The 127,829-nt window shown below is 38.7% G+C and overlaps 9 protein-coding genes and 3 non-coding genes across 20 annotated transcripts in view; 3 read left to right on the top strand and 9 right to left on the bottom strand.

The window, feature by feature from the left end:
* Window positions 1-18,558: 18,558 nt before the first annotated feature.
* Window positions 18,559-22,492, bottom strand: LOC106926744 (zinc-binding protein A33-like). Its single transcript, XM_015001836.2, has 7 exons — window positions 22,462-22,492; window positions 21,843-22,325; window positions 21,634-21,729; window positions 21,326-21,556; window positions 21,191-21,213; window positions 20,713-20,831; window positions 18,559-20,596 (listed from the first exon to the last, which is right to left on the bottom strand). The coding sequence occupies exons 2-7, from the start codon at window positions 22,239-22,241 to the stop codon at window positions 20,037-20,039; spliced, it is 1,428 nt and encodes a 475-aa protein (XP_014857322.2). The 5' UTR covers window positions 22,242-22,325; window positions 22,462-22,492; the 3' UTR covers window positions 18,559-20,036.
* A 7,667-nt stretch (window positions 22,493-30,159) lies between these two features.
* eya4 (EYA transcriptional coactivator and phosphatase 4) lies at window positions 30,160-79,539 on the top strand. Of its 5 annotated transcripts, XM_088002190.1 has the most exons (20): window positions 30,160-30,531; window positions 35,430-35,490; window positions 55,846-55,895; window positions 59,267-59,388; window positions 62,343-62,426; window positions 63,071-63,148; window positions 63,734-63,800; window positions 63,886-64,028; window positions 65,268-65,411; window positions 65,525-65,607; window positions 66,788-66,962; window positions 68,502-68,638; window positions 68,891-68,974; window positions 72,982-73,071; window positions 73,759-73,817; window positions 74,054-74,214; window positions 74,439-74,553; window positions 74,727-74,848; window positions 76,835-76,935; window positions 78,900-79,539. In XM_088002190.1, the coding sequence occupies exons 2-20, from the start codon at window positions 35,458-35,460 to the stop codon at window positions 78,978-78,980; spliced, it is 1,929 nt and encodes a 642-aa protein (XP_087858316.1). In that variant the 5' UTR covers window positions 30,160-30,531; window positions 35,430-35,457; the 3' UTR covers window positions 78,981-79,539. The 5 variants fall into 5 exon arrangements, with proteins under 5 accessions (XP_087858316.1, XP_087858314.1, XP_087858311.1 ...); XM_088002188.1 differs by lacking the exons at window positions 62,343-62,426; window positions 76,835-76,935 and adding an exon at window positions 76,653-76,753; XM_088002185.1 differs by lacking the exon at window positions 62,343-62,426 and having other exon boundaries at window positions 30,161-30,531.
* A 269-nt stretch (window positions 79,540-79,808) lies between these two features.
* Window positions 79,809-83,435, bottom strand: rps12 (ribosomal protein S12). Its single transcript, XM_015001845.2, has 6 exons — window positions 83,358-83,435; window positions 83,187-83,233; window positions 81,818-81,934; window positions 80,636-80,738; window positions 80,264-80,365; window positions 79,809-79,896 (listed from the first exon to the last, which is right to left on the bottom strand). The coding sequence occupies exons 1-6, from the start codon at window positions 83,394-83,396 to the stop codon at window positions 79,834-79,836; spliced, it is 471 nt and encodes a 156-aa protein (XP_014857331.2). The 5' UTR covers window positions 83,397-83,435; the 3' UTR covers window positions 79,809-79,833.
* LOC148153040 (small nucleolar RNA SNORD100) lies at window positions 80,492-80,574 on the bottom strand. The gene has a single exon (XR_015761893.1). It is a non-coding gene; the product is annotated as a small nucleolar RNA SNORD100 (small nucleolar RNA).
* On the bottom strand, window positions 81,206-81,288 carry LOC148153041 (small nucleolar RNA SNORD100). The gene has a single exon (XR_015761892.1). It is a non-coding gene; the product is annotated as a small nucleolar RNA SNORD100 (small nucleolar RNA).
* Window positions 82,020-82,093, bottom strand: LOC148153042 (small nucleolar RNA SNORD101). The gene has a single exon (XR_015761890.1). It is a non-coding gene; the product is annotated as a small nucleolar RNA SNORD101 (small nucleolar RNA).
* A 686-nt stretch (window positions 83,436-84,121) lies between the features above and the next one.
* Window positions 84,122-86,383, bottom strand: LOC106926751 (SH3 domain-binding glutamic acid-rich-like protein 3). Its single transcript, XM_015001846.2, has 3 exons — window positions 86,212-86,383; window positions 85,884-86,051; window positions 84,122-84,410 (listed from the first exon to the last, which is right to left on the bottom strand). Exons 1-3 carry the CDS (start codon window positions 86,251-86,253, stop codon window positions 84,348-84,350), a joined length of 273 nt encoding a protein of 90 aa, XP_014857332.1. The 5' UTR covers window positions 86,254-86,383; the 3' UTR covers window positions 84,122-84,347.
* A 601-nt stretch (window positions 86,384-86,984) lies between these two features.
* Window positions 86,985-97,138, bottom strand: LOC106926748 (scavenger receptor cysteine-rich type 1 protein M130-like). Of its 2 annotated transcripts, none has more exons than XM_015001840.2 (17): window positions 97,013-97,138; window positions 96,021-96,083; window positions 95,680-95,706; window positions 95,234-95,545; window positions 93,732-94,025; window positions 93,296-93,610; window positions 92,913-93,203; window positions 92,078-92,392; window positions 91,665-91,964; window positions 91,253-91,561; window positions 90,694-91,008; window positions 90,150-90,458; window positions 89,782-90,075; window positions 89,334-89,669; window positions 89,133-89,240; window positions 88,504-88,585; window positions 86,985-87,752 (listed from the first exon to the last, which is right to left on the bottom strand). In XM_015001840.2, the coding sequence occupies exons 2-17, from the start codon at window positions 96,055-96,057 to the stop codon at window positions 87,602-87,604; spliced, it is 3,795 nt and encodes a 1,264-aa protein (XP_014857326.2). In that variant the 5' UTR covers window positions 96,058-96,083; window positions 97,013-97,138; the 3' UTR covers window positions 86,985-87,601. The 2 variants fall into 2 exon arrangements, with proteins under 2 accessions (XP_014857326.2, XP_014857327.2); XM_015001841.2 differs by lacking the exon at window positions 97,013-97,138 and adding an exon at window positions 96,243-96,958.
* Window positions 97,139-99,666: 2,528 nt separating this feature from the next.
* sh3bgrl2 (SH3 domain binding glutamate-rich protein like 2) lies at window positions 99,667-108,874 on the bottom strand. 2 transcript variants are annotated; one of them, XM_015001853.2, is made up of 4 exons: window positions 107,922-108,874; window positions 103,744-103,929; window positions 102,470-102,542; window positions 99,667-101,742 (listed from the first exon to the last, which is right to left on the bottom strand). In XM_015001853.2, the coding sequence occupies exons 1-4, from the start codon at window positions 107,964-107,966 to the stop codon at window positions 101,651-101,653; spliced, it is 396 nt and encodes a 131-aa protein (XP_014857339.2). In that variant the 5' UTR covers window positions 107,967-108,874; the 3' UTR covers window positions 99,667-101,650. The 2 variants fall into 2 exon arrangements, with proteins under 2 accessions (XP_014857339.2, XP_014857340.2); XM_015001854.2 differs by having other exon boundaries at window positions 102,462-102,542; window positions 107,922-108,868.
* A 106-nt stretch (window positions 108,875-108,980) lies between these two features.
* On the top strand, window positions 108,981-116,803 carry lca5 (lebercilin LCA5). The gene is made up of 10 exons (XM_015001855.2): window positions 108,981-109,825; window positions 110,222-110,349; window positions 111,897-112,306; window positions 112,970-113,211; window positions 113,313-113,618; window positions 113,880-114,017; window positions 114,131-114,227; window positions 114,329-114,465; window positions 114,573-114,750; window positions 114,889-116,803. Exons 2-10 carry the CDS (start codon window positions 110,345-110,347, stop codon window positions 115,800-115,802), a joined length of 2,427 nt encoding a protein of 808 aa, XP_014857341.2. The 5' UTR covers window positions 108,981-109,825; window positions 110,222-110,344; the 3' UTR covers window positions 115,803-116,803.
* Window positions 116,804-117,015: 212 nt separating this feature from the next.
* Window positions 117,016-121,536, top strand: fam167ab (family with sequence similarity 167 member Ab). Of its 2 annotated transcripts, none has more exons than XM_088001842.1 (3): window positions 117,016-117,154; window positions 120,107-120,455; window positions 121,156-121,536. In XM_088001842.1, exons 2-3 carry the CDS (start codon window positions 120,114-120,116, stop codon window positions 121,417-121,419), a joined length of 606 nt encoding a protein of 201 aa, XP_087857968.1. In that variant the 5' UTR covers window positions 117,016-117,154; window positions 120,107-120,113; the 3' UTR covers window positions 121,420-121,536. The 2 variants fall into 2 exon arrangements, with proteins under 2 accessions (XP_087857968.1, XP_087857969.1); XM_088001843.1 differs by having other exon boundaries at window positions 117,034-117,154; window positions 120,104-120,455.
* Window positions 121,537-124,538: 3,002 nt separating this feature from the next.
* The window catches only part of ccm2 (CCM2 scaffold protein), an 8,179-nt gene continuing 4,888 nt past the window's right edge, over window positions 124,539-127,829 (bottom strand). For both annotated transcript variants that reach the window (XM_014996204.2, XM_014996205.2), the window contains exons 4-10: window positions 127,635-127,818; window positions 126,762-126,898; window positions 126,436-126,571; window positions 126,291-126,348; window positions 126,086-126,212; window positions 125,783-125,921; window positions 124,539-125,560 (exon numbers count right to left, since the gene is read on the bottom strand). In XM_014996204.2, the coding sequence (XP_014851690.2) occupies window positions 125,256-125,560; window positions 125,783-125,921; window positions 126,086-126,212; window positions 126,291-126,348; window positions 126,436-126,571; window positions 126,762-126,898; window positions 127,635-127,818 (1,086 nt within the window). In that variant the 3' untranslated portion in view covers window positions 124,539-125,255. The remainder of the gene's footprint in view (window positions 125,561-125,782; window positions 125,922-126,085; window positions 126,213-126,290; window positions 126,349-126,435; window positions 126,572-126,761; window positions 126,899-127,634; window positions 127,819-127,829) is intronic.

Raw genomic sequence — 127,829 nt, forward strand, 5'->3', positions numbered from 1 at the left:
ACCCAAATAGTGCCCTCTTCTGGACGCAATATATATTGCTAGGCTAAAACAACTGTTCTTGTAAAATACATTTAAAAAAGCTTTTTATATTGCTTAGCTGATTCACTCTCAGTGTGGGAGGAAGACTCGTGTTAAGATAGGATTCAAAAACTGTATTTGGCTATTTGAACAATAAGTTGTATAGTATAACTATAAACATGTAATTTTGTAATGAACTGCAATGATCAGGTCTTTTTTTAATTTCAAAAAGTCGGTAAGCTATTAACAACATTCCCTTCCGTTTGTGTATACATATAAATATGTAAACAGACATGGCAGAGTAAGGTGAACTCAGTGCTGTTAAAATCTCAATCAATTTTCCTTGCAGTTTAATGAAACCGTTAATCAAATATAACTAAATAAACAATCTGTATAAATACTTGGTCTAATAATTTACAAACGACATTTTCCCACCGATTATCTGCTGCTTTCATTTTAGCCCTAAAGATCTGAATTTAAGGGCAATTGTTGACAGTTGATTGTCAATGTTAACCAGTAGATGGCAGCAGAGGAGGCCCTATGATGAAATGCGTGGCGTATTTTAGGCAGTACGGTAGGGGCCAAAAAATGCCAGAGACATATGAGGGTTTAAAGTCCTGTACGAAGATGATATTTTATAACAATTGAACAAATAACAGCAGAGTTATTTTCATCTCATGAAACAAAAATGCTTTTTAACTTTATTTAGCATTAACAAACACATATGGAAGTGTATTAACGTAATTTCACTCCAGTCTAACTTTATTGATAAAGCACGCTAACACAACCACATTAAAAAGCTGCAGAGAAAAATAAAAACAAAACAAAATAATAAAGTATAATAACTTCACCAAGTTATAAAAAATATAGCAACATAAACCCTCAGGCAGCTCAACATATTATAAATTATGACTTATTTTACTGTGAAGGGATTAAGAACAAATTTCAATATGAATGATTTACATTTAGTTTAAAAGTACAGCTTTGAACTTGAACCTGAAGATTATGCCAAGAGCTCAAAAATAGTGAATAGCTGCAGAGCATGTTGATCAGAGATTCTCTTAGAATGTTGCAGATTACATAAATTTTTTTGTTGCTTTGTCTTTCCAAGAAAATTGTGTTATTCTGCGGTGCGTCCCATTTGAAAGTGATTCAATAAGATTGCATTAAAAGAAAAACAACATGGGATTATAACCGCGTTTAGGTCGAACTGCTACATCTTCACCCAACTGCTAACAGTCAAGGCCTAAATGAATTCCTTCTGATTTCTTTCTAATAAATTTCAGGAGTGAGCAGGTTTTAGTGTAGAAATCTTCTCTACCGTGACATTTGCTTCTGTTAGGTAAGTACTTGGCACCCAGGCTGCTTCAGATTATGTAAAGCTGCTGAACTTGCACTCAAATAATTGCCAGATATATTAGCATGGCAAAAGCTGGATGACAGCTGCTGCTGGTGTCAAATCGTATCAGATGGCATTGCTGAACTGGCAGACTGGCACAGCAACAAGCAGAGCAGAGGAGATGCCAAAGATAGCTGGGGCCTGCCCAGATCACCAACCCGTGTTTACTGGCATGCTCGCACTTGTGTCGTGTGTGCGTGTGTATGCGTGTGTGTCCGTATTACGGCAGCGATCACATCATTATTATTAAAAGGAGCAGAGCAGGTGCCTGTAGATGGGCTTATGGCCATTTTGTCATTCCTTAACTATTAGAAAACCCCTTTTTGCTAGACAACACGAGAGAAATCTAAACTTCCCCCAAAGTAACATAAGCCATATATTTCTATGTATTGCATACATGAATAGGTATTTCTGGTTTACAATTCAGATCAGATCAGAACATTTAAAATGGATAGTGTAAAAAATGACACATTTGTGCAAAGACAAAGAGGAAACAAGATTCTTTAGAAGTTGAAAACTTCTTCATGCACCCCAGAGGACGTCTCCATGACGTCCTCACCAGAAATATCTTGAAAGCAGAATCTTTGCAGTATAGGTAATTTCAACCATGTGAATCCACTTGAACTTTTATAAAGGCTAATATGTGTAAATATTTTTAAAAAATCACAATAAAATACAAAAATAGCAAAAGTGTTTCTCCTGGTCTGCAGCTTTGCCAAACAGAACAAATCAAAGTGTTCTTTAGGTGCTAAAGCAACATCAATTATTTTTCACCCTCTAAACTGCATGTCTCTCTATACCAGGGGTGGGCAACTCCAGGCCTCGAGGGGCGGTCTCCTGCAACTTTTAGATGTGTCTCTACTTTAACACACCTGAGTCAAATAATGAGGTTCAGCAGGACTCTGGAGAACTTCACTGCACTTAGGAGGTGATTCAGCTGTTGGATTCAAGTGTGTTGGACCAGGGAGACATCTAAGAGTTGCAGGACACTGGTCCTCGAGGACCAGGATTGCCCACCCCTGCTCTATACCTATCCACCTTATTATTAAAGCTAAAATAATTAATAAACCAGCTGAATATCTGACAATAACAACTGAATGCATGAATGCAAGAGAAATCTTGAACTTGCTGCTCTATGAAATCCTGTAATGTAATTGGATGGATTGGGGCTCAGGGAATTATGATAACCAAATACATTCTGGGATCAAAGAGCAAGAAAAAGCTAAAGGAGGTCATGCATAGACACATATGCACTCATGCACACACACATACCCAGGGTATAGGAGCGTGTTAGTGGAAGGAAGGGGCGCCTGACTAAATTATGTTTTCCCAGGTGGGCACAATTACCTGTGCTTGCAGCATGTGGGAGATTCTGCAGCAGGAGTGGCTCTGTGCGTGTGTGTGTGTGTGTGTGTGTCTGTGTATGTATAAGGATTACCCATGTGTTAGTTTTAGGGGATTCAGGTCTATTGCTATTAGGAAGAAGCAAATCTAAGCCTGACTCCTATACGGTCCTCCTTAGCTCCAATCATAAGTTAGTTATCCCAGGATAGCAGAAAAGAAAAGTTGCTTTTCTCATTATTATCACTTAAATTAATACCTCTAGACAACCGCCACAACTAAGCGCCATCCTGGGTTTAACAAGTAGGTATTCATACCTAAAGTTCTCTGAAATCCAGAAGGAGGATGATGGGTCACTGCTTAGGGGGGCAGAACACAAGCTACCACTGTTGTTGAAGTTAAAAAAAAAGAAAAGAAACTCCAGATGATCTTCCTTGCTTGTTTGTGCAAGTGCATGGACTTGGAGCGCATGGACCAAGTGGCAGAACATTAATGTGTCAGCAGAACCTGCTTAAAAACAACTAGCAAAGTGGATGTGAGAACACAAGCCATTACAAATGGACATTTTACCAATTGAAGTTGCTTCTTGACATTAGACAAAATCTCTCACTTCTTCAGCTTTTTTCCACCGGGATGTCGCACTGAGACATAAAAAAAAAAAAAAAAAATAAAAAATAAAAAAACAAAGTCACGTCCTTCTAATAAAACTAAACAACATTCCAAGGGTTGTAGTCCAAACCCAAATAGAGGAAGAAAAAGAAATAATTTATCAACCTGCTATTGCCCCAATGGCTTCAACAACAACACGGGAACACATCTCAGCACACATGGATTCCATTATTATCCGCTGGAATTCTGCAAAAAGTAAAGTTGGCAATAAGGAAAATATTCCCCTAATCTGAGGTCTTCCTCATGCTGGGTGTGAAGGAAATTTAGAGGGTCCCCTTTTAATTAGCTCCAGATACGACCACCCTACTGAACACATCCAAATGTGTTTCTTTAGCAGGGTTACTTGGTTGAAAGAGGGGACTATTTTGGTTGTACGTGCATAAATGTCTGATTTTGCAGGAGGTGTTTCTTCAAACCAGACTGGACTAGAGTGTTATGGGAAGCATATGGAAGAGATGAAAAAAAAGAGCAAAACAGGTTTCCCAAGAAGAGGGATTAAGGAGGTTCAGGCTGAAATCAAACTTTGCTAGATGGATGAGAAGCAGTAATGTGAAAATGAAATTGTAAAAAAAAAAAAAAAAAAAAGAAAAAAAAGAACAGCTTCCATGGATCTAAATCTGCAAAATCCATAAATTATTCATCTTTTTTTTTAGTATCAAGCAAAGCAGTGAACAGGTTTGACACAGGAAAAATCATTCATCAACATACACCCAGTCTCATATGTTCAAGAACACTCAAATTCACACACAGCTGTATTTTGACAGATTTATCTGGTGAATGTAGTGGCACAATTCCTGCTATTACTTAAACCAACAGGTCAGACGAGCTACCAAGTCACGAACAGTGAAAGATCCACGGCTCGTAGGAGCAGGGTTATGTGTGAGACAGGCATTTCATCCATTCAAATCTTCAATTGTATGTGTGTCTCATACAAAAGAGAAGGGAACATATAAGACATTTTTAACAGACTCTTTGTCAGGATTTTCACAGAGGTAAGGCAAATGCAATTTCCTAAAGTGAATGTCTAGAACACAATCACATCTAAAAAGTAAGCAATATGCAGCTGATGCATCTTTATTTGTGTGCTTGCAAAGTTGATAAGTGTTCATCCTTCAATTGTCCGCATCTGCTTGTCCGTGCAGGGCTTGAGGATGGCAGCTGCCTATCTCAAGTGGCCATTGATCTGGAGATACGGTACACCCTCGGCAGGACACCAGTCCATCACAGAGACACACAGAAGAACGCATGCACGCACACAGGCACTTATACGTAAGATCTGATTAGGGAGAGCAGTTCGCATAGTATGCATGTTTTTTGACTGAGGAAAGAAGTGAGAGTGCCTTAGGTGAACCACAGAGAACATGTAAACTCCTTGCAGAATGACAAAGGCTGAGATTCAAACCCAGTACCTTCCTGCTGCAAGGCGGTGGTGCAAACAACTGCTCCAACTTGCAGGTCATGTTGAAAAGTATCAAGTTGCAAATACCTTTTTAGTACCAGTACTGCCATTCTGTTTTTTTCATTCTGTGTTTTCTGATTCATGCATTCACCAAATCATTAGCTATCAGGACCTAACCCTGCTCCTTACCTCCTGTGCTTACCTTAAAGATTTACTACATTCACAAGTCAGTAAATAATAAAAAGAAAAATAACTTTGGAGGTTTTTTCTTTGGGGATTTACCAACTGGAATGCCTTAAGAAAACTGCGATAGTTTTGAACTGCATGGCCTCTTTCTGACCGTACCAACATTAGTACTGAAATGCTTGTCTTAAAGTAAGACATCCTTTGTTGCTTTCTGAAAACTGTGAGAAACATATCATTTCTTGTAAATGTGCTGCCTAATCCTCACTTAATGACACAAATCTTAGAGCCAGTTAGAACTCTTTCAATCACTGCCAGTTTAGCCAGATTTGCTCCCAAAAAGGCCTCGCTTTGACTTCTTGAAATAATTAATATAGTGAAGTCTCTCGTTAAAGTTCTTGTGATTTGAAGTACTTTGGAGATCTTATACAAGCATAAAACGTAAACTGATGAGAGACAGCTAAAGACAATTGGAACTTTCTGAACTGAAAAACAACGAATTTGTACTCGGCAACCACTGAGTACAGATTTCTATTCGATACATTTAGCAGTTTCCACATGTGACTTTGACAGACACCAAACTGAGATAGTTTAGGCCCTCATGAGCATGTCAGGATTGAGCCAGTTTCAGAAATAACATTCAACTGCTCACCCTTTGCCTCCACCATCAACATCCTTCCCCCTTTCCGTACTTTCTCTCTGGATGCCATTTGTCCACCGTGGTACACTCTGATGCCCTTCCGGAGAGAGCCAAGTATCAGCTTTCTTCCCCAGTGGCCCCAAGCTCCCTTCACCATGCATTTTTAATGGACACACTCATGCAATGGACAAATGATTTTTATTTTTGACAGGGAAGGGTGGGCTCCAGTTACATAGGGATGGGGAGTCAGTGAGCGGCCCACGTACTCAAGCAAACACACGCACGGATACACACACTTGCACTGTTAACACAACTGAAAAAGAAAGTCTGAAAGATTCTGCAAGACACTAAGACAATGCCAACAATTCCTTCAAGCAACATTATTACGTAACGGGGTTTCTTTTTAAGACATTACGAAATATGTTTTGACAAATCCTACAGACACAAACAGTTTTATTTAGGAAAAACTGGTTGATGAGTTGACCACTTATACTGCGGATGGGCTGAAGTACAGGATGATGAAAGAGACAAGCAGTCTACTAAAGAGCCCTTCATTAAACTAGGATTAGAGTAGGTCTAAATCCATTAACTCTGGCTTAAAATCACGTCAGTTCCAATCAAATCAGAATTAACATTCGCACTGTAAGACCACATGCATTACGACACCAGCTTACTATTTGACAGTCTGTGTGGGATTCCTTGAATGGATTAATTGTTAACACTGAAAAAAGAAAATAAGGTGGTCCAACTTAAAAACAGAAAAAAAGTGAGTTAATTTGTTACAGGCAATCAAACTAAGTTTATTCATAAATATATTAAGTTTATTAGCTTGTTATGTAAGAAAATAAATAAATAAATTGGCAAATTTCGATTACATATAACAAATAATTTGTTTTTAGTTTGTGTTCCATTCTCTTTTTTCAGTGTGAAGAGAGAAATGACAATCTTCTTAATGGATAAGCTGTAGTGTGATTAAACTTTTATACGTTTAAGTTTAATAACAGTTAGTGGACAAAAATACCAACTTGAAATTATCCAAAACGTTTCTGGATTTATTGTGAAAGTTCTATGTATGTTCTCTGTACTCTTATGAAAAACTATATATATATATATATATATATATATATATATATATATATATATATATATATATATATATATATATATATATATATATATATATATATATATATGTATATTTAAACTGTCACCATGTCGTGACAGCATAATATGAAACAGATAATCTGTGAAAAAAAAAAATCGAGCTCTTTTGCCTCTTTTTTTTTCTGCCATTTGCAGAAATACACAGAAACAACCAATCAGAGCCATTAGAACTAAGAAGGGTCTTAGTTTTGTCAATCATACTTGTGTACACAGCCTGATACCCTTTCTCTTGGTCTCTCTCTGTTGTGCTACGCACTCCCCACACTGAAGTTTACCGCAAACGCTAGTTAGCATAGCCATCGAAAACTGCGAATGGGCAGTTTTCCTGTGATGGTAACTTGTTTCTCCACCGTTAACACAGCTGCAATTGTTTATGTATTGCCATGAAAGTAGCACTTTCAATTAACAAAATTTTACAATGACATCTTAATAAAGTGCAATGGTATATATTAGTCTTCAATTTGTATAAGGAACTGGTGAAAGGGGTTTCGGCTCAACACCGGGGCATGCTGTCCCAAACATAAAACTAATACAAGCCACAGCACGCTCAAAACATCCCAACGGTCTCACTGCACAAAGATGCAGGGCCGTTTTTTTTTTTTTTTAGACTTTCTGTTGTTTCAGCCTGCAATGGAAAGCAGTTTTCTTGTAAAAAGGGTTTCATTTGAGCTTGGAAATCCAGAGTCAGGGCTTGGGAAGTTTATAACATTTCAAAGGAAGTTCTGTTAGCCTGCAACATATGCATTGTGAATTACGCCGAACATTGGTTGCAAAAGGGTGTTAGACATTTTGCAACCAATGTGTGCAAAATGCACATGTGTGCAGTTTCACACATGCGCAGTTACGGTCCTCTTCCACATGAAATAATCCGTTGTCCATTAGCAAGTTTGCACCTACCTTGTCAGGATAGTCAGCTGGTAGATAATTGATATTTCCCCAATCAGCAGGAGTTCACTCAGAGTTGCTTGGCGTAAAAAATGGTCATATTTTCTAATGGTTACAGAGCTAAAGAGAGCAAAACAGGAAATTAAACAATGATATAACAAAACTGGGTGTGAAAATAAATCTTCAAAGGTTTACTTTACTAATGAGATCTGAGTGTTTTTGAAATGATTTAATACACTCATGTGTTCCTGTACAAGAGTAACAGATGATGAAGTTATGTCACCAATGAAAAGTTAAATATATTTCTGCAAATTTTTAACCATGGTCAAGTACTAAACTAAAAAAAAAAAAAAAAAAAAATACATATTTTTTTTCTGGACAACATTTAAATCTAGTCCGAATATCTCTTGACATGTCGGAAGAAAGTTTAATTGTAAATAGTAAATTCTTTCTGTAACGTGGTCCCACTTGAAAGCTGAATCAAAAATGGGTAAAATAATCTATGTGTTTTCCTTCTTTGCTCGTCAAAAATCAGTGGAAATGATGGGGAGGGAGAAACAGTCGGGCAGGTTCGCTGAAAGAGCATTCCCAGGTGTGACCACAGCATTCCCTCCATACACTTTAACAGACCACTTTGTGTGTGTGTATAAGTCTGAGGTTTGCAGCCTGCAGCCAAACTGGAGCTAAACTCAACTCCAGCAGCCAGTAACAACAGCTTTACGGGCTCAAGACACGCACACACACACACACACAAACGCAACTTTGATTAAACACATTTGCACTCGGTGGAGTGACACGAGAGAGGGAAAATTATTTTCGTTTAAAAATGCTTTTGAAATGCAGGGAAGAAGTACTTTGATTGGATCACTGTGTCCGTCATGTAATGCAACATTTTGGGTGCCTCGCTGCAAGTCATATTTAAAAATCATGAGTGAGTCTGATGTAAAGGTTCCAATGCAATCATCACCGTTTATCATTTGTCCTCCACCTCACTCTTTATTTGCTTCAATTTGCAGAAAAGAAAGAGATCTGACTTGATATCTGCGAGCATAGCTGGGTGGGTTTGTTAATTTCATTATGTGAACTACTGTTTTAGTTTGTGCATGTGTGTGTGTGTGTGTGTGTGTGTGGTGGTGCGTGTGCGTGTGTGTGTGTGTGTGTAGGTGTGTGTGCGTGTGTCTGCATGCATGTGTAACACTACCCTCTATTCAACACAGCAGTTGGTAGGTAGAGGAGACCAAGTTACCGAAGCTCCCTTGGGATCTCCACCTTGTGGACGGTGCTGTCTGTGGCACCGCATGAAGGTAGAGAATGATAAGGGGTGGAGAAAAGAAAAGCTTTAAAATGATATTGTTGGTATGAAACGTAAAGGATAAAAGAGCAAGTAGAAAAGAAGATTCTGTTAGCAGAAGCTTTATAAAATAGAAGTCTAAACAGAAACAATTGTCGTTCTTATAATTTAAGTTGCAAGTATGAAGGTAAACTCAGGAGAGGAAAAGGTTAAATGCAACTCTTGCAGACAAAAACAGTGTCTGGGCATCAATATCTAACTAAATACTATTGACTGAAATGTCTTCAGCTCAAGTTGGAGACCTAATAGTCAAGCACCCTGACTACAGTTAGTTTTCTCACAATATTTCACTTATAGATGACGTCAATAATGTGCTGACTGGAGGAAAAGTTCAAATGTACAATTTAACTGTCATGTTTCTGTACTGCAGGAGGAAGCTGGAGTACCTGGAGAGAAGCCTCCTGTAAACTCCATGTAGAAAGATCCCAGGCCGGGATTCAAACCCAAGACCTTCTTACTGGAAGGCAGCAGTTCTACCAGCTGTGCCACCATGTAGCCCTGTTGAATTTAGAGAAAGTATATGATTTAATTTTTGGAGCTCTTTCTCCATCCTTTTTCTGTGCAGCCACAATCAGCAGCTAGACCTCCATACAACACATTCCTGTTAGAAAGGTCTTTTATTTGCATTGAGGCCCCAGGCGACATCACGTCATCGATTTGTTGTAGTGCTGTTTCATTTTCCAGGAGAGAATGTGTTCAACAAAATATTTTAAAGTTCAGTTGGGATTTGTTTGTTCAATATTTCCAAGCAGGTTTTTGGTTTTCCACATGAAAAAAAGAAGAAGAAGAAGAAAAAAAAACTTTTGTCCAATAAGATTAATCATTTGGAATACTGGATCTTGATTGACCACTGTCAAAGAAGTTTCATTTATCCTGTCTAGATAATTAAAATAAATATGAAAAGAATAATGTTCAGTATATTTTTACCTTTGTGGTTTTATACCACTTTTTAAAATTATATTTTTAGCTAAATTCTACAAATCTAAAGACACACTTCATTCCAACAGGACTGAAAGCACACGATCACGCCAAAGCCACTGTGAAATTGATGCTTAGCACAATTTTAAGGCTGTGTAATTACTATGTTTATATTAACAATGGATCAAATGACTTAGTAATGTGGAACTTTTTGTTCATGGGTGATGAATCTCTGAAGACATATTAACCAGCTCTCGTTTCCTTTAGCTATTTTGGAACATTTCAACGTCTTTAAACTGATTTGGTTTTATTGCCTGCCACATTACCGTTGATTCAACATCATTACACCCATCAGCCCCATTTTCCAACAGTTTGGTCACGACTCTTTGTGAAAAAGTTGAGATGCTTGTTGTAATAACACAGTTCCAACGTGAAGTGGTGGTTTGCTCCGTTCGGCGCAGCAAGAAAGCCTCCTGTTAGAATTGATTTCAGCCTTTTTTATTCTGCCTGTGGAAATGTGGGTTCTCTGGTTAGTCCAGTTTCCATCCACAATATAAAAACAGGTGATTATTATAATGACCAGAGGACTGGGGGTGTTAATGGTTGCTTAGCTTGTGTGCCTCTGTGATGAACCTGACCAGAGTGCACCCCGAACCTCCTATGCACGTGCGACACTTTGTTCTTATTTCTCAATCAAAAGTAAAACTTAATTACTTGCAAATAAATATTTTGCATTTCAACACAAAAGTGAGAGGGTTCATGGAAGTGTCTACCACAGGTAAGATATTGACTTCTCGTAGCTTCTTCTCTGAACTCCATGTAAAAAAATATATATAAAAAAAATAGCATACAAAAAGAAAACTACATTTCTACATAATTCTGGTGTAGTAATTTATAATAGGTTGTGAAAAGTTGAGAACCATTTCAACATATGGGACCGGTTAAGCAATTTTGCACAGAAACTAGCAAGACGTTTTCACCTATGATTCGTCATACAGCCGCAGCCTCTTCTGAGCTCATGTCACGCATTGACAAGATAGAGGCAGTAATCACTTTTGAATATACAAGTAATCCTTATTCACATCCATTCTATTATTAAATCTAGCTCTCTGTCTCCCCTCTGATCATTGGTTACATTCAGCCAGCGCTTGTTATTTGAATGAGAGGAGTGGACCACCCCGGGGAGGAATAGGAAGGGGGGGATCACGTTACGCCCAAAAAATGTGGAGGGCCTACAAAAGAGCCAGGAGACCTCGTGGTGAAGCAGAACGGGCAGCAAAGAGATGGGGAGAAATAGGAGAGCACATGAAAGAGTGCATTACAGACGGGGAGGGAGAGATTGATTGGGATGGCGAAATGAGGGGAAGTTGGAAGTGAGAAACTGTATCAGGTAAACAATATGGATGGATGGATGGATGGATGGATGGATGGATGGATGGATGGATGGATGGATGGATGGATGGATGGATGGATGGATGGATGGATGGATGGACAATATTATTAGTTGATAAGTTTTTGATTAAATTCATAGAATAACAGTTATTATATTTTGCAACTCTTAAAGCTTTGAATTTGCAACATTTAAAGAGTTCCAGACTTATCTATGTAGCTGCTTCTAAGTTTTATTTTCTTTATGCAGATCTTATGTGAATGGAGGTCGAGCCACTGCAGGGCCAACACAGAGACACACATGATAAACAATCACATGAACTTACATGTCCAGCCAAGAAAAATGTGCATTCATCAGTCATCCTGTACTTTGCTGTTCCCTCCCACAGTTCAAAGTTAGGTAACAAATGGCCTTGTTACCTAACTATCACAGAAAAAAAAACACCTTTATAAGAAGTAATTTGGAGTGTATTGCTCCACATTTCTCTCAGAAAAAGAAAAAAAACTTGTGAAAGCTAGACCATTTCAAAAAGCTCAGTTAGGTAGTCCATGGGCCAGACCATTTTTTTGTCCGTTTCAGGGTGGCAAAGTCTATCAATATTTTTTGAAAAGATACATGTCTCTAGTTAATATTTTGGTATGATAGCCCTTCCAAAATGGTAGCTGAGTCATCGTTATCATCTCATGAAGTAAACAAACCCTTTGGAAAAATTCTGTATTTTGGGACTGCTGTATCTCTGGTTTAGGGTCATGGTATGGGCATTTGTCAAAGGTCTGTAATGTAATATTTGGTATCATCTTAAAGGGGACACTCTTGACTTTCATTTAAGCCATGTTTTGAGTTTCTCTGACCAACACAGAGGTCATTAGAGGTCGTTAAACCAAAATTATTACACATTTTTCCACATCTTTTGACCAAACTAGATACACTTCTTTCATCCCATCGGTATCCAGGGACATCAGGGACACAAGAGTTAATGACTAAAATACTCAACAAACTCTAAGGAGTCAGAAAATGTATGATATGCCTACACTGTCTGTCTATGGGAGGCGATTATGAGCTGTAATTTGAAGTTACAGACTTGGGCTATAACCTTAACTGGTGTATATGTTGGGGGTTTGTTTAGCGTGTCACTCATGTCTAGTTTGTTAGTTATAAAAAAGTTAATCAGTAATAGTAGAAATTTACACTTACATAGACTTTAGGATGCTGTATTGGCCTATTTATCAGATTTTGTGAGTTTTTCCATCATGGGCTACACAATAGTAGCCCAGGATGGCCACATAGAGACATGGCAGAATGAGAGAGGAGACCACCCACATTAAATGACAAATACTGAGGTAAAATAAAAAAAATAAAAAAAATTATTATTTTCAGATGCTTAGGCTACTATTGACAGCATAATTCAGATTATTATATTACATTTCTGCCAACAGATGCTAACCTTAGGCCAGTGGTTCTTAACCTTTTTTGAGTTACCAAACCCATCAGATTCATATGCGCATTCACCAAACCCTTCTTTTGTGACAAATAAAATGATTTTTTTTCCAAATTCACTCCAAGATCACCAAGTCTTCTTGAAAGGTAGAGTCTCTGACAACAGTTCTTCAAAATATAGTCAGTGTTTTCAGCAAAGTTGAGCTGACTGTCCAGGAACGACCCAAGGTATTTAAAATTTGCCACAGTTTCAACAGGTTGGCCATCGAGAGAAACTGGAACCACTTTAGGGTCTTGTTTAGATCATTTAATTAGCTCTACATTCTTAAGAGAATGAAAAAATAATAATAAATAATAAAGACTTTGTGGTATTCTGATTTAGTAATGTAATTATATTAGTTTTGTTACCACCCCCACACCACTAGAGGCAGTACCAACCACAAAAAGATGCAACTAAGGAGCAGATTTGAAAGTACACCGAAAGCTACAAAAAGCTTCAGGTGACCAGCAGCATTGAACAGCCTTTGTTTGTCTGCTATTCATTTACTACCACATTTCTTTTAACCCAGCTGTACCTGAGAGGAAGTTAACAACTGCAATACTCAACAGACTAAGGCAGTGGTCTCAAACTGCATTCCTCAAGGGCCAGAGTCCTGCAACTTTTAGATGTGTCCCTTGTTATACACACCTAAATTAATTGGCTGAACTACCTTACCAGCATGCAGTCTTATATTTCAAAGCAGTCTTGGTGCAACATTAGAGCTTGCACATTTCTGAGCTCTTCAGCCTGTTTGCACATCAGGTAGCTTGCATGCTACCCAACTGTTCCTGATGCTGGGGGTCCTCACATACATAGCAAGATAGTAGGCTATTAGACCATTAGATGTGAGGACATAAACCTGTACCAACTAGCTGGCTATGTAGATAGGCAGACCATAGTCAGACAGAAAGACAAAGAACTTTATCGTCATCATATGCTGACATTAAAATGTATTGCCTTGAGTAACAGAATTGCCAATAAAAAAGTGAAAAATTGCTCAAAGTATAAAAGTTTATAGTCAAATAAAAATAAATATTTAAAAGGAAAAATATGTAAATGTATAACTTTAAGTCAATTAATTTGTATGTCCAGTCAGTTCAGTTTTTAATATATAAAAACTCCCTTAGGATCTTCAGCATGACTGTCTCCTGCTCTCTACATAAAGCTGCAGTATGTAACGTTTATTAAAAAATATATTTTTTACTTAATTGAAATGATCACTATGTCCTGAGAATATAAGATGGATAATCTGTGTAAAGAATTAGCTCCTCTGCCTTCTCCCTCTGGACCTGCTGTCATCTGAACAAATATTCTGCTCTGTCAGACACAACCAATCAGAGCGGGAAGAGGGTCTTAGCACTGTCAGTCATCCTCATATACAGTAGGTGCTGCTCTACCCTGGTTTTCCTGGAACATTAAGTTGCTTCTCCACCATTAGCATATTTAGAAGCATAAACATGAGGTTGATTGACAGTGCTAAGACCCTCCTCCTGTCTGGGTGTTTTTGACTGGTTGTTCTTTTAGCGCTGTCAATCAACCTAATGCTCATGCTTCTAAATATGCAAATGGTAGAGAAGCAACTTAATGTCCCAGGAAAACTGGAGTAGAGCGGTGACTTTGTCTGCTGCTGTACATTGCAAGATAGTACAGGGCTGTACAGTGTAGGTACTACTGTACCTACACTGTACAGCAGTAAGTCAGTGACAGAATCTGGTCATCAGCTTCTTGGACAGACGACACTGCCCTAGGGTTCTCAGAAAAAAATGAAGCTCTGCTGGGATTTTTTTAAAGAGGTATTTGGTTTTAAAGGTCCAGTTGAAATCCTTTGAGATGTAGACTCCCAGAAATTTGAAACTACTGACCCTTTCTACTTGCTCACCATCTATGCTCAGCCCTGGATGGATTGTCCTCTTTGTCCTGAAGTTGAGGATTATTTCCTTTGTCTTCTTGGTATTCAAGGTAAGGGAATTCTCCCTTCACCATTGGTTTACCATGTTATTAGCCTTTGAACCTCTTCTGTATGTCATCCGCATTTTTGAACAAGACGATATTATTCTGGGTGACTTTGCAGTCGTGGGTAAATTGGAAGTAAAGGATGGGGCTGAGGACACAGCCTTGGGGCATACCTGTGCTGAGTGTGACCGCGGAGAAGGTAAGGGAGTTGATCTGGACATGCTGGGGTCTGTTGGTTTAAAAATCCATGATCCACCAGCACAGTCCTGGTCCTAGTACCAGGGACTCTAGCCTCTCCACCAACTTGTCAGGAGTTGGAGTTAAAAGCTGAGCTGTAATCCACATCCAGCATAAAATGATATCACTATTCTTATTATAATAAGTCTTGCCATCAACTTTTAGTTTTTGAACAACTTTCATTCCACCAATGATCCATCGAGACTATTATTCAACATCAACTGATTCTTCCAACTCTCTTGCAAGAGGAAACTTGCTAGAGTTATTATGAACATGAGAAAAGGCCATTGATCTAGTGGATGACCAAAGACTTTTTAAATGAAGGTCTCTTCTTTGTTAAACTATTATGATGCACTCAAAAATATTTCAGTCTGTTTTCTTTCCTTTTGTTAGATAGCTAAAACAGTGGTGTAAAAGAGTGAGCCCACTATTTTTGAAGCTTAGGAATGTTTTTATTGTGTCATGGAAAGTGGTTGTTGGTAAGTATTTTTCTAAATGACCTGTTCTGAACTTTATATAAGCTTCCTCTCCAGCATGATGAGCTTACAGCAAATCACTGACTATGTTTAGTGATACAATGAATCTGGTGAAAAGACCGACTATGTCTGACTGAGGCTGACTTAGAGCGTTTACCCATCTTTTCTCCATAAGTTCTACAAAGGAATATCTGTCCATCTCTATCCCAGGCTTCTGTAGGCCATAATGTCTCACACTTTCTGTGGGCTCGTTGTCTGTCATGTTCCTAAAGGTGCTTTTCTACCAGCCTGCCTCTAACTGGTTTGGCCTCAGTCTGCCTCGACCAGATTCATTTTCCTTTAGCAGATCCAGCGCGGCTCTGGCTGGCTGTTCTCAGATTTCCATATCTACTTCAAGTGTAGTACTAGCCGGACCAATCAGGGTAGGGACCAAAGCGATTTCATATATCGCAAAATAATCAGCTGATTGAAGCCTTTATCATTATCTTTGGGCCAGCAATAAATTTCTATAAAACTGAATGAAATATCTTTGAGTCCATCTGAACCATAATCTTGAGGTTCTCCATGGCTGAGTGTCACTGCAAACCTCTGCGGAGAATTGATCAATTGCTGTGCTAAAGGCCCTCCCACAATAGTGAGGAATAGAGCGGGTAATGGAAAAACTCACTACCAGGGGTAGAACCGAACTACACACTAACTGGTTAGTGCGCGACTTGCTAGTAGAAAAGCACCTTAAGTTACCTGAGATACTGAAGTCTGTTTTCTGAGGTGAGATAGTATCTGGTAGCAGCTCTGGCTTTTAAAATGAAACCTTTGGTTCCTGCAGGTGTCTTAGTATCCTTATTTACAAACACACACTGGATTATTTCCAAATGGATTAATGGTACTCAAATGGTGAACATTCTAATTTACTGTTAATAGCTATGTGTCATCTGAAAAAATAAATACAAAAAGTCAACAATATTTCCAGGTCTGTAACTGTAAACCAGCACTAAACTTAGCTCCAGACAAGTAGAAATTGAAAGTACAGAGTAAGACTATTCAGCTAAATTGTGTAGCTATCAGAGGGTAGGAACAGCATCCAAACAAAGGCAGTTCGATGCTGCAGTATGTACATTTTAGGGAAAAAAAAAAGTTATATATTTGTTGAAACTGTCACCATGTTGTCACAGTATGCTGAGACAAATAATCTGTGAAGAAAAATCAAGCCCGTCTGCCTTCTCGCAGTGCTAAATTGAAACAATCAAGCAGAACCAGGAGGAGGGTCTCAGGACAACATAGTAATAGTTTTAATAAATACATAGATTTTTAAATAAAAGTTACATGCTGAATCTAAATGGTTACATCTTCCTGATTTTATTTTTTAACAAACTCATTTGTGGGCCTGATTGAAATCAACATCCTCAGCAAGCATAATGTAGATGGTACCGATATGCCTAAGGTTATCATCTGTTGGCAGAAATGTAATATAATGATCTGAATTATGCTGTCAATAGTAGGCTAAGCGTCTGAAGATAATCATTTTTTATTATTTTACCTCAGTATTTGTCATTTAATGTGGGTGGTCTCCTCTCTCATTCTGCCATGTCTCTATGTGGCCATCCTGGGCTACTATTGTGTAGCCCATGATGGAAAAACTCACAAAATCTGATAAATAGGCCAATACAGCATCCTAAAGTCTATGTAAGTGTAAATTTCTACTATTACTGATTAACTTTTTTATAACTAACAAACTAGACAAGAGTGACACGCTAAACAAACCCCCAACATATACACCAGTTAAGGTTATAGCCCAAGTCTGTAACTTCAAATTACAGCTCATAATCGCCTCCCATAGACAGACAGTGTAGGCATATCATACATTTTCTGACTCCTTAGAGTTTGTTGAGTATTTTAGTCATTAACTCTTGTGTCCCTGATGTCCCTGGATACCGATGGGATGAAAGAAGTGTATCTAGTTTGGTCAAAAGATGTGGAAAAATGTGTAATAATTTTGGTTTAACGACCTCTAATGACCTCTGTGTTGGTCAGAGAAACTCAAAACATGGCTTAAATGAAAGTCAAGAGTGTCCCCTTTAAGATGATACCAAATATTACATTACAGACCTTTGACAAATGCCCATACCATGACCCTAAACCAGAGATACAGCAGTCCCAAAATACAGAATTTTTCCAAAGGGTTTGTTTACTTCATGAGATGATAACTATGACTCAGCTACCATTTTGGAAGGGCTATCATACCAAAATATTAACTAGAGACATGTATCTTTTCAAAAAATATTGATAGACTTTGCCACCCTGAAACGGACAAAAATGTCAAATTTTGGCCTCTGGCCCATGGACTAAGGCCCTGTGTAACCTGTTAGAGATAAATTTGAGTTCTCTAAAAAACTGAGAGATCAAAAAGAATATCCAAGTTTCTGGTTTTTGCTATATGCTAATCAAGCATATCAGTATTCAGTAAACTTCATGCAGACCTTTAAAATCACAGGTTACTGAGGGTTTGCTTCTCCAATGTGACTCAGCTGTACAATTGGGAATGTAAAAATAGAAGAGGGAAGCTTATGCACTAAATACTTTCTGTTAATCAGAATTACACAAACTTGAGTACAGGCTTTTCTTTCCTCTGCAACAGGAACAGCTGTGATTTAGGACTTCGTGAATCATGGGGACGCACTCTTCCTTTTGCCTTCATTGACATTTAATGATAATTATAACTTGGGTCATGTCAGGGGCAAACACACACACACCCATATCTCACAGAGCCCACACACACACACATACACTGCCTGGTTAAAAACGTGAAGACATTAGCTGTAACTTAATGCTGAGCCAGTATTGATCTACTCCCAGGGGCTTTCAAGAGTGAGGGAACACCAGACAGCACTTTATCACAGCGCTTGAACATGGAGGGCGACCATTCCAAATTTGTATGTGTGTGTGTGTGTGGGGGGGTGTGTGTGTGTGTGTGTTGCCATTTTGGTCAATAGCTAATATGAGAAGATTTTTCCAAGGCCAAAACAAAACCTTTACCTATCAAATGTGCAAACAACAATGATAACCAATCAATCAGATTTTATTTGTATAGAACATTTTTGCAACAAGGCATTTCAAAGTGCTTTACGTCACAAAAACACAAACATACGAAGTCATAGAACACACAGTCAACATCATTGCACTTTTCCGTCATTACACACCTGTTTATTGATTAACGTTTCATTGATTATGCTTCAAAGGTAATGATTTAAAGACAATCAGTGTTTCTGCTGTTTTGCAGTTTTCTGAAAATTTTCTCCGTATTTCTGGTGCACAGAAGCTGAATGTTGCTTCTCCATGTTTGGTTCTGGTTCCGGTGATGCAGAGCAAAGCAGAACCAAAAGACCTGACGGGTCCAGAAGGTTGATACAACAACAGGGTTAGCTCTGAAATACTTTAAAGATCGATTGTGATTGTATCAACCTTCCACAACTCTGCTCTGCATCTCCAGAACCAGAACCAAACATGGAGGAGGAGCATTCAGTTTCTAAATTTAGTGAGTCTGCCTTCATGAATATGCAAAACATATAATGGGAGGAGGATATGCAAAAGCAAAATAAAAATAATTAAAATAAAACAAACAAAAAAAGATTTGAAATATCCTCCAGCGATGCTTATCTTGAGCTGCAGGGTTATCGAATAACTTGCACTCACAGTGCAGAGTGACCAAAAAAGAAAAATGAAGTAGAGACTTATAGACCTTCCAGTCTCAAACACTTGGAGTTCATTACCAAAGACAGAATGTATGTGGAAACATGCAAAAGCTTGTCAGCAATTAGGATAAGATTATGATTGCTTTAACACAAATGAAGATTTTTCTTATGTTTCTTAAAAAAGGAATAAGTATTTTTTCAGGTGACATTCTTATTCAAATGTGAAGAAAAATGGCATTTTTGAAATTGTTTTGATCTTTTGAGAAAAGTCTCATTTAATAAAAAAAAAAGTATTTTAAAACTAAATCTGTTTAGGATAAGTTTGGAATGAACTGTGGCCCCAGACAAGATTAGAGAAACTTCACATCTGCACAAATTACATGCGGCCAGATATATGGGACACTGTGGAGATATTGTAGATATTCACACTAGCAAGTGTTGATTTTTTAAAAATTTATTTTACTTGCAGATGATATTATCTAAAGCATAGCAAACTGACACTTCAGACATGATCAGCTTTCTGTCCTGATTTCTGCAACTGCATATCACTGCTGGATAACTGTCATGTTAATAAAGCAAAGTAGATATGGATAAAAATTAAGAACAGTAAATAAAGATGAAATAGAGTTAGCTTTATGCTAACTCAAAGGACACATTTTACTTGTCACCAGAAACATTGGAGGATTAGAGATGGGGTTGGGTAGCAACAAGGTTTGAAGCAATGTTTTCTACTTCAGACCTTTCTTATTTGAAGCAACACTTTGTTGCAAGTTTGGAGTTTATCAAGAAGTTCAAGATTTAAAAGTGTGGTCAAACATCTACACCACAAAAAATCAGTTTCAAAGGCTCATTTTGCTATTTTGAACTGCCTTAAGGCTCGGAGGGACCTGGGAAATACAAGAGCTCGGGTTCTCCCTACTCTCACGCTTTTATCAGATGGTAAAATTTTTACTCTGCCACAAAAGTATGGAAAGACTTTTTCTGTGAAACTGCATTTGATGGCATGAACCGTTTTGTTTTTATCGAGGTCAAAAAATGAAATTATTCCTTGGTTATAATTTAACTGCACTCTGACTTTCTGAGGTAGAGCTTCTACTTTTATTTCAGTCATATTATCCTGGTTGGTAAGGTTACGTAGAACACCGGTACAAAGACAGATGTGCATGGCCCATCTGTCCTTCCTAGTTTTATCAGCCACACCCACAGCCCAGAAATCACCCACCTCCACCTCCACATCCCAGCTGTGGCTACCAGAGTTAAAACCTTGATAGCCGAGAAGGTTTCGATCCCACATACTCCCAGGGTTGGAGTAATATGGCTGATTCTTATCACTTTCTGTTGAACTGGTTAAGTTCTCAGATACAATCATAGAACTACCACAGATGTTAGGATCCAAAAATATAGGGGCTATAAAGGGAAAAGAAAAAAATAATGCTGAGTACATAATCTTTTATTTGTTAAAATACAAAATCTGATGGTCAGACAGACAAAGTCTAGTGAAGAAGAAACAAAACATTTCTTACTGTATGTTACTATTCCAGCCATCTTTTGTAAGACTGAAAACTGAAGGTTTCCAACATGTTTACCCACATCAACCAGGCATCCTTCTGGGGTCTTTGGCTCTTGCAGCTTGCACAGCGATCTGAAACAAGAACACATTTCTAAATCTAAATACCTAAAGTTTACCTGCATTTTCTTTTGTAAGAATGATATCACCTGATTTTATTTTCATTTTTGGTCTTTAAAATAACAGTACATAACTTTGTATTTTTGTCTGTCTTATGACATCATTTTAAAATACTACATCAGATGCTATATCCAGCTTAAGTAGCCTTATCACCAAATACTTTTGTACTCTTGCTTGAGTGATTTCTTAGAAAACAACTTCTCACTATAACTTGATAAACATGTTGAGGTGGTTCTACTCGTACTTGGAGTACAATTTTTGACAAACCTACCCTCCTCTGGTTGATTCCAATATGAAGAGTTCAGAAAACCTACCTTTCCAGTGTTGATTTTGCACTCTATCAGAGAAAAAGAAGAAAAAAAAAACACAAAGCAAATTTTAACATAAATCATAAATTTTGTTGGTTTTTTTTTTTTTTTTTTTTTTTTTTAACACATTTCATTAATTACCAGGATGAATGAGAGGTCTTCTGCTCTCATCTGATCTTCTATGGTTTTGATGTTTTCCTTGAGCTCAGAAATCTCTGCGGTTAGGTTTGTAATCCTGACATTCATTGCGTCACTCTTAAGTTTTGCTTCTCTCCGACAGGCATCTATCCGGCCTGCCTCCTCATTTCTCAGGAAGTGATAAAGTTTCTGAAACTCTCCTTTGATGGTTTTCTCTGTCTGCTGAGCCTGTAGCTGAGAGGAGCACAAATGGCAGCAGAATAAGTTTTGATAAGTTCTTTTAATGTGCGCATGTCACATCTACAGCTTACCTTGATGAGTGTCGCCATGTTCTCCCAATCAGTTTTTTGCTTCTCAAAAACTCCCTGCTTAGTTTTCAGGCTGCTAACATTTGTCTGGATTTTAACCTGTAAAAAATATTTGTAAACTTAAAGCTGCAAAAATCCTTATTGCGCTTTTGTAGCACAAAAGAAACAATAAAAATGTCAAATCTTTTACTTCGATACCACATGCTACTTACACGGTACTCCTCTGCTGCTTCATTAATGGGAACACATTTGTGTTTTGTGTGTGTTTTCGAGTCCCGACAGATCACACAGATGGGTTGTTGATCGACCTGACAGAAGAGTTTGAACTTCTCACCATGCAATAAACAAATCTCCTTGGATCCAGCTCTCTTGCTCCTCTCCTGCCTCAATGAGTCAGACAGGTTTCTCAGGGCCAGATTTCGAGGCGGATGAGTCATATGAAACATTTCCTTACAGACCGGGCATGTCCTCTGTGAGCTCTGTCTCCACCACTCCTGTAAGCAATGCTGGCAGAAGCTGTGGCCACACAGCAACAGAACAGGATCAGTAAATATGTCACAGCACACAGGACATGTGCACTCGGCCTCAGACTGTGGGACGTTTGAAGCCATCTTGCTGATCTCTGGTTTTAGCTTGTTTTCCTCGGTTGGTTTACTTTCACTTCTACGCCTCACTTGTGTTTGACAGGAAAGGTTCTGAAAATTAAAAGTAGACAAGCTTCTTTAAAACATGTCAACTCCCCAGCAACAGTAATAACTTTATTTATTGGATTCTCTACCTTTTTTGACTTAAAAAAAATAAGAAAATGTAAAGATATGCTGACAGCCTTACCTTTGCCTTACATACACCTGTCGTCCAAGGAGGAAGTGGGAGGAGCACCTTTTTTTTTTTTTTATTCAAAATGTTCTTTAGTTAAAACAAGATCATCAACAATTACATTATTGAAGTCAAAAAATATAATAAAATACCTGGCTCTGAAAATCAATGTGCATTCAGTGTAAAGCTGGAATTAAGTTATTTTATTTTATTTTCATTTTTGTGTTTTGTTTTGTTTAGTTCATTACAAAATAATGTGGTGTTCCTTTTTTTGTTTTCACATCTCACATGCAATTGTCTTAAAAATACATAAATAATTTTAGAACAGGGATATCAAATTAAAATTTAAAGATATCAAGTCAGTGACATTTTTTTCAAGCCGTACGGAAGATCATAAAGCCTATTTATTTGGTGCATCACATAAGAAAGGTGAAGCATCAACATCTGTATCCACTGATTTGATCATGAAATCTAATGAATTCAGTCTAATTCAAATTCTTTTGGAAAATATTTATTGTCATCCAAAAAAGATAACAATAAATCTTTTTGGATGACAAAAAAGATTGTTGTCAACGTGGCCATTATGAAACTTTGTCATTCCCTCATTAAATGCATCAATTTTGCTGAGCATTTTTCATTTATTTGACACCGCCATTTGTCTGCTTTTCTCCCCTTTTATGTCTGATTTGTCTGTATCTCTCCTTTTTTATCACCTCACTCATCCACATCCCATTGTTATCATTTCACTATCATGCATTTCTCATTTTCTTGTTGATATCGCTCCTACTTACTTTTTCATGCAAAACAAGCATAAGGTGTCTGCTTACCCATGGCTCATATAGTCCCTGGGTTAAATTAAAAATAGAAATGTGCACAGACAGTTTAAATAATCCAGCTTTCACAGTAAAAAGCGGCTTTACGTAACGTGAGTTAAACGTTACATAAAGTTTGAAAAATGCAACCAAACAGACCTTTTATCTTATTCCTTTGTCACATCTTCGAGCCAAAACTCTCTCTGAGGCACATTTTTCTCATAAAAGCACACTCGCATGCTGCATAAGCTGGTTTCTGAGCAGTGAAATTTACAAGTGATTTGCCCCTTGACTTTTGTAGCAAAAGCTATCAAAGGCTAAATGTTTTAACATGGAAGCATATGGCCAACCACATGTATGTGCAGTCTCCTTTCGTTTTCCTGAAGCACACATTAAGCAGAGAAACTAAGTATTTAACCATATTCTGATCTGCTTCGTTATGACCCACGATAATCACATTTTTTTTCCCCCTCGTAATTTCTGTTAAAAATATATCATTAGTGTTTAAGTGCTGGGGTTAGCTGTCAGAGCAATAGGTTATCTCAGTCTGTCACCAAGTGAGCTCGGTTACATAACTTTTCTCTTTTCTTTCCTCTTCCAGGCCGGTGTAATTATTACAACTGGGAATAGCAGAGAAGGACTAGCTGTTTCGTGTGACTGTTCCTATGCTTAAACGCTGAATCTATAACCATAAAACATTCGGTGAACGCAAAGCCAAGATTTCTGAATTTGGCCCCTGTAGCCTCCCCAGAGGGCCGCAGTAAAACCGTCCCGAGCCGCCATTAGGTGGAGACGGCTGGGGGAAATATCGAGCAGGGATCGGGACTGATCGTGAGCAGTGGCGCAGCTGATGGTAAACTAATTCTGATGTCCCGCCCCTCCTCTCCCGTCCCTCACACACAAACACGTAAGCTTGCACACTCGTGAAAAGTCTGCTAAAGCTTAAATGTGGGACATCACTCACTTTTTTTTCTTTTTTTTTTGCTGCTTTCCACTTTTTCTCTCTAAGCTACTCTCACACTCACTTGATCAAAATCTCAATAAGTGAGACATCTGCTCCATCATATGCCTGCAGGGACAAAAGACTGGGAAGGAGTTCAACAAAAAACCTGTTACATTTCTCTGCAGGCCTTTAGAGAAACACATAAAAAAAATGTTTCAATTTAGGAGACTTTTTCACACAACAAAAATCATGAGTGAGACCTGAAAGGGTTTTCATACACAAAGCCTTGCTAAACCAAACCGTGCACATAGAACACCTTCTGCAGCAGGTATTTATTTGCCTTCAGGCACTTTTACATTGAAATCCCTAAAGTAAATTCATTCAGACCAATTATGATCATAATCACCTCATTAGTAATGAGAGTCTGTGTGTACAGTATAAATCCAGCTGTTGTGGGAAGGGTCTTTGAGGTTTGTCGGGAACATAAAACAAGAAACAGCATCAGGAAGATGAGGACTGACAAGCTGACAAAGCAGGCAGAAAGTTACTTTCAACTTTTTCACGATGCATTGTTCATCGTGTGACACAACTGCAAATGCAGTTGCACTACCGAAATGCAGTTGTCCAATAAACCAACAGGTCGGGTAATGACAGAATTAATCAGAGAAGCAGCCAAGCAGAGCTGGAAGAGCTGCAGAGATCAATAGCTCTGGTGGGAAAATCTGTTAATATGATAAATATTACTCATGCACTCCACAAATCTAGTTTTTATGCAAGAGTGGTTGGAAGAGCGTCTGTGTTGAAAGAAGGCCCACAATAAGCCCCGTTTTCACTTTGAAGCCGTTAATGTTTTCAGGATGAATAAAAAAAATTAAAAAAAACGCTTTCTCAAATAGCTGCGTAGCTGAAAGCTCACTCTGAAAATCATCCTCAACACAACCACAAGAGGTGCAACGCAAGTCATTTGTTAGAATGGTCCAGTCAAAGTTCATGCCTCGATCCATCTGAGAATCACTGGCAAGATAAATGCTTCCCATCCACTCCAACTGAGCTCGAGCTAAAGTATTTTTTTTTTTTTTGCAGAGAATGGATAACACTGTTAGATTCAAGAAGTGCAAAGTTAGCAGAGACATTTCACAAACGACCTGCAGCTTTAATTGTAGCAGAAAGCAGTTCTGCAATGTCCTGACTCGAGGTAAGTACATGTACAAAGTGCTGAAAACAACAATATGCTAGATTCGGGCTTTGCGTGATTTATTTGGGCTGTCCTTATTTCAGGGTGAAATGATCCAGCAGCAGTGATTTTTGGAAGCAATTTTAGTAGGATAACATACTGGAAAAATATACACTGAGGTTTGTGGTCGTAATGAGACACAATATGAAAAACTAAATCAGGTACGAATATTTGTCCCAGGGAGTGTCAAAAGCCAGTATGTACAATATAATCAAAAGCCAGTATGTACAATATAATGGGAGATGTTTTGTTTTCCAAACTGTTCAACTTATACTCCCCCCCACAAAAAAGATCATACACAGCAAATCCAGGAGGCCCAGATTAACACTGTCAGATTTGATTTCAACACTTTTAAAGTGTCTATATGGGACCACACCAGAAAGTGTTAATTTAACTCTTTATGGAGAGTTGGTACCTTAACTCTTATAAAGTGTCAAATATCAAATCTGCTGGAGTTAATCATTTAACACTTACTAACACTAATTCAGTGTTAGATCTCAATATTAACTCTCACAGAGTACTTCTTTAACTTCTTAAGAGTTATTTGTAATTAATATTAAATAGGTACTTTATGGTGTTGAACTTTTAAAAATTCTTTGGAAAATAAACATTTAATAAAGAGGCAATGATTTTCTCAAGTGCACTTATTTCAAAATGTGCACCATAATTACAAATCATTTTACAACGTGGAATAATGTGCATGTTTCACATGTCGCTTTCTTTCACACAAAATAATTAATGAAGGACATTTAAGTGTCACGTTTTTATTTCAAAAGTTACCAGAGTAGCAGCAGCTTTGCAGCAGGTCATTAAAGGAATTTACGATGCGCTAAATTTCTCCTTTGTTCTTCTTTGTGGCGGCTTGCTCTGGCAGTTAGAGAGGGCAGAGCCCTGCAGAGAGCTCATTATCACCGCAGCCTGGGATGTTTTACACGTCGCGCCTCCGTCCCATCAGCAAACATTAATTTGTTACCGTTGCTCCGGTTGCATCCTGTATGCTGTGGCACAATGCGGCCCGCAACACTCCTGACTTGTTTCTACGCCTTACGAACCTGAAATAAACCCCCCCCCCGTCCGCCATAACATTTGGCGAACCAATTTGAGAAGGCAGGCAGGCACAGGAAGAGGCGAGGTATAGATTAGCGGTAGTAATAATCATAAATCACGTCTGAAATGCTGCCATGTCACATGCCACACCGCGCCACTAATGACCAGGCCCATCTTTCACCGGGTATTTTTATCTGTGTGCCCTGACACTCGACTTTTGGAATCGTCCTCTCGTTTTACGTCGTCAGCACCTCGACCAAGCCTGTGCACAAGTTCTTCACATATCTATAAATACCAGCCAGCCGAATGGCATTTTCTCCCACCCGCCTCCCTCTGCTTGGCAGGAGCCCGGAGCTCTGTGACTTGGCACACGGATTTTGCGGCCATTACGCCACTGATCGTCTTGGGGCTTGAGCCGTCCACGCACACTCACACACACACACACCTCTGGGAACCCACTGGAGAACAAAAAAAAAAAACACTGATCCATCTGTCAAAAATGTCAAATTCCAGTGAAGTTTCATTCTGATTAAGGAGATTCAATCGGTTTTCTTACAAGATAGAACAAATGTTTCAGTTTTTTTTTTTTTTTTTTTTTTTTTTAATCAAAGCGGCACTTGCTGAATTAACTTGTTGCTGTGCTGATGTGGTCAAACCATCCGTGTGTATCAGTTCTCGTTGGCTCCTTCACACACTTTCACACACATCTGAGAGAAATGCACAACACCTGTACATGGCTCCTCCGTTCAAAATGTTCTGCCAAGTTTTTTAGGCTTGCTGACATGAGGCACTAGAGACAGCGGGTCACCGACAGCTTCCTGCTATTTTGGGCTTGTTGCAGCTTGAGGTTTCAATTTATTCGGCCAGACTCTGTCAATCACTGAATGGCTGCTTTCAGGCCTGGAGGAGGAGTGATGGGGGTTTCTTCTGTTGCTACTGGGTGGGGGGAGAAGAGCATCAAGCTGAACCTTATTCTTATTGCAGAAGAATCCGCAATAATAATGAATGAATAAATAAATAAATAAATAAAACTCTGGCAGCAATGGGACCTCTTCACAGTGAAGAAAGACAGGAGCTACAAAAAAATCTTACAGTTAAATCTAAGAGGTAAGTTTGATTGGTTTGGGCTGACACAACCCATTTGACCTTTGAGTCACAATCCCAAAATCAACAGCATATCAAAATATCTTCAATAAAAGCTGGAGGTGGCCTCTGGTGTTGATTTTATTCAGATGGGACAGAGTTTTTTCTAAGTGGGACAGTTTTACACAAAACAGTTGCTTGTAACCTAACAACTAAGGGCCTGATTTAATGAAGGTTTGTGTGTATAAAAACAGGTTTAAAAAAAAACCTTGATATCATGCACAAACCTGACCTACAAACAGGAGAGCTAAATGTATCATGTCTGCCTTCATGAATATGCAAAATATACTGATCATCAAGAAGGGCAAAACACTGGGAGGAGGAGGAGGCAAATGTAATGGCTTACCTCCTGCAATGAAACTGATTGTACCTGTGCCAGATTGCTACATATGTTTTTGTGGTAAAATTTACAGCAGTGATGTCTGCCGTCACTACGGCGAGGAGGAGGTATATACAAACATGTCACTGCTTAACAAATATTTGGAACATTTAAAGAATAAATATTGTTCTGACTGTTAAATTGCTGATTTCAAACACCTGTGTCCAACCCTTTATTTTTATTACCAGACATATTGGATGTTACAATTATCTTTCAGAGGGCAGCAAAATGGCTAAATCATTTTTCTTCAAAATGCTAAAAAGAATAAATGTTGGTGTCTTAGTTTATTCGTAACCAGACATTGATTTTTTTTAAAAAAATCATTTTACAAAGTAATTTAAAAGGTATTTTCTTCTATTTCATTGACATTCATATTACTTAAATTCCACATTGTGGTTTAAGTGTATATTAAAAAATATCCATATGTCGTTGTCGTAGGATGTCCTGATCTTTTTTTCACTTCACTGTATGAGACTGAGCGCGTGAACATCAGAGGACTCTCCAGATCAACAGGATCGTTCATTAAGGAACTGTGCAGAGAATATGCTCTCAAATAAATTAAAGTTTGGCAAAATAAAAAATAAAAAACTCTGAGGCCAACCACAGAATCCATAAAGTCTAAGAAAGATAGAAACATTGTAGTTTATTTTTTAAAGACCAAATCTTTCATTTTTATTTACCTGCTATGAAAGAAATGGGTAGTGACATCTTGCCAGAACAAGATATGATGAAGTTATGCAGTGGCATTTTTTTTTCTCCAGTTTCTTTTCAGGAACTCTGTTTAGCCAAGCTTATCTTTTTATAGTCAATATATACTTAATGCAATATAATATTTTAAACAGGAGAGTTTGTTTAGCATTTGTATTTGCTAGGACATCTTCTTTTCCATCCTATATTAAATTTATACATACATTTATTATGTGTAAACTTATTTTATAAAGAGAAATATATGTAAAGCATTAATGTGGAGAGAGTGTTATTTTTATTAAGATTATAATTTGAGATAGGACAATGAAAAAGGGATTTTATTTTTGGTAAAAAATATCTTCTGGCCTTCACAGTCAATTTTTAACACCCTATACCTGCTGGCAAAGTCACAAAACATGTTTCAAGCTAAAAGTAGTATGTCAAGATTTTGGTGCAAATTCACATAAGGCTGGACTTCATGTGAATTTAGTGGCTCAAATCCCATCACACACAGACATACTGTATCCAAAACACGAACCACAAACGTCACTTGTCTTGTCATAAGCCACTGAAATATGTGAAAAAAAAAAATAATAAAATAAAATAAAATATATATATATATATACATATATATATACACACACATATATATTTTAGCAACTATAATCACAGACGAGATTCTGTTTACCTGATCTAAGGACGCATTGTCATCGCTTCAGAAGAAAATGTGTAAATTTGTATTTCATCTGAAAATTAGCACCCAAGAATCTGGAGCAGGAGTGGAGAGACACAGGATCAAGCTGTTTGAGGTCCAGTCTTAAGTTTCTTCAGCAAATGACAATTTGGGGTGCAATGTCATCTGTCGGTGTTGGTTCTGTGGTCCAAAGTTTGTTCTTCTACTCTGAACTTGATAGAACACAGAGTACCAGGGATTTTAGAGCTGTGCATAGCTCTGTAAAATAAATCTACATTATTACATACACTGTGTATTTTAAATTAAATCACAGTAGTAAAGTGACAATTCAAAAAAGTTAATTAATAAACCTGGTTATATTGTTTTATGACGAAAAAAACAAACATCTTGTCTTCATTTGTCTCCATTTAAATCTGTGTTAAATCTACATATTCTGTATTCATTTTACATTGGGGGGGGTGCATATTTTAACAACTATACCATTGATATTCTAACTTTTAAATTATTTTCCAAATATTTTATCTCAAAACCTATTCAAAAACTACTACAGAGTCACTGATCTATGGAGAGTTAGAGAAGCTGGTCAGTGGGTGCATTTTGTTTTTCCTCAGATGGGATATTTAAAACTGTGAGCACGTCATTTGGACCAAACTATTAATAAGAAGTCATCTTACTGCCCACCCGCCCCTTAGCTCTGCCCCCCCTTCCGCTGACTGAACCCCATTACTCGTTTGGACACTTGCCCCAACACTGTCCGCATGGCAGCTGGGCGCATGCGCAGCTCAGCGGCGGTCCTAAATATCCAATATCCTCTGAACCCGCCTGGTGCTCAAACTTGGACGCCGACTGAAAATAATGTTGTTTCCCCGCGGAAGCGAACTTTCCTGCCACCGAAACAGAAGTCCGGAACTTGAGTCAGGGTTTGTCGGTTTGTTCAGTGTGATCTGAAATACTTCTTTTTTTTTTCCTGTTTTAGTGTAGGACTCTTAATGGCCAGCATTGGCTGAGTGTTTTGATCCAGTCAGTGACAGCCTGCAAACAGCAGGGAGAGCTGTGCGGCGAGAGCAACGCATTTGTTATGAGCGCTTCCGAGCTGTGAGGGGATAATCTGGGAACCCATTTCGTGCTGGAACACTTTCAATACAGGTATGTTTGTTTACTGATTTTTAATGTATTCTTTTTTTACTTATTGTTCTCTATTATTATTATTATTATTATTATTATTATTATTATTATTATTATTATCTACATTTGACATTTTTAAGATTTTCAAACTCAAAATGTAATATTCACGTTTTTTAATTTATATTTTTATTTAGAAATTTGAACTGTTTTCATGCGGGTAAAATAACACCATCTGCTTAGGACAACTAATAACGCTGCATCATGAGTTTGAGAAATAAACATACATGTCTCCTTGTTTCTCATCAATCGAAACTTCTTGTAGACGTTGAGTTTTTATTTTGTTTTTTTATGATCTAAATCTATATGTCACAGTTTTTGATGTAAGAGCAATTTACGTGTGAAGTCATTCAAAGTTTTAAGATCTTTTTTTATTTGACGTATTTGGGGTAAACTATCCAGAATATAAAGTCGCATTGAGCGTTTATTTGACGACTGACAGGAGTGCTGCTCAGTGCTTCTTCATCTTTTTTTTTTTTTTTTTCAATCAGAGGTTCTGGAGACACTTCACTCCTCTCCTCCCGCAGATCTCGGTCCGCATCCCCGTGGCCCTTTTTGCCCCCTTCCTCCTCTCTATCTCTCTTTCATCCCACGTGGAGTTTGTGTTTATATTTGATATGTAGGAAATGGGAATCTTATACCACCACAGTCCCGGCTCTCGGGGCTTGAATGGCCCCTGGCTATTAGCCTGCCCCTAACAACATGACGAGTTAGGTACACGCCGACGCAAAATCTGATAGGGGCCCTATTGCGCCGTAATCCGTGTGTGCAGGTTAGATTTCAGATACAGGACTTACACTCAGGCGGGTTAAAACCCCAAAACAACACTGATGGCATTTGGTGCCTATAGAATAATAATAAAAAATAATAGGCACATCGGTAATAATACATGTCTTTATTTCTTTTTATTACGATTACTATTAGAAAAAAAAACCTTTGCATTTCAGTTTTTAGGTTTGCGGTTTTGGTATTGACGCGAGTTGAAATGAAATGTCATTAAAAACGTAAATAATTAGCAGTAAATTCTTAAAATAATTATAATTGTAAAACAAATAAATCAACGTAAGCAAATTTTTTTTTTGTTTGTTTGTTTTTCTTACTACATTTAAAGATGAAGATTTGATCCTTCAGATTGGAGCGCATCCTCTATGTTTGTTCATGTCTCCTAATTTACTAAATGAAAGCAGGTTGTTTTAATTTCAATACATAAAACATGGATGCGATTTGAGTTCAGAAGCTTTTACCTATACGACTAAATTTATTAGGTCACACGCCATATTATTATAAAACACAGAGGATCTAGGATGTGGCTTCCTTCTTTTTGTCCTTAATCGGCCAACATCTGATCAAGAGAGCTACTTTAGCTCGAGCTCTAATATATATATATATATATATATATATATATATATATATATATATATATATATATATATATATATATATATATATATATATATATATATATATATAAAATAAATACATCTCTTTATATCATTATCTCACATCTAAATAAATAAGTAAAATTGCTGCTGCAGAATCCATCATATCCGAGGGAGAAAATATCTCCAATGAAGTGGGCAGTGAAATGCTTAGAAAACGTGTTCATCGTTATTGATAGGCGCAAGTCGAAATGAATATGTAGCGGTCCGGTCAGCCTGCCGCTGCCTTCATGTGGTTTGTTCAACATCTTCCTCTCTTCGGCTCTCAGAGCGTGAAATTACCGCAGCCTGGCCGCGTGCTGCACTTTCTAACCCCTCACCCCTCCTCAGTCTCATGTGTGGCTCTTATATGTCGCTGTCAATAGCCATAGTAAGGAATATAATTCTCTCTGCTGGTAGGCTGAAGGAAATAGCGAGTTTATTGATCCCCCTGCTTAGTGTCAGGTAACTGCTGGGCAGCAGAGCCGGTCCGAAATTATGTAGGGCCCCATGCGGAATTTGATTTAAGGCCCCCGTTCCAGTTAATCCAGCTAATGTTTTTATTTTTTTAAATTAAATTTTATATTTTTTTACTTATTTACATAACAGACCTAAATTTCATAGTTGGCTCCTAGAATACCCCAGGCATAAGTAAACATTGGAACTAAATAAAACTATAGTTTGAATCTCATTTAACGACTTTGCTTGTGTTCGAGCTCAGAAATCATTTCATGGACAAAATTTTTATTAAATCATTGAGTAATATTTTTCACATACGTGACATTGCTACTTCATGTTCTTGGAGTAGTTTAAATAAATGATCAGATATTCTAACATTTTACTCCTATGCACTTTTTTCTTCACAAATTCTTAAAACGGCTAACAACATATTGACCTGACCACAAATTTCTAGTATTTACTCTCATATCTTATGGAACGTTTTAGAGATCAAAGATGTCAATTCATTTTTTCCCTGTGTAATATATGCATAGTTTTAAATCAATTATAAAGCAAAACAGATTATTGTACTGCAAATTTAATTTATAAATGATTCACTAGGTAACCATACAAGTTTTCTTCCAAATATATTGAAATAAAAGGACGTAAAAGGGAGAATCAGAAGTTGACGGAGTTATCTGATTGTAAGTCAACAATTTAATCAACTTACTCACATAATGCCTTTTTCTTGACCCTGAAGTTATTCAGGGTAAATATAAATATAATATAAATAGCAGTAGAGATAAGGCTGTTTCTCTGATTTACTCAGATGGTCTAACAGTCATGTCCAGAGTATACAAATTCAGTCTGAACTCAGTAGAGTCAGGAAAGTTTTACTGCTTATTCTTACAAGATGACAATCACGTAGTGATTGATTCCCAAAATCGGTGTGCACAAAATGTAATAACTTAAAAAACTATATTTCTGTCTGTAATTCATGAATCTGTGAGACAAAGCTTAAAGTAGACTTATTCTTTATAAACCCGAGTACAAATGAGAAATGTTTACGTCTGAATGAAGTGTGAGAAATAGAGGGATCTTCATGATCTGTGGGCTTCGCACAGACGCTTAGTTTGCTTAGGCCTTGGGCCGGCCCTGTTACACACATGAATTTGAAAACATTTCAATGTTGTGCTAAATGAATCTGAGGGGATATTTAAAAGTCAGACATTTATTTTGCAGGAGTCATTTGTTGTATCAAATATTTCATCATTTCAAAATGGAAAAATAAACTAAACAAAACAAAAACAAACAAACAAACAAAAAACAACTAATGAAACCACAACCAGGACACAATTTATAAGTGTATTTTCCAACTCACTGGGCATGTTTTAAAACAAGAAGGATGTTGGAAGGAGTGAAAATCCAGAAAGAAAAGAGAGCTGATTGTGTCCTCCAGAAAGGTGAGATAGAGTGAGAAAGAGAAAGAATGGAAGAGACAGAGAGAAAGAGAGAGAGAGAGGAGGGAGGAGGCGGGATGGAGGGTGGTAGAGGCTCCGTCACAAATCAATTCACCTGAGAGACGCATTATTGTCTTCGGTTTCTGGCCTGGAGGAGCTGAGCGCTATGAAAAATTAAAAGGATGCCAGTTAGTTTAAAGGATCGAGCCAGTGGATAGACACACAAACCGCCTGCGCAACCCTAATTTAATGCTACTCACTGTCAATAGCTCATATTTTAAACCAGGCTTTTATTAAGTTAACATTTCAGCTGTTGCTGTTTTGAAGTCTACATGCTATCCTTATCTGCCTCTTTGTAATAGTACATATGTACATTTACACAGATATTAGTTTTTCCAAATATCTATAAACAGGAAAACTATTTTTCAAACATCGATGTATTTCTTTGGCATTTTGATTTTATAGACTAAAACGAAGTTAAGCGTAACTGTAAAATAAAAGTAAAAGTAAAATGGATTCCAATGGCTTATAAGATTAAAGCATGTGATCATCAGCTGCCTTTCCCAAAAATTTATGACAGAAAGATTGGCACCTTCCTAGGGTGTGAATAAGTTTTTTTTTTTTTTTACAAAGCACCTTAATTGATTTCTTCTAATTCATTAAAAATGTGTTGTTGTTTTCTTTCGTGAGGAACCTAACCTGCAAACAGTTTACAGGCACTCCCTACTGCGTTGCTGGGAACTACAGGTCTAATAACAGGGAAGGATTCTCTTTGTTTGCATGTGAGCGTTCGTCTTTGCAGCCAGAGCGCTTTTGTTCAGTCGTCCAACTTTCCCGACACCCTTTGCACAGTAAACAAGAGACAAACCATTCTGTTCTCGTCCTTCCTGGGATGTTGGCATTGTTGTCCATTGTTTTCAGCTGCCCTTTTGTTGCAGCATCACTTTCTGCGCCTCAGCAGCAACAGAGCGACGAGGAATAGAACGCGACGGTCGCAGCATCGCCTCTCACCTTAAGTTGCAGACAATTCCCTGGCGTCCAAACTCTCCTCCTCCCTCGCTCCCTCCCTTCATCAACCTGTCTCCTGTCTAGAATTAACGGGGTCACTCACTGTCTTCGTGTGCCACGGCCAGCCACTGTGTCTGTGGTCCAGGGCCAGCCATGCAGCCATATCATTTACGCTTCTCCGTTTTCATTGTTGATATTTACTTCTGCAATTATCGCTCCACTTCACCCTCGGCCAAAGATGATATGCTGAAGTTAACACGGGCGCTTCCCTCCTTCGGTCTCCTGTTGCTCAAACATGCAAACCCAAACACACACAAACGTAAGATCCAACTGACAGAACCACATAGACATAAAAAATGTATGTATATATACATATATGTATGTATAAGGAAGAGGCAACCATTGTCCCCAGAAGGACAGCATGCATCTTTTCCTATTAATTTGGGAATTAATACATTAAAAAAAAAAAAAAAAAAAACTTTATTGCTTTATATTTCTGAAACCATTTAAATTTGTCTTGTGTCTGTTGCTTTTCAAGTGAGTGGCACATCGTAGCCAGAGAAGCCATGGAGGCCTCGCAAGACCTCAGCGAACAGATGGTGAGTCAGAGGCTACTGTATGCATGCAGGTCTGTGGGTGAGAGAGTACACCTTGTGTCGGCCACACAGCTGTGGGGTATGGTGCATTAAATGGATAGTGTGTGTGTGTGTGTGTGTGTGTGTGTGTGTGTGTGTGTGTGTGTGTGTGTGTGTTCGTGCGTGCGTGCGTGCGTGCGTGTGTGTCCACTTGTGTGTCTCTCTGTGTGTGTGCGCTAACTTGCGAACAGATGTGATGCAAGTCCAGTAGCCATATGGTGGATGTCACAGTTTTCTTGAGCTGGAGTGAAGCACGCTATACACATTGACTCAAAACCTACAATGCAGTTAATAAACTCGCTTTAGCATTAATTGAAAACAATGACCGAAACACTGAAAAACGCTGAGGATACATAATTAGCCTAAACAAGGATTTGGTTTATTTTTAGTCACACCATTGTGAGTTAATTGAGCAAAACACATTCAGAAACAACAACAAAAAAACAAAGGTGTTCTATTCTTTAACCAGTTTCAAAATAGTTTTAAAATCTAACCTTTATCAAAAATGTCTATGACAAAAGTTTTATCATGAGTTTAAAGAAAGAGAAATTAAAGCCAAGAATAACTTAATTTGATGAGAAAGTTTAGTTGAAGAAAAAAAGGAGGACATATTTATCATATCAGAACCACCTTTGACCACCACAGTTGAACAGGAACTTACAGCGCCTGGCGTATTTACTCATAAAAACCTTTATTTCTGCTCCACTTGGTGCCGAGGCTTAAGGAGGCTCTTCACTTTGTATTTGCAACTGTGTGACGCCCTAGGAGATGTTTTATTGTGATGTTTAGTTCATCCAAATCCTGAAAGAAAAACGAAATGAAAATATTTGCAGGAAATTTGCACAAAATTTATGCAAAATTCGAAAAATAGCTTATCAGGTTTCTTGTTGATCTGGTTGGCCTTTAAGTTTTGCTCAGCGTTCAGCAGTTGGAGCTTTGAGGGAAGTAGCCGCCACAAGGTTCTGATCGACCAATCAGATGCAGATTTGGAACACAGGCGATGCATCACCCAGGACAAGCAATAATATAAAAGTGAATTGCACACTTACATCTGCACATAAACATCCTGCATGAGTTCAGGTGATAGATAAGGTATTCCTCAAGCTGCTTTCATATCCAAAGTTTCAAATGTGTAATCATTGTGTTTACAGGTCTATTTTCAGAATTAACCAAGCTGACCAATCATGACATAATTGCAGTCTTTTTAAATCCTTTTTCTGAAGTGCTAACTTAGCAAAATAGCATTTTTCACATAAGAGAGGGTGTCCTCAATTGCCAGTGTCCCGTAGGTTTTAGATCTTGTCCTTGTGCCAATGCAGTGGATTCATATTGCTTAATTACTTCCTCAGCATGTCATCAAGTTCCTCAGGGCCTAGTAATGACCAATTCATTTGACGCAGGTCTTACCCTAAGCCTTGTAGGATAATGACCCTTGAGAAGTAACTTTGGACACCCGTGAGAACTTACTGACAGGCTGTCGAAATTAGTTTCTGAGCACTTCCCCGGTAACATAGCGCAGATAAAAACATTCATACTTATAGATTCCTGATTCTGTGAGGATATTCTGAAAGTAGTTGGTGAAAAGCAGCAAAAGTATATAAAAAACAAGGTTTTTTTTTTGTTTTTTTTTGCCTGATTTTGTCCTAAATTACAGCAAAAACGCTCCTGAGAAATAAAAGACGTAAGAGAGATGTTCAGAAAACACAAGGAGACACCTAGATGCACTCGGACTGACGCTTAGAGTCGACGCAGCGTCCCAGTTCTGCTTGTTTAAAGATCAGGCCGTATTGTTGGGAAAATGATTTTGGCGACGTGCGAAGGCCACTCACATTTCAAAGTCGTTAGTCAGCCACCAGAACAGGTGTAATTTCATCTTCTTCTCCTCCTCCTCCATCAAGCCTCGCTCTCTCTCTCGCTCTCTCTTTCTTTCTCTCTCTCTCTCGCTCTTTTTCTCTGTCTCTCTACGACCTGCCAGCCTCGACTGTAATAATGCTGCGAAGTGGGACAGAGCACATGAAGTATGTTGTTTTTCCCCCCTTTTTTTGTGTGTGTGTATGTATATGCATGTGTGTGTGTGTGTCTGTGTGTCTCATCAGACTTACTTTGGGTTGGGTTACAGGCAAACCCCAGTGGAGCACATGTCCGTCACACATACAGTACATGCATACGACGAAAGCAAGCAAGAAAGAAAGAAAAAAGAAAAGACAGAAGAAGACAGTCTATCTTGACTCACTGGTATTCAGATATAAAATATTGATGTCTATATTCCCCCCATTTACTTCACCTGCTTTAAATAGGACTGTGATATCATTTATAATGTGAATTTGAGCTGCAGCTCAAAGACATTGATTAATTGTTCAAGTTGGAAATTGGATCGCAGAGCAAGGGCAGCGATTTTAATCACCCACAGCCACCGAGGCTTATAGAAATTTCATTTCTTGCCAATTTTAAGACTGTCTGCATGCTGCAGAGAAAGATTTCAGTTTTGGTCTCATTCATGTAGGAACATAAAGAAGGGGATCCATTTACTTGAAGTTTTAAACTGCCAAATAAAATGTTGTGATTTCAGAAATTGTAATATAATTTCTTTCTTTCTTTTTTTTTTTCCTGAGTCCGAGCATCTACAAGCTTATGATATTTTTGAATTCCAAAATATTATAAGCAGGTATTTGTGAATCAGCAATTTCACTTTTCAAAATGGGAAAAACAAAGTCATATTTAACTGGCAGATGTGTGTTGATCTTCATATGTCTGAAAGGAAATTGAACTGATCCTGTCAGACTTAAAGCCTGGAAATCTGAGTCAGGAAAAAAAATATAAAAATACAATTACACAAATGACTTTCTTTATTTTTGTGCTTCTCCAATAAAGTATTTATTTATTTATTGAGTTTTTACATTGTAAAAAGCCAGCACAAAATCCACCTGCAAAGCAAATCTATTGTTTTTTAAGTCATTGCTGATTTGAGTGGGTTATGCGTGTGTGATATAAAATAAAGATGAACAATTCTGGTGGCCCAAAGTGCAGTTATACACTTTCAGCTCAGGGAATACGTTACATTTCTGGAAGTCCTGCACTAGTTTTTGTCTTATCATTGAGGTACCTGGAACTCCTTGATTTTCAATGTAAAAACTTTCTAACTTTCTATCCTCCTTATATTTCTGACTTATCATAATAATAATAATAATAATAATAATAATAATAATAATAATAATAATAATAATAGCTGATAAATAAGACAATTAAATAAAAACACTCCTGTCATTTTTTATCTGCTTGAAAATTCAAATTGAACGTGGCTTGTTCTTTCCCCGCTCTGCTTCATTGAAATAGGCGTGTCTACGTTGACTAAGAAAACACTAAGGACCTCACAGACACAGTTTCGGGGAGTTGTCCGCTGACACCCGATAGTCCCCCTCCTCCTTTTCTAGCCTTTAAAGTACCCCGTCCATCGCTTCCCCCGCCACGCCCTTTTCCCACCACGACCACAGCACGTCATCTGGGTTATGGTCAGGCGTCCTCTCTGGCCGCCTGCCCGCCCCGGGTCTGCCTGCCGTCTGGGGTCCTCAGGGAAGAACTGCAAGAGGCGTTTAGCCCTTTAATGCTACTTTTAGCTTGTTTAAGTGTCTCTCTCCACCTGTTGCCACATGTTTGCTCTGCTTTGGAGAAAACATGTTATTAAGGAAGGATGCTCTAAGAGAAGATAGCTAAATACTTATTAGTTTAATTAAATTCAATTAAAAAAAAACTACAAGTCAATTCTTTCATGTCGATAAGAAAAAACAAATGTTTTACACAAACCTTTTCCAGTTTTTCAGAATTTATTTTTCATTCAAAGTGGCAGAGGGGAGGACATTTGCTGACTCCTGCAAACCTTTCAGGGTTGAAATCTATGACAAGCTCTGGAAAAAGTGAGTGTGAGAGATGGAGGTGGAAGAAATGCTGAAGAAAAGATGAAATAGGCTCTTGTAGGTGCTTTTTCTTCCTCTGGTGCTCTGGGAGAGGCATTATGGCAGCTGTCCTATTCTGTGTATTAGTATGTGAGACAGACAGACTAAGTAAGAGGAGGAACGGGGGTCAGGTTGCACCCCTCTTTCACCTCTACAACCCCATACAGACGCACTGACACAAATGTACATGCAGCAGCAGCAGTTCAGCATGAACATGGCCAAACCCGATAGCTAAGATCGCCCTGGCATGTCATCTTAAAATCTGCCCGGCAACAAGGCATGCAGACAGATCCCAGAAGTGCGGAGTGTAACAGCTACTTCATGGCATCCTGCTAGTAGGTTGGCATCCAGGCTGTGGCACCGTAGTCCACTTCAGTTTCAGTTCAGTGTCAGTGATTCCTTTAAGATTAATGTTCAGCTGACAGCTGAATGCTGCTGTGAGTCTACTCCTGAAACTGAGCAAGAAGCGTTCATTTTATGTGTTTGGCAAAGACACAGAAATTTGTAAGCAGGCTTTTTTCTTTTCTTTTTTTTTTTTTTGCTAAAAGCCAATATAAAAAATGTCATAAAAAAAACATTTAAATAGTTATTTTGTTTTGAAAATATAGCACGAACAAAGCAGGAAGTTATTGGAACTCGTTTTTATTTTGTTACCAATGCTAGAGAAAAAAGCAATTTAATTAATCTAGTACAGTTAAGAGCTGAGCTTGAGGTCAAGGGTAGATTATTTTCACTAAGCAAAGAAATGACAAGCTGCAACAATGAAATTATTACACTTAGTTTGTCAAAGGGAACAATTAAATCACTTAAAACTGAAGGTGAGCTGATTTGCATCTAGCTTCCCAACATGAAAACAAGCAGTTGTGTTTATAGCAAGACTGAATTAAAACCTGTAAGATCCAACATATTAAAATTTTCAAAAGCTTCAATTGTCAATGATTCCTTATGAAAGATGGAGTCTCCAACAGTTTCTTTTGATGCTATATAACTTGATCTCTTCAAATTAAATGATTACCGTTGTCCTTTTTGAAAATGGAAAAACAAAGCTCCTGATTTAGCACGAATCTGAAATTTGATGCAGTGTCCTCAGGCAAGTGAACTTTTTAGGAATGCTTCACAGCCTGGTACTGTAGCCTGGCACCACAGTGTATATGCTTATATATACACTGCTCAAAAAAATAAAGGGAACACTCAAATAACACATCCTAGATCTGAATGAATGAAATATTCTCATTGAATACTTTGTTCTGTACAAAGATGAATGTGCTGACAACAAAATCACACAAAAATCATCAATGGAAATCAAATTTATTAACCAATGGAGGCCTGGATTTGGAGCCACACACAAAATTAAAGTAAAATGTTCCCTTTATTTTTTTGAGCAGTATATATATACGTATATGTATGTATATATATATATATATATATATGTAAAATGTCAAAAAAACTCTGCCTTTGCTGAATGTCAGAAACTCACTGATTGACGCAATCAATCCTACGTTAGAGCAAATACCTTCTTTTGTAGGAAAGAAGGGGAGCTTAGTCTAAACTAAAGCATCTGTCTTTCACCTAAACCTGTTCAGTTCACATAATTGATCATATGAGAGCTGAGTTTGCATTCTGGCAAGCCAGGGAAAGACAGCTAGGTGTGAGGTCAGCAGGTCACAGACAGACCTGTGAGCCAGTCACGCTGTCACAGAGCAAAACCCCCAAAACAGACTGGAGAATCCATCTAGAAACCCGGAGCAGAGGCAGCGTGGGTTTCTAAAGGAACACACCAGACAGGAAACCGCATGATAAGTGTGTTTGAGCGTCTGCTGTGTGAGAGAGCGCGCGTGTGTGTAGGTGTTTCTTTCTCTGTTTTGCACATACACTTTCTTTGGTGTGGGATGGCTGAGGTCATTTGAGTGAAGAGAGCACTGCGCTGTGGCCAGACGTGTTTAATAGAGCCTCAGTCAGGACGATGTATTTCTTGCCAGGATCCCTCTCTTTATTGATTACACAAAGAGTTTTAAGAAAAACGCATTATCGCCAGATGTTTTTTTTTTTTTTTTTTCCTGTGTCGAATCAGCGATTTAACATCTTAAACTCTGTCCTAAACTGACTCTTTAGAGTTTTAACTCTTTCTGTGGAAGTAAAAAGAAAAAGTCACCCGTGTAAAAGCACATTAAACAACATTGTCTCGATAAAAACCTTTGGGGGAAAATAGTTCACGATCTCCCGCTAAACGCTCATCTGCTTTTACTGTAAAACAAAACAAAACAAAAAAGCGCATTTCCTCGTTTTGCTGGAAAGGAAATGAAATTCCAACAGTTGTGCTTTGCTTATGGAGGAACCTGCATGCCCTGCATGCCCTGCCTGCCGCGAGAACTTCCTCTCCTGCTCTACTGGGAGATTAAATTTCTCTCAGAGCAGTCCAGCACCAGAGAGGTAGCAGAGAGGGCGTCGGTGCCAGATGGGACGTGACCCGGGTCTCTGTTATAGTTTAAATTTTTCGCTGGAAGCAATGTTTATTTCCCTTGTTTCCCCACATGCTTTCTTCCTTTTGTGAACAGAATATCTATTGTTTCTTGTTTTGCTGCTTTTCATCGTCGCCATTGTGGTCGTGTCACATCGGTAATTCATTTTTTTGTCAGATCATTTAAAAAAAAACGTCTGAATTAATATGAGCTTTTCCTCTTTTGATCCTGCTCCTTAAAACAAAAGATGGTAGCCAATGTAAATTCACATAAAATTATTTCGGCGAAGATTTTATTGTCATTGTTAGATGATATTGATGGAGCCGAATACGAGTTGTGAAGGCGCGCAGTTAAAGCTGTCTTTCCTTTTGGTTTGATAAGTGATAAGGAAAAGGATTCAATAGGCTGTAAAGTTGACAAAGAAAAGGTCGTTAATGCTTTTAAGCCATAATACAGTTTTAGTTTTGCTTTTTGGCTTTTTAAATGGAAGAGGTATCATGTTCAGGTCAGTACACAGGGTGCTTCCCTTTTATCAGAGTTCAATCTTTAACAAAAGCACAAGGAGCTCTCTGGCTTGAGGGCAGGTGGCAGCTTGAAACTGTAGACACATTTTATCAAGAACGTTTTCTGATTTGGACTTCTTCACTGGATGGTTAAAGTTAATATCCAAAGGTTTTGATTTGGATATTAACACACATCTGAATAAAGCGGAATTTTGTATGGAAACGTAATATATTTAACCCTTTCCTGACATCACGTTCTATAAAACTGGCATTGTTACAATGTGGTTGACAGCTCTTCAAAACAAAAGCACTTTCTGCTCCATTTCCTGAGAAGTACAACAATAAAATGTGTTAACCTACTTTCCTCTACATTACAAATGTACATTTTTTTCTTTAAACATGATTCTCTGCTATAGTTAGGCCCAGATGTATTCACGCCATGGGCAGATTCAGATTGAGGATTTAACATCTCTTAAATCTGATTAAAACAATGTAAATGGAGTATCAGTTTTGAAATGAAAAAAGTTTTTATTTTCATTTCAGTTGAATTGGCACTTCATTTTTTTTATCGCAACAATCAATTAAACCTTTCAAATAATTGCTGACCATCTCTCTGAATGTTTCCAAAGATATTTTGACAATTTATCATTGTTGATAAGCGCAGAGTATTTGAAGTTGGAGGGCCTCCTTCCCATCACCCAAATCGTTAGCTTCCTCCACAGATTCTCTATTAGATTCAAGTCAGGACTTTGACTAGGTCATTGTAAAACATTAACATTGCCTCCAGTCAGAAGAGACATGTTGGAAAAATGAAGAGTATTTTAAACTTAAACATGCTGTGACAATGACACAGCAACTCTTATTTCTTATATCCTACAGTGGTTTTATTGTTTATTGTTTATTGTTTATTTGGACAAGATCCATCACAGAAGTTTTCTTTTCGCTACGATGTGTCCCTGCTTCCTTTTGTTTGTCTGTCTGTCTGTCTGTCTGTCCCACCCTTTCTTTACCCACCAGTCTCCCTGCCACTTTGTCTCTCGCTGGGTCTCTCCGGCTGGAGTGATGATTCAGGCCCCATTGTGAGTTTGGCAATCCAATACAGCGCCAGCCCAAGAGCGAGGGCGGGGAGGTGGCGTTATGGGAGCAGGGGAGGGAATGAGAAACAAGAGGGATTATGGGTGTTCTGATGGCCATATCCATGATGTCTGGAGCCCCGGGTGCTTTGGCACTCTACCTGCCCTCTGGTTTACCTGTTGCTCTCATTCTGTGTTTTTAGCTCTACATCTCTCTCTCTCTCTCTCTCTCTCGGTCCAAACACTCGTGAGCGCTTCACTGTCCCATTTCGGAGCCCTCTTTTCCCCTCAGTCTGCCTTTCCTGTGCACAAACATATCAGATTGTGGGTGATTTCATTAGGAAGACGATATGAAGTCTTTCAAAGTGCGGTATGCCAGAACAGCTTGCGACTTCTGAGACATTTAACTCCGCTTCCCTCTCTGTGGCACAGAGGGCAGCAGTAACTTCTAATAAAGGGCTGCATATTAAATCTAAGGCCAGATGGTGTGTGTGTGTGCGTGTGTGTGTGTGTGTGTGTGTGTGTTTGTGAGGCCATACCATTCTTTCTGCTGAATGTTTCCCCTTGGATCTTTTCTGAAGGATATCTACCTTATGTCGTACCTCTCACGCACACCCACTGTGATGTCACAAGCAGCATTATTTAACAGGCATCTGGGAGCCCATTCATCATTTAATTAAAAGCGTCTGAAAGGAATCTGAGGCCTAATGAGATTAGTTTTAATAATTGATGCTGCTGCTGCTGCAGACGGGCCTTTACACACACAGGCCCACAAACACACACACACTTCGATCTATGGCTGTTAAAGTGACAGCCCCGTGAATTTGCACATTTTTGTTTTCTTACCTGTTCATGATACACATTATAATCATTTACGTCATACTGGTAAGATTAGAAGGCGTGAAAAGAGCTGGCAGAATTTTTTATTTTTTTTATTTTTTGACACCAATGGTGTTTTGTTTTGTCAGTTTCTTTAAGGCAGACTTTTGTATTATTATTATTATTATTATTATTATTATTATTTTATTTTTATTTTTTTTAATTGTTCATTTGCTTAGTCCATAACTGTGCATACAGCACACCCCACAAGTTGCTTTGCTTTGATTTGTTCTGAGCAGAAAGTCCTGACTTAAGGCAGACAAGCAGTTTTAGTTTTCACTCTTTGTTGCTGATAAGAAATGCACACAGTGTTACAGATGTGCATTCATGTTTAGAGAGTTTCCCTCCCAGTTAAATACATTTTGTTGTGATTAATTTTTCTCCATTGAAGATTGTCTTAGCAGATTGCTGTTTGTTTTTTTGTTTTGTTTTTTTTTTAGTACAGGGTTGGATATCTGTCAGATTCAGTGAAATAATGGGCCTTGTTCTTTTCAGAAAAGAGCTCTGTAATAGATTTTATGTATTTTTTTCTACAGAGTATGGTTCATTGAGTGAAATATGAGTCTTTGTTGGAGGAAATAGGAAAACGAAAGGTAGATTATAGATATATTTACTCCATTGAACCATGAGCCTTTTTCCCTGGACACCATTTACCCTGAACCCTTAAACTCATCAGGTCAGGAGTATACTAACCTGTTGAGGGTTCAGGATAAATAACTGAACACCAAGTTAAAGATCAATTCAATCACCAATGTTGAGGAGAAACTGCTAGTCTGACAATGAAACAGAAAGTCGGCTAACTTCAGACTTTTTTCACCTTGATTTCAATCTAACATTTGAAGAAACTTCCAAATTAGGAACAAATGTAACCATGAATGTTTTTTTTTTTTTTTTTTTTTTTAATTGGACCAATCCCAGCAGTGCCTCACCGTATTCACTCTATTGCATAAGGTTTTTCCTAGCAATGTGCAAAAAGAAGCATCTTTAGCACATTATTAATTAATTTCAAACATTTAGTTGAAATTACAGCTCTCCGTGACACATAAATGGTGTTACTGATCCACATTCCTGAGAAGTTTATGGTTGATTGTTAAAATACATTGACATAAATGGCTTAAACCCTGTAAAGCGTTATTTTAAGCTTATTTGCTCCAGTTTCAACAGGAGCGATTAAGCATCCTGCCTGGAATCAGAAATGGGTAGCAGCATGGCACCACTAATACTCCACCCTGAGGTTTAGGGTAATACCAAATTATTACCTTGCTACCAGAGCCATTTACTGGGATAAATATTTATCCAGGTGAAGGTTTCTCATCCTGGAAGATGCAGTGGAAACAGGGGACCCCAGAAAACTATGCCAGTTCCTGGAAAAGGCTCTTGTAGTGGAAACATGCCTCACGTCTATGTCAGCGTCCGACATAAATATTGTACTTACATGCATTTTATATTGAGCTGATTAAAGTAATGGCCAATATGAGTGCATATGTGTCTGCATGGTCAGCCTTGGGCCGGGTTAGGTTTCTCCCAGTTGTTTTTTTAATTACCCTCATCAGATTAACTGCGCTGGGGCAGTCGAGGCCAAACGCACAATTAACAGTGCAGAACCAGTGCTCTCCCCCCAACACACACACACACATGCGCACGCACACCCCCCCACACACACACACAGACACACACCCCCCCCCACACACACACACAAATCCATCAGTGGCTTTTCATTTGTCTCCATCAAGTAAAGCTGCATTAAATCGTCTCTGTGATCCCCTCACTCCCTGAGACAATGAGGAGCCAGATTGAGCAGCAGGTATGAGGACCACCAGTGAGCAACATGGGGAGTAGCCCACTGTCCTCTAATTTACTTCTCCCTAAAATGTAAATTTACTAGCATTTTGCTGTCAAATAAATCAATATTAGAGACTATTTTACAAATTTGTAGCCATATATGTTCTGTGTGTGTGTGTTTTTTTTTTTTTTTAATATGAACAAATTGAAGAAACATTTGCAATATAGGGGGTAATGGCTTAAGCTATTCACCTTTATGGATACCTTTCATCATGCAGAAAAAGCTTGCTAACCTTGATTAAAACCCTTATTTCAATCATTTCTGCATCACTTATAGATTGACATATTAAAGAAATTACAAAAAGACAAACAAAAAAAAAATGTAGTCCATGACCAAGTGCTTTATTTTCTTGCCTCATTATCTGGAACAACATTCTGTAACACCCCACCTAAAGTAGATATTTGCACCTTAGGGGGGAAAAATATAATTTTTATTTATTTATTTATTTATTTATTTATTTATTTATTTATTTATTTATAGCCTTAATTTTGGAACTGTTCAGTTTTCTGCGTCAGAACTATAAGACTAGGACTGCCACCACCACAAACTCACTGGTCTTATTGTTCCGATGCAGAAAACTGAAAAGTTGCAAAACTGGAATCAGCAGGTCAAGTTGGAAATCTGTATGAACTGTTGGAACATTGATGTGTCACTTTTCAAAGCCTTGTCCGTTATTTAAGGCTCCATTATGTAATATCTGTTTGATAAATTGTATAAAGTGACTTTAGTTTTGGATATCTCATTTCAAGTTTGACTAAAATAGCATCAAAGCTGGTAGTTTCAATAGTTGAATTTTTAATTCTAGGCTAAATATGAATGAATTTGACATTCAGCCATCACACAAAGTAGAACACTAAAACCCAGTGTAATTTTTATTTTTTTCAACTTGGTGATAAGCTAAGACGTGCTTCAAAGTTTTATTTGAGGGACATAAAGGGAACATGGCTTATATCCTGTTTCGCTCAACATTTAGTTAAAAAATGGTGTAAATGTACATAAGCAAAGAGGGGCACCACTTACCAGAAAGGAACAGAAACAGAGCAACTTATACCTATTTCACCTGAATCCCCTCTCCTCCTCCCCCCCTTCTCCACAGACTCACCTTGTTCTTCCCTTTCACTCCCTAACTTCGTTTTTTTTTTTTTTTCTTTTATAGCTTCCTACTACACCTGAAAAGAGAGCATTTTTGGAGGTATAAAGAGACGGATAGATTTACACCTCCCAGGGTGGAGGAACTGGAGGCAGGGTGTAGGAGGAATGGAGGTGGGGGGAGGGGTTCGAGGGAGGAGGCTCGGCACAATGTATTTTACATGAAAGGAAGGGGATAAAGTTACCACGCTGATAACCACTCATACAAATGGGGACAGCAGAAAGCTTTGAGCAGGGGACAGGCAGATGAGTGAGTGTGTGTGCATGTGTGCGTGTGCGTGTGTATGTGTGTGTGGCCTTGTATTTGATACATTGCCAGGACTATTTTCCTAACACATACTGCTTTGTGGGGACCGACTTCTCCTTATGGGTTCCCAAAGCCTGGGCCCCATATGAGAAGAGCTGGTTTTTTGGGGGTTATCAGTTAGGTTTAGGACTAAGGTGTGTTTGATTTTAGGTTAAGTTTAGGGTTAGGGAGGTACCTTTAATGATTTGGTTTTAAGGTAAGGATTAACTATAAAAATGAATTAAAAATAAATAGAAGACAGTGGGAAGTCCTTGTAAAAATTGGAAGAGGCACTGTGTATGTGTGGGATACACACATACATACAATAAATAACTCATACATCCAATTGCAGAAAATAGACTTTACAAATAAATCCTGGCAAGTTAATTTCGGTATGACTGAATTTCATCTTCTTCAAATATTTCCATCCCAGCATCCTTTTCTTTTTGTCATTAAAATTAATGTTATCGTCTTGCAGTTATCCCCATGTCTTAACATCAACAGATATCCTGTCCTGACCGGAGGGTCTGTAGCTGTTGTAATAAGCAGCTCCAACACAGTGTTATCTAACTAAAGAAAATGATTATGTTTTTTTGACAATACTTCCACCAAAATGCTAATACATGTATTTTTTGATTTGTTTGTTGTGTCTGTGGTTCTTACCAAGCTCATGTCATTTTCACCCTGAAAGGCTAGGCTAATGCTAGCATGTTTTCTCTCTTTTTTGATATGACTTGTTGATGATTCAGCTCATGACATATTTCATTGTGATTCCAGTTAATCTTGTTTGGACAAAAAACTCAGATAGATCGTTCCTATGCTTTATAAACTTTTGTTTGACCGTCATAACTTTCACTGGCAAGTGCTTCAGCTGCTCTCTGTTATTTCCCCTTACCACATTGAGAGCTATCCCATACTTTCTAAGCATAGTGGGATAAGTACAGCCTAGAATTCAGTTTTACAAGATGTATGAATATGTGTTGTGATTTAACAAAATTGCCACATGGCAATTTTGAAAATATCCTACATGTGACCCGGACGCAACTGCATTAAGGCATTCCTAGCAGTAAGATTTTCTATTTTTGTATCACACTTGACAAGTCAAAGTGTGCAAACCAAATCAAATATTAGATTGTGAGCAAAAGAAGCCCAATACGATCAATGTATCTGGAGTAAGCAGTCACTCCCTGTCGTTAACTACAAAGCATCCAAACGATTTTGAAACAGAAGAAAACCAGATCTGTTCTAAAGCAAAATCCATGGCTTTACCACTTTTCTGTTTATTTAGTATTTGTATGAGACTGTTGTATCTCTGAGCGATTTGGAAAATATATTTAGGGTTAAGTAGGGCCGCTGTTGTTACACTCGAAAGTCAAAGTCAAAGCCAGGACACCTCACTCTTGTGTTTTTACAGCACTTCTAAAATCAACAGAAAGCAAAGCTGATTTATGGTATTTAGCTGCAGCAGGACACTACTCTTTGCAAATCTTCAGCTCAACGCTCTGATTATCTCATCCACTCCTCTCTGGAGTTTTGTTTAGTCTTTTTTCTTTCTTTTCGTCTCTGTTTTAATTTGGCCTGTATATTTCATCAGGCATGTTTGGGGACACCTCCTCTCCTCCCTTCTCCACTTGCTGTGAAAATATTTCACCAGGGATGTTTTTGGACGACCCCCCCCTCCCCTCCAAATGAGGTCTTGCCTGGCTAATAATAAAGTGCTTGAGTTGTCAAGCACTTCGGCAGCACCCTAATCTGTTCTGACAGCTAGTCCTCTACATACGTTCTCAAACGTCCAGTGCTCACACACACACACACACATTCACGCACACACACACACACACACACACACACACACACACACACACACACACACACACACACTCGCATATCCACCAATAACACACACTCTGCAGACTTTTGGTAAAATGTGTACACTCCTTCCACAAGCAGTCTATCAATCACAGGGCTTTTTTGAAGGTTGGGGATAAATGTTGGTGACCAATCTATAGATGGCTGGTTCCCAGTTAAAGAGAGTGGCTCCGTTCCAAGTTGGTCTTCAGCTCTGTGTACATTTCGTACCCTTACCTTGCTCAATATGGTAACACTAATGCTAGTGTACTTGTTCTTAAAGTGTCAGTTGGCACAAAATATCAATCAGTATCCGTTTACAAAATTAGTGACACATTTTGTTTCCCATAATCCATGCCGGTCCAATTTGTTTCTTCTCACCAAAGTCTTTGCAAAAAACCTGAATTCTAAGACATGACAAAGGCAATTCCACTGTCAGATTTCTGTAACTTTGAAAGCTCAATATCTTGATTCCACCAGCTCACACCTCATTTATCATATTTTTCATTTATTAGTTTTTTGTTGTTTTTTTTTTTTACTTCTTCCAAAGCAGACAGGGTCACACAACACCTGCAAATAAATCATAGAGCATGAAAGCTACTGCTGATTCATCACCTTACAATTAAACTAGGACATAAATATGTAAAGGTCTAACATGAAACGCCACAATAAAATAAAACAGTGCATTTCTATAGTCAGTTTTATGGTCTCTTTTCATCGGTAATATTTATTGTATATAAAAATATATTGTATACTGTGACTTCTTGGACGTTCCTAAATATTTCTGATTGTAGAACATTGCTTTGTATTTATTTATTCATTTACTTAATTATTCATTTGTTTATTTTACTTTTCGAAAATGAAAGCATTAAAATACTTCACTGAGAACAACTGTTTTAGGAACAGTGCCATTATGAAACATGATTTATGTGACAACAGTAGACAATCAAACAGGTGCTACGAAATGGCATAGTTGACATTCCAGTTTGTAAAATGATATATTTATTCAAAAATTTGAATAAATTCAAAAAATTGGAAAATTTGATCCTCAGCCACTGTTTTAGTTTGAATAGAGACATTTAAATGTACTCTAGATTCACAAAGTGCTGTGAATTTGCCCTTTGTCGGGTGCTGCTGGGGAAGTGTGAAAGGTCTCACCTTTTTATAAGAGGCTCATATTAATAACTTCCTTCCTTCACTAGACTGTACATGTTGAGAGCCGCAGGATTCACTTTAACAAGAAATATCATGACGATTTATGATGGCAAGATCTTATGTCTTGAGATCTCAGTTCACTCCCACTGCACACCCACGATAAACTACAACATGATCACAACCAAATGAAAGCTCTTCCTCGTACTGAAAATACAACATCTTGATTATTTTTTTTTATTATTATTTGTGTTTTGCTCTTTCATCAATATTGACAGTTGTCAATATATTCAGTTATTTGGAGTAAACTTTAAAGTTGAGTCGCATAAATTGAAATACAGTAGAAATGATAATCCGAACACACCCCTATTTTTTATTTTTTTTGTGAAAGGAGTCAATTAATGATTTACCTTATAATTAAGAAGAAGATATTTATCTATCTTTTTTTTTTCTTCCAGAATTCATTTATGTTGGCGTAGTGGTACTGAGAATAGGAGAATAAACACCCATCTGTGTGGTTCAGGAATGAGTGTAAAAAGGTGCTTCTTGTCTTTGGCACCAGCCTTTAAAACTGATGGACAAAGTGAAAGAGTGCCATCTTCAGACCAATGCGGCCTGGAGGCTTTGATGGCTGCGAGTGTTTGCTCCCATCCGTTCCTCCCTGCTGATCTCTTTTTAACACCGGCCGCACGAAATGTTGGTCCCAGTTAACACGGGGTTGAAAAGTGTGTTCAGGTGTACATGCGAGACCCTGCGTGGTGTGGGTGTCTAAATATGTGTGTAGGGGACGGAGGGGAGGAGGGATGGTCAATTGAGAGGTGCGAAGTTTATGATCTTGCTTGTACTTTCTGCTGCACTTACGGAGATCCTCACACATTGTTTCCCATTTATAAAATGCTTTACTGTGTTGTTTTTTTGGGGGGTGGGGAGTGTACACAACTAGATTTTTATGTCAGAGTTTCAGTCGAGATCAGACGGGGAGAACAAAACATTTAACATTTCAAATGTTTTTAGGCTCTAAATGCAAGCCTGGGTGAGTCTGTAATGAGTGACAGCAGAGAAAAAAGAGGAGGAGGAGGAGGAGAAGCGAAAAAAGAGGGGGTGGAGGCAGAGGAGGAGGGGAACAAGACGAGCGAAATGTTCCCCATTACTGGAGTCGGGGAAGACAGCAGCTGTGCATGGATTGACCTCAGCAGCAGCAGCGGCGGCAGCAGAGAGGACGTAGTTAATACGCAGTGTTCCCTTTCTCTGGTCCCACAGAGTGACAAAGAAAAGTCCAAAAGAAAAAAAAACAAAAGGGGGAAACATTTTAGACGAATGCGACTCCCGGAGTACAAAGTGTGAAGCAGGTAGACGGAGAAGAGAGGCATTTAGGGAGCGAGTGTGAGTCTCTGCCTGCGGGTGAGAGGGCAGTCTGCGTCTTGAGGGGGGAGCTGCCCGATCGTAGCGCTCCGTAATGCATTGTGGAAGAGCGGGAATGCTGACTGACCTGATTGCACTCTGAGGTAAGAACGGATGTCCAAGTCCGAGGGGAAATTTATTTGAAATTCAAAGAAAACAAAAGCTGCTGTGATGCTTTCCCGTTTTTAAGAATGAATCGGTAAAATATCTGGCTGATCAAAAGTTCTAAATTTACTGAAATATAAGCTATTTCTGGAGGGGGGAAAAAAAGGGAGAAACTCAACAGCTGTGTTTTTTATGTACTTCGGTTGACTTGCATTGAAATTAACAACAGACTGGAAATTGAAGCGTATGCATGTCGCTTTCATTCATATTAATTTCAGTTCTTAAATTTTCAGACTTTATTTTAAAATTCAGTATGAGAGTCACATATAAAAACTCTATTTTTAATATATATTTCCAGATGAATATTATCTGTTAATTTAATTTAATTTGTCTTCCCTGGAGAGGCGTGCGGATTCAGACAAAACCTGATATGTGCATTTTTAATGCCGAATCTCAGCTTCTTGATGGAGTTAAGAAAAAATAACTCCATCAACCATTTTAGATCTTCTGATAATTTCAGAAGATCTAAAATTATCCTCTTGTTACATCTAACTCATTCATTTCTAGCCGAGTTCAACTGCAATAATAAAGCCTCTTAGTATTTGCTCAAATGGATCTTTATTGTGCTAATTACCTGTGCCAGATGAATTTATCCCTTAGGGAGTCCTTTCGCCGACCAGGTAGTGTTCCAGACCGGTCACCCGGTCAACCAGGTCAAAGGTCATCTTTTTTGGTGGCTCAGGTGACACAAATGGTTTATTCAGACATTGTGGCCACCTAAGAGTGAACTCAGGGGAGCTTTGTGTCTGACGCTTGAAACAAAATTAGCTGAGCACTAGTTCTCGCAGAGCTAATGATGCTGGATTTTTTTTCTCTACCACTTCTAATGTTAAATATTACAGTTTTGTTACCTCTTCACTTGAGCGTTTACGCACAGCAGAATCGTCTAATAAAGATAAAGATAACTTATTGCGTCTATCATATTTAACTAACCCATAAAACAAATGCGACTTTTCTTTTGTGAAACAAGCATGTCCGAGAGTCAAAGATAAAAGACTCGTCACACTGAGCGAGGCGAGAGACTCGGACACTGAGGGAACGCGTGCGTCCTAAAAGCTTTCCGGGATCAAAGCCTGCGTGTGCTTGTGTTTTCGTAGATCATGTTGAGGCAGAAACCAAGCCAAGCTCATGCGCTGCTGCATGTGTGTGTGTGTGTGTGTGTGTGTGTGTGCGTGTGCGTGTGTGTGTATGTGTGTGTGTGGGGTGGGGGGGGACCTGCATGTGCGCTACATGTGGATTGCAGTTTCTCACGGCCATCCCAGTTGATGCCGTGACTGACAGCCTTGTTAAATTTCAGTAAAGCATGAAACATGACATGAAAGTGTTGTGTGTGGGTGTGCGTGCCTGCGTGAGTGTGTGCGTGTGTGTGTAAAGCGATCCATATGAGAAGTCTGGCCGACCTTTGACCTCTGTCTTAAACAGCTAAGTGCTGCTTCTTATACTCTCTCAGCAGGATCCTCTAATCAGAACCATAGCAGCACAACGGCGTCCTCTCCACACACACATCAACACGCAAGACATGTCCTAGTTTCCAGATAACCGGAGTTTAGCGTCTGCCTCGCACTTTTTCCTGCGCACTTACCTATGATTGCGATAATTTGGAAACTACCTGGACGTATGCTGCCTGGTTGAATTTTCCTGCGACTGCGTTTTACCCTGTGTGGGACTGTGTGTTTGGCAGCCTGCGCGTGCCCCTGCACCTTGACGGTGTGTTGACACAGTGATTATATGGCAGCTGGTACACATTGGCCCTCGCTCCACCCTGCATTTACTCGTCTAATTAGTTCCTGCTCCAAATAAGAGAGAGGAATTTTAATAGAGAACCACTGGTCTGCTGTCTGTCTCGACATAGCCTCACACAAAGCCGTGCGTAAACCGAGCCTGTGTGCAGGGAGTGTATGCTGCGGTGGAGACTGAAGTACGGTTTTCCATAATCTTGCCCCCCCTCCCCCCAAGAGCCCGTTCACACTGATTGACTTGACCACATGTCACAAGTACACCCCTCCAAAGTCAAGGCTGAGTTCAGTTTCTAACACGGACATGTTTAACGGTGAGGAGCGACCTCTCCGCTGTGACCTAACATGACCCCGCTGGGACCTTTGAACTCTTACAGGGGGTTGAGAGCAGCGATCGAGCGCAGGATGGAGATAGGGTCACAGGTGAACAAGGGAAAGTTAATATCTGTCACTTAGACTGTAGTTAGCACTTTGAACTTGGTGGCACCTTCTGCTACTGACAGCAGGTTGTGATTTATTTGAAAATATGGAATGGCATGAAATGATCAGGATGTGATTGGATTGGTAAAAAATGTCGCAGTGTTTGAATATCTACACGGAAATTTAAGGCAGTAATCGTGAAATATTGTCTAGATGCTTTAATTTTCAAATTACAAATTCTTACTGGGAAAATAATGCAACATTTATTAAGTTATTTTTAACACAAAGTTGTAATCAGATCTGCACAACTGTGGAAAAGATAGAACCATTTTTCTTCCTGATTTTTTTTTATGTTGCATTTGTATTACTCTCTTTAACGTCAGACATACGCCAGGAGCTTAATTTATAACATTTCAGTTAAATGGAGGCAAGCATGTGGAATTAGGGCAGAAACGATGTGTGTGAGCAAGACGATCTGCAATCTTGATTCTGTTTCATTAACTTTGTCAGGAGGAGTGGGCCAGGATGAATGACCATTCAAAGATACGCAACATGTTGGACCTAAGTCATGCACTCTATCAAATTCTAAGAAAATATGTAAACGCCTACATTTTGAGAAAGTTAAAGACAAAAGAAAAAAAAAACAATCCCCTCCTTATTCTGTCTCCTGGCAAATAAAAATAATTTTGGTATTCCTGACTGATCTCAAAGAGAGCAGGTTTATTTTGAATGACTATCAGACAGTGAAAACTGTTATCTCTTTTTATACTACATATATAAATGTCTCAGTTTCAGCTGCATTTGTATTATTTGGTTTTGAGTTAAAGACAACAATTTCGACTTTAAAAAAATCAGCCTTTGTTATAGTTTTCGAGTAAACTTTTTCGGTTTCTCCTCCTTAAAAAAGTAACATCAGTATAGTTACCTGATATTAGCTGATGGGTAACACCCCTTTAGTCCTTTCTCCAAGCTCAAGTTCTTGTAAGCAAGGGAGATGTGTACCAGCAACAGGTGGGGGAGGAGCAGCACTCCATGACTAAAGGACAAAAAGCCATTTAGAACAATATTATTAACTTAGGCAGTGTCTTTAGCATGTCATGAGTCCATAACAAACTTCAGAGTTTTTTTTGTTTCTTATTTACTGTAAATTATTTTTGCACTTTGGTAATGTTACAAATCCAGTCTAATTGAAAAAATAATAAAATATGCTTTTTTTATAATTTGCATAACAGAACACATCTCCTAGAAGTGTTGAGGGATTTTTTTTTTCTTTTGAATCACATCGTTTTATAATCCTGGTACAATGTGTTTGACTCATTAACACCATTTTATGGGGCTTGTTTATGGGACACTTAACACTGGTTCTTATGAGCTGCTTGTGCGTAATGCATCACATTTGTGTGTTTGAGGCTGTGTGTTTGCAAAGTAATTTACTGTCTTCTGGTCTCTCCGCAGGTGAAGAAATCACACAGTGAATCTCATGTTCCAGACCCTTCAGACGCCAGGTATGCTCATTTATATGTGTGCGCTGTTGACACCGTGTGCGTGCGTGTGTGTGTGTGTGTCCTGTTTCTCTGATCATGGTGCAGAGAGGTGAGGTTTCACTGCAGTCGCAAGCAGTGGTGAGGTCATCGGTACTTCCCAAAGGCTTCAGTTTCTGAAAACCACACACACACACACACGCACACGCACACTCACACTCACATGCAAAAGAAAGATATACTGATTACCCCGAGCTGAAATGCAAATGACACATACCATACATGCATTGAGAGCAACGGGAACGGATCCTTCTTCTGGTGTATCCTGCCAAAATGTTCGAGATCATGTAGTTTAAAGTTAAAATATAGAGTACCTTTTAATATAGAGTTAAAATATAGAGTACATATAGCTTGACCTTTATTTTAACATCTCGTAACTTTATAACCACAAAATGTATTAGGCTTTAATGTGGTAGACAAACAAAAAGTAGTATGTAATCATGGAGTAGAGGAAAATGGATGTATGGTTCTAATTTTTTTAGTGATAAAAATCTGAAAAAGTTGACATAGTCCTGATCAAACAAATGCAAGAAATTTTTTTTAAAGCTTTTATAAAGCTTTTGTGGTGAGAATATTTTTGCACACTGAGATATGCCAAAGTAAAATCCAGTTTATGTGGGAGACAGGTATATAAGTTGCTCTGGCTAGATGAAACTGGAAATGTACTACCGTATTTTTTGGACTATAAGCCAAGCCACTACTTTTTTCCTACACTTTGAACCATGCGGCTTACAGCCCGGTGCGGCTTTTCTGTGGATTTTTCTTCAGCCACCAGGGGGCTCTTTAGCAGGAAGCGAATCAATGGAAGTCATAATTAGAAATCAAAGAAGAAAGTACCAATTTTCATTTAGCACAAGCACATGCTAGCAGCAAGCACGACGTATATCCGAGAGCTGCGGAGATACCAGCGGCTTATATATGTAGGTTTCCAGTTTTCTTTTTTGTTTTGTTTGTTTTTTTTAATTGTAGCTGCGGTTTATAGTATGGTGCGCTCTATAGTCCGGAAAATACGGTAATTGGCCTGAGGACAGAATATTAACATTACGCATCATCCGCACAGTAAAACCTGGTGGTGGCAGCATCATACTCTGAGGATGCTGTTCTTCAGGAAGACAGGGAAGCTGGTGAGAGCTGGTGAAAAGATAGACGGAAAAATATATAGACTAAGTGTCGGGTTCCCCTTCCAGCAGTACAATGACGGTATAGATGCAGCCAGAGCTACTGTGGTTTGGATCTGGGCATATTCATCTTGTAGTAATGGCCCTGTCATATTCTAGATCTAAATCTAAACAAGAATCAATTGCAAAAGTGCGTCTCACAGATCCAATCTCCATCTGTTTGGACTGAACTATTTTTAAAGAAGAGTGGGCATAAATTTTAGCCTCTTGATGTCCAGAAAAAGCTAGAAACATTCCCCAACTGCAAGCAATGACTCAAATCATTAGTTTTCACATATTTGTCTTTAAAAAAAACAACAACAACAAAAAACATGCTTCTTTTTTCTTTAACCCCTAGAACCCGACGGACCCACTGGTGGGTCCAGCTGCCACTTGACCTCGGCTTGCTCTGTAAACAAAGGCTCCACGTGCCTTTACATTTTTTTTTTTTTTTATTATCCGCTAAAAGAGGCTTTAATCTTTCAAAAACTATTCCGCATAAAGGTTTTGCCCAAAATGTTAAGATTTAAATTTATTTATACCCCCTCAGGGTGTAAGAGGTTCACAGTTGGTCAGTAATATAAAATCACAATAGAATAAAAGGAAATTTGTCATTGTAACACAACCAAAAGTTAGAGGTCTATAGACATTTTTACAAGGCCCTGAATTCTCTAACTCTACAGCTGATTGGAAATGGAACATTTTACTGACGTGAGGCTTTTTTTTTTTTTTGCTTCTAAAATAATACATTCGACCAAACAACTGGAATGAATATAATCCTTAGCTGCATCTTAGCTGAATCTGCTGTATGTCTCTGACTCCAGCGAGCCGTATATTTTACTAGAATTTTGCTCATTTTAGTCAAAGGCCAGACGTAATGTAAAAAACAGAAAAGAGTTTATGAAACACCAAATCCTGCCACTGCCTCTCGAGACGAGCAAAAACAGAGAGGGGGGAAAATGGGCAAGGAGGGGAGAGAGAATTATTTCCTGCTGTTGAAAGACAAAAGTAAGGATGGATGAAGCGTTTTGAACACACAGCGGAAAAGCAACTGTGAAACTGTGCACATAATATAAAAGGCATTATTTTAGTCTGAGTGTGCAGGTGAACGCCATATCTTTCTTGCTTAAATTCTTTGTTCTTTGCACATTTTACTTTTGGATGTCTTCCCCAGGCAGCTATAAAATGTTTATTATGTATCTTGACTTTGGTTTGCAGTCATGTGTTGAGATGTAGAGATATCTGCAGCGACAGCTCGCATTAGTTTGGTTCTTTTTTCCATCTCTGTGTTTGTTTGGCCTTTGATGTACTGCACAAAAGGAAGAGTTTGAGAAAACCTTGGGGTCAGTGACTAAGGGCTCTTTATAAGAGTCCACACACACAAGGAGCTAACAAAGAACTATGCCCCCCCCCCCCCCGCTCCAAAAAACCCCCTCTTCTTCTGCTGCTGTGAGTCTTTAGTGATGACTTGCAACAAACTTGAGTTTTGAGTTGGTTTTTCCTCACAATGTGCATGCATTAACAGTAGCAAAGAGTGATTTATTTCTTCAATATGTGTTTCGTTCCAACTTTAAGAAGTAATATAGATCTCGATAGTCATCGAGGGTCAGTAATATTTGAACTCCAGCTGTTATTTTATCTCTTCTGCCTCTGACTGCCCGCACACTCACTCTCACACTCTCGGTTTACCATCACCACCTTGTGCGTTGATCCGTCCCAGTCATGCGCGTAGAGCACGTTGTAAAAGCTGAAGCATGGCAGGCTGTGGGTTTGTATTGCTGCCCGCAAGTGCACACACACACACACACACACACACACACACACACACACACACACGCACACACATTCGCTCACAAGCGCACACATCCCAGTCCATAAAATAGCCAGCAGGCCCATAGTCAATGTCTAACGCCTCTGAACACATGCTCGGCTAAGCTGACCGATACTGAGCAGCATGAGGTTTACGACACTGTGGGAATACTGAATGTGACTGAATGTGCTCACTGGGAGTCTTACATATTAAATCAAAGAGGTAGGTCCTCCAGCTGTGGGAGCGTTTTTTTTTTTTTTTTGGGGGGGGGGGGGGGGGAGGGGGGTTGTTGAATTTTTTTGTGTGTGTCATTCAAGAATTGCGGTTCATCTTATTGCTCCCTGCCCCTCCATCCTCGCCTCTGTTAGGTCTATGGAAATGCAGGACCTAGCCAGTCCTCATAACCGTGTGGGAGCCGGAGACTCGACAGGCTCCAAACTGGACAAGAGCAACCTTGGCAGTCCCTCCATCACCACTAATGGAACAGGAGGTGAGCAGGCAGAACACGTTTTACCAGCTGTGACTGAGCTGGAGAGGTCACTTTAAGTCGTTTAACAGTCTCAAAGTCTCTTTGTCACATTATGACCCCACACTTCAATTTATTCTGGTAGTAAGACGGCAACACAAAGTAAAGCTAAATTGTGGAGACAAAAATTATTTTATTATTATTTTTTTTTACATCTAATATAAAGTTTAATTTTTAAGTCTAAACGATTTTCTACCACAATTGCCCTGTCTTTATTTCTATCCAACTCTCCCGTCGCTGCTGAAGAAAAACCTCCTTGCAGCATAATACTACCACCACCGTGTTTCAAAATGGGGCATTGTCTGTTTATAGCAAAGCGCGGTTTATTGTTCTACCCTACGTAGCATTTTGCTTGTAGGCCAAACAGCTCAGTTTAGTCTCATCTGACCAAAATAAATATTGTTCCCCATTTTTGTTGTGTTCAGTACAATGCTTATGGCAAATGTACAAATGAGGCCCTTTTTTAACTTCATGGCTTCTAACTTGTCAAGCTGTTAAAAAACTCAAGTGGTACAAATACATTAAGAAGGGATTGTTATTTCAATGAAAAATTCACTTAATGGAAAGGAAAAAAAAAGGTGTGTCAACTCTGGCAAAAATGTTTATGCATTGTACTGGAAAACACAAATACACATATTGGGCAGTTCAGTTCCTTTGCTCCATTCTTAGCCAGGAAAAGATTGATATAAACATCATGTCTCAATGATTAAACTGCTTGGCAGAAAAATTCAAAGATGGAGACAAGATTTAGTTGTCTAAAAGCATATCTAAGAGCTAGACAAGTGGAAGTATTTTTTTTTAAATTTCTAAATACTGAATATTATATCCTATGTAAATGCGTAAACTTAAAATTCTTCCAACTGACTAGAACATTATAGTACATTTTACTTTTTGTAGAAAAAGAGTTTTTTAATTTCTACATCCACCTTAATGATCAATGAGATAATAAAAATGATAATAAAAGAAATGTAGCGGTAAACTTTTAGCAAGAATGTGATTTTTTTTTTCCTGGTTGCCAAAACTGTCTTAATTTTCCTCCTGGATAAATCCTATTTTTGTGCAATATGAAGTTAAACACCAAGTTACAATAAACACTTCGGCATTCACTGCCTAAAACCTTAAAACTTACTTTATTTTCAGAAGTACAAACCCTGTGAACAGCTACAGACCATCTGATAGAAAGCACACGTGCAAGGCACACACTGAAACGTGGTTCAAACAAAAGCATTTGAATTCAACGTCATGAAACCTGTTGTAAAAAAAAAAAAAAATTGCTTAAGATTTTCAACATGCACAGATTAATACAGGATGAGGACATTTATGGAGACGAACATTAGACATGCACATGCAAATGTCTGAGTGCACGCCCACGCACACACTGGAATTAGTGCTTTAGTAAATCACCACAGAATGTGTGTAAACACACAGTAAAGCTCTTCTGCTTTCCTCGGCTAACCACTTGGCAAACTGCGTCTCTGTGTGTGTTGAGTTTAAGTGCAAGCCCAAAATCCTACTGGAAACTATTTCCTCTACAAGAGCATTAAAGCATCACTGCTGTCTTAGATGTCAACGCTAGCTTGCACTTTTCTCTTCTCTTTTCTTTCTCCACCAGCCTTTTCTTTTCCCTCCCTCTTCCACAATTTATCTTTTTCTCTATCCCTTTACGTCACCCTTTACTACCCTATTCTCTCAGTGGGCTTCAAAGGAGTTTAACAATGTAACAACACAGGATTTAAAGGTTTTATTGAAGACGATCCTTTGATCTAACCACAGTTTGATAGCAGACGATAATCGGAAAACTTTCATCTCGCAGTTTGCTTGTCTCCACGTGCTAACGGAGACGCGGCTATATTAATAGCATCGGCCCCGGGCAGACTAACGCCAAATTCAGACGCCATCGAGTCATTTGTGATGAGCTCACAGTTAATAGTTAAAACAGACAGAGTCGGGACTACACACAGACAGCCAAAACAAACTACATAACCAGCATTCCCCTCACCTGACATCAGCCAACACTCAGGCCCACGGGCCATCTCCACAGCAACTCATTTGTCTTCATTACAGCTGGTCCACTGGGCTCTATTGCTCCCTGAGGGGATTAATGAAGCCGACCGGAATTAAATGGAGTTCTCATATGGTCGCTGATGAGTTTTAATCATGTTCAAAGAAGTGACCAAGGACCGTAAGCAATATATAAAGAGGGTCAAGAGGCAGGCTGTTTTAAATTGGCGATCACGTCCCGCAGTTGGTTTCTTTGTTGCTTGGAGGAAATCGTTTACGCACATATGCACATGGATGGAAGCAGAGAAAGATGCATCAAACAGCGTTTGCTCTCAGTTCACATTGAAATTCTGTTTTCTAAAACGGGTATAAAAATGTTAACTATACAATTTGCAACAACACATTAGACCACTGAAACGGTTCCATCTTTTATTTATTCACACAGCCACCCAGGTTTACTTCTAGGCGAATCTATTAAAGTTTCTTTTGAGTTGACACTTTTACGGTGGTGAAATAAATAGTCTTTTGCCTCCTCGTAGATTCCTTCTGTTTTTGCTTATTTGCCACACTTAAATAATTTTACCTTTAATATTAGGGTAAACATGACTAAACACAAAAAGTGTTTGCCATTGAGTCTTTTACATTACCACTGAGAATTGTCTTCTTTGCCAAAATTGTGCTTCTTATTGTACTTTTTTGTCAACCTTTGCTTACGTTTCTCAAAGTTAGCCTTTGGTTTCATAACTTAAATAGTCAAGCCAAAAAAAAAAAAAGTATTCCAAATTTTTCCTCATGTACTTTAAACCAATGTTTCACAATCATCTGTGTGATGCAGTTATTAATAATCTACCATGGATCATGCACCTGGTTTTAGTTGCATCATATCCTCTCCATCTTCCCGCCTTGCACTCCCGCAGGTGAAAGCATGACCGTTCTAAACACGGCTGATTGGCTGCTGGGCTGCAGCAGCCCGCCCCCTGCCTCGGGTTCCAAGGACTATGGTACAGAGGAGCATGTGTGTGAAACTCATAGAGCATTACGTTAACAGCAAAGAGGGTCAGTCTGTGTAGTAGAGAATGATTTTTCTGCCAGGGCCCGGCCTGATTGGCTTTTGTTTGCTGTGCTGTGTTGTTTGTGTTTGACATGCCAACACTGAATTTATGACGGCGTGTGTGGTCTTCAAATGTAGTTATTGCAGAGGTTCCCACTGGTCAGAGGATCGGCTTTCATGGATTTGCAGGGGAAGTCGGTAGATGTGAAGGGAAATTTGCCAGGTGGTTTTCTGTACATAATTGTGTTTTAAACGTAATTATCGAATTTCATGGTATTTATCATTTTCAGGAACTTGAATGGAAAACAGGAAGGCGGGTACATTAAGGTGCTCAGTTAGGTTGTAGCTATTTAAACTTGATACCCTCAACGGCGAACTTTGATTAGCTTTAAAAAAAAAAAAAAAAAAAAAAAAGGGGAACCCCTGCACACAACTTTCTGTTGACACACTGGAATTGCAGAATTGCATGGTGATGTATTTGTTTATTTGCTTTTTACCCTGCACGATTTATGTTTTTTTTTTTTTTTTCATTTTATTTATGAAACATCATAAGCTTAAAAGCTATAACTCTATTTCTTGTCCTATTCTTTTAAGTGAAAACAGAGCCTTTGAATAGCAGCGATACGGTCACCACGACAGGCGACACGGCACTGGACACATACGCCGGCTCAGGTAAAGCACGTCAAGCATTTCAGCTCGACGCACACAAAACCATTGTCTCCCGTAGATATCGTCATCATCCGTTTTAGCTCGGTGGCTGCCCTGGTGAAAGCTTTAATCCGCTGAACTGCTGTCTGGCCTTGGATTGCATCATGAAAGAAGGCTGGCACGAGGATGAGAGACATTTTCATGTTTGTCTTTTTTTTTTTTTTTTAGAATCACAAACAGCCCTGTGGTTCTTTTACACTGCGAAACCCACACGCGGACACACAAAGCATTTGCGAGAGCACTTAAAAGTAGCGGGGTGTTTGTCAGTACTGCGCTCTGACATCTCAATGACCACAAAAAGACATTGTGTTTCACTGTGAGGCCCACTGCAAGGTTTTTTTTCTTTTTCTTTGTGGACTCTCTCTCTGCAGTGGAGAACTTGGCTTTTCTCCATTCAAAATGCTTCAGATTGTGTGTTTACTGGAATAGCATTTCAGCTCCAATAAGCCAGAGCCCTTGAGTTATGCTGGTCGTGAAGGATTTTTATTATAAGCAAAGCTAAACACCGGTTTCAAACTTTCTTGTTTGGGATTATTTTACTGCTTTCAGTAATCACCAGCAGCGGATACAGCCCTCGTTCGGCCCATCAGTACTCTCCTTCGCTCTACCCGTCAAAGTAAGTTTGCTTGCTTTTTCTTTTTCTTTCAAACACATCTTCGATGAGGTAGAGTTGTCTATAAGCTCACCTCGGTTTTTCCCAGGCCCTACCCTCACATCCTCTCCACACCACCGGCTCCTGCAATGCCAACATACGCTGGCCAGCCCCAGTTCAGCAGCATGCAGCAGTCAACCGTTTATACAGCCTACTCACAGACGGGACAGGCCTACGGACTCTCCACTTATGGTATGAAAAGCAGACGCTAAAAATGTGTTTAATTTTGCAATGGGTAGTAGGCATCTTTCATCCAGAGATTAAGCAGCAACAGGCGAGGGAGGGTTATCTATAATGCTAGAATTAGGTCAGGCTTGGTGGCAGAATGTTGGAGTTGCTCTGTTACATTGGTTCTCATTTGTTCTTTTTTGTAGACTTTTGCTTGTAATTTCATTTTTTTCGGTTGAGGCATTTCATGTTTACACAATTATTCCTTGTGGTTTTGGAAGCTGTGCAGCTAGGAGGTTTTTTTTTTTTTTTTTTGTTCTTACTTCTTTACTTCTGGATAGTTGTTATGATGCATAACCGTGGCAACAAGGTATTGTTTTTCACAAACGAAAGCATGTGATTAGCATCTCAAAAGCTCTAGTAGAACCTGAACTATGACCTCAAATTTGCAGAGAGAGAAGAGGGAAGTTTGAACCATCGTTACCGTTGACCATCGCCGTCTCCAATGTCTCTCTAAACATACCACCAGACAGAGATATAAAAAGTTTCTGCAAAAGCAAATGAGGTGGATTAGCGTTGCTTGCCATCAGCTGATGATGTCATCCAGAACATTTTCTGTGAAATATTGTTTCTGGTGCCCAGAAACTGACCTGTTAGCATGTCATGACCGTCGTGAAGCCGACATACATCACCATCTCCAGCGACTCTTTGGAGATACTTGGATGACATGAGGTCAGGACACTGTTTAATTTCCCCTTGGGATCAATGAGTTATTTTTGAACTGAATTAAATTGAATCTCTTTGTTTCTTTTTCTCCTAAAAGCAAGAGAGAAGTCTCTGACTTTAAACCAGAGGGACAGCAAAGTGGAAGGCTTCAGGGGTTTTGAAATCGTAACTTTTAAAAACCTTGGTATAACTTAACACTAGAAACTAGAATATATTTTTTCAAAACAAATCAAGTCAGAAGTGCGTTCAAATCAAACCACCTGTTAACACCCACGGCCTTTGTTGGAATTTTGTTTTTTGGAAAATAGAAGGCCACGGCACACCCCTTCAAATAAAGTGTTACCAATTTTGGTTCTAGTTAAAACTGTAGGATACTTTATACTGAAGCATCAAATTCCACCAGGCATTTAACAGTTTTACTGATGCTAGCAGAGTCAAAGGGAAAAAAAACTAAAGAGTTACTGTGAATCTCATTGCAAGAGAGATATTTATGGAAGTGATAACGGCATAACCAGTTTTTATTTGTTCTCGTCACAGATCTGGGTGTGATGCTTCCTGGGATTAAGACGGAGAGCAGCCTCACTCAGAGTCAGTCTCCACTCCAGACTGGCCTCAGCTACAGCCCCGGCTTCACCACACCTCAGCCCGGACAGACTGCCTACTCACCCTATCAGATGCCAGGTCAGTTCAGTGAAACGTACATATTTCTCTTCTGGCTGGTCCTGGGAGTAAGATTACCTCTTCGCAAAGGTTTTCGGTTCCACTTTTTCTGTTCTTGTATTTTGTTTTCAAAGGTTCCAGTTTCACTCCTTCGTCAGGCCTCTACGCCACCAACAACTCTGTGTCCAACCCTGCCAACTACACTGCCACACAGCAGGTACTGTGCAAACACACACACACACACATAGTATTTATCAGTCTAGTACATCAGCATTCGCTTTCCTGCACTCAATAAGACAAACGGTGCTCCATAACTGTACATAATTGTTTGACAGATTTGATGTCTGTCGAAAAGCTAAAGTATTTTACGTCGTTTAAGTTGCAAGATATTTGAAAACCTAAGCAATTTGTTCTTTTGCGGCAGAATGAATAAAACCTTACAGCGATTTTGCAACCTGGGGAAACATTTGAACGAAGTAGAAAATTAGCCTCAGTTAAAAAATGCTTTGTCCTGCAATATTTATTTATGTCCACATGATAAATGGTATTCTGGCACTGAAATGCTAATAAGAGGGTTTATAATGTCTGTTTTTTTTGATAGATGTGGTTGTTAATAAAAGAAGCCCGAAGTTTGGCCAAAGCGGGTGGAGAGTGTGTGTGTGTGTGTGTGTGTGTGTGTGTGTGTGTGTGTGTGTGTGTGTGCGCTTGTATTTCTCAAGTTGTGAGGACAGTTTTGATTTAATGCCCACACTCAGGGGATACGGCACCAATTTGAGGACAAAAGCAGTTTAGCATAAAAAAATTGACAAATTGTTTAAAATAATCGATTTTAAGGCTATGGTTAAGCTGGTTAAAGTTTATGGTTAGGTGATGAATTTTAATGTGAGCGAGCAAAAATGTTCCCTTGCATATTGGAAACGCTTTATTAAAAAAAAAAAGAAAAAGAAAAGAAAAAGCACAAGACCAAAAGGAGGGACTGGAGTCTGGCAGAAAACAATTAAGTCTGTCCACATTGTAGAATATGAGAACAGACTTGCGTACGACTCTTTGTTTGACGACACACCATCTGTGCAAAAATGTTTATGTGCATTTATGTGGTATGCTGCAGTTTATAAAGACTTCCAGAGATGGATGTACTGACAGTTTTAGAGAGCTGAGTCATAAAAGTGCCCATCTCCACTTGGTCATTTAAACGGAGAAGCACAAGGCTTTGATTGTCTCTGGAATATAAGATAAAGACTGGAGGGAATGAAGGATTAGAGAAATGAGAGGGGAACACTAGTAAAATCCGCTCTCAGAAGGACGTCTGGGCCGTTTCCTGGAAACCGAAGCATGTTGCTTCTTGTACTTCTTGTCTTTACTGTTTATGTGCTCACAATCAGCGTTATCATCTGCAGGATTATCCCTCGTACACGACGTTTGGCCAAAACCAGTATGCGCAGTATTACTCCCCCTCCACTTACGGGTCGTACATGACCTCCAACAGCGTGGATGGCACCGGCTCCACGGCAGCCTACCAGCTGCAAGATCCCGCTCCTGCCATGACCGGACAGGCTGCTGAGATTCACCCAGGTTTGTAAGGTTCCTTAATACGTCTGAGAGTTTGACACCACAGTGCTTTATAGTCGAGCTAAACCGAAATGTGTGAAACAAGGGAGGCAGTAAGATTTAGATGCATTTTTTGTCTACTTGTTTTGTCTATGAGTAACATTTAAATTGATATGATGTTCTGAAATTCTGAAGCGTGCAAAGAAAAAAAGGGGAATCAGACACTTCTTCACACCCTTGCAGATTTTTATGTCAATAAGGTTTCAATTGGATTTTTGCAGCAAAGTTTAATAATTGAATAGATCAAAATATGATTTGCAAAAAGTATATATATATATATATATATATATATATATATATATATATATATATGATGCATCTGGCAAAATAGTTTAGAGGCAGCATCTACAAATGAGATACCCCTCAAAAGATAGGGGCTGCAGAGGAAGAATAATTTCAATCAGTCAAGAGAAAAGTATTTAATAACAACTTTACGTTCAAGTGACGCCGTGACAACAAGTTGATCGAGTCAACAAGATTATTGTAATCCATTGCAACAGAAGTTGCAGAAAAGAATTTGCAGAAAAGCCCAAACGTTAGCGTAACAAAGATCAAAACCATGTTCTAACCACTGGGTCACATTTTTATTTCCAATCAGCTAATGCTAAATATTGTACATGTATGCATGTGTGTGCTAAAAAAAACATACCAAACTGTGCCTAAAAACATAACTTTAGATTCCACTGCACGGTTTTCCTTTTCTTTTTTTTTTTTTTCCTTGTTTGACTTTGGTTTGTCTTGGCCGTAATTCAGAATCACTGATTAGAAAAGCTTATCATTCTTGCTGTCGCTGACTTTTTCCCCGTTCTTTAGCCTTCTCACTTTTTCCTCAATCTCCCAAGCAGCTCCAGTGTGTAACTGTCCTTTTTCTTGTTGGTGTTGTTGTTGTCGTCCGTCACATGTAGTGTGTGTCTTTGTTATCCACCCCCACTCTCACACTCTCCCTTTCCACTCAGATTGAGACATAACAATATGAGAGTCGAAGCTTAAGGTCTGGTTCTAGTTACCAGGCAGCAGTAGGAGCATATGGCAGTGGGAGGGCGTGCTCGTGTGGAAGAATGTGTGTGTGTGTGTGTGTGTGTGTGTGTGTGTGTGTGTGTCTTTGTGCGCATTCTTCTGTATTCCTTTGCAGACACACATGCAGTATCTATGCAAGAGCAATCAGATCGCACAAGTTTTCTCCTTCTCGTTTTGCTAAACCTTCACATGTTCCCGTTATCCCGAAATTTGTCGAAACAACCAATTGTTCTTTTTTTTTTAGGTTTCCTGCTTTCTTTTAAGTTGATCTGGCGTTCCAGTTGCATTGAATTATTAAATTTGACAGGCAGTACAAGTCTGATTTAGAGCAACAGAACACTTGTGAAATCAGCTCTAACCACATTATTGCTTTCCAGTGCACTGGATGTAGTTTGATTGCTTGTGTAGTTTTGAGGGAGATTTGGGAGGATTTCCAAATATGAAATGTTTCAAGCACATTTTCTGTGTCTCTCTACTCGCTCTCAGGGGACTTTGATACAGTGCAGAGCCCCTCCACGCCCATCAAAGAGCTGGACGACAGAGCCTGCCGGAGTGGGGGGTCCAAGTCTCGCGGCAGGGGCCGCAAAAACAACCCTTCTCCTCCCCCTGACAGTGACCTGGAGGTAAAGAACTAAAGAACTCGCTCTCACAGAGTACTTGGAGTTCTGAATAAACAATCTATTCAAATCTCAATGGAAATATGGTATTTCGTTTGATTTTTATCCAACCTGCTTACTGTTGACCACAATGCAAAGGATAAGAGACGTGGAACAGTTTTCAGTGTCTTGTACAATAAAAGAGTAAAGCCAAAACTTAAAAAAATTTCTTTTGGTTGTTGTGAAATGCTTTCTTATCTCTTTTGTTTGGTTCTGCAGAGAGTGTTTGTATGGGATCTAGATGAGACGATCATCGTCTTCCATTCTTTGCTCACAGGCTCCTATGCGCAGAAATACGGCAAGGTACGTATGACACCGTTCTCATAATCTGATAGAATTACATCACCGTCGGTTTCTTCTGGAAAAATCTTTCCATCCAGACTGAACGATCTCAATCAGTTTGGGGGGGAAGTAGGTAAAATGTTAAAGACATGCCTATCTGTCGCTGATAGAGCTTCCCTACTAAAGTAGAACCACTATAGACGAGACACACTGATCCTATTACAAATGCAGTTATGAACTGGTTTTTCAGATCTTGCACAAAGGTGTACTAACACAACACTAAAGCCATCTCTTGGATTAAATTTTGGATCATTTTGCCATAGTCTTGCAGACAAAGGAAGGAGGAAGTTGCTCTGGTCAGATGAGATTAGCATTTTACTTTTTGGCTTACATGTAAGATGCTTTGTGTGGTGGGGGTGAAAAATGGTGGTGGCAGCATCATGCTGCAGGAATGCTTTTCTTTAGCAGATGCAGGAAATGTGATCAGAGTTTATAGGAAGATGGATCTCAACACGAGGTTATTTTATGGGCAGGGTTAGCACAAACAGCCACTGTAAATACAGCAAAAAAAAGGTGTTTCTTTAAAAGTGTTAACTTAAGAAGGATGAACACATAAAATGTTTTTTTTTTTGTAAAATAAAGCCTAAAGTTAATTTCCCTTCTCATTTATGGGCTGCTTTATGTTGGTAAACTTCATAAAATACTAACATAATACAATGACGTTTGAGGTTTTAATTTGATTAAATGGAAAAAAAAAACAAAAACGTTCAAGTTGCAAAACATCGTTTCTCCACAGTAACTGTTGTTATATTATCACCAGACTAATTTTTAACTAATTGGAATTTATAAACACCGCTGCAAACGTGAGCTACACAGGCTGATTTAAAGCAGCTGGCGATTATTAAAACACAATGTTTACACACACACAGTCAAAATCTGTTAAACTGTGATAACAGCGCTATGTATTTACTGTGTGCCTGGAGCTTATGCTATTGTAGTGGTGAAATAGTTGGGGGGGGGGGGGTTATAGAAGAACTGATAGAAGCATTTCTATGTCAAGCACTACTTTTTTGGCAGAGGAGACAGAGCTAACGCTAAGTGAGCACCTGGTCCTGTTTTGCCCCGAGAGAAGTTCGAAGGAAAATTCACCAGCTCTGAGACGAGAGTCCAAGACTACACAAAACGTACTCAAAAATAACAGAACGAGTCCTCGATGTGCCTTTATTTCTCTCAGTAGATTACTTATGTTACATTAAAAGTTCCAGGAATGTTACGGTCAATTTATGACCACGTACACAGTAAAATTTGCCTTTAAATGAAGCTATTCATAACTGTCAATGCCTTCATTAGTTTAATCACAACCAATGAGAATTATGTGCTAATTTCTTACTTTGAGTAATGCTTATTTCAATTTTCTCTAAACTTATTTGGTGGTCTCACTTTATCACACACCGGCTACACTGTTTATACTTCCCTTTATTTTAACAGCTCCTGGCTCTGATCTCGGATCATGCTTTGTGCCCCGGGTTACATCTATTTACTGGGCGACGTTGTTCCTGTGTGCACAACTGCAGCTACAGCAGCCAGCCTGCAAAAGGCTTTTAAAACCTGCTCAGGTCTAATATCCTGATCCTGTTGGCAGTAAAACAAAAACTGGCAGAACACACACGCGCACACACACTCACAGTGTGAAGCCAAACTGGCACGAAACTCCCTGGCAGTTCAGAAGTTTTACAGATGCAGTTTTGTGGGCACAGAAGTACTTTGCATTTGTGCAGTATTTTTTCTTTTTTTTTTTTCCCCCCCTCATTTAATGTTTGGCAAATTACATTTAATGGGTATGAGAAACGTCCTGATGAGTTGTAAATTGGTAGAGTGTGGGGGTGAGACATGGAAACACATGTGGACTTAGCGGTTGATCCAGCTTGGTTTCTCCCACACTTATTGTGGAGAAACAATCAGGAAAAGTTTTAGCTTGAGGTCTGCAATCTGGTAATGAGATTGACTCAATGTCTTTCGGGGCGTACCGTTAACTCGATGCACTCTCCGTTAGGCATAACAAGGTGCGAGAGGTTTCCAACTGTTGTGGGCAAATGCAGAATTGCCTTAGTGTGGCGGTTGGCGGTTTATTATTGAAGTGGCAGCACATCCGTGACATGTTACCCACACACACCTGCATGGCCTGGTCATAAATAACAAATACAGGGCAGGATTGGTCAGGTTGGCCTCATGTTGAGGCTACAACCTTATCACACCCACTTTAGGTGAATCAGGATTACCTTTAAACTTAAGGTTTTCCGAAACATCCCATTAAACCAGCCACTATGATCCCTTTAGGATAGTAATATTATGCTTGATTAAATAAAAAATAACACTAACAATAATATTAAAGTCAGCAATTTTGTGCAATAGCTTTTTATTGTGTTTTTTTTCTGAACTTCTGAGCATTTAATAAAGTTTACTTTATATGTTAAGCTTGAAAATTAAATAAATAAAAAAAGCCAAATTGGTAGAACATAGGTTTTTGCTTTGCTTTTAAGGTCTAAAATTCCCAAGTTAATGTTTGTCTCCAATCATGGCCAAACAATTGGATTTATCCACATGATCATATCTTTGTCAAATGAAATACATTTTTATAATTAAATTTGTCCAACAACATCTAATTATTAAAAGACAATCACCCCTGTTCATGCAAGCCTACAACGAGTAAACATAGAAAATAGTTTTCAAGACTCAATGTTAAGAAAGAGGACACTCGCTTTGTTTTGTTCAGCTCAAACACATTTTACATTTTCTCAAGATGATAGGAGTGATGCACGTTATTATTTCAAACTACATAGATTTTGTTTGGAGGGGCTGGAATTGGAGTTGAACTATTTTAAAAATCAACATTTTAAAATCACGTTCAGATACTTGGAACTGAACTGATTCAAGAGGAAATGCATAAGCAACTTGTGACCCCCGAGCTTTCATTTCTTGAGAGAGCAAACTAAAACTGGGTTGGCTGCTTTTGAAAACTTTTAAGAGGACGAGAACATTTATGATCATTCAATGTTTTGAATTGAGAAACTTGCTTAGCATTTTCTCACCTTCTATTAATTTGACTAATTTGGCTTTTGTTTGCATCAATCCCAAATTATAATTGACTCTACTGATTCAGAAACTACAAGACATAAATTCACTCTCATAAACAGCTTTTGGGGATATCAGTCACATTTATATCAAACTCTTTATGTCTCTCAGCTGCAGCTTGATGCAAAGTGCAACTGAACTTGAAAAGTTTTTTTTTTTTAAGATTATGAGGGAAGGAAACATTTTTTGACAGAAAGACGAAACCATTTGGACTTTAATGGACAGCACAAAGCACATAGTTGGCCATTTCTCCATTGAAATAATTATAATTTTACTGACTCAAAAGTGAGTACACTCAGTACTCTTGTGTAATTCATTATTTTTCTACTTATTCTCAGCCCCACAAATGTTGTCTGTGCAAGTTTCCCTCTTTTTAACTTTCACTCACCCTCCTGTAAGTATCTTTCTATTCTAGTCATCTGATAGTGTCAGCGAATTGTGCAGCAAGCTGTCGACCCGCGCTGACCCATCACAGATGATGGTTTTTGCAGCTGAGCCCCGGGCTGGCAGGGTAGACTGCGTTCTCCCAAACACACACACACTCACACACACAAACCATTCACATACCAAATAAACTAAAGCATCTGCCTCCGAGGGTACCGACTCTCTGCAGTACGCACAGGAGGGGACGCACACACTTCATTTTGCTCACCCTGTTGTCCTCCCCCCCGACCCCCCGCAAGTTTTAGGAATGTTGATGGGACAGGGCAAGTGCAGCTTGTCTGTCACCGTCTGGTGTGATGAGCAGAATGTACCAACTCCAGCAGTGGGTGGAGGGCAGAGGTGTGAATTGGAAAAGTGTGCTGATTGTAAAATGTTATTTTTATTTTTTACAACTGGACTGGAGATGATAAAATTGTTCTTTTTAATCTTTGTTGTGTTTTATTCTTTTTCAGGACCCTCCGATGGCAGTCACACTTGGTCTGCGGATGGAAGAGATGATCTTCAACATGGCTGACACACACTTATTCTTTAATGACCTGGAGGTGAGAGATGACACAAAAAAACAATCAAATATATTTAAGATAACTGGCCTATGAATTTAGCACAAGGGCATTCTATGTATCAATATACTACTACTGCCCTCTTGTGGTTAAAAAAAACCCACTCATTTTATTTCAATTAGTGAAGGGCTCTGCAGAAAAACAATAACTTTTGACACATTCTAATGTACTTTAGGTTAAAACATAATTTAGAGAAGAACTGAGATGGAATGAAAATGAAATTTGTATTTTTATTTATTTATTTTTTTTAATTTACAAATAAATATCTGAAAGGTAGGGTCGGTGTGACTGAAAATTGATTCATTTATTTTTTGGAAGGTAACTGAAGCTCAGTCGGATCCTGTAAGCATCATCTGAGAGTTTTCAAGTCTTGTCACATATTCACGGTTGAAGTTTGATCAGGACTTTGATTGGGCTATTTTGACACAAACAATATGAAGACCAGTACGCTTTGATCCATGCTGCTGTAACTCCGGCTGCGTGCTTTACAAATTCCTGTTGGTTCAAGCTGCACTTGTCTGACCTTTGACCTTTAGCAAGTTATCTTCTGGCATTGTTTTGAATTTGTCTCCATCCGTCAACTCTGACGGAAGGGGGGATAAAATGTGGCATAACATTTTGTTCTCTGTGGTATAATTGTCTCATTTATGTGTTTGTTTGTCAATGCAGGAATGTGATCAGGTACATATTGACGATGTGTCTTCAGATGACAATGGCCAAGACTTAAGGTGATTATGTTATATTTAACTGTTCTGCAAAAAAAATAAAAAATAAAAAATGAGCGCTACTGCATGCAGCTCTCATCGTCCTGGGTGAAACTCTGTCTTTAATTAGCTCTCTGGTTCCTAAAAGTCGTTTTAAAATTGCTTCGTGCAAATCACGTTTTCATGACTAATAATAATTAAGCTTTTTTTTTTCTAACAGAGCAGACTTTTTAAATAAAACATATCATTATTATTGACAGTACTTACAGTTTTGCAACTGATGGCTTCCATGCAGCTGCAACCAGCGCCAACCTGTGCCTGGCTACGGGGGTCCGCGGTGGGGTCGACTGGATGAGGAAGCTGGCCTTCCGCTACCGACGGGTCAAAGAGTTGTATAGCACATACAAAAACAATGTAGGGGGTAAGCCAATCAACAAGGAATCCCTTGGTCACTAGTTGAAAGGAGACATTGTTAAAGAACGTTTTTTTTTTTTTGTTCACACACACTCATCACTGGCATAAATGTAACGTATCTTTCTGGGATTTCGTTTTGAATCGTTCTTTTTCAAGGGAAGAACAATTGTTTTAATGCTGGATTCTTAAAAAAAAACAAAAAACATTTACATTTAATTTGTTGTGTTAAAGGTCTGCTGGGCCCTGCAAAGAGAGATGCCTGGCTGCAGCTAAGAGCAGAGGTGGAGGCTCTGACCGATTCCTGGCTCACCCACGCACTCAAGTCCTTGTCCATCATAAGCTCAAGGTTCGCATACATTTTTCACGGTCACTCTTTCACTCAAATTCTGAGCAACATCTTTTCTTCTTGCTGAAGATGCATTGCATCTGTGATTCGAAGGGCATAGATAAATTAAAAAAAACGCATTTATTCAATAATCAGCCTCTGTTATCCATTAACGCTGCTTTCACCTCCTGCAGGAGTAACTGTGTAAATGTGTTGGTGACAACGACGCAGCTCATACCGGCGCTGGCGAAGGTTCTTCTGTATAGTCTTGGATCGGTTTTCCCCATTGAAAACATTTACAGTGCTACAAAAATAGGTAAGGAACCGCACACACACGCACACACACAGGAACAACCACACACATCTGCACGGCTCACATCAAATAACACGGAACGTGAAATATGATAAACTTTAGAGTCCAATAAAGGGTATCTATTATGTTTTTCTTTGTTTTGTGGAATGAATGACATCATTTTCAACAACCCCAACTGTAAATATCACTGTACAAAAGTATTGAGTCATTTTTTTTCTTCTCTTTTCGCCCCCAGTCAGATCTTGTTATTATTAAAATAGAGATGTACCAAAGAATTGGCTGATGACCAGATTTCAACTTTTTGGCCCTAATCTTGACCGGCAAGTTGATAACTCAAAATCATTATCCCTGATTAATAAATGTGAAATGCATCAAGGGGAGATTTATTAGGTTTTCTGGTAAAGATGTGTTAAAATATAAACACATCAATAGATCTTTTATTGAAAACAATTTGTGAAGAATGTGATTCAACTTGAGATTCATTCAGTACCATATTTCACACTCTGTAGGTTTAAACCCAGGAATTTTTGTATGTCATATTTTATTTTTTATTTTTTTAGCTGTCTGGGAACTTTTAAATAACAACCAATAACGTCCTATTTCCCTGGTGCGTAAAAATGACAAGAAAAGCCACTCTTAAAAATGAGAAGGACAATTCAAGTAAGCCTGTTGGGTTTTACGTTGAGAAAAAGGTGCAACAAAATTGCCACTGATTTAGACATGCTTGCATTCACAGCAAAACAACTGGAAGTGTGATTAAAAACATTCTGGACAAGCATTCACATTTGAAATCAGATATTTATATATGGTGCACTGCAAGTCGAATCCCCTCTTTTGTTTGGCATTAAATCAAACCGAACCTTTACTGTTTTAGGTCAGTTAGGATGTTCTTATTGTTGGCTTTTCAGTTCATCTCAGTAGATTTAGGATTCGTTTCACTTTAAATAATGACACCTCTTGCCGGCGTCGATTTGCATCGTCGCAGCCTTTCGCTTTTGTTACGGGGTTTGAAATAAACATTTTGCACCAACACGTTCATTTATGGGGCACAGAAAGCTTCTACTTCCTGAATGTTAGGGTAGCTGGATTCATTGTTTGACTGACGTAATCATTTTGTAGGCCACAAGTCTCTTATCTTCACTGACTTTTTTTCCATGATGTCCCACAGGAAAGCAGTGTGTTTCAGATGCTGCCTCAAAATGCATGTATTACGCCATTTCACTTCATTATAGCGAATTAATGCATAGAAACTTAAATATTCATCACTTTCTAAGTCTTGACATGATCTTTGCATTTGAAAACATAAAGTCAGACAGAGGAAATGTGTATATACATATGTGTGTGTGTGTATAGAGAAAGACAGAGAGAGATGAGTGAGGGAGTGTTCAAAGGAGATGAGTATACAGAGTTTAATAATCTACACTTTCTTTGAGTGAAAAGGCTAAACAAAACCCCAAGATGAATATTTTTAAGTAGAGAAAATAGGAAGAGTAGAAAATAATTTGGGGGAAAAGCAAAAATAATATGACGGTGAGACGAGACTGAAGAAGAAAAGCTGCGTAAATAAGGCAATAATTTCACACTGGATGTTGATTCTGTTAATTAAGGTATGAATCACGGTGAAGTCAGCTAAAACCCAGTACCGGTGTGTCCAGTTGCTAATTTTTATGTTTCCAATTGATTAAAAAAAAACAAAAACAAAGACGCATTTCTTTAATCTATGTATCTGGATGTATCCTTCCTGTGTTTCTTTTCATATCCAACTAAACAAATGGAAAACCTGTGAAAGCCGTCTGTTTGTCTCCAGGCAAAGAGAGCTGTTTTGAGCGTATAGTCTCCCGCTTTGGCACTAACATTACATATGTTGTGATTGGCGATGGGAAGGATGAAGAGCATGCCGCCAGCCAGGTAAACAAACAGCTTCTGAGCTTTGACCCCTCTGACCATGTTACCCTCCTTCCTTCCCCCTTGTTCATTTGTTTTTTGCAGGAAAAGAGAGTTGCTTTGAGCGCATAATGCAAAGGTTTGGCAGGAAAGTAGTGTATGTTGTAATTGGGGACGGTGTGGAAGAGGAACAGGCGGCCAAAAAGGTAATGGAACCGCAACCTCACCGCTCGATCCCTCCAATCCGCCAACTCTGCACAGCGTGAGCTCTGATTGGACAAAACCTGCCTTTCTTTGCTGCAGCGGTTTTTTGTGTTGGTCTCTGACTTTCTCTGGTCGACTGGCTTCTTTGTTTGACAGTGTGCTGGGATAACTTCATTGCAACTGTTAAGAGTGAATACTGAAGAGCAAAGCTTGGATAATTGAGTATGCTTTGGCGCTTTCGGCAAGAAACCGGTTTGCAGTTTTAACAACACGAGTGGGAAATACAAGCACGTCCAATGAAGTTAGAGTTTACCAAGCAGGCCTGAGCGGACAAGTAATTCAGTTTATTACTAAATTACTTGTTTGTGTCATTGTGCTTAAAGGCAAAACATAGAGAGAAACGCATTGCTACAGCCTGGTTTTGCTAATTGCAGCTAGCAACGAAGCAACTGGCAAAACCTACGGCTTTTCCATTTTGAAGCGAGAATGCAACCTACTCGCATCTGAGACTAATCGAATGCGCTGGAATAAACCAAAAACTTCTCAAACGTGTGTTGTTTTATCAACAGCAGAAAAGTAAAAATGTAGTCGTTTATATTGCTTCTTAACTCTAACGTGTATCATGTGATGATAAAGATTGGGAATAATATCCTGCAGCTGTAGAAATAAATGTTGCTTCTTTTAAGTAAAGACTTTTAGATCATTCTGTGAGTGTATGACCGTGAGCGTGCCGACCACTGCCCAGTGCTTGTAGCGTCACAAACTATATTTTTAAGTTAACATTTTGGAGCATGTTTCTGGTCAAAATTTAAGTGACAGCCTGCCCAAGTATACACAGTAGCCAAGCTTTGGACATGCGTGTTTAGCCTAAATATGCTGCTTTTGTTCCAGTGATGTAATGCATTTTTTGACTTCTGCTGTGATTTACTACAATAAGGAATTACAAGTAAAAAAAAAAAAAACAACATATTTTGTTAGTATTGGTTTACTCTAGTTAAATTAGAGATGTTTTTTTATCCTTCCAGCTTCAGATTTTATTTGTGACGCTTGGAGCTGGGATTGTTTTAAAGACTGGGTTGTTTTCTTGTCACTTTCTTTTTTTGTAAGTTAGAATTAAAAGACGCTCCTACAGTTTCCAGTGTCTTAGAAATTCAATGGTTCCATTTTCAACATGAAGTCGTGTGCAGAGAAGATTTGGTTTCCACTCAGTTGCTGAAAGCTAAAAGCATCTAATGAGCATAAAACTTTAATGTAGTGCTTATAGGCTTTAAAAAAAAAATACCTGTAGGATTGTGTTATTTGCTGGATTTTATACTTGAGAACAGAAACTTGTATGATTTCTGTTTCCTATTAGGTGAAGCCATCAACCATCTTATAGGGCATACGCTGACGATTCAATACTCAAGTTATTAAATAAACGGTGTCAATTTAAATAAAATAGAAAATGCATCCGATAAATGTATAATAATTTCAATGATGCATTTAATTCAATATCTTATTAAATACTGAATTTCAAATGAACAAAATGTTTATGCACCGTTAAAAGCACAGATTTCAGAATTTTATTTCCTTTCTAAAGCACCACATCAATTTATTTTGCCAGCCAAAGCGTGGCTGTGGACTCAATTCACCTGCATATTTTAAGGTTTCTTTAACGAGCCATGGAAGTTGAAGTTTTATAGAGTGCGGCACAGAAAAACACAAAACAATTATTTTGTCTCAAGTTATACATTCGCGTTAATATTTCTGGCTCCTCGACATCCGTCAAAACTAGTTTCAAGTAATTCCCGAGCAGAAAGTGACAAGCACATTTCCCACTAATGTTAGCGCTGCATGGGTTTTGCTTGTGGTGCCATTGCATAGCAAGCAGCTCCAAGCTACAGTAGCGTAGCTTGCATGAGTTGAGGTGGTGGCAAGCAGCCATGGAAACGGCTTCTGGTTTTAACCTTGTGCGTCTGCTTCACAGCACAACATGCCTTTCTGGAGGATATCCAGTCACTCTGACCTGCTGGCGTTACACCAAGCACTGGAGTTCGAATACCTGTAAACTACCACGGCGAAATGGACTCATGCAATGTTGATGGAAACAAGCAGCCTTCTTTTGTACAACTATTTAAGAACACGTTAGACTGCAATGGTTTGATCTCCCTTTCTCCTGTCTTTTTTGATCGTCTGCGTTGATGAACTCTAAACAGTCTTAAGTTGAAAGTGATAAAGAAGCCCTGTTCAGCCCTCCTCCTCTGGATCTATACATGTAAAAAAAAAAAAAAAAAAAATGAGAAATTTTGTTCATGCAGCTTAACTGGGAACCCAAGGATGAAGACTTCTTGGGACGTTTCTGTTCAAGATCCTTTTTTTTCAGCACACAGGGCGAAAGGAAGACCTCACCTGGAATGTACCTTCCCCTGCAAATTATTAATCTGAAGGAATCTCTGTAGAGTCCATAATGTATAACAGGGGACATGTTTTTCTAAGGTTTTCTTCCTAGCGGTTAACTTGCTATAAAAATGCAATCTGTGGTAAAAACTTATGTAAATTATTTCCAATAAATTTCAAGGACAGTGGATGTTTTGGGTTTTGTCAGAAATTAAATTGTAAGGATTTGATCTTTGGGTCTGGTTTCTTCTTTTTTTAAATCTGTTTTTTTCTGAATGCCTCCTTTCCTAAGCAACACAGTAGTATTCAAGTGACAAACAAAAGCTCTTCAATAATGCAATAACCATTTCAAAGTACAATCAGTACAATCTTTGAATTATCGATCAGAGCATGTAACCCTGGACATGGATCCAGTGCAGTTCTATGTAGAAGATGCTTTACATGCAGCAACCAGCCTGTAAGTTCCAAGAAGAGTTGGAAGTAAAACACCAGAGGCAAATTCATTTCCACATTTTATTAACATCTCACTTCTTGGATTTGAAGTATTCTTCAATCACATCCTTGGCCTGAGACTCTTTGCCGTAATCCTGCACAGAAAACAAGAACTAAGTTGGTGTTGCATTTCCATGGTGAATAAAGCTTAAACAGCTGCAGGCATAAGGCATACATGCCTCTGGTACAGTACTGCTGCATTTTACAGCGCATGTCGCCATTTAAAGGGACCCCAGATATCACAGCGAGATGATGGGGCTCGTACTGTGGCTATTATCTCGCCAGTAATCAGACAGCTGCATAGCATAACGCACAGCACCTTCACTTGACTGGCTGACCTCGTCTAATGCCTCCTGGACTTTACAATATGCTAGATCTTTACATTCATAGGCTTAACAATACTTTACACACAAGTTTAAGCAAAAAACTCCTTTTTCATCAACAAAGAAATCAAGCCTTTACCTTGACGACAACGCAACTGCAGCCCACCACCTTGCGGGGTTTTCCTTCGCGGTCGATCTTGCAAAGTCCGACCCACTCGCCAAGCTTCTTGTTGTCGTCAACCTACAAAATAAGAAATGGCGGCATAGTCACGCGAAGGGAATAAACGTCAACTTTCCATTTCAAAGTGCTTTACGTCATAACAAAGAAATCCAAGTAATGATGAAATAAAAGCCATGTGAACTGGACTGCATCTCAGATCAAAATTGGGTAACAAAGGCAATCTCCTCACAGGGTTCAGTAGAGGGAGCCAAGTTGTCATCACTGACACAGAAGTAGCTTTCACAAAACGTACAAGAATCCAACATCTGCCTCGATAAACCAATCGCTTACCTTGATCAGGTTGATCTGATGTTCGGCACACAGGGCCTCTACCAGCTTGACGTACATGGGCTCGTCACAGTTGGCAGCCAGGACGCAGAGATGGGCCTGACGTCTGCAAAAAAACAAGAAAATTACTAGATGTAAGAAATAAATATGCATAAAAACAAAAATGGCACATACGACGCAGGGTGACAACACTTTCCATCTTAGGAAAAGAACAAAAGCAGCCAATCACTGCAGCACTAAAGAGCAAAAATTCTAGATTAATCAAATCTTATTTGCATAGCACATTTCAGCAACAAGGCATTTCAAAGTGCTTTACATCATAAACACAAAGCCACGCAACATAGAATCAACAATCAAAACATTACATTAAGTCAAGTGCCAGGTTAAATGTAGTTCTTTGCCAAAGCAGGGTGGGGACATGAAGGAATATCAAAGCAAATGTAATTGGAGCAAAACAGCCTGAAACAGGCTTGACATTGATCGATAGAGGTCCCACTATTTTCTGCGACATAAGCACTGATGTGCGAGCAAATCTTGGCAGGTTGAGTTGTAACTACAAGCGGTGTGCTGGACTGCATCTCAGACAGAATTTGGGTAACAGAGGCGATCTCCTCACAAAGTTCAGTAGAGGGAGCCAAGTTATCATCACTGATACAGCAGCACGATTCCTTCAACTCTACCATCGGAAATATCTGCCACGCTCCAGCAAATAAAACTTTTCGGTAACACTTTATTTGAAGGGGTGTGCGTAAGACTGACATGACTTATTAAACTGCATTAAATTGGCATTATTTACAAAATCATGCAAAGTTGACACTTTTAATGCAACTTTTAGAGCAACTTTGCATTAAAAGTGTCCTTATTTACCGAATGACACTTCATGACAACTGTCATAGACATTCATAAAGACTCCTTCATGTTCATGACAGGTGTTATGTCATGTCAGACTTATGCACACCCCTTCAAATAAAGTGTTGCCAAACTTTTTTTTGGGTATCTGACCTTCACCGTCAGCTCTGGAAAAGCCAAGCTGCATCACCCCTGCAATAGGCTTACATATTTTACCCAAGCATTGTTTTTCTGACATGGCTTGCGCTTCTAGGATAAGTTGTTTTTTTTTAAAGTAGGCTGATAATTACTGAATTTTTTTGTGCTAAAGGCATTTCCTAAGGCGTTTCCACTCACTTGTCCAGGGCCTTGGCAGCCTCACGGATTCCACGTGCAAGGCCGTCGTGGATAAGTGCGGTCTTCAGCACTTCGGGGAGAGCGGTGTTGACATCCATCACACCTCCGGCAGCAGTGCTATCGAGAAGAAAGCATTTTTTTTTTTTAAAGCGACAACTTTAACTTCATGTTTGAGAAATTAGCGCACTTTACTGAGCTTCTGGCACATCAGACGGAAAATCTCACTCATTGTAGAGTGAAGGGGTATCCGACAAAGAACTGAATCATCACTTAAGCAGAGCTCAGAAAAGCTTCAGTCTTCAGACCCGCTGGACCTTAAACGCTGGCACTCGAGCACATTTTATTAGCTTTTTCTATTTGTATTTTCAAATAGATATTGCTTGGATATTCAAAATGTCTTCCAGTTCCAGTGTTCATGTTCACTAGAATTACTTTCTTTAGTGTTGAAATGTTGAACTTGCATTGTTATGTCATTGCCATTGTATTACTTGAAAATGGTTTCAAAACAACAATGGTATTATTATAATTATTAATTATCTTTATTTTACCAGGATAAAAACCAATTAAGACTAAAACTATTTTTGAGAGAATCCTGGCCTAACAGCAGCAACAAATACAATACCGGAATGATCACAAAATCTTCTGGGACAATTTATCGCCCAGCAACATTTATCGTGACAGGCCTATTCATGGCAGAGTATGGAAAACAGTCTTAGTCCTTTTCTTGAAGCCCTTAAAGAGAGGCTAGAGTTTGTTGAGTTTTTATCAATATCAGTATTGATGCATTAAAGACTTGCAAAAAATAAATAAATAAATAAATAAAACTAAGAGGTTGGAAATTGGTCACAAAATTCAGTACAACTATAAAGCCTAAGTTAAGTAGCTTCTCTCATTTTTCTTTTAAATAGAAAACTGTAAGGGACTTGATCACTTTTGAATGCACTTGAATAAAAACAATCCCCATATTAACAGATTTAAGCATGCAAATAATGTTCAGTAAGTCGCATAACGAGTACCCATCCATCTTTCCTCTTATTGTTTATGGATTGTAACTTCGTATGTTCATAGAGGGTTAATTTAAAGGCACCCTAATCTTAAACCTTGCATCCGCATTTAAGTAATTTTTTCTAACAGATCCCATCAGTCGTATTTCATTCTGAACGTACATCTCAGCTTAGCCAGCCTCCTAGCTTGTGCCAAAGCGTCGTTCGAAGCTTTAAACCTATGAGACTACACGCAGCTTCTCAAGGCTTTAGCTTAGCATCTCCGTATTGTTTAATAGTTGGGTCTTATGAGTCCAGCTACTTATATTCTCCATTTCCAAACGCACTGGTAATGTAGCTGTAGCTGAAAGAAGCGTCATGCTCACCCTTCCTCGGCCATTGTAGATTTGCGATGGATGGCGAACTTAAAGTTCTGCAATATATTGGAGACATAAAAGTAGAGTTATTATCCATCATAAACAATAAGGTCTGATTCAATAAAAACTTAAGATGTTTGATTATTCGTGCAGATTGTGTCAGCAGTGAGGGAAACGCACCCAATTCTCCTCTCGGGTAGCGGGTAAAGAGGACGTCATAAGGCTGCGACATTGGTTTAATACCCGCAGGATGATGATGGGAATTCCGAATCTTTATGTGATCCGCATCATTTGGCTCTGCTCATCAATATTGACCTACTTTCTCTGTACTTCCAAACTGATCATTAATCAGAATCCATTGCCCCTCTCTCTTCACTCTACATGTTGCTTAAAAGCAATGTTTTTACTTTTATTAGATATGTCAAAACATATCTAATAATGTTAAACTGCATCATTCTGGAGCAATACGTCACAAATACAAACGCATGGAATATTTTTGCTTGATGTACTTTCTGTTGAGAGCATTTTTTCTCGTCTGTTTTCAATAATTATTTGCAAATTTGAGAAAACATTCTATTCAATTGTGAAAACATTTTATCTGACTTTTGGAAAAATGTCTCAATAAAATCTCCGAAATGCTTATCTTTCTTCTGTCAGTAGGCTGAAAGTACTGAAAAAAAGTATTTAAAAAAACATTTTTATATTTAATAATTACATTTTTAATAAATTCAATAAAAATCAAGTTTCCTTTAAGCTTATTGGCATGTTTTAAGTAAGTTTTAAAAAATGTGTTCTAAAACAAAACATTTCCCTCACCTTTTGTAGTTCTGTTGCTCAAAAGGTTGTAAATAATGCCTTGTAAGGTTGGCTGATTACTGTAGAGTGAAATTATATGACTGAAGTAAGAAAGAACTACAAAATAAATGAGCATAACGCATAAGTCAAACAGTTTTGAGATACTTTATTTCACTTTTACAACATTCAAAAATGTGCTGCTACCCCAAAAACCCGTATGTTTTTCTCAAAAGACAACATGTCTTGGCATCTTGAAGCAATAAAGCATACCATATAGCACATAGATGAGCAAAAATATATTCTTTCATAATAGTTTGTGCAGCTAATTCCATTAGTATATTCCCAAAAGTCCCACATTGATGCTGAGTATTCCCTTTATAGCTTGAGGAACTTCTCAAGTTCTTCATTCTCAATCGCTTCATTGAATGCATTAATGTCCTGGGGAGAAAAGGAAAAAGAAATTGTGCTGATTAAAAGTTTAGTTTGAGATGATAGAATCAAGAGAAAAAACATAAAGACAAATGGTTGCAAGTTATTTGTTAACAGCACAGGAAGAAGGATGTGACGTACTAACATACTCTCCTGATATCTCCTAATAGCTTGTATACAATGTTTCATATTTATTAAAGCAATTTTCCACACGACTAACGGTAACAAGTGCATCACAATTATCAGCTGAAAGGATTCACACAAACATTTTTCATTACTTTCAGAGTTCTGTGAGCATATTTGGGTAAATAAAAATGTTAGACTTTTATTTTGCTAGTCTACTAAAACTGTTTTCTTTCAAACTACATTTCTTGCAAGAGCAATTTCAAGGGATGAGAAAAATAAGACTAAGTTACTTTTTTTTTCTTTAAACAAAAAAAAAAGTTTAATCAATTCCAACTCTTGGGTGCTTTTATTTCTCTGAGAACAATTTTATGGAAGAGCAAGAACATCAGTTATGGTTTAGTTAATAATGAAGTCTGATTGTACAAGATTTGAAGGTGGTGTGTGGGTGCAAATACCGTATGGTGGACTATTTGTGGAAACTTTATTCCATGCTAAGTGAAAGGAAAAAACAAGCCAGAAAGAAATATGATTTGGAGTCTTGCCCCAAAGCACATTGAAGCAAAACTTCCGTGTGCTTGACAAGTTGAAACTTGACAAGTTTCAACTCCTTAAATCACACCGATGTGGTTTTACACAACTGGATTCATCTTATCATAATAAAAGCGTTTCATTGACCCCCTATGAGTTTGTACTTGGTAAGAGTCTTATCTTGACATGTGAAATGGGCCATATGGGTAGTTGAAATGGTGTACCATATATATATATATATATATATATATATATATATATATATATATATATATATATATATATATATATATATATATATATATATATATATTTTTTTTTTTTTTTTTTTTTTTTTTTAATATCGTATTTATCTGTCCTTTACACCCTGAACACATTTTATATTGTTGTTCTTATGCATGTGCATGTAACTTGGAAGTTTTCACACTCTGCGCTGCAGTAGAAGTTTGGGGCGATAGAAAGAGAAGCTTGCGTAGGGTGACATTCAGACAAGAACTGCTACTGCTGAGGAGGTAATTCAACCATTTGATTCATATGTAATGCATCACGGACGGATCAAAAAGGATGGCAGAAAATAATGTCTGTGGAACTCCAAAATAAAATGAGAACTGGTTCTTCAAAGTGTCGACAAGTGTCTGTGAAGCCACAACAAGGATGATTCATACAGCAAATATTTATTTAGTCTGAATGTCCACACCCTACTGTGCTGCAAGGATTTTTTAAGTGCCGTGCATGTGGCAACCCTTCACATTTAAATCTGATTTTTTTTTTTTTTATTCGCCTCATTCTTTCTAACTCATCACTTTTACAGGATTAATGAAAACTTACTCCACAGTATGCATCTCCGTTGAATATCTGTGGAGGAAGTGCAGTTGGATTGTTTGCCTTCTTCCTCATTAAATCCTTGTCCTCAGAGTTCTGCGTAATATCCACTTGTTTGAAGGGGATATTCTTAGAAGTGAGGACAGAGAAGATCCGTTCTTGATTTTTCTTCATCTGGAAAGAAAAGCATTTCATCAGTCAGTAGTGGTCGAGTGTGCCCATGCAGTGGTTTGAGATTGTCTACACATACAAAATACAATGAACACCGTGCCTCACTGTATTTTCTGCTGCAAAATAAAAATGGAGAAAAAAAAACAAAGACTGGATACCATACCTCCACAGAACCGCTCACACTGGCCATGTACACCGTCAACATGTCTGCTATTCCAAAAGCAGAACACCAACGTGGACAAAAACTGAGGTTTTCAGAGAGAAACCACCCTGAGAATGTTGCAGTATGCTATCTGAAGGTATGTGGGCTTGCTGAAGCAGCAGACAAGGTGAACAGGTCTGGACAGAGTTTACCTTCCTGCATGGACACACCCACTCGTCTGACCGTGTTCCAGTCAAGGCCTGTCCCTGTCATTAGCAAAGCCACTCAAGAATGCACACACCCACACAGAAGCACACCTTCAAAAGTCGCGAACAGCAGGAAAACTACAACTACTGGAATTTAAGAGTTACAAACAGTTTTTTTGTTTTTTGTTTTACTTTCTATTATTATCACCTTACTCATTAAGCACAATGAATTGATTTGAATATTTCCAGTTTAAAATCCACCATATGCAACACTGCACAAGTCATGGCCAGCGGTGGTTTCAGGTTTCAGATGTGGGTGAAAACACCTTTTGTTTTTGCTTGCAGGAATATATGTTGATAAGAAAACGTCATATCCAAACAGGGTGGAAGTAAGCTAGCATTAGCCCGTTGATTCTGGAGACTCAAAGCATTCAAACATTATTAACTAAGATGTGAGTTTACTGGAAGCTCTTAGCCCTTACGTCCCTAATAAAAGGAAGTTCATTACAAATACATTTTAATGCAGTGTCTAGTATGTTCTGAGTATCTGTTCATTGATTGTGAAGAAATGCATGATCAAAGTCAATACTCTTTTCAAAGCAAAACTTTATTAATCAGTCACACTTTACAAAAAAGCAAATTACTGAGAAACACCCAAAAACTTCTTCATTCAAGGCGATTAAGACCTTCAACTCATCCTTGCACCAAATAGCATTACGATTTACCTTATCTTTAAAAATCACCACAGGAATATGAATGAAAATAATTGCTTCTGACTAAATTAACTATATTACATGAGAGATCAGAACTATATTTTATCTGTGCAAACAATGAGCAGCTGTTCATTGCTTGCACATATCATTAAAGCAAATGATAAGGCTTACATCACTCAATTGTAAAATAAAAACTAAAAATTACTTTTCAAAAAATATATGTAAAAACACAACAAAGTTCCCCGTTTCCTTTAGAACTTGTAAGGAGCCACTACACACCTCCTAAAGGTCCAATACTGGTTCCCGATAGGTGGGTGTGCTAACAAATAAGTTTGCTCTGAAGTCTCAGAACATTAGACACCAGCGTTGGTGTTTTCAACACCGTATAAAGAAATTAAACACTGCCGTTCAGCTTGATGTTGTGTTGCTTTGGAAAAAAAAAGTAGTAGGCCTGTGTTGGATGGTACTGCTGGTTGAACCATTAAGGATCCATTAAGGATCAACCAGTGGTTCACGCTCGTAACAGACTCTTCCTGCCAAATCTTCTGGGACTTTTTCCTCGGTGCTCTCAAACTCAAGGTTGTTGTTCATTGTTTTCATGCTGTCGTGTTCTCCTCTATCATACAACTGGTTGGTACGTTCCCTAAAAATGGGGAAGACAGGTAAGATTAGGATGATGCCACCACACAACATAGTTTCCAAACTGTTTGACCTCAAATCAGTGACAGCAATTTTTTTGTAACAGCAGACTCAGGTAATACCAACCTGATGAAATCACAAAAGACTTGGGACTTTTATACTAATAACTCATTTAGGCCATTTGACTTTAAAATACTTGATATCTTTCACCCAACAGAAAGTGCATTACAATAGAGCAGCGGATGGCGCCCAGTGATGTGACAATGCAATCCATCCTGCTGCTGGTCATTCACAAATGACCAGAATCTACCCCTGTTGCTGTGCAGGCACTGAATCCTCTTAACTCATTATCTTCTGCATCTAAAGAAGTCAAAGTTGGTAGAGAGCTGCTCTCTTCCAGCGATATCAAAGAGGTGTATGTTCTTTTCTGGGGGGGTTTTTCTGTATTTTTCTGTAAAAATGAAAATGGCCATATATTGTTGTTATAGTTAGAAAACATTTTCAAACACCTGCCTGAAATAAAATTTAGAACAACCAATTGCCATTTGAACATTTTTTTTTATTTCAACAAATAAATGGCATCTATACCTATACACTATTTATCTATATACTCAGTTTTTTTTTTGTTTTTTTTTTTACAAAATGCATCATGGGTTTTTAGCGAGTGAATATCAAGGAACAAAGAATTAGGGTAAGGAGCCCATAAAAGACGAAGTTGTAGTGAAGTTAGTGAGATGGCTGCGGATTATCCTCACCTTTCATCGAGCGCCCCGTTGCCTCTGTCGTCCATCTCTTGTTTTTTGGTTTCTAGCCTGTTGTTAAACTGAACCATGATAACTAAAAGAGAAAGCACAACATCACGGTCAACTGAGAAGCAGTTCTTGTTTTCACATAAAGTCATGGATTACTCAGTTTTTACTTTAACTCAAACAAACCTTTCTTGTTTTAGGTCATTTAGAATTGCCAAAATGTATATATTTGCTAAAAGACACAACAACGACAGAAAGAATTTGTTGGAGATTTATTGCTAATTTCAAAGTCAGACGTTTACATTCGGAGTGATTACTTTCTCTTTCAACAATAACTTCTGATAGGTTAACTTAAACATTTCAGTTAATTAGCACACATACCTGTGGATGTATTTTAAAGTTATAATTTTGGTAATTTGAGACTTGGTCTGATTTAACCTTAGACTAAAAAAAAAGAATGTACGTATTTGGTGTATGCAGTGTGTATTACGCCCAGCTGATAAGAGCTGTAATACACAGCAACATCCAAATGATAAACTCTACAAGTTTTCAAACATAGATGAGTGAAAAAGGCCCAATGGACTACTGAACAATTTAGTATTCGATAGACATCAACAATAAAACAGGAATCTTACCAGCGCCTCGCCATTTCTTTCTCCAAACAAAGAAACCAATGGCCAACAAGAGAAGCAGTATCACTAACACACTCACAACAGCTGCAACAACTGATGAAGAGGTGCTTGCTGCAAAGATAAAAACATGTGTTGGAAGAAAAACGGACGAAAAACAAAACCATGACGGAAGTAAAGTAATTATTTCTTTGTGTCAAATGTTACCGAGTACAGTGAGTTTGAGGGTCTTGGAGGGAGAGGAACAGAAGGGAATTGATGAGATGTTAACAGCGTAGACACAAGCATAGTCTCCTTGGTCTTTAAAATCTATTTCTGGGAATTCAAAGTACGCCATGTAGAAAATGCTGTGTCCAAACGCCGGTATGGCCTCGGTGATATTTTTGTCAGTCCTGCTCAGGTAGAAGACGCCACCAGGAAACTTGGAATGAATCGAGCAGGTTATGGACAAGGCGCTTCCTTTGGCGATGGATAGTTTAACAGGACTGTAGATCACCATCTGATGAGCAGATGTCAGAGAGATGCTGGGTGTTCCTAACATTACTGCAAGATAAAGACAAATTTTCTTTTAGATTTCATGATAATGTCTGTATATAAGTATGAATTTATATTATGTTCTGTAAAACAAAAACAATGAAGAAACTTTGTTTTTTACCGTTAACAGAGAGATCGGCTGTATTTCCTTGAGGATAATAAATAATTTGATCTGCCAGTTTCTTATGATATTCACAGAAGTACGACCCATTTAGGTTGAACTCTGCTTGAGGGAAGACAAAGGTCGCCGCCTCATGGTCTGAGAATTTTTCCTTAGAAAATGACCCTTGAGTCTTTTTTAGCACAAAAGTCCCACCCAAGTGTTCTGTTGCCACGGTGCATGTGATTTCCACTTTCTCACCCCAGAGTACATCTGCAGAAGGACTCAAAGTGATCTGGGGCTTTTGTAGATCACCTGTTGCAGAACCACAAAAGTTCAATTAGGGAAGAAAAATAAATTCTAGATTCAAAGTGAACCTGGTTCCTTACCTAAACAGATGACGCCAGCATCTTCTCCATGCCCACAGTTGTTTTCTCCAAAACCGCGGTGTTGACAGTGCGTAAGTGCGACTTCTTGGCCTGTACACTCCACGTTGTCCAGCCATATTGGACCGGAGCCTCTACCAAAATGTGCACTGGTGGGGGCCGAGACCGCATGACCGCAACCAATCTGTCTGCACACCACATCAGCGTTGCTCATTTGCCAGTCGTCATCGCACACGGTACCCCACTGGCCTTTGTAGAAGATCTCCACTCGGCCAGAGCACTGGCCTGAGCCGCCAACCAACCGCAGCTGGGCTGCATGAAAACAGAAAAACATCCTGTACAAACCAAATGGACACCCAAAGAGTCACACCTTTACGAACAAACCATGATCAAACCTGTCACAGGTAAATAAATCAATAAAACCCATTAAACTCTACCTTTATACCAGACGTAACGATTAAAGATCTAAACTCAGGTTTCATTGTGTTTGCCGTAGCTTTAATATAGAAATATCATAAAAAAATGAAGCTATCTATAAAATCCTTACCTGCACACATAGCCCCAGCATCATGTTCATGTCCACATGTTGACCTACTAAAGCCATTTACTGAGCATTTTTGAAGAGAAGTCAGGTTGCCGAAACACGAATCACTCGCCTCCACTACAGTTCCATTGCCCTGACCAAAGTGTGCAGCGCCAGGAGCGTTCAAAGTGTGGCCACACTCCAGCAACTGGCATATCACCTCGGCTTTACTTTCCGTCCAGGCTGCATCGCAAACTGTTTGCCATGTTTCACCATGACGGACCTCAACCCTTCCAGAACACTCATCCTTGCCTTTAGCCAACCGGACCTCTAAGCTCCCTGGGAAGACAAAGTCATGCAAAGATGTAGCCATACAGCGCACAACATCTAGTCAAGAGTAAAAAAAAAAAAAAAAATCATGTTTTTAATGTGCACTACATGCAGGAGACAAGGATTTCAAGGTGTATTTACTGAGGAATCTTCAACCACAATGTCATATTGAGAAAAGAAAAGAAAAAACAAGGAAACAAACTAAAACCATGAATGTTTTTTTTTTTTTTTTTTCGCTTTTATTATTACTCACCTGTGCAAATCACACCAGCTTTAGCAGTTGTGTTGCATGTTCTGTCTCTATAGGGTCTTTGTGGGCACTGGGAAAGAGTAGACTCCCTTCCACTGCATTCAATTTGATCAATCCAGGTCTGTCCCGACCCGAGGCCATACTCTGTCATTTTGGTAATCTTATGAGCCCTGTCGCAGTTCAGCTGTCTGCACACAACCGTTGCATCGTTAATGTCCCAGGATTCCCCACACACAGTCCCCCACTGGCCTTTGTCAAAAAACTCCACTCTCCCAGCACAACGATGGGGCCCGTCAGATAACTTCACATTTCCTGGAAATTACAGGTGACATACAGGGGTGATCAGAAAATTACAAATTTCATGCAAATTAATGCTTTATTGAGGTAGTTTGTTAAAATTTGACATGCCACATACCAGAGCATTGGACCGATGCCTCTTCAGTGCCATCATTTCTGCTTCTGGTGTACTCTCTCACCGTGCATTGAGTGACAGAGCGCTCCGTACCACTACAACTCATCTTTAAGCCTCTGAGTTCTCCACTGTCCCCAAATGATCCTGAGGCCTTGACAGCATCTCCACAATTCATATCTCTGCACACCACTGCAGCTTCATTCATGCCAAAGTTGATATTGTATACTGATGACCAGCGGCCCCCATTGTAGACTTCAACCCTGCCAGAGCAGGTGTCAGTGCCATTTATCAGCCTAAGGTTAGCTAAAAAAATAAAACAAGAGGAGTTTTTTAGGTGATAAAAGACTGATCTGAGCACATAAAATTTTGATGATCACACCTCTGAAACATAGGATAAAAGACGACAGTAAAGATACCTGAACAAATCACCCCAGCATCTTCCCCATGGCCACAGTTGTTTTCTCCGAAAGGTGGTCGGCGACAATGCAAAAGGGACGACTCGTTGCCGATGCAGTTTACATCATCGAGCCAGATGTCTCCCTGGCCTTGACCAAAGAAGGCTGAAGTTTTAGCTGTCTGAGCGGTTCCACAGTCCAGGGCTCTGCACACCACCTGAGCATCTCTGATGTCCCACTCATCATCACACACCGTTCCCCACTGGCCATCATGCAGAACCTCCACTCTACCAGAGCATCGGTCAGTGCCGTTAACAACCCTAATTGGAGGATTACCTGAAGAAAAGTCATATTTGAAGTACAAAAGAGTTATTAATTGCCAGATCAGAGAACAACTTAGTGTAGTACTTATTATATTTGATTAGTACTCTTTTCAAAAGGCATGATGGCTACAAAACTTTGGAATCTGCATTGCACCAAAAATAATGGGCACACCAATTTATCTTCCAAAGCAAATAAATTCCTAAGCTATTATTATTTATTGGCTTCACAAAACATTGAGATGCAAAAGGTACAAAATAGTTATGCTGCATAAATAAGTGAGAACTATATTTACCCTAGTCTACTGTGTACTATGTTCACAACTGTACTAATGTATAATTAAAATTAAAGTTAATTAGCAAATGCAGTGTGGCACAGTGACATGAAGATGACTTGCAATGGATAAGAAAAATTTAAAATTAACCACTAAAGAGCCTTTTTATGAACTGGTTCAACATGGAAACTTAAATGCTTTGTTTTTCCTCATTAAAAATATGAAGAGTTACATCTTGTTTTCGCAAATAGTCTGTCTTACCTGCACATGAAATAGAAACACCTTCACATCTCCCGACACTTTCGTCCACCACACACTGAGTGATGGAGCTCACGTTACCAGAGCATCTACTTATAAACCCCGCCAGTGGGCTGTCACCAAAAGTGAAGACGTCTTGGTTTTTCTTTGGAGTTCCACAACTGAGTTCTTTACAGAGCACTGTAGCCTCTGTCCCACCCCAACTGTTGCTGCAGATCTTTCCCCAGCGACCATTGTGGAAGACCTCTACTCTGCCAGAGCAGCTGTCGGTGCCGTTAATCAATCTCACGTTCTCTGGTAAGTAAGCAGTAAAAGAGGTTTGTGTTAGATTTATGTAAAACGACTTGTGCATATATCAGTGGCAAAAATATTGCAGCACGTGTCACCTGAGCAAACAACACCAGCATCTTCATGGTGGTCACAGTCGTGCTCTCCAAAACCTCTGTGTGGGCAGTCAGACAGGGACTTCTCATGACCAGTGCAGTCTATGTCATCCAACCAAACCTGGTCCTGCCCTCTTCCATAGAAGGCCTTGTACTTGACAGCAAGAGCATTCCCACAGTTCATCTCTCGGCACGTTACAGCTGCTTCCTGCATGCCCCATTTGTCATCACAAACGGTTCCCCATTGTCCCTCATAGTACACTTCTACGCGGCCGGAACATCGATTAGTCCCGTTTACTAGCCGGATTGGCTTGCTGTCTGTGAAGTTTCGGAAAGGAAATCGAGATATTTCCATCCAAGCACGCGACAAAAATAAAACGCTTAGCGTTATAAAGTTGAAGTAAATTAGTGTGTGATGTGAGTTATGAGTTTGACTTACTCATGCAGGAGATGGTAGCATCAATGCAGGTTTCTCTGAAGTCTTGCATCACGCAGTTGGAGATGGAGGTCTCGTTCCCCACACAGTTCGCTTTGACACCATGCAGCCCTTGTCCCTCTCCAAAGTACTGCGTCGCAGCCTGGACAATGGGCGAGCCACAGCTGATCTCCCGGCACACCACGTCTGCTTCTTCCTTACCCCAGTCACTGCTGCACACTCGTTTCCACTGGCCATCTTGGAAGAGCTCCACTCTGCCATTGCAACGACTGGTTCCATTGAGAATCCGAATATGTTCTAAAACAACATACAGTGATCAGTATAACATCACTGTCCGATGTTATACAGTGATGTTATATGAAGGGGGGCAGCAGAGAATCTCATCCGCCACTCAAATCAATGACAGTAAAAACAAACAAACAAAAACCAATAAGAATAACAATTTAATCAGAAAAGGCTTTGGAGTAGATGTTGTTCATTTTTACCCATTTTCCATTTTGCGGTGCAAGATGAAGCATTCTGCAAACATACTTTCGGTATACTGCAAGGCATGTCAGTTTACTCCAATGAATATCTGAAATAGGTCACTTATTGTTATTGTTTAGTGAGAGATCCTAATCTGTCATGTTCTATAAGAGCCTCAACGAGGATCAGAACCAAAGAAGTGAAAGGAGGGTGTATGTTATTTTCAGAAAAAATAATGTACAATTAAATTAATATTTTTTTAAGATTAGCACTTTTATGTCAAGTCATTAAAATACATTGCACAGAGTCGTTGCAGCTCGCAGAATATGCCTAGTACACCCTAATATGTATTAACCCTTGTGCGTGCGAGGACTGAGGCAAATGATACAAATTTTACGGGTGTGGGGTTGGTTGGACTCCACTTGTAAACACAAGGGTTAAAACAATGAAATACTGATAATAGTGTCAGAGTCTTTGATTCATTGTTTCATTCTATACCCCATGAAATAACACTGGCGCCACTCTGATTCCCCTGGTGAATTTGGTGCAGAAAGAAACGCCACGGTTGAGATTGGATTAAGAAAAGTCTTGATGATGAAACTATGCAAAACTTGCCACACAGCAGCAATGTGGGCTCTTGGGACCATGGATGATTTTCCCTGCTCATTTGATTTAAATTCAGAAAGTTTTTAAGTATGTAAAAGTCTAGATTTGTAATACGAGGTAGAAGATCAGGGTCCATGCTTCCACAAACCTGAACGATATATCTTTTCCCAGATAGTGTATCTACTGATAAGCACAGTTCCACCGGTTTGATTTTGACCTTGTTCACTTTGAACTCATTTAAGTTCAAAGTGAACTTAAATACTGAAAGTACATTTACGATTACAGTCTTGTAACATTTGCACACATTTTACAAACGTGCTTATTTTAACTCTGGTTTTAAAAAGCACACACATTTATTTTCCCAGATAATAAGTATGGGCTCTAATTAAACGTACGACGCAACTCAAGTATAGTGAGTGATATATCAGACTTACCAGAGCATACAACTCCAGCATCTTCACTATGCCCACAGTTATTAATCCCAAAAGGCTTGTGCTGGCACTTGGTAATGGATGTCTCTTTCCCATTACACTGCACATCATCCAACCAGATCTCATTTGTGCCTTCTCCAAAGAACGCACTTTTCTTGGCCTCCATAACCATGCCACAGTTTAACTCTCGGCACACCACCTCAGCATTAGCAATGCTCCAGTGATCATCACACACGGTTCCCCAGACGTCGTCGTGGTAGATCTCCACTCTGCCAGCGCAACGTGAAGGCCCGACAAGCCTAATTTTATCACATTCTGGAAATGAAATGTAACCAATTTAAAATTAAATACTAATAATAAAAAAACAAAAACAATGGACAAAGACAGCCAAGAGGCCTCTTTAATAAAATGGACATAGATATGGAGCCATGTACTTGGAGTTTACTGACCTGTAAGTAGAGGTAAGCTCAGCAGACCTGAAGGGCAATTACATATAGTTTAAATAATTATGTGTGATGCTATGAAGATCTACAACAAGAGTAAAAAAAAAATTTAAAAAAATGAAAAAATGTGGCAATTTGGAAAAATCATTCTTTTTCCAACATTAGAGTGATGCAAAATTGAAATAGTATCTGTTTTAAAATAAACTTAGTATCTTATCTGTTGCTCCCACGTGAAATCCGTCAAAGTTTCACGTGGGAGAAAGAAATGCTTTGCTGATGTAGTTGAAAGGGAAACCATTTTGCCAAAGATGAACAGAAAGTATGTGTCTAGAAAAACAGAATCTCACCTGCAATTAAAAGGAAACGAAAATGCTGACTTTCCATATTAGGTCCTCGGAGAAGGCCAAATTCTGCAAAAGGTACAGAAAATGTAAGTAAAAAAGAGGAAGTTATTGTACCCTCTACAATGATGGTTACATGTGACAGATTTTGGACTGAAATAAGAGCCTTTTGGATGCCATATTGTTATTTCTCGTTTCTCGAAAGGATAAAATACATTCACTTCTTACCTGAACGTCCAAATATTGTCTCGCACTATTTAGAAATTAATAAACAAACAGAAAACGTGTTTGTGTCGTAGGTTGTGCGCGCCATGCGGATCCCTTTGAATAAAATGGACTGTGTGGACTTGAACTGCAAACTGGAACATGTTGACATTTTGATCAATCATTAAAGATGGAACATGACAGGGGATTTCATTTGGTTTTTACACCACACATCAAGAAAAAGATCCAACACTCGACATGAACAGAACACCTTTTAATATGCATTACTTTTAGAAAGCAGGTGTGCAATATATTAGCTTTTATTATTATTATTACTTTTTTTTTTTTTAGAGATGATGAAATAATGTGTCAAAAGATTCAGAGGAAAACATCCAACATCAAAAGGAACCATGTTTGAGAACAAATGTCGAGCGAGCTTGACCTCTGACCATGCAGGCTTATGTTATTCCTGTCTTATCATTTTTAGATGTTCCAACTTATTTAACACTTTTTCCATGTCTACAAATTTTGCAATGACTTTGTTAACAATGGAAAAACCATAATTACGTGTTATTCTGTGTGAGAATCCAGTCTGTAAAATATTCACACATACTCATCTCCAGTGAGGAAAAGGTGTGCTGAACATTTCAATGATTTAGACTTTCACATAAATAGGTGAAAGTTTGGATTACTCCTTAGCAAACTTCTGGATGATTTTGAGCCTCAATGTTGGAAAAGTAAAACTTTTAATGTTTTTTTGTTTGTTTGTTTTTTTTAAAAAAAAGTTCTCTTACCTTGCAGGCTTGATGCAGCCTCTCTTTAAACAAGAACAGAAAAATTATGAAAACTTGGCCTCTAGCAGCCCCTCACTTTCACAAGCACTTGACATTCAGGAACTAGCTCCTGCCCACCATCTTTTATATCGCTTCGAGCCTGGATGCAAAACATTTCCTATTATGAAACTCTGCTTCTCTGTGATCAGCGCATTTATTCATTTCCTTGTACAAACCATTTTTTTTCTTCCAGAAATGTTCAGCAAAGCAAAACAGCACTGCTAAGTGTAACAAAGCTGCACCTTCCGGAGCATGTTTGATAATCCAAAACACTACTTTACATTTGTAATTTCTAGTAGATTGACACAAATTGATGCATGACTGCAAGGTGACAGGAAAGTGACATTAGAAGTAAAAAATATTTGTGATTTACCCAGAAAAAAGTCCTAAAAGTGTGGCATACAAAACTGATGAATAGCATCCTCACCTACTGACAAATATGTGATGTAAAAAACATTTCTAAGTTCTAAGACTGGTCATGTCCTGTGTTTGGCAAGCAGACTAATACAGTTTGAATGACCAAAAGATGTTTAAGATTAGATTGAACATCTAGTTAAAATTTCAGGCAGGCCAGATATGGGGGCAGGGGTGTGTGGAGGGTGAAGGAAGGGGGCAATCTGTGCTCAGATGTATTGCAAAAGTGTATTTGTCTATTCAGCATTTTGGGTCAACTGACTTCGGCTATTTTTGCGCACCATAATTTCCTTTACTGAGAATCTGCACAACTTCTCCTTATTACTTGTTTTCATAGTGCACACTCTTATAGGCATTTCAAAACGTGCACTTGTTTCTTCATGTCTAATTACTGATTTGCTTGTGAATAATAGACTAATTTAGCTACCATGGAAATGGTAGTAAATTAGTTTTGCAATTTATAAGTAGTTTATTTGGCAGCAGTGAACGAGGAGGACATAATGACTGGCAAAAATGAGCAAGTGATATGCAATGATTTCTCTTCAAAATGAAAACTTCAAATGGGGCAGAAGTGTTGGCCTTAAAGATTAAGGACAAAAGTTCTGAAAAATGACTTTTATTACTTTTTTTTTTTTTTTTTTTGCATCAGCAACGCATCCACGAGGTAGCTGCACAATCGATGTGAGAGAAGAAGATGCGGAAGGTAGAGCTACATGGAGACAGATGACTCACCGTGGCAACCCTTAAGGAGAAAAGCCAAAAGAAAAAAAAAGATTTCTGCATAAGCTTATGTTGTGGAAGTACAACAAAACGTGGTATTTTGAGGACAAAGTGCCTCTACTGCAACCATTAACAATGCCAGCATGCCAAATAAATTCACGAGCAGCGTGTCGAGAAAACTGAAAAATTAATATCACATTAAGGCAATATATAATCTCTTTTAAGTCAGAAAGGTCACAACTGAAAAACAGCAACATCTCTTGGGACTTTTAAATGTCTTTTAGAAGAAAGAGAGCGTGAAGAAGGAAAGTCATAGTGAGCCCCTTCATGCCTTTTTAACCAGTCGAAATGAAAAGTGTAATTTTAAGGTGAGAAATTTTGTTATGAGATACACTCATCTAGTTTTAAGGAAAAGAAAGATTCTGCAAAAGTAAGAGAACTGATTTTTGTGAAAAAAGAATTTGGCATTTCTTAATGAAAGGCTGTTCTTCTTACTAAATATTTACTAATATAAAGGGTTAAATTATTACTTATATTTTCAGTGTGAGATTAAAATAAAAGACAGACTAAGAAATACTTGCTTTTTTTTGTAAATGGTGAAAGGTCATATCTTAAACATTATGAGCCATTAAAGCTAATTTTTCACTGGTGCTCGACTAAACTAGAAATTCACACACACACACGCACGCACACGCATACTGATTATTTAGATTACTGATAAATACACACGGGATTAAAAAACAACACAGAAAGACTCTAAACTGCCTGAACGACATCACAACAATATGAGACTTATTGAATCTATGTAGCCTTTTCTACATCTGGTTAGTTTTCTCTGTCGTTGACAAAAATACAGAAGAGTGACGCTTGGAAAGAAATACAGGCTAAGCACATATTGATGTTCTAGTAAATCATTACAAACTCTGAGATACAAATCAGGCTCTGGTGGGAAATTACGTTACATCACGTCTCATGCAACGAGGCACTCTGCCTGACAAACAGAGTGATCGTGTTACAAACAGGATGACTGATGGTCAAGGAAGGTGAAAGGAAAGAATTTACAGCAAATGATTGAAACTGACTCAAGAGAAGATCAGAGACTGTAGCCTCTGTAATTTGAGATCGAGAAAGGATCCATCACGTTTTTGTGCCTTGTTTGTTTTCAGAACTTCAAATATTTCCATTCTGAGGTTTCAGCACACACGACTTGGGATTATTAATTTGCAGCCATGTGAACAAGTAGCAACAGACGCTGCTTTAAATTACTGAGAACCAGGGCCATTACTGAAATATAGGTTTAGAATCTGTTGTGTGTTTTATAGATTTTATTATTATATTCACTGTAGAACCTGGAAAAAAATGTCCAGTTATGTAAAACGGTTGTTTTTCACATTGTGTTTCATGCACTTATATTTAGCACATCATTCATTTAGGCAGAATCCCCTTACAGACATACAAAAGACAGAAACATGTTAGAAAAATTCATTTAGTGAACACTTTAATTGTAATTATGATGGTCCAAAACTATCTTGGAATCTGAAAGTTAAATAAGAATGTTTTATTTGCTCCATGGTTAACTCCATTAGGTTTACACAGAAAAGAGCAGCAAACAGGGGCCTTGGCTGTAGAGAAGTCGTGGCTTTATTGCCGTAATTTATCATCTTTTTTTTCTTTTTCCTAGGATCAGCTTTTACTTCCGTTTTTGTTTTACTCTTCAGGGCCTTAAAGGAGCCACATACACATTTCTGACGAAGTAATACCACGGTGTAAATGACCACAAAACAAAAAAAAAAACTCAGTTTGATTTCCTATATCGCATTACATTTTCATTGTAATGAAATAAAACACAAATAACTTGACAAATTAAAAGCAATTTTACTCCTTCCACTTCACTTTTATGTGGAACTTTTGTTCAGTCTCATAACATCATAAAACATTTTAAATTAGTGCTTTTATCTGTCCATATGACACTTTTGTAAGGCAGTGTATGTGATGCTCTCTGTAAAACAGCCACACTTATGTTTGTCCATGATGTGCTGATCTCCCACTATTGATTCATTTTTTAAAATGAATTATTAGTTTACTATATTTTACAGTTGTGCTCATCTCTGTTAGAGTAAAAGCTAATGTAAAAAAAAAAAAATTAAATAAAATGCACTCGACAGCAAAGCAATTATTGTGAAATAATGTAATCTGCATTTATGCAAAAATAATCTTTACAGTAATGTGTGATTGAGTAGAACTCTTATGAGCTTATTACAAGCAGAAAAACAAGCCAAAATAATAATAAAAAAAAGACAGCAAAACAGGAAGAGTAGCACACTATACTTTGTGGTACAGTGAACCTGTAGATCATCTGCTAACAAAAAAAAATACAAGATCATCTCATGATGCAACAACAAAGGAGACATATCATCAAAATTGGGAATATTTTTGCATGAAACTTAGCCTGTAATGCTACATTAGAGTTGAGAAAATAATAGATCTGTTCATCCATGATGATGATGAGATAATATCAAACAAAAACCCATTTTAACAGGGATTGGAGAGCAAACATAGACTTAAGACGGAAAGACAAGAAAAGTTAAACTTGTACTTCATGACATATACAGCACAAAGATGGAAGTCTGTCCACAGTGGAGTGAATGTTTACTTTAACATTTGGCAGTGTAGAGAGAAGGGGAAACACAAGCTGTCAAAACAATTGGAGCACCTAATCCCAGGATTAAAATGATCCATACAGCCTTTGTTTGTCTTCGTCTGTAACAAAATGCAGCCTCAATAGAACCGAAGAGTCCAAGATTTAGACCCAGAGACAGCATGGGAAGGCCAAAATGTCCCAAGTTTAAATCATACCACTGGACCGACTGCATGCGTAGGAGACAAATAAACATGAAATATTAAAACAGCATTATTTAACTAGGTAAAGGTAGGTACAAATTATTTAATCCTGACATTTAGTAAACCTTTTGAACTTGTAAGATTTGATTTGGTCCCAACACAGACACAGACAGGCACCCAGGCGAACTCCTGGTTTGTTTTAGGCTACATTAAGTCTTCCCTTCATCCAACCAGCCCTTCATTAGCAGCTGCTGACTGATGCAGAGGCTAACAGAAAGTATGCAACACAGACGCTCGCTCACTTAAACAAGGGTGTAAACAAAAACTGTCCTGCAGTGAAGCACCTAAACATTTACCCCCGTCCATTGCACTGACGTTTTTAAAAGGCCACTGATGGAAAATGCTGCTACGTGGTTCTGGAGTTAGCGGGGATATGTGCTACAAGCATCGTTTGCCGACGCGCCGTGTTAAGCAACAAAACCAAAACGCAAATGGAACCCGGGCAAAGTTAGTCCTCCATGATTTCATCTCTGTCGCTGCAGGGTCAGCCCCTTTTCAGATCCGGTGAATGGGTCAGCGAGGCAGCATTCACTAGGGCTGAAGTTTGGCAAAACTCTGGAGTCGTCACGAGAACGGAGGTGATGCAATGCAGGAAGTTATGCATGTGTAAAGATGTCCTGATGACAAGACGGGAGCTTGATCTAGCACTCCAAATCCTGGGGGGGGCAAGGGAAATAAAAAGAAAAATCACATATACAAAATCCCAACATTATTTTCAGATAGCCATCATTTTGTTACCATTCATGGCAGAAACTGAAAGTAATAAAACGTTAAGTATGAGTATGAAGTATGAGTAAAAAAAGGGTTTGGGGAATGCTTGGATATAACATGTGATGCATGGATAAACATGAATTTTATGCTTGGGGGGGAAAAAAACCAAAAGAATCAGAACTATAACTTATCTATATTTATACTGGGCCAAAACAGTCAAGTTCAAATTACTCAAAGCTTCTCAAAATTTAGATTTAAAAAAAAAGTTTAAAAATTAAAATTAAGAAAGTTGTGTTGTGTTGTTGTGCATCTAAACATCTTTGGAGAGCATACAACATAAATATGAATGTAGTAAAAAAAAAAAAATATAGATGAAACATGAGACGAGTGCTGAATCTCATGATTTGTTGAAATTTGTACTACTGCTTCTTCCTTTTCCCTCCTCCCCTGCTCACAAGAGAATAAAAAGCTGATGCCTATGAAATGCCAACTGGTGATTCACCAGTTTAACCAGAAACTAAATTGTGGGGAGTATGAGCTGCTGATCAAGCAATGTTGTGAAAGAGAGCATTTTCTGCGTAACTGAAGAAGTAGATTTCTCAGTGCACTGAGTGATTTACAGTACAGAGACAATGCATTTGATTATATATGAACATAAACTCACTGTCTTACTGAGTGGAGAACTGAGTCCAAGGAATGCAAACACAGTGTTGTTCTCCTTTGACTGGAAGAAATCTTCGTAGTCCTGAGATGGAAGGACAAAATGTTGATATTTAGTGAAATGCTGATTTTTTTCTCTGTTCGTTTGGTTCTCCGTAAGGACGACTTCCTCACGCATTTATTAAAAAATATAATTTACCCAGAAGGCACCGCAGAGTGACGTTGGATTACCTTAGCAAGCGAGAGTGATGGCAGGCAGAGCTGATAATCCGCCCCCATCCATGAAACTGGATTATGAGGGGATTACAGAGTTGCGTGCGATCTTAGATGAGAACATATCCGACTGCTCCATCTCATTCACCAACATAGGTACCCTTAAAGGGCAAACATCGCTACATTTTGAAAAAAAAAATTAAAATTAAAATCTGCCTGATCTGGCAATGTAAAAACAGATTGGTCCTACAAGGCCACAGTCTGCCTGTTGCTGCAGACAGGAAACGGCTTGAGGAAAGACACTTTAATGAGAGCAGAGCTGAATATGTGTGTGGCCTATTATTGACAACACACAGGGGGACGGTTTCACCATTTGAATCAGTTTGTCTAAAGTATGTAAGCCGAATGGACTCTTGATTTGAATGGAAGAAACACGAGGGACAAGGAGACAACGCAGTTCAAGCCTCGGCTTTGATAGGATCTTGAACTTTGCACTCAATCAAAAGCTTCTACAAGAGGCATTTACTCATGTTATTTTCATCAAATATAAGGAAAAATGTTATTGATCTGAAACATCAAAGGGTGATGGAAAAAACAAAATAAAAAACAAAGAAATCTGTATCTAAATCCTTGTATCCTAATTTTAACAGCGGATATAAATGCAACGATCATAAATAACAAGTCCAGATAAAATTAGAAAGACAAACATTTGATATATGCCTTTTAAACTTTCACTGAATTGCACCAACGCTCACTTGTGTCGTAGCTGTTTTTTTATATACAGAAATGCAGCATTTAAACACAAATCAGTCCATAAAAAGTAGAGAAACAAATATTTTATCTTTTAATTCTGATTCTCTGTTATGTTTTGTGTTAAAATTCACTAAGCAAAAGATTATAACAAAGTTTGCCATGTTCAGGAGTAACACAACATGTGGAGTTGCTGGCTAAACAGAAAAAAAAAAAAAAAAAAAAGATTTATGGTTAAACGTCACCTCACAAAAACTTGGAAGTTTGAAGATCTGCTGATACGGTGGTGATTACTAAGATGTAGAAACTGATATTTATCTTACACCACAGTAGCGATCCTCATTGAAGATCTGCGGAGGCAGTGGGTTGCCTTTCTCTGGTTTCTTTTCCTTGGGGATGTTGCGGTACATCCAGAGCCTCTGCTCCTCCAGCATGGTAATGTCGACTTCCTGGAAGTTAATCCGATTTGCCTCCAGGAAACCCACAACTGCCTGCTGATGTTTCTTTACCTAGACGGGTCAAAAGAGGGAAGCAAAGATGATTCGCTTTTAAAAGCATCGGAGTTACAGACGCAGTTCTTCATAAAAACCAGTACCGGAGCCACTACAAGAAACACAATACACTATTTTATAACCTCGTAAACGACACAAAAGAATGAAAGAAATTACAATTCTGCCTCTCAGCCCACCGAAAAGATTACTTCATTGCTCACACAAACACATGAGTTCATATTGACTCTTGAAACGCATTAACATCATATGGACTCAGTTTGCAGAGTGAGCATTAAGAACTATTATTAATTTATGGAGAGGTGTAGGTTTGGAATCTCCTTTAAGCTTGGCATGAATCTCTTCTTTCTCCACACAGCAATTAGCTAATGCCATGCAGTTTAGGATTTGATTTTTGCCAATATATCTGTTTCAGCCATAACTGGATTGTACGGAATGATGGGTCTGATTGACAAGCCTCGGCGAAAGCACCATTTTATTACAAGCCCCCCTGAAACAACAGAAACATACGCAACAGAGTAATGGAGGAGACAGCTGGGATCTGGAGTGGATACAGCTGTTCCCTGTGGGGCTGACCTCTGGGAGACTGTGCACCTCTCAGGATGCATGACAGCATTTGTTAACTTTGTGGGAAAGAAACATCCAAAGATATATTTAGAGGAAAAGAAACCTCCCACACTTGAAGCATCCGTCACACACAGTATAGGCTCACAGGGCAATCACTGCAAACCTGTTTCTTCCTGGAATTATCTTTTTTTTCTCTCTCCTCACTTTGAATGTGATTCTTTTAGTCATTTCCAGTTACCTCATCAAGCTTTTATTATACATTTTTAGTTTCTTTTTTTTTTCTCTTCTATTTTACTTCCATTCTGTTGAGAGTTTGCCTGTGTAAGTGATTCATGGTATTCCAGATGGGATTTGGAGCTCTTGTTTTTGTAAACCAAAGACAATTTTCCATATTTCTACATATTAACATAGAGTGGGTTCAGTTAGCTCATTTACAGACCTGAATTAGACGGTCCATGATAAAAACCCTGAAAACGCCTGAGTTGTGTCCATTAAAGAAACTGAACTGCATTCCTTTAAAAAAATAATAATAATAAAATCTCGATACTGAAATGTTCATTTGAAGATTAAATGACAAATCGGTACATTTGTGTGGCAGCGTGCGTCATTCTATATGTGGGAATTTACATGTTATTTTAGGAGTGGTAAGAATCACAAAGGGGCTTTTGTTCTTGCTTAAGGACAATAAGGGATTGTTCTGTGTGGTCAGTTATAGACACGACCAGACGAGACTGCAAATAATCCGTTATCTCCGTAAGGTTCTCTTTGTCTGGTAGAAAAAAGAAAAAAAATAAATAAAACAAAAAAAAAACAAAAAAAAAACAGTTTTATCTGGACCACTAGAGTCCATCTGGCCAAAGGTTAGAGCTTCGTGCAGAACCAGTGTTAGAAAATCGCAGTGTTAAATTGATAAGGTGAAATGTAGGGTGGCTCTAAATATTGAATGAATAAAGTGCTCCTGATTAGTGTCATTAATAGTATCAGTGGATGAATTAAGTTTTTTTTTTGTTTGGGCTTATCGAATATATTGTAAAATGTACAGACACAAAAGTATACAAACACAAAAATGATCACATCTTGGTGTAAAAATTCTTAAGAGATTTTTTTTTTAATCGATTAGCTAAGTGATTAAAGAAAAATTATATTTTATTCACTGACCGGTAAAAGAAAACTACCAATTAAAAACAGTCTCATGCCAAAGGATTCATGCCTCTTGAATTTGTTCAGATTTTCTAACCTAAAACAAACAAAAAAAATCCGTGTATTTTATTTGGATTGAAGGCATACATTAAAATTGTAGAACAAGCGACTCAAGCTTGCTTTGCAAATCTAGAGACTACATTTCTACCTATCCTTCTCGAGCTTAGTGGATTGAGAGAGTCTCTGTAAATGACAATTTTAAAATATTGCCAAATATTCTCAGTTAGGCAACAGATATTCATAATGATTGGATCAAAGTAATTTCATAGATGTATGATTAGATGTATGTTTAGAAGTTCGATATTGGCCTTGTCTGACTGAAACTTCTTCCACGTGTTTGCTCTGTCCCCCTACATGGCTTGTGACAACGTGAAAACAGGACACTGAGAACACATCTCTATTTCTTAAACCAGAATTTTTTTTTTTTTGCATGTCCACAGAACCTTCATTCATATCAATAAAATACATTTTTGATTGGACTCAACAGATCTTTGTAGTGAAGAGAAGAGGATAACCTAATTTGCATATGATCTATTCTCTGCTGTTCATTTCCACCCCATTAATCTGATTGTGTTAAACTGATTATGCTACTCTGGGGTCAAACTTGGACCCTTTTATAACCTATTTTCTCTGTGCTTGCCTGTTTTTTTCTTTTTGCACTTTTGTATTTGAGTGTTTTCCAGATTTCCTGACTTTCTATTACTGCCCTTCAAGAACAGTCTTTACAGTCTTCACTTTACACCAACTGACTGACCCATCCTCAGTGTTTCTTCTTTATTCAGCAAATTAAATCAAAAGCATTCAGAGTGAATAACACTCACATGAGCTCTGCCTTGCACTAGCTGACCCAAATGGTGGAGTTACTTGAGCGTACGTGAAAATGTGCAAGACCAAAAAAAACAAAAAAAACCCAGAGACTCTGTGCTTTGAATGTATGTGTGATGAGATTAAAAATAACTCTTTTGTAAACATCCAGATTGTAGAGGCCCATTTTGAGGAGCAGAGCATGATAAAATAAATATATTACTCATCTGTACCATTACCTAACTCTTTGAGCATTCATGCAGGAGAGCTGTTTGATGATTTTTTTTTCTACTAACACTCATATCAGCTCTGCCCTATTTTAAAATGATGTGTTGGTGGTTGTTTGCCAAGTGGCTACAACACAAGAGCTACATTTGGTGCTTGTGTAGCCATTGCAAAATCATTATGCTTTAGAAAATCTAAGGCACCCCATGCCACTGAAATGAGTCAAACTGTGTTTTCTTTAATATTTTCCCCAAGTCCAAAGCCCAAATGTATAATTATTAAATTTTCAACAAGATTTTAGAAAGTACTGCTGGCTTGTGGCATTACTTATAAAAATGCATTAGTGCACCTTTCAAAGAAGATAATATAAGACAGTTAAAGTGGTTAAATTCCATCCTAGATGGAGCAGCAGACACTGCTGGTGTCTAACAGAATTACATGGGGAAATAAACGGGTTGAAAAGAACATTTCGTAGAGGTTCAGCAGTAAAAGGCCTTTATCGATCAAAAGGTGGAGAACCAGACAGAAATATGGTTACTGCTGAAGATAAAAAGATGGATGGGAAATAAGGGAGATATCTCTTAGGATTTCACTGTCTTGATCATGCTTAAAACAACAACAACAAAGCAACACACCTTAATTCTCATTCTCTCTTTTAAATCTTGTTTGCATCTCTTTCGAAGTTCAGTGTCTTTACCTTTTTGCTCCAAGTTCTTCAGATCAATTTTTTTTTTTATCAGAATGTATCCTGATTAAGAACAACAATTAGCTTCCAAATTTATGATATAATTTATTAAGGGCAAAAAAGTATGAAAACATGACCAAATGGGAACATCTTCTTTTGACGTCACACTTTAAATAAACCATAGTAATGTTTTAATTTTGTACTTCCTGATTTGGTCATGTAATTTTGTGCTAGTGTACAGACTTGTTTTAACTTTGAGTCAAAGTTGTGTTTTATTATTATTATTAGTATTAGTATTACTATTAAGATTTTTTTTATATTATTGTATAAGAGATCATCTCACCTGTTAGAATAACGCTGTCTACTTTCACTACTTGGCCACCAACAGGCGCTCATTATCAGTTACATAATTCGTCATATATAGGCAGCAACGAAACGTTTTAAGATTTGCAAAACTCTGTTTCTTGAATCACCTGTCACCAAGTTTCATCACACATTTGCAAACACTCACCGCGATGGAGCCACTTGAGGAAGCGACGTAAACCTTGATGACCATAATCCCAAATTATCGCCAGCAGTCGACTAATGGTTTGTTGTTACCGACCAACGTTTTTCCTGTAGTGTATCAAATTTTATTCCCCTCATAAAATGAGAAAAACTTGAAAACAGACGAGACGCAGTGTGCTTCAGCAGAGAAAAAACACGCTGCACAGATATTTAAACTGAGCCATGATAATAAAGCAGCCAGTGACGCTCTTCGAATACATGCAACATAGATCAAGCTGAACTTTACACTTCCGCCCTATCTTTCAAAACAAAATTCCGGACTTAAAGGGACACGTGAATTTTATAAGATGATATGTTTTATTTTTGTAATTCGGCACCCTTCATGTAGTTGCTGGAATGCTTATGTGAACTGATACAACGCAGTTCCTCAAAAATATCACATTTTTGAGAAGCTTAAATTTATTCTGAAAGCAAGCCGATGATTCCGGTTTGTTTTTGAGTATGTTAAGCAACTTAACCTAGTTTTTCAGGTAAGGCAGAGGGGAAAGTTGTGTTCTCTAGGAGGGTTTCTACCCTGTTTGAAATGTAATGCACTGCTTAATCTGTTTACATCCATTGTAACATAAAACGTAACAAAAAATAAAAAATAAAAAACAACCAAAAGTGGTTAGTTGATCTATTAAAAAACACACACACACACACACACACACACACACACACCCCCCCACACACACACACACAAAATATTTAACAGGAGTAAGCAACACACAGTTGATCAAAACTTGATGATCAAAAATTACATTTGATTTAATTTTGTTTTTATTTAAAAAAAAAAATAATACAAAACTAAAATCAAAAGCACAATGAAGAGAGGTACAAAACCGACCAAGTTTTCCTCATAGACCCCTTACACTTCAACATCTGATAGCAAATAACTCAGTTGTAGCTACTGTTTCCCACATTGTACTCAAAGTTCAACACAATCTGACAATTTGTTCTTTAACTGAAATTTATCAAAAATATCGAATGTCTGGTCACTCTATTTGCTCATGTAAATCAATATATGCTTTATGGTGAAAAACAAATATTTGAAGCTACAGAAGAGACAGCGCTTCCTACGGTCACAGTATGAAAAATATGAAAAATAGGCCAATTCTTAGTTTTTCTTTACCAGATGTTTTGTGTATTAATTTCAAACAAAAAAAGTCACATTTCCTTTGGTCAGGTTTGTTTTTCATACTTGTTTCTGATGAGAAACCAGAAACTAGACTCTTGTGTAGGGCATAAATCCTAGCCTGCATAAATCTCTTTATTCAATTCCCTCGCCTGGGGACCTGCATGAAGTCTACATTCTCTCTGTGCATGTACGAGTTCTCTCCGTGTAGTCCAGCGCTTCCACCCACAGTCTAAAATCTACTCCACTAACAACACTTAAAATGGAAAAAAAAAAAAAGCAGAAGAAGGTTTTGAAGCGTTATTCCGTGGTTTGATATTTACATCAACTAAAACTTGAGAGCCACTATGGGTGGAAGAACAACAGCGCCTCTCTGGTGACTAAAGGTGTTGCAACAATTGCCGCGGTTGCCATGGCACAGCGTCAGCGGTTGCACTGAATCATGGGGCTTGAAAGATAAAGGTTACGGTTTGTCGTCTGTGCTATCGCTGTGTTTACGCGGATGATTAAAGGGAAATATATTTAAACGACCAGTCAATACAGTGTAGTTTCTGAGAGAGCGGAGAGAACATTTTCAGTTTTAATTACGGATAAGTCGGCTAACGCTCGAAACTAGCTTGCTACTCCTAGCTAACATTAGCGGTTTGAATCTACGATGAATCTGGTCCCCGCTATGAAGTTTAATCGGAGCGAAACAGTAGTGAAATAGCTGAATAAAACGAGCAACAAGGCAGGTGGGTACTACTAGCATCCCAGCAGTAAACGCAGCCTTCAGTTTTCACCTACTTGTTGAATATAGGTGTATTTGTTTTAGCAAGGAGCAGCTCTGCTCCAACAAGGACTATAAGCTCTCTAAAGTGGTTTACTAATCTTCTGTTGCCATTAATGCGTTATTTTTACCTTGTTTCTTTATATAAATGTGTTTTATTTGATTTATTGTACCTTTCCTGTAAGAGGGCCTTTTCATTTATAGGGAAAATTTGTTTAGTTACTGTTACTTGGCATGGATTCTGTCAACAGTCCACCTGCCAATCACTCAAACGGCAATAATCCGATAATTTGGTGTCACAAAGAACTGTACTTAATTGTTGTTGTGTGTAAGATGATGCCTTTTAATTTTGTTTTGACAGAGCTCAGTTGGACCAATTTTTAAATACAAAAGGGGAATAAGAAGACAGGTCAGTATAATGGTTGTTAAAAAAAACAAAGGAAAAAAGAGGCTAAAAACAGCAGAAATAACCTGGATGTGACACATGGGGTGAGTGTAAAATTTCATTGTTATTTAAGAATTTTGACTAGAATGATTTCACATCTATTATATTGCATACAGTATGAACATGTTTTATCATCAGAAAATCTGCTGGATAAAATGGCCTGTGGTTCATGTTGTAAACAAATGATCTCTTCTATTTATGTTTGTATGTTGCCATAGATACGTCTCTGTGCTTCTAAAGAACTAGAGGAGTGCATGACCTTTACATTTAATTAACTCTGATTAGTTTGCCTATGCACACAGTATTAAGTGGTACATGTCAAGCAATTATAAATGCTGAAAGTCAATTATCTTCACAATATCAATTTCGATTAATTTTTCTAAGGGCCTCACAATATTCAGAAAAAAATTCAACAGAATATTTTACTGTTAAAATGTAACAACTCCAGCTGTAAATAGCCCACATTTTCTCACTTCTCTTTCTTTCCCATCATCCCCTTGGAATTCAGCATCTCTGTCATTGAAATCTCTATGAATTATGAACTTTAATAAAGGCAATTTTACTTGCAAAAGATATTGACACTTGAAGTGTAAAAGCACGTACTTGAAATTTAAAAGTATGACAAATATTGCATCTAGTAGTGCTTTGGAGTTGTGCTGGATAAAATGGCCTGTGGTTCATTAACCTAAATGAACCTTAATGAAAACAATGTTTACATTCAGCAAGTTGTTTTGGTGTTGTTCCTTTTTTATGGCCTTGTTAGCAGAATTTTAAAATACATAATTTGTACAGGTACACTTTATCCCACTAGAGTTATATATTTTAAGATTTATTTTCCTATTTATTTATTCATTACTGCATACATTTTTCCCTCTCTGTTTTTGTTTCTGCTTTAGAGCCTTTTACCCAATATTCATATTATTTTTATTTTATTTTTGTATCTGTACCTTTTTACTTTATGGTCACTTTGCTGTTGTTACACAGTATTTTCCCTCTGATGGATAAATAAAGTATTATTCTATTATATTATATTTTATTCATTAGTTTTGAATAAAATAATAGTTGATGCTGGTCTCACCATTATAAAAAAAATAGAGGGAAAATAGAAAATGGTCTGACTTGCATAACTATGTAAGATATGAGAAAAATAATGTGGCTTACTGGGCTAAAATATATCTTTTATTATGTCTGACCTTGTTTTGTCTAAATTACTGCATTTAAGTAATCCCAGAAATTAATATTTACCTCTTAATTATGTCGCTGATGGAGATGGGGGTAGTATAGTATTATTTGCTCCAAACACAGTGATGTTTATCCTTAAGCTTAATACAGACTCATGGAAACTTTAATCTCATGTGTATTGTTGCTTAGTGACCAAGACACATAATACTGAAAACACTAGTGAAACCTGTTGGCTTGGCTGTGCTTATTATGAACCTCAGCTAAATGTAAGAGTGCGTAATGCAGTATTGCAATACAAGTGTTAAGGTCAGTTTTCCACTGTTATTTTTAACAAAGACTCTGCATCCTTTGTTATTGCTATAGTTAAAGTATTCCTAACAAAACTTTGTTGTATTTTTTCTCACTTAAGATTCAGCACACATTATCAGACAGACAGCATGGAAGAATCAGAAAAAGCCCCTGAAGCGATTGAGGACAACCGGATTCTAAGTCGCCAGTCCCGTCGAAGCACAAAGAAAGAGTCTCGAGCATCATCGGGGCGGAGGCACAGAATGGGGAAAAGTCACAGAGAAGACACGATGGTCGAGAGTGTCGACAGCAAATCGAAAACAACAACCTGCCGATCCGATCCAGATCGAGACCGGATTTCAGATGGAGAGGGACGGAGAAGTGACGGGTCACTATATTCTGAGGACTACGAGAACGCTACACAGTCGGAACGCTCACTTTCACCTTTCTCCCAGACACTCACTCCATCTCCGGTGCCACAGAGAGGGCTGCAGGCAAAGCAGATTTCTAGAAGTCCACCCCACAAACTACGTACGTACATTGTTGCTTTTTCAGTTTTGTATCTGTGTTAGTTGTTAGATACAGTACTTTGTAAAACTACTCGAACACCATCATCTTTTAATGAAATTACATTACACGTAGGTGAACTCTATTTACTAATTTAAGTGACATTTAAGTGCAGATTGGTTGCACTCAATTTTATGTAGAGGTTTTCAGAATAGAGGAGGCTGAATAAAAACACACACCAAATGTTTCAGAGTTTTGATTTTAAAAAAGATGTAAGTCTTTTTTTTTTGGTCCATTTTACAATAATGCACCACTTTGTGTTGGCCTATCACATAGAATCTATACAGGATTTGTTGAAGTCTGTGATTATAACGTGACAAAAAAATGTAGAGTATGAAGACTTTTGCGAGATTTTTAAGTAAATAGCACATACCAATTTATGCGTTTTTGTCCAGATGATGGCAGTATAACCCCAATTTTAACATCTCAGTCTTCATCTAGATAAGTTGTTTTAATTGTAAATGAATTATTTTATTCACCATAATGCTGTTATTCAAGCTCCATTTGGACTTTTTTTTTTTTAAATCTAAGTTCAAAGACGTTGCACTGATGAACAGCGGTAATCTTCAACCAATCAGCATTGCCTTTACGTTGACAACCATCTGTTTGTTTTGTTTTTTTCGGCAGGTGGCGTTGGGCGCTGGAATGCATCGCGGCCACAGCGACCTGCAGGCCTTCCCATCACACAGCACAACCGCAAGGGAAATCGGTCTCAAAGCAAAGAGTCCACGCTGCCTAAAGACCTGGATCTGGTGACCAAGCGGATGCTTTCAGCCCGCCTACTGAAGATCAATGAATTGCGCAACTCCCTTGCTGAACTAAAGCAGCAGAATGATGAACTGAAGAAGGAAAATAGAACTCTCAGACAGGTAGGCCTGCTTTCTGTTAAAGTTGGCAGGTGTTTTTCTTAACTAAATCGTTTTGCCGTGAAATGAGAAATCATTTTTAAATCGTCCTTTTCTAACGTCAGCTTCAGGTGCGTCAGGAAAAAGCCCTGCAGCGCTACGACGACACGGAAAGTGAGATTTCCCAGCTCCTGGCGCGCCACTCCAACGAGATCCACGTGCTGCGAGAGCGACTGCGGCGCACGCAAGAGCGGGAACGGACAGCCGAGCGGCGGTTGAAGGAGAGCGAGGAGCAGTTGCATCGGAGCCAAGCCGCTGTCGTGCGATTAAAGAAGCTGGTGGACCAGCAAGAATTGGGGACCAGAGACGAGCTAAGCCGTAGCTTTGAAGAAGAGAAAACTCGGGCCCAAGAGGCACAACGTAAAGTCAAGGTAAATTCATCCATGGTTATTTTTTTTTTGTTAGATTTCTATTGCTGTCGAAGTAGTACCATATTTAAAGTGCGCTGCAAATTGCACGTGATTTATTAATACATTCATGCCACTGTAGTTATTTTCTGTTCAAAGTTTCATTGTGATGCCACGTTGGTTCCTTAGTTTTCCTTTGGCGAGGTTGGTGTGTACAGTTTTTGTGTGTGTGTGTGTGTGTGTGTGTGCGTGTGTGTGTGTGTGTGTGTGTGTGTGCATTTCAAGGACTTGGAGCGTAGCATTGAGCTGAGCAACAACAGTTTTCAGAGGCAGCTTGCTGCAGAGAAGAAGAAGACTATTAATTCTCAGGAGGAGGTGAAGAATCTGCAGGAGGAGCTGGACCGACTGACCAATAAGCTCAAGGTACAGCATACCAGTATGCTTTATTCAGGTTCTTAAGCAGCCCTGAAGACTTTGTGCAAAGCTTTGTTGCATCTTGTACACTGTGAGATTTTTTTATTTTTTTCTTTGATCAGGAAAAGGAAAGAGAGCTAGATGCTAAAAATATTTACTCCAACCGTTTGGCAAAACCAGCATTACGGAAAGATGGCGAAAGTAATGCAAAGCGGAAACGTAAGTCACTGTTGCGCAAAAAGACAGACAGAGGTGCTTTATGAGGGATTTCCCTTTAAATAACACCGTCATTACATGATATCTGTTTTTATCTTGTTTAGTCACAGTGCTTTACAGCACCAAGGCTGTACAAACTGAAGACAGAACGTCGAGTCAGGATTTCCCCTCTCCACCCCCAGCCATCAATGACACCAACGAGTACGGCGGACAGTCGGCTGGCGAATACCTGTCTTTGAAGGTAGGTGCCTTGTTCATCCCTTACTTTTCTGTCAGGGTTACTGTTTGAGTGCAGTTATTTGGTTAAATTCACGTCTTCCATTCTGTCTCTGACATTATGACGTCCAGGATCTTGACAGGGTGGACAAACCAGCAGAGTCGGAGAAGGTTTCTCAAAAAAGCGATGAACACAAGACGAGAGGGAGGCACGAGGAGGAACTGGTGAGAGAGCAGGAGACGCAGCAGAGAGAGGGACTCGACCAGGAGCTGAATGTCTTCAAAGAGAAGCTGAGCAGATTGAAAAATGGTAAAGAGAAACTAAACGAGAACAGGGACAGTCCACGCACGTCGCTTTTATCTTTGCATAAAAGCAACGTGCGTGGATAATCTATGTGAAATACCCAGTCAATGGCTTTAATCTTAACCTGACACATTATATCTGCAGACATAAAGAAAGAACAGGAGGGTGAGGATAGCAAGAAGTCAAATTCCCTGTTCAGCCAGAAAGAAGACGACAACTACTGGAAGCGTGGCCACGTCCAGGACGAGGTGGCGCGATGGAACAAGGAATCTACGTCCAGCCAGCAGGCAACAGAGGAAGCACGTCGAAAGAAAGAGCAGCTGTTGGCTAAGATGCGAGAAATAGATCGTCAAAACCAGGCAGCCCAGGACTCTGTGTTCGATGAGTCACCTCTTTCTGAATCCAGAAAAATTAATAACAACATCGCTTCTCCGCATCCACCTGAAGAGAGAAACCGTAACTTTTCGGTTTTCAACCACACTGAGTCAGAGGAGACAGGATCGATGCTGGCTGGAGATCGAGAAGACGGAAGGAGGAGGCAAAGTGCGGAGCATGGCGGTTTTACAGCGGGGAGGAGAGCATTGCGGCCCCATACCTCCAGTGATGACTTGGCATTTGGAAGGTACGCACCTTCGTTCGGACATTCAGCGTCCCGGGTTTCCCCTGGCTTCCCTCCAGCTCCCCCTAGCGACGACAAAAACTCTGCATTAGAAGCCATAGGACTTTTTAATGTTGGAATGACGGTAATAGAGAAGGAAACAGAAACAAAAGCAGAGAAAGACAAGAAATCAAGCCTCATGGAGCAGCTGTTTGGTGCCCAGACCATTCCTGCTGGTGACAGTTTCAGTGCTTCCAGTAAAATGAAGGCACTTAATAGCCCTCCAACAACCAACGGGGTACGTTCAAGACGGGACGGTTTGCATCGCTTCAGCTCGGGTTCCTCCACACCTCCACCGTCTTCCGGCGTCATCGACAAGGCTCTAAACGTTGCCGACAGTAAACCTGCCATCCGTGCCATCCCCTCCTTCGATGACGACATAGAGGAACTCACTTTATAAATAAATATTTCAATGGTAGCCAGTGCATGCATTCTTTAACCAGGATAAAACTCAGGTTGAAATAATGATGGAGAGTCGTGTTTTTTTCTCGTTAAATGGTGCGCTAAACATTTTTCGTGCAGAACCAGTTCAGATACAACATGTCAAATACATTGAGTCTGTATTGACTGACTACAGTGTCAATGTCGGCAGTCAATAATGAAATATAACAGATAAACTTTGGGGTTACATGTGGGATTTCATTTTATTCTGTGCATTAACTGACATTATGAGTTTTTAGTACACTTTTTCATCTTGGCAACCTGATATTTAGATCAGTTTGTTTGGTCGAGGTGGGCCAGCCTTCGCTCAGTCCCACTAGCGGGTCTGAATGAGTTCTCCTAAACAAAATTATTTAATTTTATCATTATTATAATTACTAATATACATCTGTTGTATAGATGAATTTCTAGTCTTTTGAGAGGTTAAAGTATAAGAATATATATTTGAACTAGTTAGACAATCAGTATGTTCATAGTGCTCTTGAGCATCTCTAAATGTTTTTAGAGTATTGGTGTTGTATGCCAAGCTGTAACAGAAACATTATGACTGGCTTTCTTTATCCTGCACTGATTCCTATGCCACAGACAATCAGCACTAGCATTCTCATTTTGGGGGATTTTTATTGTATTTTATTTGTTTGTATGCAAACTGTCTTGATCTTGCTATACTATAAACTTGTCAGGGACTACAGATGTAAATTTGCCCATTGGCTAAATCAGAGTCTGTCCATGGTAACTGATGTTCATATTTAAATAAATAAATAAAAATCCAACATTTATACGGCAACATTGGACACAAATGTAAGCACTCTCAACTTGTTTTTAATTTTAATTTAATTTCACCTAATTTGTCAGGTTTTTATAGGCTATTTGGTAATTTTTTTGTGAAATTGTTTATTCTTGTAGATTGTGTCATATTTTTAAATAATTTTTGAACAATAAAAATGAGTTGACTTTTAATTTTGACATTGTTTATATATATATATATATATATATATATATATATATATATATATATATATATAGTTAATCTACAGGCTTTTATTATATTGCTTCACAATTTTGCCTGCTTATCGGACTGTGGCGCTCTTGGAATGTCATCCGCAAAGCGGGAAGCCCCGCTGCGGTGTCTGGAGCGTCTCCGAGCAACCACGGCCTGACGCAACCATTCCCGCCCCTCTTCCGGTAGCTCCCCGATCGGATTCAGCAGCTCCAGTCAGAGCAGCGGTTCTCGCGGGCTTCACCTCTGCAGTTAGTGAACCACTCGTGCGATGACGAGCTGATATGCGGCTGTTCGGACTTTCGGACAAGGTAATTTCTGCACTTTTCGTAATGCGTTTGCGTCTCTCACCGTGTGGCAAAAAAGCAAAAAAAAAAAAAGTCAAGTTGCTGCTCATATAAAATAGCCTTTGTGGCAATATTTTTTGGATTTTAGGTTGGTGATGTTTCAATGTCTGCTGAAGCACTAGATGTCAAATAGACCCCCAAAAAGTAATCTAAACGATTTTTTTATATTTTGTTAGTTTATTACCAAACTTTAAAATGAACTGTAAATTATGATTGTTAATTCTTGTGCATTATTTGTCAGATTATGTTTTAATTATATATGATGGAATTTGATTTTCATACATCACCATGTAATACTGATAGTGTTAAAGCAAAATATAAGCTTATTTTATGAATTGGCTTTCCTCTGCAATTATGCTAAAACTGTTTGTCAAAGTAACAAAAATAACATTTAATAAAATTAATATTTATGTATTTATTTCTGAACATATTTGTCTCCTTTTATATATATATATATATATATATATATATATATATATATATATATATATATATATATATATATATATATATATATATATATGTATGTATTTTTTACAATAAACTGAAAACACATAATATCTATAAATTAAAGTGACAATCTCATGAAGCTTTTGTCATAACAATGGTATAATTCAGTATACCATTGTTGTCGTAAGCTGACAATGGTATGCCATGACAACCGTATACAAATGAGCTTGCCAATGCTGTCGGCATTGAGCTTTACAAAGAGCTTGCTTGGCTTGTGTTTTTTGAAAACATTCTCATGTTTTCATGTAGTATATACGCTCTGAAATTTGAAACCTCTCGAGGACATAATAAGAGCCAGGTTATGGAAAACATAACACTAAAGCCAGACTGGTTTCTGGCAGTGTTTGTTGTGTAGACATGACTTCAATGTTCCAGATACGGGAGCCAAACTTTACAAGCTGCTTAGTCAGGCCAGGTTTTTTCACAAAGTGCAGTTAATAATATGGTAAAATAAATTTAAAACCAGAGTAACCAGTCTGGTGGTTGATTAAGACATTTGGCATAACAGTGGGTTTTCCAGCCCATATATTGTATTTTATAATAAATCTGCAAAAAAAGTGGCTTACAGATTTCTTCCAGAGATCCTAATGTTTGTTCAAAAACTAGTAGAATACACTAGATCAGTTAAGATTTTTATTTTTTTTTTAAGTAATTTAAAACCTTTTGTTAGCATAAGCATGTTATGGACTATTTGCAAATCCTCCTTGCTCAGCACTTCCTGTTCAAAATTTTAATCAACTCATTAGCTTGCACTCACAGCCTTTACAAATGTTTCAAAAGTGCATGCTTCCTGTTTTAGGGCTCTTCTTTTACAGCGTTGTCTCATTGATTCCTGTCCAGACTAGGAAGCAGATCCATTTGTAGGTATTCATAAGTCAGCTGCTCCACACAGTCAGAGTTCTAATCTACCATGCAGGAAAGCCGAGTCAATCATTAGATACAAGGACAGTGACTTCACTGAAGGTTTGTTGTCGGAACATCTGAGACCACTTTGCGAGAAAACCAAAAAAAAAAGTGTGAGATCTGCTTTTGTGCTTTAATGTTTGCACCACAGTGAAATGGAAAGTGTAAATTGTTTGCTTCACTGAATTTCTGCTTTGGAGATAAATGACTGTGGCAATGCTAAGTGTTGAATGTAGGATGCAGATTGCTCTATAAAAAATGAATTGATCCTAAGATATTCTTTTCCATTCAGATGAAGTACTGATGTCTATGATGAATCCTCTCAACCCCTTTACTGTAGGTTGTTTGTTTTTTTTTATCTGCTATTCACAAAAAACGTGTATTTGCCGTTCAGAGAAGATCACTTTTGCATTTTAGATCGTAAAAACAATTCAGTCAGCAGCTATGAAACGTAAAAATTGAGCTTAAATTTCAGCATGCACAGCATGCATACGTATGGAACCTTTACTGTTAATTTACTCCCCGAAAACCTAGATAATGGATGGATTTAAGTATGACCAATTTAACAGATTCTGTTTGAGCTCTAATTAGCTAGTTTTTGTGTGATTGCAACTAAAAACATTCACTGCCTTCTCAAAGGAGTGCTAATAAGACTTTATGCTTTAATGCTTGTTGGAAATACCAGGCAGCCCATACTGTACATACACTATTCTTTGACATGCTTTAAGTTACTGCTGGTATACTTTTCTTTGTGCTTTCTAAAGGTTATTAACAGAACCTCGTCATTTTCAGAAAAATGACTTTGAGAAACCAGAATTGTGTCTACAGCAATAAAGGAACGGGACGTATTTAAATGGGATCTTTAGGCATTATGTCTGGATCAGCAGCAAACTTTGAAGAAATTAGAGATGATGCAGTTATTCTATTATCTTACATTAGATAACAAACCCTTTATTTTGAGTTTATGGATTTTTTTTTTTATCTTGCAGTATATGCCTGTAGGATTATATTGCTTCTCTGACCACAGCATAATTGAGCTTCAACTGTTTCACTGTTGCATTAAAATCCCTTCAGGATCATGAATGATAATGTTCCCTACGTTTTAGACACAAGTGACTCTAAGGCCACCGGCCGTAGCGCCCTAGTTCCCAGTAACCTGATAAGACTGGTTGATGCAATAAACATTGTGGACAGGAGGTGGAAAATTTGCTGATTCATTAGAAGACTGTGTGGTTGCTTTGGAGATGACTTGTTTCTGTGAAATTAAAATCCTGGTGGTCTGATATCCCCAGTGGATTTAGCCTTAGTTTATTGCTGTTATTAAGTAGCTGTCAGGTTTTAGGGTGATTGGCTCGTCGGTTTTGTCTCCTGTCTGTGGCAGATAGTTGCCATTGGTTTTCAGAGTAAACAGTGCATTTGCACTAAAACTCTAGCACCAATCAAGATGGCAGGGTTTTAGTTTTAAAAGTCTATTGTTTTTTGTTTTGTTTTTGCATTCAGCAGACTGAAGATGGACGCCACTTCGTCTCCACAGATCGTGGGGGAGGCAGAGTCTAGCAGTGCAGATCTTCATGGAGATGACCATCTATTGACGCTAAAGGCTTTGACTGAGAAATTGAGACTGGAGACCAGGAGGCCGTCTTATCTGGAGTGGAAAGCCCAACTGGAGGCAGAAAGCTTCAAAGATTCACAGACTGGAAAATTCCAGGTTCAGGAGGAGCGGGATGGGCAACCAGTCACGTGCAAAGAGTCTGCGGCAAACTCGGATAAAAGTCAGCGAAAGCAGCCCTCGGGTGTGCTGAAGGGCTTTGAGAACATCGACGAAGCTCTCTCTTGGCTCAGAAAAGAACTGGTGAGCTTCTTGATCGTCGGACATTTTAGACATATTTGTAGGCATATTTGTTTTGGTTCCGCGTTTCACAGAAGTACTGTGCAACATTTGAGATTCAAGCATTAAACCTTTTTTTCTTTTTGCTACTTAGCCAATTAGAGTTTAACAAAGCTCACGCTGTCCAATTAGTGGCCAGAAGAATGCCATTCATGTCAGACAGTGTGATCGATTGTGAACCCGACAACAGAATTACACAGATTTTTCTGCGAGTGTAATCATCTTTACTCTGCTCAATTACTTTGCATATTCAGCCACGGCTCATGAGCTCGGATCGAGCAAACAAAGAGGCACTTATGGAGGCGGACTTGCGCGGTATGGGGCCGCAAACATATTGCACAAGGAACCCCGGCTGACCGTGATCTTTGTGCAGAAGGGGAGGGAAAATGAGCAAAAAGCGAGAAGTTTGTTTCTGGATGTCCCACTGTGAGCTTTCCTTTTTAGATGCTACTTCACAATAAGGACCACACACTGAGATCTGAGGTCAATAACGTCCATATAAGCAATGAGCAACTTGTTACATTTCAGTAAGTGCCCTAAAAGTGCCTTAGAGAGGAAGGCTTGTGCACTCTAAAACAGCTTTAACGCACTGTTGTGACAATGAAAACAACAAAAATGTCCAGTGTTCTGACTGAGTAATTGCCTCTTGTCTTCTCTTGTTTAGACAGACATGCGCTTGCAAGACCAGCAGCTGGCCAGACAGCTCATTCGACTCCGGAGCGACATCAACACGCTGAAGATCGAGCAGACGTGCCACCTGCACCGTCGCATGCTCAACGACGCCACCTTCGGCCTTGAGGAAAAGGACGAGCTGTCCGACCTGCTGTGCGAGTGCCCCGTCACCCCAGGGCTCGGGCTCTCGGCCCCCCTGAGGCTAATCGGGGTCACTAAGATGAACATTAACTCTCGAAGGTTCTCGCTCTGCTAGGCCAAACTCTGTGTCAAGCGACTGCAAGAAATCCTTAAAAAAACTTGCCGAGGTCCAAGTTTGAGTCATGTAAGTCGACAGATGGTGTATTTGCCATTAAAGTTCCTTGCAAAAGTATCGATGCCCCTTGACTTTTTACACATGCAAAATGCAGTGGGCGGAGGAACGTCGTCTGCGTTGAAGTCATGGGAGATGTTATAGGATTTATTAATGATCTGTCCGAGAGAATGGGGACAATGTAGAGCAATACAGAGCCTGGGTGTGTACAAGCAGAACCTGACATGATGGTGTTTATGTGGACACACAGGATTCTGTTTCCACAAAGCTAATTTTTTATTAATAATTCGGAGGGCTCAACAATATAAGAATGCTCTTTATTAGTATTATTGTAATTTGTAGTCTTACTAGACATAGCCTCTACTATATTAATTGTAAAATTATTGATATAATCATGTAATCAGCCAGAATAATTAAAATTATTTTGGTCAGGCGTAGCTGTTGGAGGCTTTACTATTGATTTAGTGCTGCAATATATTTCGAAGTGACTCCCGTCAGCAAAATACAAGCAAGTTTTTATCAGGTGTCGTTAGTGCTCAGGTATCGATTCCAAAAACTGCAAACTGAAACACATAAGTACAAAAGTAGAGGTTGTTTTCACCATTGATTTCTGGCTTTAAGCTACCTATTGATTTTTGAGTTACTATACTAACTGGGATTTCCAGTCAGGAGACAGAGATGTTGCACAAAGCCGATGGGAAGTAACAAGTGGACACCATTCTGTAATTCTTGAATCTTTCTGTCCAAAAAGAGAATTCCATAAAGATGTTAGTAGGTGTAAAGATTTTCATGTATGACCGACACCTCTTTTTAAAATTATTACTGATAAAGAGAAACAACCACTTGTTTTGTTAATATGTACTTGTCTGTGCAGTAAATGTTTAAGACAAATTCCTCTCTTTCTTGAAGTGAAGAATGTTTTCTTCACACTGCAGCTCTGCCCACCAGCTGTCCCTTGTGATGTTATTCATTTCATGCCTAAACAGATTCATTTGCATGATAAAATGGCAGGATTGAAACGCAGCATGATCTGCACGACGGGCATGAAATCTGACACAGCACCCAAAATAAAGAAAGACTGGATATATTTCTTTAAAAGTAGGTTAAATAAGTCTCTAATGATTTAAGCAGCTTCTACAAAATATGTCCTCTTATTTAAGTTTTCCCTCGCACTGATTTTTATGTTCCTGAAAGAGAAATGAATCCCCCAGCTGCCACCCGCTCCCAGTAAAACAGCAGATGTGACACCCGCTTCTCACCAGCACCGGGCTGCAAACCGTAGCGTGAACGCGGCAGACAGGAACGTCACCGAGGTGAACCGCAGGGTGACACGGGCCAGATTCCCCAGACTTCCTTCTCAGACTCACGGCGAGACTTTTGTGTGGGAGTGTTTTGGCGCATCTCTCAGATATGAACTGCGAAGATGAAACTGCTTGGTGCCACGAACAGGAAAAAGAAGCTCGATGACTTATATTTTACTGACCACATTTGGCTCCTTTTTCGTTGCCGACTTGAATTATGTTGACTTTTCCTTTCTGAAAATATCTTTTAATTTATTAGTGATTTACTCAAAGTCTTTGACAAGCAAAATAAAATTGTACTGTTAAGTGGTGTGGACTTGGAGACTTTATGTCAGAGGGAAAATTTTGAACCCAGTCCTGGAGTCATATCCAAGAGTGGAAAAACAGTTTTACCAACATAGGAATGGTAATTTTAGGAAAACTTTTTTTTTTCTTTCCAACCAGACTGTACATGTTATTTATGAACAGAAAAATAAAATTTGAACTTAGTCAATTGGTTTATCTTTTTTTTTTTTTTTTTAAAGAGCTGCTAGTAACCAGTAACTTCAAAGGTAAATTAAAAAATAAGCTAAAATATCTGCTGCAGGTGGATTGAGCAGCTGTAAAAGTAAAAAAAATAATTGATATTTTCTTAACCAATAATTAAGACATATCTATGACTTAAGTTTAGACAAAGATGTGAATGTCTTCCAAACTTTAAGCTAATGATGCCAAATCTGACTGTAAGCTTATCCAAAATTAGACATGTTTATCTCTTTTTGGATCAAGCTGAACCCATTTAGTGGCTCCACAGGAAGAACACCCAGGCAGCTTCATACAGGCGTAATAACAGGGGCTCCGGTCAGCACTAGAGGGGCAAACTCTAAAACAACACAATCTTCTCTTTTAATGGCTTCGTCTGACAAGCTCTGCTATGTCGTAATTGCGTGCTTCAAAGACGTGCTCTGTTCGTTCTAAAATTGGATTAAAGACGAAAAGTTACTGGAGACCAATTAGTGTTTCTCCCCGTAATGTGAGAAAACATTTTGGTTGCACTGACGGCGTGTCATAATCATTTAGTCTCCAGCTGAAGCAAAAGCGAACGAGGGACAATATCACAGACTTGGTTCAAATAAAGTCGTCCAGGAGAAGAAGCCCTGTTCTACAGTTCTGCTCTAATCCAATCCGCATGATGTGACCAAGGTAAAAAAAAAAAAAAAGGTTGGGGTTACGTTAAAAGTGGTTAAGTGGGTGAAATTCTACGGAATTGGATGAGGAACAGGAAGTGGAAACATGCTGAGAGGCATCGGAGAATGGAATGCGACTAAACCGAGCTTGTCCTGCCGATATCTCCATCCCAGAGACTCTGAACTAATCCCCGACCGTGGCGGCATTCAGCAGGACCACTTTGATGGAGCTGAATCAAGTTCCACGGCAGCTTAGGTGCATCCGAGCAAATGATCCGAGGATCATAATTAGATTGTAAAATCGTTCCGTGATGTAGGAAAGTCGGGTCAAACACAGTTATTTCCACTTCAAACCGCACACTAAAAACACCAGGACACAGTAATTAGGTGAGACACTGTCACAAGTGTTTTTTTTTTTTTTTATGCAACATCATGATGCTTGCAATTATGCAATACCAAAATATAAATCAATGTAATTGATTTGTTATGCATTAACCACAACTTGCCGCAGAACTGCTCTAAGAGTCACTAAGAACCTGCCGGCAGCAGAACTGCAGTGTTTAGGCACGACGACAAATTTAATGTAACACAAAAATGACCTGAATGTTGAAAACAATTTATATCAACCACCCATAAGCTGGCCTTGTCACAAAAGTAAAAATAAAAAAAATACAGTCCACACAGTGTGGCTTTAAATGAATGCAGCCGTTTCTTTTACAGCGTCTTCTAGGTCAGTTTGAATAAGGCAAAAACATAAACTGAGTAAGCGCTGATTAACAAAGTGTGAGGTAAAAGCAGAACTTACAATACTACACATAGCAAAAACGTTACATCCTTACATCGAAACAAATGAAGAAAACCGAAGGTGGATGAAGCCGATTAATTCACGGTTAAATTAAGATACAGATCTCAGTCTTAACCTTCTAAAATGTGTGCACAGTCTATCGGTGGATTCTCCAGTCGCTGCTGCGCTGACTGGAGAGCTAAGCTTTGTCACAGAGAGCAAGTGGCAGATGCTGCCAATAAATGAGTACAAAACCGAAGATAAAGTTTAAAAAATAACTCTGAGACGAATCCAGCTGAAATGTAAAACAATAACTACAAGTCCACTACAAGGTCTGCATAAGTGCGCGAGTCGACTCGACAAAGATTTTCCTTAAATGTACAGGGCCGACGGAACGTCCTCTTGATAATTAGAGGAATAAACGCATAAACCAAATCTTAGGTCAGTGCTAAGGACCACCTTCATCTGATCCGCTTTAGTAAAGCCAACCGCTCCTCTGAGGCGTGGCCGTGGTTTCGCGCCGACAGGTCAGGGGGTCACCGCCTCCTGGTCCATGCTGCAGCCGAGAGCTTCGATGTCGTTGCTGATGTCAGTAATCATACGGTCCCATTCGTCGCCCTCCGAGGCGTCCCGCCCCTCCTCCGACGCCGTGCTGTCGCCGCTGCCTCCCGCCGCTCCGTTGCCGTTGGTGGTGGAGTCGGAGGCGGAGCTGGCCGTGCGTTTGCAGCGGCCGAAGCTGTCCGTGATTATGCCGCGGCCGTCCTTCACTCCGATGGTCTCTAGGAAGTTTTCAAAGTGCTGGCTGTCCTTCTCGGGTATGAAGGGACGCAGGCCTTGATGGGACGACAGAAATAATGTCAAACATCTCTTCGACACGACGAAAACACTAAATGTTTAGAAAACATACACAAATTTGTGTGTTTTATTGGGACGTTATGCACATGTCAAAACAAAATTTTGCCTCTTCCATGTTCTTGAGTATATGTTGGCCTATTAAATCATCATCATATTGTAATCTGATAAAGCTTTGTGACGGTGAGATAAGGTGTTTGTACCGAGCAGGAGGAACTTCCTGCTGTCCCCGTAGAGCTGCCGCAGGTTGATGCAGAACTCGTGAAAGGAGGAACCTTTCCTGTATTCATGGAGCAGAGCTGCAAACTGCTGGATCTCCTGCGAAGATAGCTTTGTTCGCAACTGTTCCGAGAGAAAAAACAAACAAAAAAAAAAAAAACACACACACACAAGCCAGAAATCATTAGCGAGTTGAAAGTGTTTTAGAGAATGCCTAAGCTATGTGTGCTCCCAATGAAGCGAAAAAAAAAAAAGAAAAAAAAGAAAAAAAAGATGAAACGTCGTACTGTAGTCATGTAGTCCTGTAGAAGCTCTGCAGCAGTGGTGCTGAGCTCTCCTTCACTTGGGGCCTTTGTCTGAGGGGATGCAGGGGTGGATGTAGATGGAGAGCTTCCTTCTGTGGCCTCGAAAGGACTGAATAAATACACACCAGTGTAAGCTGTGAGTGAACCAGTCTTTAAATTAAAAATGGTGGCGCGCAAATGTACATACAACGGGCTGGTTTCTCTCTCAAAAGCCTCCTTGACATCTACTTTGCTTGAAGAGTCGTCTTTAAAATGACAAAATATTTACAGCTTAAGGTTAGCATAACTGAACAGCTTACGTAGCATTATTTAGAGGGACCGTGTTTCCTCACCACTGTACAAAGAAGGGTGTCTTGTAGGCGTTGTAGCTCCATCAAATATGGCTCTGTCTAGAAAGTCTATAGTTGATTCTGTGTAAACAATCTGAAAGACCTGGCTGAGCAAAAGACACAGTTCCTCTGCTGCTGCCTGCAACAAAAAAAAAAAGAAAAAATATTAGAAATGTTCACTTCTGACCATAATGAAATACAAAATAGCCCTGACAAATAAATACAGAGCGAGAAGCAGAACTCTATGTAACTGTCATTAGTTTTCGTTAACAGTGCGGGTGGTTTTAAAGTCGTCAGCAGCATCTCTGTTTACATTTCAGGAAACGCACCTTATTATCAACTGCTAGGACAAGAAGACAGCAGACCTCCACCAGCACAGCCCCGCTCTCCGACAGGGAGCTGAGAGTCTGGGATTTGTTTAGGTCGGGACACGAGCTGGGACAGGGAGAGCCTCCCGACTCCTGAGCTGAAAAAAAAAAACAAAAACAAAACCTTCAGTTCATCTGATTAACTGCTACCCCAACATCGGTGGCAATATTCCTGATCATGTGGGTTTATCAGGTTTAGCTGGAATAGTTCTGTTGGCAGGAAGTTAAATTTGTATTACAGTGGCCTATAAACAATATGTTCTTATTGTGGGGCAAGTTTTGACCAAAGTGAGAAAGTTCCTAAAGAAAATGTGATTTGCACAACAAGACCAATAAAAAACAGATTTGGGAAGTGCTTAGGTCATACTGAAATCATACTTCAATATGGCATTTATTAGTGAGGGTAGAAGAATTACATAATGCTGACAGACCAGGGTCAAGAGGCCACAGATGGTTTGTCACTTGGAATGTATGGTGAAGTGTTTCCAATACATTTGAGTGTAAGAAAATAAAAGCTATCAAAAAGGATTTTGAGATTTATTCATTTTTTTAAAACTCACTATTATTTAAAAAAAAAAAAAAAAAAAAAAAAAAACTATTTCATGTGTGCAGCATTTTCTATTTTCTGGAGCTGTTTTAAATATTATAACTTTTAAAAAAATAAGTAAAATTCACAAAAAAAAAAAACGTTTAGCTACGTATTACTGCCATCTACTGGATAGAAGTGCAGCCAGGAATTGTGACATACAGAAAAATGATATTGGTATTTCCAGGGACAGCGTTATAGGTCATCTCATGCTGCTGCAGCTTCAACACACGTTGTTCTCCTTTTACCCGTTTTTATCACCACAAGGTGCAGAGAGTCGTCCCTGATGTATGACACTGCAGCAATGTCGTGGATTGGCACTCTAAGGATGATGTCTTCTCCATCTCGCCAAACAAGCTTGATGTTGTACGCAGACAAGCTAACAACTGCATCCTGCTCTGATGTCAGCTGGCCCGCCAACTGATGGGATTTCTGGAAAATAG

The sequence above is a fragment of the Poecilia mexicana genome, unplaced genomic scaffold, assembly GCF_051168715.1.
Source record: "Poecilia mexicana isolate PSO_F unplaced genomic scaffold, ASM5116871v1 scaffold_21, whole genome shotgun sequence".
Taxonomy (NCBI): domain Eukaryota; kingdom Metazoa; phylum Chordata; class Actinopteri; order Cyprinodontiformes; family Poeciliidae; genus Poecilia; species Poecilia mexicana.

What these genes read in the sequence shown, in the direction of transcription:
- LOC106926751 (XM_015001846.2), bottom strand. Translation starts at nt 86,253, where the DNA reads ATGTTGACGGTGTACATGGCCAGTGTGAGCGGTTCTGTGGAG. An exon ending in GTGTGAGCGGTTCTGTGGAG is followed by an intron (nt 86,052 to 86,211) that starts GTATGGTATCCA and finishes TTTTCTTTCCAG; the next exon opens with ATGAAGAAAAATCAAGAACG. An exon ending in ACGGAGATGCATACTGTGGA is followed by an intron (nt 84,411 to 85,883) that starts GTAAGTTTTCAT and finishes TTTTCTCCCCAG; the next exon opens with GACATTAATGCATTCAATGA.
- lca5 (XM_015001855.2), top strand. An exon ending in AAGTCCACCCCACAAACTAC is followed by an intron (nt 112,307 to 112,969) that starts GTACGTACATTG and finishes TTTTTTCGGCAG; the next exon opens with GTGGCGTTGGGCGCTGGAAT. An exon ending in AGGCACAACGTAAAGTCAAG is followed by an intron (nt 113,619 to 113,879) that starts GTAAATTCATCC and finishes GTGCATTTCAAG; the next exon opens with GACTTGGAGCGTAGCATTGA.
- LOC106926744 (XM_015001836.2), bottom strand. Translation starts at nt 22,241, where the DNA reads ATGGCTTCAAACGTCCCACAGTCTGAGGCCGAGTGCACATGTCCTGTG. An exon ending in AAGCAGCAGAGGAGTACCGT is followed by an intron (nt 21,730 to 21,842) that starts GTAAGTAGCATG and finishes TATTTTTTACAG; the next exon opens with GTTAAAATCCAGACAAATGT. An exon ending in AAGACCTCTCATTCATCCTG is followed by an intron (nt 21,214 to 21,325) that starts GTAATTAATGAA and finishes TTTCTCTGATAG; the next exon opens with AGTGCAAAATCAACACTGGA.
- eya4 (XM_088002190.1), top strand. Translation starts at nt 35,458, where the DNA reads ATGGAGGCCTCGCAAGACCTCAGCGAACAGATG. An exon ending in ACTACACTGCCACACAGCAG is followed by an intron (nt 65,608 to 66,787) that starts GTACTGTGCAAA and finishes TATCATCTGCAG; the next exon opens with GATTATCCCTCGTACACGAC. An exon ending in ATGCGCAGAAATACGGCAAG is followed by an intron (nt 68,975 to 72,981) that starts GTACGTATGACA and finishes ATTCTTTTTCAG; the next exon opens with GACCCTCCGATGGCAGTCAC.
- sh3bgrl2 (XM_015001853.2), bottom strand. Translation starts at nt 107,966, where the DNA reads ATGGTCATCAAGGTTTACGTCGCTTCCTCAAGTGGCTCCATCGCG. An exon ending in ATGAGGATCGCTACTGTGGT is followed by an intron (nt 102,543 to 103,743) that starts GTAAGATAAATA and finishes CTTCCATCTCAG; the next exon opens with GACTACGAAGATTTCTTCCA. An exon ending in TGGACTCAGTTCTCCACTCA is followed by an intron (nt 101,743 to 102,469) that starts GTAAGACAGTGA and finishes TGCCCCCCCCAG; the next exon opens with GATTTGGAGTGCTAGATCAA.
- LOC106926748 (XM_015001840.2), bottom strand. Translation starts at nt 96,057, where the DNA reads ATGGAAAGTCAGCATTTTCGTTTCCTTTTAATTGCAG. An exon ending in TGCTGGTGTTGTTTGCTCAG is followed by an intron (nt 93,204 to 93,295) that starts GTGACACGTGCT and finishes CTTACTTACCAG; the next exon opens with AGAACGTGAGATTGATTAAC. An exon ending in TGCTGGGGCTATGTGTGCAG is followed by an intron (nt 90,459 to 90,693) that starts GTAAGGATTTTA and finishes GTTTTCATGCAG; the next exon opens with CCCAGCTGCGGTTGGTTGGC.
- fam167ab (XM_088001842.1), top strand. Translation starts at nt 120,114, where the DNA reads ATGGACGCCACTTCGTCTCCACAGATCGTGGGGGAGGCAGAGTCTAGC. An exon ending in CTTGGCTCAGAAAAGAACTG is followed by an intron (nt 120,456 to 121,155) that starts GTGAGCTTCTTG and finishes TCTCTTGTTTAG; the next exon opens with ACAGACATGCGCTTGCAAGA.
- rps12 (XM_015001845.2), bottom strand. Translation starts at nt 83,396, where the DNA reads ATGACGTCCTCTTTACCCGCTACCCGAGAGGAGAATTGG. An exon ending in ATCAGATCAACCTGATCAAG is followed by an intron (nt 80,366 to 80,635) that starts GTAAGCGATTGG and finishes CTTATTTTGTAG; the next exon opens with GTTGACGACAACAAGAAGCT. An exon ending in GCAGTTGCGTTGTCGTCAAG is followed by an intron (nt 79,897 to 80,263) that starts GTAAAGGCTTGA and finishes TTTTCTGTGCAG; the next exon opens with GATTACGGCAAAGAGTCTCA.